General features: G+C 37.9%; 2 protein-coding genes and 1 pseudogene across 4 annotated transcripts; 1 reads left to right on the top strand and 2 right to left on the bottom strand.

Moving 5' to 3' along the window:
- The first annotated feature begins 6,195 nt into the window (after nt 1-6,195).
- LOC121327138 lies at nt 6,196-33,117 on the top strand (annotated as a pseudogene).
- samd13 (sterile alpha motif domain containing 13) lies at nt 32,141-52,152 on the bottom strand. Of its 2 annotated transcripts, none has more exons than XM_041269653.1 (5): nt 52,096-52,152; nt 48,962-49,101; nt 41,579-41,621; nt 39,106-39,217; nt 32,141-36,205 (listed from the first exon to the last, which is right to left on the bottom strand). In XM_041269653.1, exons 2-5 carry the CDS (start codon nt 49,047-49,049, stop codon nt 36,062-36,064), a joined length of 387 nt encoding a protein of 128 aa, XP_041125587.1. In that variant the 5' UTR covers nt 49,050-49,101; nt 52,096-52,152; the 3' UTR covers nt 32,141-36,061. The 2 variants fall into 2 exon arrangements, with proteins under 2 accessions (XP_041125587.1, XP_041125588.1); XM_041269654.1 differs by lacking the exon at nt 52,096-52,152 and adding an exon at nt 44,769-44,929 and having other exon boundaries at nt 48,962-49,048.
- An 8,139-nt stretch (nt 52,153-60,291) lies between these two features.
- Nucleotides 60,292-143,842, bottom strand: LOC121326749 (cAMP-dependent protein kinase catalytic subunit beta). Of its 2 annotated transcripts, XM_041270197.1 has the most exons (10): nt 143,556-143,842; nt 97,624-97,685; nt 96,559-96,687; nt 85,998-86,096; nt 83,458-83,540; nt 83,001-83,127; nt 82,557-82,652; nt 82,050-82,172; nt 77,023-77,187; nt 75,566-76,285 (listed from the first exon to the last, which is right to left on the bottom strand). In XM_041270197.1, exons 1-10 carry the CDS (start codon nt 143,599-143,601, stop codon nt 76,160-76,162), a joined length of 1,056 nt encoding a protein of 351 aa, XP_041126131.1. In that variant the 5' UTR covers nt 143,602-143,842; the 3' UTR covers nt 75,566-76,159. The 2 variants fall into 2 exon arrangements, with proteins under 2 accessions (XP_041126132.1, XP_041126131.1); XM_041270198.1 differs by lacking the exons at nt 75,566-76,285; nt 77,023-77,187 and adding an exon at nt 60,292-60,414.
- Between the last annotated feature and the right edge of the window lie 337 nt (nt 143,843-144,179).

Below are 144,179 nucleotides of genomic sequence, written 5' to 3'. Positions count from 1 at the left end.
ATGCTTCTCAACAGGGGGAGGGGGGCGCACACCACCTATGGAGACACGAAGCAATCCAAGGGGGGTGGGCAGGTTTAAAGCAGGCATGTTTAACGCATGTTTTTGTCTCTAATGTTGTCAACAAAAGCAATAAACAGTGTTAATTTAGTAGCATGCAGGGATACATTCTACAATTTTTCTGAAGTTTAAAATAGTACAAGTTATAATTGGTGTTGATTATACAATGATCGATTATAGTTTTTACACAATTCATGCCTTTCAATATATCTAGATAGGAAATGTTAGTCTTGAAGGGCAACTGCAAGAAATACCATCCTGCTTTCTGGTGGATGGGGGCAGGGGGTGTTCTAAGGCTTCATTTAAATTGGGCACACATTATAACCCTTAAAATAAAAGTACTATAGTATAATGTTACAAATACGGCTGTAGTGGGGATGTCAGACCAGAAGAAACATACAGTACTGCGAGATGAAATGATGAATGAATGCGCTGATGCGTGGTTTATTATTATTATTATTAGAAAATAAAACAGTTGTACAAAAAAACAGGACTCGACACTTGACGCCAAAATAAATAGACAAACAAAACAGACTAACAGTTAAACAAACAGTGGACTAACAGACAAACACGTGAGTCAAAACAACGGTTATATATTTACTTTGTTTAGTTCTCGTTTTAAATACTCTCCCCTCCATACCCATTCTCCACTCATGAACACACAACCCCGAGTGAGTGAAAACATGCTGCTTTTATGCAGCTGTACAGAGACTCGATTGCTAATCACATTCAATGGAGTCTCAGTACAACTGCCCGTGAATTAATAAAGTGTAATTCCCCTGCTCACATATTATTACATTTTACCTGCATGTGAAGTGCTGTGCAAAATACAAATACAAATATAAATTTTAAACACTCGTGTTACACAGACCCATTTTTATATCACGTGCACCAATACCTACACACCAACATTAACACACTACACGCAATATAAATAGCCCATTGTGGGGCACTTTGCCACATATAGCTATACAAAATATACTATAGTACTAAAGTAAAATAAGAATACTATAGTACTAAAGTAAAATGGCAATACTATAGTACTAAAATGCTTTAATACCGTACTATTACTATTACTGGGCTACAATTACATTACTATTGTACTGTGCAATACACAGCCCAGTATTGCTTGCCCTAATGGTTTATTACAAATACAAGAAAACAAAAACTCTCATGAAAAATTGTGTTCAGAACTTTGTTTATTACTAACGTGACACTCCTTGCAAGCTGATTAATGAAGAGAAACTGGTGTCCTGATAGCTGCATTTACTTCCTTTGCCTTGCATGCAACCCCCCATCCCCATCCCGACCCCCAACAAAAGTACAACTTACAACAATTATTACTATGTGCTCAGCTGTCTGTTAAAGAAAGAAAAATCTTGCCAATACATTTGTTTTCAAGTGTATGCTTAAGGCCTCTGTGAATATTCTAAGAGCATTCAATAGGATACTTCTGGATTTTAAATTGGATCCAACTATCACAGGTCATAAAACCATGCCCCTGGGAAGTGCTTTTAACAATTGTCTGTTATTCATCGACTAGCTGTAGAACATGCTTCCAATACAATCTTAATAAATACAATGGGGGAATATTTTATCCCCCTTGTTGTTAATCACACTTGGTATCATTATGTAAACTACACTAGAGCTACCAAGAGAATCAGCCATGCAGGTCAGTTAGATTGGGAGATTTGTTGACAATGTCCTGGGTCAAGGTAAAACTTGACTGTAAATGCAATTCTAGCAGCAATTGTGCTTGTGTTTTTTCATACATGTAACAATTCTGATCAGTTAGTGTGCTGCAGTTGGTGATCGGGGACGTGCTGAAGGATGTTTCTATGAGATAGAAGATGGTGCAGAGGAGTTTGTGTGAAGGATGGTTCTGTGAGGTAGAAAAAGGTGCAGAGGTGTTTGCAGGTAACCCAGAAATACTTAAGAAGTGCATTAAAGTACAGGTAGTACTTAAAATGCTATGACATACAGTATTAATATAAAGTACTAAAATATACTATTGTACTACTATTATGTCCTATAGTATTACTATAAAGTACTATAGTACAAATATGACGGACTATAGTAGCAGTATTCGGAAGTTATATTGCCAGACTTGCCTGGGGCATGTACAAAATTGCTCATGTCCGAGTCGGGCACCTACAATTTTCAATGCCCTAAAACAAAACTGAAATAATTATATTTTGTGTCATTGATTACACCATTGTTAAACTACTCTGATGAAAATTGCTTTAGCTGACCTGAACAAGTGGAACTAGTTAGACCGATAATGAGAACTAACCCATAGTAAGCCATTACAAATGCGGATGGAAATGCACACTTTAAAGTGTGAAGACAAACTTGGACATTTCCGTGTACATTGCCGTTACTACCACTTCATTAAACACAATTAAAAAAAAAATACATTGAAGATATTGAACTGGCAAAAAGTCAGAAATATGAAAAGGTATGAAAAAAGCAAATAATAAATACATTAATGATAAAATGATAAAAGTGTTTTTTATTACATTAGGCATGATTCGGTCAAACACATTTAGTCCAAGTAAAAGTACACCTATAATCATAATATAATTGTAGCTGACCACATGTCTTTTTATTTACATTCCGCACAAAGATCATACTTGCATTTTAACTTGCCAGTAGCCTATTGCTGATACTGAATGTTAAGTTCTAAATTTGTTGTTTTATATTGAAGTGAAATAGCGCATTTACACTCTCCGCTGCCAGTCTCAAGTCCGCCCTGGACTTGCTCACCAGGCTACAGTCCGACGAGTGCATGCCGGGTGTAGTGACCAAGCAAGTAATAATTAAGAACAAGACAGGAGTAAGAAACACAAAGAACGTTTATTCTTCCGTGTGCCAATGTTGCCCCGCCCCTGTGTGTATTTCTATGTTATATGTTGCATGTTGTGTGTTAATGTTGGTGTATAGTCATTGGTACACGGGATATAAATGGTTCTGTGGAACACGAGTTGTTTCTAATGTATGTTTGTATTTAGCCACGAGGATTGCACAGCACTTCACATGTAGGTAAAATGTAATATGTGAGCACGGGGAATTGCACTTTATTAATTTACGTGCAGTTGTACCGAGACTCTAGTTGAATGATTGATTAGCAATCGAGTCTCGGTACAGCTGCATAAAAGCAGCATGTTTTCACTCACTCGGGGTTGTGTGTTGATGAGAGGAGAACAGGATTGGAGACGGAGGTAATAATCGTAATAGTTAAAATATCAGCTCACCATGTTTGTCTGTGTAGTCTGTTTTGTTTGTCTATATTTTGGCAAAAGCGCTGTGTCCTGTGTTTTTGTTTGTCTTTACAACCTTTACAACCCTGGTGGCTTTTGTGAGCCAAAGCAACAAGGGTCGATCTCAGCGGTGTTGGACAATAAGGTGATTTGAGCCTCTAAAAATGTACTGGTCTTTTACAGCCAGTTTGTGTCTGATTGGAAAGTACGGTGCCAATTCTGGTGTAACAGTCTTAAAGTGATTTTGGCCATCCGTGTGCAATCTAGTTACATAAAGCATTCAGTTCAGGGCAAACTGCAGAAGCTGAAGCAAAATCAGAGACTGAGAGTGAATTACGCAAAATGGAGAGTAAGGCAACGAACTCAGGCTCCATGTCCAGTTCTGAATCAGTAGCACTAGGCAAAAGTAGTCTGGAGAGACAGTCAGCAGTTGAATTCTGAGAACCTGGACGGCAGAGCAGACGTGCAGACCATCTGGCAATGCCCATACCTGCACGTCCTATACCTTTAGTGGAGAGCAGTGTAGTCAGTGCTTGATGGTCTGTGCGAAGAGTAAAGAGGCTGCCCCACAAGTTGGCTGCCCAAACATAAGCAAGCGCCGCCTTCTCAACTTGGAGTATTTGCGTTCAGCAGCGGACAGAGTGTGTGAAGCAAATGTTACTGTACGTTCAGTTCTATCCGGGTGCATCTGAGTTAAGACTGCACCCAAGCTACAGTGAGAAGCATTGGTAGAAACTAACGTTGACAAAGCAGGGTCGAAAATAGCAAGTGCGGAGCTGCGTAAAATCAGGTGTTTGATTTGCTGAAAGCTACGGTGTGCATCGTCAGTCCATACGAATTCCATCTCCTTTCTGAGATGAGCACGCATTGCTTAACCACAGTGGCAGAATTCAGCACGAATTGAGTACCACGAGGTAAGGCCCAGGAAAGAAGGCAATGTCGCTGCATCAGTTGGGGCAGCTGCAATGAGGATAGCAGCGACATGTGCAGGGTCAGGCAGTAGTCCATTTGCAGTGATCATATGACCGAGAAAGCGGAGACTGTCCTGGTGAAAAGTACATTTCTCAGCATGGAGTTGTAATCCTGACCCTCAGTCATTGTAAAACAGCCTGCAGGTTCCGGTTATGATCAAGTGAAGATGCCCTATATAATAATAATAATAATAATAATCAGCATAAAAAAAACAAAAACTCACCATTTTTGTCTGTATAGTCCGTTTTGTTTTGGCTACCAGTGCCGTGTCCTGTGTTTTGTTTGTTTTGTTCACCCTTTTTGTTTTACAATAAACTGGCGCAAGCAAGTGCCTTTTTGCACCGTACCTACAGTGTCTGTCTCTTCCTGCATCAGGCCTGTCACAACCCACGCCATCCTGTCACACCCCACTAGACGGCAGCATAAGACCACAAAGAACTAGGGGAATCCTATATTTATTTTATATAATTTTAAATGGTTACATAATTTCCCTCACTATGTTAAAAAATGTCCTTGTTTCTCTTATACGTTTTAATCAGAAGGAACACTAAGAAATAAACCTTAACTAAACAGGTCCAATGTAAACATGAATTCGGTTACATCTACGCAGCAATTTATCAAATCAGTTATCAATCAAAGCTGTCATCTAATCCAACAAAATCTGAAACGTAAATAAAACAGTAAACCATGACATTGGCAATACCAGGCTGTGGAAGGGTGGTGGGTAATTCACTGACACAGGAGACATTTGGCAACACCGCACAGGTGCCCAGTTTAATTTCAGGGTGCTGTTTTTTTTTTAATTTCGCAGATGGCGCTGTGGGTCTGTGGTCTGATTTACCAACAATGGTAAACAGAACCATGGGCATACCAAGCGATGGTACACAATACCGGCGCCCTTGCAGGTGCTTCGAAACAATAATTCAAAACAGAAGGCACAAAGAAACAGGGAAAATAAAACAGCAACAAAAACTACAAAGAAAAGGTGCTGCACTTTGCAGCGATATCCCGGTCGCTGATGCCCATGCGACCTGGATCACCGTCCTACGCTGCCGGCTCACTAGCCTGCTCTGATATACTAATCAGGGGTCTGCCCAAGGGTTCCCCGCCCTCAATGTCTCGCTCTGAACCTCCGATTCTTTCTCTCCCACTGGTTCTCGGTTGTTGACCAGCGCTTCCGCACTCTCAGCGCGTTTAACAGGGCAGACCTGAGGAAACAACAGAGCGTTAATTTATAGGGCTAACAATCTCCCAAGATGCGCCTTTCAGCCATTCAGAGAGGGGGAAAGTCCACACACCCACTCTCCCACTTCCCCGTGTCACTGCCATGACTCACAGGCGGTTGTTGGACGAGTGCCGCCCTCTTCCTGCAGCCCTGTGGACGCGCCAGCAGAGTCAGCACAGATCTCTCCCTGTTACACATGCATACATGTATTCAAAGATTAAGTAACAGTTTACACTAACAAAACAATTGCTCAGATATTAAAACAATTAAGTCATCAATGAAGCACGTAGTTTTTGAGCAGTGTTGGCAGTCTGACAGTCCATCCAAAACGTGTGATCCCAGTTATCTTGTTGTCAGGTTGAGGATCATTAGTGGGTTGAGCAGTCTCAGTGTGGTCAGTACTTAAATCATACAGTCCATTTTTCTGATCAATCTCCACCAGGTAACGGAGATCAGACTCACTGAGTTTTTAGCAGCTAAGTATGGATGTGCTCTTACAGGAGATGACTGAAGAGAGGGAACCTCCGAACCAGGCGTCTCCAATGTGGAAGAATGCCAGGTAGGTAGTGGCAAAGTGTAGGGGCGCAGCCTGTCATAATGCACAACTTGGGAATGTTCTTCTGGATCTAATGAATTGCCAAGCCAGTAAGTAACACCCACCTCACCATCTTTAGAGTCAAAATGGCGCAGAACTTGCAACTGACTCTTCCAGTGAGGACTCTGCCTGCTCTCGGTGGGATCACTGAGCCAGACATGATCCCTCACCTGATAAGGTTTGTGTCTTATTTGAATGTCATAGTAATGTTTCTGCTTTTCACGTGCAGAAGCACTCTTTTGTTGAGTTAGGGTAAAAGTTGATTTCAGACGGCTTAGCAAAGAAGTCACATACTTAGCTGATGTTCCTGGCGTTGGATTTCCTAGGGCAAAGGAACCGATGAGAACATCTTCTGGTACTCGTGCTTCTCTACCATGGGTCAGGAGGTAAGGTGTGTATCCTTGAATGTACACTGGTGTTATAAGCAAAAGCAACTTGACTGAGAAAACTATCCCACTCCCCTTCACACGTCAATAGGATCTTGGCTAGAGGGTCAATCAATGTCCCATTAAAACTCTCAACCATACCATCTGATTTAGGATTGTAAGGTGTTATATGCATTTTCTTCATTCCCAGCAGCGGACACAGCTTCTGTATTAATCAGAATCAAATTGACGTCCCTGATCTGTATGTAGGGTCTCAGGAATGCCATGTTTGCAAATGTAATGCTCAAACAAGCATTTAGCTACAGTGGTAGCTTTTTGATCAGAAATGGCATACAGGTTGACATATTTTGTAAAGTAGTCTTCAACTACAAGAACATATCGGTTACCTTTTGTAGTTTGTGGTAATTCCAAGATGTCAGCTGCTACTCTCAGGAATGGTCAAACAGTGGAAGAGCTTCCCCTGAGAGCACAGTATCTGGGAACTGGAGATCTCTGTCTCTGGCATGCAGTGTTTAATGCATCAGTGTTTAATGTCCTTGTACATGGAGGTCCAATAACATACTCAGCGTGCACAAGCAAGACAGAAAGATGAGCAGACAAGGTTCCACCGTGGAGGTGCTTTAAGAGTTCTGGCACTAACACTGTAGGAATAACAATCTGTGTGGTCCTGGTCCCTTTACTAGGGGAGGGCACTACACAACATAAAAGTCCATTTATTAAAGATAAGCAGTTAAACTCTGCCCATAAACATGTCAACAGCTGCAAAGCACCTTTGAATCTCCAACGAGGAGGACTCCGGGCTGTGCCAGCTATCCATGACACAACTGTTCCAATACCTGTGCCCTCGTACTGTAACTGTCTGAGGTCTTGACCATTGTGAGACAAGGGGTAGATCAAGCTTTGATCAGCAGTTGTATACTGTTTAAATTGACGAACGGTCCATAGTACAGCCCACAGTTCTTTCGTCCGTTGTAAGAGCATGGCTAGCATACGGCATTACTTTCTCAAGGCCATTTTGCACTTGTGCTAACACAGCACCTACAACAGTCTGATACTCATCGGTGTAAACAAGGAATGGTTCTGTAGACAGCGCATTGCGAAGGTAATTAAAAGCAGATTTACACTCACTTGTCCACTGGAATGGGATGTTCTTCCCTATAATGTGATGTAGAGGTGTAGCATGTTGCACGAAGTCCTTCATGAACCTTCTGTAATACGAACACAGCCAAGCACGGCACACACCTCAGTCGCTGTGTGTGGTGGAGGCCATTCCTTGACCCGCTGTGTGTTTCGTGGGTCAGGTTGGAGCCCCTGATGAGAAATGACATGTCCTAAAAACACAACATGGTCATGAGCTATGTGATACTTTTTTGAGTTTTTTGGCTAGTCCACAGCACCCAGTGTTTTGTAATGTGGCATTGAAAATGTTGCTGTATTTAAGCAGTAAGACCTCTAGCTGATCTATCTGCTGCTGCAATAGCAGCAAAGCTTCAAGCGAGATAAAAGGCATTATAATTGAGGCAGCTACCGTATTACACTCAAGAGTGGGCTCAGGGGGATTAATAACCAAGTCCTCATCATTGATAGGATAGAACTGTCCCAAATGGGTACCCTAATGAATTTTCAGCATCTGATCGGTTAGATTTAACAGGCTGGCAGCAACAACTCCCTTTTCAACAGCAGCTATGGTGCATGGAACAACAAGCTCTGTGGTATCATTAGGGTTTGGCTCCAAATAGCCTACATAATTATCTGGAGGTGTGTCAGCTACACTTGGTGACTCCACACAAGCATGTACAGTAATTTCACAGTCACTGTGGTTAAGATGGACACATTACAGCATTCTGAGACAAAGTCCTTGTTCTTTAAGAGAGGAATGGTCAAGTCCCACAGTTGAAGTGTACAACATCTGGTGTCAGAAACAGCGTGGTGCTTGGATAAGAAGTCCCAGCCTAAAAGCACTGACTGTGCAGCATCACGGACAACATGCACTTTACGCTGATAGGTCTCGCTCCCAAGGCACATTAGTGTGCCCAGTGCATCCAGTAATTGTCCATTAACAGCATGAGCCATTGTGTACTGCTTATGAATGGTGCGTTTACGCAAAGCACGAACGGTCATTCTGAATTCAGCACTAACTAATGCCACACTGGAGCCTGTATCAATTAGAATTTTTACTTCAGTTCCTTCAGTGATGCCTTTAATATAAGCAGTAGGCATGTTTTTACAGTCACTTACAGGTAAGGAGTTAAAATCCGTTTTACTTCCTTTAGCAGACGGGTTCACTCCATTCTGACCCACGGAGGTGGAAGCTGATGTCTGGGCCACAACACCAGCTAACTGTAGTTTCCCGGCTCCCCACGGGCATAAGCTGGCAAGACACTGCAGTCATTACTGGCTGGGGAAAGGAATCTCACACCACGCTTCTGCAAAGCACCATCGTAGGGTGATGTAGGTCCAGGGCTGGGGCTACGCTGAACGGTCGTTCTGCTGGGGTAGCTGTGTTATCATTATATGAGGAGTATCGCTCCTGTTGCTACTCTGGTGTGCACTCTCTGCTCCCATATGCTTGTGGTCGGCACTTAGGTGAATGGCTCATCAGTCTCCAGATAACGTGATGAATGGCATGTTAAATCAGCACAGTCATATTTGCAACGTTCCCGCTCTTCAGTTCCACCCGAAGCAGTGTAGTGTGCTGAAGGACTGTGGCGCCTTCTATCGTGGAATGAAGGGGTGTCATATCGTCTGGTGTCAGTCCATTGTTTATCTTCCTTTATTTGTCTAACTTCAAGCTGTAAACTATCAGCTTTGGCAGTAAGGTCTTCAACAGCTTTTCTGTGTTTTCTTTGTCCAAAACAGTGCAGACTGTGGTCATTTGGGTCCCTGATACCATAGCTGAGACTAAAGGTTGGGGTATGTTAGTCATTGGGCTAGACATCTTAAGAGTCTCCCTAGCACGTTCACAGCGACCAGCAATCGAAAGAGCTTCCTCCAGATCGGTTGCTCTGAGCTCGTGGTATTTTGCCTGCAGTCTAGAATTCAAACCAGTAACAAAGCGTCTGAATTTTTCTCCATTCTGAGCGTTTGTGTCATAATCAAGAAAAGCTTCAAGCACTAGCCTAGTGATTTCAGCCGCATAAACCACCACACTTTCCTTTGTTTGTCGTGGACGAGCGATTCTACATGTTTGAAAATAAGTTATAAACTGTTTGTGTCCAAATGCATCCTTCAGCTTTTCTTTAACCCTGTGTGACAAAGCCTGCTGTAATGGGGACATCAGACCAGAAGAAACACACAAGATGAAATGATAAATGGATGCGCTACTGTGTGGTTTATTATTATAAAATAAAACGGTACAAAAAACAAGACATGGCACTGGCAGCCAAAACAAAGAGACAAACAAAAATGAACTACACAGACACACACGGTGAGCTGAAATTATGATTTAATTTACGTTATTATTTTCTCCTCTCCACACCCGTTCTCCACTCACCGAACACACAACCCTGAAAACATGCTGCTTTTATGCAGCTGTACTGACACTCGATTTCTAATCAATCATTCAGTTGGAGTCTCGGTACAACGGCATGTGATTTAATAAAGTGCAATTCCCCGTTCTCACATATTATTACATTTTACCTGCACATGAAGTGCTGTGTACAATCCTCGTGCCTAAATACAAACATACATTTTAAACACTTGTGTTACACAGACCCATTTATATCCCGCATACCAATGACTATGCACCAACATTAACACACGACACTTAACATACAACACAAATAGTCCGGGGAACTACCATATATACCCCCCCCTTGTGCAAAGCACACCTGGCCTCAACGGCCACCTCCCCCCTTAAAAACCCAGCAGTCCAGGTCAAAGTCTTGGGCCGGGAAGGGAGGCTTCACTGGGCCCGTGTCTAAAAATGCTGTCAGCTCCCCTGCCAGTAATGGCACAGCTGACAGCATGGTGGTCCACTCCCACAGCAGAAGAGTTGTTCTGTCCAGTTGCACCCCTGGCAGCCGAAAAACTGCCAGGGGCAATGCTGTCAGCAGACCTGCTGACAGCTTCCCGGCTGACTCATTCAGGTGATCTCACTATCCCCTGCAGACAAGCAGAGCTGACGGCGACCCCTGGCAGTTCCGGCAGACCCAGGCGAAGGCAGCAGCGGACCCTCGGGAGAAGAACTCGGGAGGGGAGCTTTGCTTCTCCCTCATATCCTGCCACTGGTGGCTCCACAGGCAATGTGGAGAGAGGCAGCCCCTGGCGATGCGAAGCGGCTGGCAAACCCAGGTGATGCGGAGCGGTAGGCAAAATGAGGCAGGCATCCTTGGGCGAAGCGCGGCAGGCATCCTTGGCCGAAGCGAGGCAGACATCCTTGGGCGAAGCGATTCAGGCATCCTTGGGCTAAGACGTGAAGGAAGTTAGGACAAGCTGGGGTGTTGGTTTTCGCCCTCTTCTCGGACACTGCGGCCAGGTGGTGCTTCCCTAAGCAGCCTATGCAAGGGCTGCTGAGGGCCGCCAGCATCTAGTCCTGGTCCTTCCGGTGAAGGGAGAGGCAGCTCCTGCTCCTATCCCCCTGATGGTGATGGAGGCAGAGGCAGCTCCAGCTCCTCTCCTCGTGATGGTGGGGGAAGTGATACCAGCGGGCATTCATCCTCTGCTGGTGGAAAGGGACCCAGCAGGCATTCACCCTCTACTGGTGGACGGGGACCCGGCAGGCATTCACCCTCTGCCGGTGGAGGTTGCAGAGGCAGAGGCAGCTCCTGCTCTGCTCCTAGCGATGAAAGCGGTGGAGGTGGGAGCAGCGTATAGCCTCCTAGAGATGGAGGTGGGAGCGGCGTGTAGTCTCCTGGCGGCGGAGGTGGGAGCGGTGTGTAGTCTACCCTTGTTACAGGGGACTGGTGTGGCTCTCCCTCACTTACAGGGGACTGGTGTGGCTTTCCCTCACTTGCAGAGGACTGGTGCGGCTCTCCCTCTCGCTCTGGGGCATTCTTCCTCTGCTGGTGGAGGTGGGGACAGCAGGCATTCTCCCTCTGCTGGTGGAGGTGGGAAGGCACCCCTGGACCATCCATCATTAGTCAATGGGCAGTCTCCCTCAATTGGACTCCAGACCGGCCCATGACTTCTCTCTGGAAACTCTGCTACCTGAGTTGCAGTTCCCTTTATCACTGCCTCCAGGTACCAGAGGACCAACTCCACACCTTCCTCCAGGGTTTTGGGTGTGTGCTCTCGCTACTTTGCTAAGGTTTTAGCTGTGGTAAACTTGTATGAGGGAGGCGTTGACATTAGGGTGATATTTCAGTAATGTGTCTGTAAGTGGTCCACGTCCAACATGTGTAATCCCCTCCGCTCATCCCAGTACAGTGCAATTGAACAAGCAGGACCCTCTGCTTTTATACTGTGCTACAGCTACAGGGATACTAATTCCTGCGCAGGTTTCTTCTGAATGAGGACATGAGTACACACAGCTGTCATAATTACACCCACACAAGGAAGCAATGCTTAATTTCACTGCACCATTTATAACAGCCGTGTTAATTTGTCGCCTTGTCAAAATAGTTTCATCACAAAAAAAAGGATTTCAAATTTGTAACCCTTTCCCCTCAAAGACAGTCCTATATTAATATATAATGGCAGTGTGCAGGCCAGCAGAGCAGAGTGTGTTGCTAAAAGCAGTATTACTAAAGAGTTAGATTAGGAATACAAGAATATCACTGTGATGGCGTGAAAAAGCCTCACATGCACAGTTTATTTCTGTGTAAATGATTTATTTTGTACAAGTTCAAGTTTTATTCCATATTCTACAGTATAAATAAGCATAATTATTCTGCCAACTACATCAATGACTGTGTTATCCTTTTTTATATTTAAATGTGTTTGCTTTATTTCCTGTACAAATGTTGACTAGTATTAGTTTTTGTTATTAAATATGTATATTAACTGAACCCAGGAAAGATTTATAAAATGCCATTTCCACGTGAGAATATGGACGGAATGGAGAAAATTGTTGGTCTTGATTTGTGGTCCAGTCAATGAAATGTTTAAATGATGCAGGTGGGTATAAAAGGCTGCAACAGTGGCGTGCTGTCGAAAATAGCCACATTTTAAAACGTTTTTTTCGCTGATTGCTTTTGCCTAACCCTTTCAACCTTGTATAAAGGAATACATTATTTTTCCACAGTACTATGGGGCAGTGGTAGCTCTAGGGTAACTACATCTGAATGTTTTTTTTTTTTCTTTTCCCTATTCAGTTATAGCTGTAAAAAAGAAGTGAGCAATAGCATTTGATAACAAAGACTCAAACCGATCCGTTGGCTGTTTCTACCCTGTTCATGTACTTGTAGTGAGATTGAATTCTACTATAATGAGGTTGTAATGAGTTGCCATCTCAGCCCATTGAATTCAATAGAAAGGGCTGTACAAACAATTTACCATTCAACTGGAGAGCGAGTGAGCAATGATGGTGTCACACACCAAGAAGCACAAAAGATAAAAAAAAGGCTTCTTGTCAAGAAAAACTAAATCGTTATTCATAGTTAACCCTAAAACTGACATTAATAAATATGGTGGTGGTTTCACAGACCTTGATTAGCACTAGTCTTGGACTAATTTACCTAAGGTGATATTATGTAGTTCAAGATACTAATCGGAGTCTGTGATTTGTACATGTTCCAAAGATTTATTTGTACATATCTAAATAACCTCCTGTGGCAAACAGGCTGCTGACTGTGCACAGGTGCACAGGTGATGCAGTGCAGGAAAAATCACAGACAACTGTAATCCAGTTTGGAAAGCTTTATTTTCTTTTTTAATCCGGGTCTGGTGACCAAAAGAGTAAGCCCCGGCAATACACAACAATGTGTAATGAGCTGAGCTGAAAATAACAACGGGTTTACAGTCCAAATAATAACACTTTATCCGCCCCACAATACTACACACGGTCACCAGTCCGGAGTGTGTGTATTAGTGCTCGTGGTGGGTGATAACAGGTATATTTTGGAATTGGGTGGAGTGCTGTTCTGGCTTATGCTGGTCCAAAGCGACAGCTCCAGGTACTTGTTAGCTGTCTGGTGATCAACAAACAAGACAATTACTAACAACAAGAAAAACAAACAAATACTCACAAATATTTCAAGTACACTTTTCTCTGAGTCTCACACTGTTCTTCAAGTTTATAACACAAAACCAAGCGAAGGAAAAGATTTACAATTATCCGGCCCCTTTATGCTATCATGCATGACCCCTTGGTAAACGATTGCAGCTATTTCTATTGCCAGCAGTTGCTACCTCGTTTACCTTCCGGGTCAATACGTTTCTGCAACGGAGTCTCACCTTCTTCCAGGCTGACCGACTTCCCAACCCAGGAAATTAACTGTCAGTGCCAGCCCGTCCAAAGACTTCCCCTTTTGCTACTTACCTCCCTCACAGATCGGGAGGGAGATTTACAACCAGAACTCATTATATTTCTGTCACACCTCCTCAGAGATACAGTTTTGTTAAAATCAACTGAATTTCTCATTTTTCATTTGGTCAAGCCCCTTTTTCACAGCAAGAGACTGAAATGAGTCACCATTACAAAAAATGTGGCTGTGAAATACACAGATTGTACATTTCCTTTGCATATGCAATAGTGAGAGTTCAGCTGTTTGCTTTCTTTCCATTTTACAGATTCTACAATGGATTGACTGTGCTTAACAATCTTTCACTATATAACATTCCATGCCACATGTTTTGCAGAAGTAGTACCTTTTATCACCTTTGCTATATCTGAACGATGAGGCAGGTACTTTATTTGTTGGGGACTGATCATTGTACAGGAGACACCCAAAGCCTTCAGTCTTGGACGCTATATGGAAAAGATGAAAAATAAGTCATCAGTGTCTATGTCAATGGACTGCCCGAGTCATCAGTGACTGTGTCACCGCACTGCCCGAGTCATCAGTGTTTGTGTTGCCGCACTGCCCTAGTCATCAGTGACTGTGTCACCGCAATGCCTGAGTCATCAGTGACTGTGTCGCCGCACTGCCCGAGTCATCAGTGTTTGTGTCGCCGCACTGTCCGAGTCATCAGTGTTTGTGTCGCCGCACTGTCCGAGTCATCAGTGTTTGTGTCACCGCACTGCCCGAGTCATCAGTGTCTGTGCCACTGCACTGTCCAAGTCATAAGTGTCTGTGCCACCGCACTGCCCGAGTCATCAGTGTCTGTACCACTGCACTGTCCGAGTCATCAGTGTTTGTTCCACTGCACTGTCCGAGTCATCAGTGTCCATGTCAATGCAATGCCCGAGTCATCAGTGTCTGTGCCACCGCACTGCCCGAGTATCAGTGTCTATGTCAATGCCCTGCCTGAGTCATCAGTGTCTTATTCAATGCACTGCCCGAGTCATCAGTGTCTGTGCCACCACACTGCCCGAGTATCAGTGTCTATGTCAATGCACTGCCTGAGACATCAGTGTCTTATTCAATGCACTGCCCGAGTCATCAGTGTCTGTGCCACCTACACTTTCACAGCAGGAGAAACTGTAGAGGGGAGCTGCTGGCCATGAAGATGGGGGGGGGGTTGTGTGTCAGGAGACCACCCCATGGGCAGCCAGGTGGGGGGAACCAGCTTTTGGGGGCTAGTCCTCTGCCAGTATAATTTAAAAAAAAATAGGAACAGTGACAGCAATCTGCCCAGCCTGACCTGTTGTATTTTGTGTTCGCAGTGTCTTTGTGTTTTAAAACAAACACTTTTATTTATTTCTGTGTTTGAATAAACGGTGCCCTTTGCCCTGCAGTACTGGTGTCTTTGTTTTTGTTCCTATTTCTGGCCTGACATCACCACAACGCCAGCCTGCCACAAGGACTTTTAAATGTTTGGCAAAATGTAATTTTCTTTAATCTTATGTCAAGAAAAAGTACAGTTGCCATTGTCTTAAGAAAAATGCTACGCAGGACCATTTTATTACATTGTGCAACATGAGCAAGCTTAATTATTCCAGTAATTTGACCACGGTGGCATTGTTAATGTTTTACTGTAGTGTTTTATCCGCTATGCAGTCACTAGTAGTACATGCCTTTTCTGCCAGTGAACCCCACTTGTGACAATCGATGTCATCAACCTTCACCTTCCAGTTCAAGTACATATGCAAACATCGCAGATAGCATTGCAGCTCACTGAAATAGATTTTGATAGTTATGCTATATATTTCTAGTAATTCATCCGTTTAAAATACCTGGTTTTTTTCATTCTAACGTCAGCGACAGGTTTCTTGAAGGTTTTACACTGCTTTTCACAATAATAAGTTCCCATTGTATTGACAGTATTTTAGTTCCAATCTTCCAAGTCGCAATGCCCCAATACACTTCTCCAGACAACAAAGGGATACTGCATTCATATTCAGAGGTGTGGCATTAAAGTAATTGTAGGTAGCAAAATGGTTTCAGAAAATGCAATTAATTTTATAGGTCTCAAATGTGTAGCTTTGAAAGAAACACACGCTACAGCAAACATGTATTTTCATTTTAAAACCTGATATCTGGTACTGCATTAGGTTAAAAAAACTCTATTTGGAAGTCGTGTTTTTTGACTGTCTTATACTTACTGGGTCATTTCACCTGGAGAGTGAAATTACCCCGACCTCACTGGCTTCATTCCTGTCACTACCCAATCAGCACAGCACAATAACTATCCAAGATAAAAATCCTATTAATATGAATATGACGACGTCAAGTGATGGGATTTAGTCACGGCGGTTGCGGATGTCACGGATTCCATGACTTTTGCTAGTGTCCGCGATTTTTGCTGATGTGCGTGACTTGCGGGGATGTTAGTAAATTGTGTTCAATCTGTATGTGATTTTATTGGAAAGTGTTTCTCATTAATATTAAATTTCGCATTTAAAAAATGCATTTATCGTTTATTAATTCGAATAAATAATTACATATTTTGAACTAGCACCAATACAGTACTTCCTGTCCTTTTTTTCTTTTTTTGGGGGGAGAAGAAAAAAAAAAATTTTGAATCAAACTAAGCTATTCGATTAAATACTTCTTGAAAGTTATGTTAACAGTTTATAAATTCGGGGGGGGGGGGGGGGGGGGGGGGGGGGGTTTGCTATACTAACTGCCAGCATTCGCTGCGGGACATACATTGAATAGTTTCCTCTTTTAATTGAATTTATTGTTGCACTTGTGTTTTAATTATTATACGGTTGCACTTAATTTAATGTACATGTCTCTTGTCAGCCCCACAGCCTCTTTGTGTGATCCCTGTGTGTATTTCTCGCCTCTGTATTATGTGTATTATGCTTGTCTGCTTACCCTTTCCCGTTTAGGTCTTTCTCTGTTTAGTTCAGCGCTTAGAAATGCTACTGTTAGTTAGTAGTCACCGTTGCAGAGCAAATAAAAAAGCAACACATTGAAATTTTATTTGCTCTTCTCGTCCTTCTTTGCTGAACCTGTGCGCACCAACGCCTCAATATGCTTTTATTAAAGACAGTTATTTTTTTTTTTTTTTATCCACGCGACTTTATTCTCCCTCTGTCATTTTCTCTGTGATTTTGAACGCATTGACCGTGACTGCTCAGTCATTTACCTACACATTTTCCGTCACAAACTCCTAGCCCTAATTATAGCTACAGTGGCTCTGAAGTATTCACCCCCTTGGACTTTTCCACATTTTTTTGTGTTACAACATGGAATCAAAATGTTATTGTGTTACAACATGGAATCAAAATTTAATTTTTTTTGCCACTGTTTAAGTTTTTGCCACTGATCAACACAAAAAAAGACCATAATGTCAAAGTGAAAAATTAAATCTACAAATTGTTCTAAATTAATTACAAATACAAAACAGAAAATAATTGATTGCATAACTATTCAACCCCTTGAGTCAATATTTGGTAGAGGCTCCTTTGGCAGCAATTACAGCCATGAATCTATTTGGATACGTCTCTACCAGCTTTGCACATCTGGACACCACAATTTTTGCCCATTCTTCTTTGCAAGTTGGACGGGGACCTTTGGTGAACAGCAATTTTCAACTCTTTCCACATATTCTCAATTGGATTGAAGTCCGGGCTTTGACTGGGCCACTCCAGGTCATTGACCTTTTTGTTTTTAAGCCACTCAAGTGTGGCTTTGGCTGTATGTTTGGGGTCATTGTCCTGCTGGAAGATAAATCTTCTCCCAAGTCCCAGGTCTCTTGCAGACTTCAGCACGTTTTCCTCCAGGATTTCTCTGTACTTTGCTGCATCCATTTTGCCCTCTATCTTCACAAGCTTTCCAGGCCCTAAAGCAGAGAAGCATCCCCATAGCATGATGCTGCCACCACCATGCTTCATGGTAGGGATGGTGTTCTCAGAATGATGTGTGGTGTTAGGCTTGTGCCAAACATAGAGCTTAGCGTTGATGCCAAAAAGCTATAGCTACAGACCATAGACTCTTCTTCCACTTGGTCTCAGAGTCTCCCACATGCCTTCTGGCAAACTCTAGTCGAGATTTGATGTGAGTTTTTTTTTTCAACAATGGCTTTCTTTTTTCCACTCTCCCATAAAGGCCAGTTTTGTGAAGCACCCGGGCTATTGTTGCCATGTGCACAGTGTCTCACATCTCAGCCGTGGAAGACTAACTCCTTTAGAGTTGCCATAGGTCTCTTGGTGGCCTCCCTGACTAGTGCCCTTCTCGTCTAGATACAGCCTGTTCTAGACAGATTCACAGTTGTGCCATATTCTCAAATTTTCTTAATAATGGACTTTACTGTGCTCTGGGGGATATTCAATGCCTTGGAAATGTTCTTATATCCTATCCCTGGTTAGTGATTTTGAAGAACCTTATTCTGGTTTTGCTTTGAATGTTCCTATGTCTACATGATGTAGTTTTTGTTAGGAAATGTACTAACCAACTGTGGGACCTCCCAGAGACAGGTGTATTTAACCTGAAATCATGTGAAACGCCTTAATTGCACACAGGTAAACTCCATTCAACTAATTATGTGCCTTCTAAAGACAACTGGTTGCACCAGAGCTTATTTAGGTGTGTCATAGCAAAGGGGGTGAATACTTATGCAATCAATTATTTTCTGTTTTATATTTGTAATTAATTTAGAACAATTTGTAGATTTTATTTTTCACTTCAACATTATGGACTTTTTTCGCGTTGATCAGTGGCAAAAACTCCTAATTAAATCCATTTTGATTCCATGTTGTAACAGAATAAAGTCCAAGGGAGGTGAATACTTTTGATATCCATAGTTCCAACTCCTGCCGCGTCATGGGTGGTGGTGCATCTATTAGACCTGATTTCCTCCAGGTCCGGTACGGCTCACACCAGGAAGAGGATGAACTTCCATTCACTATATAGGTCTCAAGTGTGCAATTTTGAAAGAAACACATAGTTACATGTATTGTTATTTTAGAACATGACATGTGGTACTACACTGGGTTAAATAAATCTTTGTCTACAAGGCATGCTTTAAGATACTGTTACACTTCCTTGATTTTTTTCTGTGAAACTAACTAAATGGGCTTTTTAAATCAGCCAAGAACATACAAACAAGATCACAATATATTAATAAGTGATTTATCTTTATTAACTCTATAATGAAAAATAAAGTATGTTATGCTGGACACACTTTATTACAATCATTATGCGTAAATGTGTTGACATTAATACAGATGAGTCGGTTCAGATTTTAAATGAAAAAGTAAGAATTTTAATTTTAAAGCCCATTTAGTTGTTTTACAGAAAAAAAAAAAAAAACGTAAATTAAAACAATTTTACTATTGACGCGTTTCTCAGCAAATGGCATAACAGGTATCAATTGAATTTTTAAAGGAGAGTGAAAAAGTCAGGGGAAAACACCAAAAATCAGCCCTAGCACTAGCAGGTGTTTCTACTAAAGCTGCACATTTGAGACATATGTGGTAATTGAAGTATAAAATGGCTAAGAATTATGGAATTATTTGCTAGCTACAATTCCTTTAAGAATGTATACACAGTTGCTCATCACACTCATTTCTAATCTTGACCAATTAGTGTCCGTGGTGGCCACACCCCATAGTGACACTGTAGGAGCGTGGACAATAGGAACCCCCTTTCACAGCATCGACTGTCAGATATGGGAATATAAAATTGTACTGTTTTTGCATTAACATGACTCTAGAGGGGTTTGGGGTATTATTATACAGGGTTTGGGGATTAGTAACACTTCCTAAAATATTAATTGAATTTGGCCTTTGGTTTAGCTTTACTGATTGGTTTTAACATTCAGGTTTTGGAACATGTATACCCTGGGTTTACACTGGCATGGAGCTGAAAGAGCGCCCATTTAGTACAATAAGAGGAGCAGAATTAGCATTCCATTCTAGAGTGTTTATGTTCTTTTATTACTGTAAATGCAAAATAATGTGTCCTTGTGTACTGGTTTTTACAATTGGTGTGTCAGATTATACACATCCTACTGCTGTAGTACCATTCCTCCAGTGGCTCATCCATTGTAGCTGCCCCTTTAGTGTAGAAACACTGTGTTGAAATTATAGTGCCACTGCTTAGTCAGGGAGAACTCGATTTGGAGCAAACCAGCTTATCAACTTCAGTTTACTTCCAAACTACCTGGAATTCATTAACTTTTAGCCAGACACGAAATGCAAATACCCACCCTTCTCAAAATGTAGTTTCTTAATTTGATTAGTGCAGAAAATAACCTTACTGGAAAGGCAACAAATCACTGTTTGTGTGAATCCCATTTAAATAGCTTTTTGCATTCACTTCAAGGCTTCATTCTCTCTGGGCACACTGTCTAGTTTTGCCATGTTAAACACAGCTCTCTAAGCTCACAGCTCACTGCTACCTGGAAAAGAAGGGGTTGTTCTCACATTGATATACAGTAGCACCTTTTTTTAGCATGAAGCATTTCTACAAAGCAAGCAATTGCTAGAACAAGCAGGGCAGCCATTATCACTTAGAAATATGCCAATTTAAGGGATAGTGACTTATTTCATGTGTACTCGAGTTCAACAATAATCAGTTCTCATGCTGTTATTGATAAATTGTTTGGTCTTAATTATTTAAATTATTATTGACAATCCTATTATCTGCCACAGTCATTTAAATCTAAGAAAGATTGGCCCCACAGCTACTAGGATCTTTTCTTGTTCTTCTTCCTACACACAAACAATATGTGCAATAAAACGGGGGACTCAAATAAGTTACTTAATCCATTCTATGCTGAGAAGAAAAAGAAAGAGTTAAAAAGACACTTATAAAAGTTTACCCAAGCACAGCACAGCAAAGCGCAATAAAGCATATTGACAGCATGGTGAAGCTTAGATAAGCTCTGTAAACTCCAGGGAGGTATAGGAACGTATATTAAAAACATGTCAAACTGTGGTAAACTATGGTAAATGTATGGTATAAGCACAGGAAAAGTACTGTGCAAATTTACCATGGGAAACTTTTATAAGGAGAACTACAAGTACTAACTAAGGAGAAAGTCACAACGAGTTTAAACATGATGTAAGATTGTGAGATACCAATTTCCCTATGTACTTGTTGATTTGATAAGGAGCAGTTTTGATCAGAGAACTCATTCAGATTTTGAGGACTTTTTAAATCTACTACAAAACACGTCTGCTAGTTTGTGATCAATATCGCCCACCACACATACACACATTACTGACCCAACCCAAATTCTTAAAAGGTACACCTTGTCGTATGCTTCTCATTTGCGATACCCTTCCAGTACTGCAGCCCAGCCACATTCCAAACACATGACAACTGTGCAAAACCTGAATTTTGGAGGAATTCAGAATACATTACACATGTCATCAGGCATAACCATGGAAAAACTCGAATTAATAAATTGAATAAGCTAAATGTGACATAAAATGAAAAATAATTTTCATGTTTCATTTATGTGTTAAATACATTATTTATGGCTTGTATGCAGTATGAGCTATTAAGTATCTGCTAACCTAGTAAAGAGTTCTACTAATCTGAGATACAGAAATCTAATTTTAGGAGACATTGTCTACAGAGTAATGAGCACTAAAGAGCTTTAGCTCATGCTAGCCCAGCTTTGTGCTAAAAAAAAAAAAAACATATCCTGCCCTCTGGGATTTCTGCTTAGTTTATTTTTTGAACATTGTAATCTATTCCTAGCTTCTTCAAATACATAATGTTGAGTTTCTGTGTTGTCACAGCAACAGCAGATGAAACATGCAATATAATCCAGTAATCATGTCTGATATCCCTCTGAGAGAAACATGGGTGTAGAAATATCTGTGTCATTCTATATTAAAAGACTTACACTGATGTTCTGCAAATATTTGTAACTTATGCTGAGTAATATATATGTTGCTCAATATCTTAATACAGTTCTGGAACTCATTTGACTTTTCTCCTACACTGCAGTGCTATAATATAGGCCTGTAATGTTTTCAGCTACAATACAAATGACAGTGTGTTTGAAGAAGGGGAAAAGCAGGTTAGTCTATTAGCCTTTCACTTCTGGTGGCTGGGGATTTCAGCCCCCAGCGCACATTATACCACATCACAATAAACCACCACCCAATTTGGCACAATTGTCTCTGCTTGACTGTCTACGTCAAATCTATACTGCCTACAATATCGTTGACAGTAAGGCTCTGCACGGTTCAGCGAGTGCCTCTGTGCAATTAGAATTCATGTAGGCCAAAAACAATCTGAAATAGCAATCTTTCAATTACGTTTAAATATATAGTACTTGCACAGTAAGAGTCACAAAGCTTTTAAGAATTTTTTATACATGTAACTTGTCTACACTGTTTTTAAACATACCAGTAATGTAAAAAAATAGGAAGCAATTGGTGGACTTTAGTAAATTTATTTTTTCAATTTCCATTTTTATCTATAATGACCTCTTTCCAGAATCTACTACTACTAAGTAGTTTGATAAGAAGTCTGCTAAGTGTCACCAATCAGAAAATATTTTGATACCTAACTTCTGTTTGACTTCGTCTTTCCTCAGTTTAGTTTCTGTCTTGCTAAATTAATACCACGGCTGTTCTTTTATTTTCCTGTGCAGATTGTGAAGTCCCCCCAATTTCCATTATGGGATCTGTCATTGAAACTGACTGCCCACCCATCTGTTTAAATCAATAAAACTACCTGGTACTACCGCCTGTAAAAGTATATTTCATATAGCATTCGCAGCAATGGAAACACAATGCAATTGGAAGATTAGTCCTGATACAGTAGTATCTAAGTATTTAGAAGTATTAATTATTAGCATTGACATACCATTGGTATATGAAACTATCAAAGTGTTATTCTACCAGTAGCTCACACTATTGCCCATTAGAACAGAACTAATGCAATAGTTACCAATTGGTAAGGGTAAACCATAACCTGGAATATCAAAAAACACTATTTGTGTGTTTGTTTGTACCCTGGTACCCCATCCTTTGTAAAGGTACCCAATCCATCCCAGATCAAATTTTACCACCTGTTTAACAATCCTACCAGTCCATTTTTTATCGTATTCCTTTAACCTTTATTTTACGAGGAAAATCCCGCTGACATTAAGGGGCAGATGTAAGGATAGGTGGAGTGCAAACAATTGTGGCAGCAAAATCCAAATTGCCTAAAGGGCAGGCAATTATTTTACACTGCGGCCTATGTAAGCGTAAGAGCAATGCTCATTACTCAACACACAAATAATGAGCCTCAATCACGACAGTTGGCACCGCCTCCACCTGTTCATTGGGTTACTTAGTGGTCGTACTTTGAGCCCAGAGGTGAATATTTCAAAGGAAGGACAGCAAAGATTTCTGAGGAGGAGCTGAAAGTCCTTACAGCTGAGGTCACTCAGCATGAAATGTAGTTATTTGGAAAAGCCTCAGCCAACATCAGTTCTTCCTGACGTTTATTCCAAGACCATGGAGCTAGAAAACAGAACGCCTTTTTCCCAAATTCAGTACAAAGTTTTAGAACTGAAAAACTTAGAACAGCCTGAGATCTAAGATTATAGGTACTACTAGAGGTAATTTGCAATTTCTTAAGATAATTTGTGGTTTTGCTAAGGGTAGCCTTATAAACAATTATGTACCATTGCTTCAATCTTTGCAAAGAGAAAGAAGTCAGACCAGCCAATCTGTATAAATCTCAATGCTGAACAGAATAACCCAAGGTGGTTATAAACTTCAATGCAGAATGGTACAAGGGATTCAGTTCTTACTACTGTGGTAGTAGATGCTAGTTACCTGTAATATATGTTTTTTAAATACATTTCAATGCTAAAGAAGCTGTGAAAGTGTGTGAAATGTCTTTTTGTCTTTTTTAATTTAACCAGAGCTTGAAAATCACTCAAAATACCGGAGTATTTGCCAGGGCAGATTCCATCAATTGTCTTATTCTCGTATTACAGTAATGGGACAATGCTATTGGCTTTTTCTATCTGTGTAAATAATTGCAGACTCAACAGTACAAACGCTACCCTTTTAAAAGATGCCTCAAGCCAGAGTGTTTTGAGTGAGCAATGCAACATGGCCCACGACTCCTCAACTACGGGATATAACAAGGTATGGAAATAGTCTTGCTGTTAGGCTGGGGGTGCATTGTCAAAGGAAGGTTATTGTTTCATATTCTATGTTAATACAACAGAAAATAGACCTGTGATATAGAGTATATTGAAGCTTAGAGACTCTGTAAATTCAATGACAAACATTACAATTAAATGTCTTTCTCAATGTCTTCAAAAATATTTGTTACTTTTAGTATTTTTTCTTAAATGGTTAAAAGATCTATTCCATTTTTTTCTATTTAGTTTACCAGTGTTTGTTTTTGCATTCCTAAAACCTTGTTTCTAAAGTTTAGCACTTTGACAGTTTTAGACTTAATTCTGGTATTTACATACCTTTTGGAAATATTTTTTATATTACTCTTTCTACTCTTTTGTGATTTGTAAGGATTTTTTAAGGATTTCTGGCCTTGAACATTCAGTTTGTATTGGCCCAGAATGTTTACTTTGGTATTGTCATGAGTTTCGGTGGTAATTCCAATCTTCTTGTGTCGTTGCACACCAAGTCTCTCTAACGTTGCATCACACATTTTCAATAGCTTGCTTTTCTTGTTCTTCTTGTTAAAGTTTTTATTTTTACTATAAAATTTATATTTAAATAAGTTTTATAACTTTATATAGCTATATACAGCTAAAAGCAAATGTGACATGATAAGTAAGACCTTGCGTTTTCCATTTCTCTCTCTGCAAAAGCTAGATATATGCAGTTTTCCGCACTTTGATGTCTGGGCAGGCAGCCAAAGTCAACAAGTGTTTAACAGAGAGAAGGAAAACAAGCCTATGCATGGAGCATAGTGTGAAAGGAGATCACTGCAAAGAACAAAACGCCTTTTCAGCTATACAATTAGTGCATTAGGTTATCTTAGTTCATAAATGTGTAAGTGTGACATGTTATAAAACATTCTAGAAGTTTTGGGCAGACCCCTCCCCCCGTCCCCAAACAGAAGGTGTGTTGAAGATGTGTGATAACAGGGTGGAAATTGTTCTAAATTAATTACAAATACAAAACAAAAAAATAATTACTTTTGAGAGCCACTGTGTGTATATATTACACTTTTTTTTTCCACTTACCTACACACCATACTCCACACTGTTAAGGTAAAAAAAGCTTTTATTGAGAAAAAAAAATTATATATTAAAAATACAAAACTGAAAGATCATAATTGGATAAGTCTTCACCCCCAAGTTAATACTTGGTGGAAGCACCTTTTGGCAGCAATTACAGCAGTGAGTCTGCTGGGATAGGTCTCGACCAACTTTGCACACCTAGATTTGGCAATATTTGACCATTCTTCTTTACAAAACTGTTTAAGCTCTGTCAAGTTCCTTGGGAAGCACTGAAGGGTAGCAATCTTCAAGTCATGCCACAAATTTTCGATTGGATTTAGGGCCGGGCTCTGACTGGGCCACTCAAGGACATTTGCCTTTTTGTTCCTTAGCCAATCCAGTGTAGCTTTGGCTGTGTGCTTTGGGTCATTGTCATGCTGAAAGGTGAACTTCCGTCCCAATTTCAGATTTCTTGCAGAGGGCAGCAGGTTTCAAGGACTTCTTTGTACTTTGCTCCATTCATTTTCCCTTCTATCCTGACAAGTGCGCCAGTCCCTGCCGATGAGAAACATCCCCATAACATGATGCTGCCACCACCATGCTTCACAGCAGGGATGGTGTTCTTTGGGTGATGCACTGTTGGGTTTGCACCAGACATAAGGCTTTGCATTTAGGCCAAAAAGTTCAATTTTAGTTTCGTTAGACCACAAAACTTTTTGCCACATGGCTGCAGTATCTCCTGAGTGTTTTTTGTATACTTCAAACAGGATTCAAAGTGGGCTTTCTTGAGTAATGTCTTCCTTCTTGCCACCCTAACATACAGTCCAGATTTGTGGAGTGCTTGGGATATTGTTCTCACATGCACACTTTGACTAGTCTTTGCCATAAAAGTCTGTAGCTCTTGCAAAGTTGCCATTGGCCTCTTGGTAGCCTCTCTAATCGGTCTCCTTCTTCCTCGGTCATCCAGTTTGGAGGGACAGCCTGATTTAGGCAGGGTCTTGGTGGTGCCATACACCTTCCATGTCTTAATAATCGTCTAGACCGTGCTCCAAGGGAGATTGAAGGCCTTTGATATTTTTTTGTACCCATCCCCTGATCTGTGCCTTGGTGCTCATGGTTGAGTTGTTGCTTTGAAACGGACTTCCCAACAGAGGGAACCTACAGGAACTGCTGGATTTATCCTAAAATCATGTGAATCACTACAATTTAACACAGATGGAGGCCACTTAACTTGTGTGATTTTGAAGGCGATTGGTTACACCTGAGCTAATTTAGGATTGCTATTGCAAGGGGGTGGACACTTATCCAACCACGCTATTTCAGTTTTTATTTTTAATGAAAATGACATTTCTAGAATATTTTTTTCACTTGGAAGTTGTGGGGTCGGATGTATACATCAGGGAAAAAAAAAACAACTATTTTAATGCATTTTAATTTCAGGCTATAAGGCAAAAATTTCAAAGGTGAAAATTTTGAAAGGGGGTGTAGACTTTCTATAGGCACTGTATGTACACACACACACACACACACACACACACACAACCACAGCAAGCAGTTAATGTACACATCCATGAATAATGGTACAGTGTGTTTTTCATCCTTTTTCTAATATTATTTATTTTTTTATTTTCTGCAGCATGTGGAGTTTGTCCATACCAGCCATGGAAAGAACACAGTGAAGCTTCTGCATATCTCAGACACGAGGGGAAACACCATTACATTAAAAAAATCCAGGTGGACGCTGAACTGTCTTTGAAAACACGAAAAGACTACCTTGATGGGGATAACTCTGACATCATTCCTACTGACACCATCAAAAACTCTGTCTACGCATTAGCAAAACTGAGAGGGGTATGTGTTATTGTATAAATTGTATTGGGCTTGTGATCATAACTGGGATGTAAGCTAGGGTCAGCTGAAAAAGCTTAGCTTCCATTAATTAGTTTCTTCAGAATCATAAATATGTTCTGGGTTTATGGGCAGCACTGTAATTAAATAGGTAGCCCCTTGTTCCCATTACACTTGCACTTCTTAACTCATGTATTCTGTAATTCTGCTGTTATAGTATCTTTAAGTTGTATCATCTCTCTGTGGATAAACAAAAATAATACATTATTACTTCACTCTACCTAACTATACCAAGAGATTTAGAACCTGCTGCTTCTATTGCATTCTAAGCCTTTCCAATAACTACTATTTCCACTGAGCTACTTAGCAAATACTGTGCGTATCTTTTTTTTGGCAGATCCAGACTTTGGAAGAATTCTCTGTGGATGTGTGTGACCACTTCTTGTCCTCTTTCAAACATGTTACACGTGCCAAAGTTAACATCGACGAGGCACAATGGAGACGTTTGGAGAAGGTAAGTGCAGTATGTAGTATTCTCATGGGTTCAGTCTACGGGTCTGTTTTTCCCATACAAGGGGATATCAGAAGAAACTGTAGCAGAATTATTGCTTCATAACTTAGTTTTTTATTACCCTGCTGTTTCTTTGCTTCACAGAACGCCATCGAACACATCCATGCTTTTATTTTCTGTCCTGAAATGGTTCGCTTTTGTGAGGCTCAGCAGAAGCAAAACGGTGAGCTTAAATGGTTAAACTTCACAAGGTGGATAAACAGCAACAAAACTAGTGCTGCTACTTCGGCTCTTGTTGGAAATGCAATAAACAGAAAAGCCTATCTAGATTCTGCAAGGAATTTTAACACCCGTAACTTACATGAGAACTATAGTTAGATTGTGGAAGAAACCACTGCACTGAATGCTGGTTATATTTCCTTTATGACAGAGAACAAAAACAAACTAAATGAATAAGAATACATGAAAAACAGACTTTTGTTGTTAACCAATGGGACCATTGTGTTGACATACAGGGGTAGGGCACCCAGAGCCATACTCTTTTGAAAAGGTGTTTGTTTCAAAGGGGTGCATGATCCTTGCTACAGGGAGATGCAGCTTTTATATATTACAGGACACCTGTCAGTCAGGGATGCAATGCCATGCAATGCAATTGACATCCCATTTATACAGAAGCGCTACATATTAAATTTATTTTAGATTTTGTGGTCAATATATTGTAGTTAAATATTCTGTGAAACAGCAGTGAAATCTGGATTAACCAGCCTGCAATGGGACTAAGAGTGTGTGCTTTTGAGTTTATGTAGTTTAACTTACAATTCTACTAGAAGACTGAAAGTTGCTGTTATTCTTGGGCCCACAGAGCCCCCTGTGGTCCACGGTGGAATAAAAGACATGACGGTCCTGAAAACCACCCAGAGCGGGTTTGAAGGCTTTGTAAAAGACCAGTTTACCACTCTACCTGAAGCACAGGACCGCTGCTTCTGCACAGTGGTGTATGCAAAATGGCGCTACAACAAACTGAGGAACGTCTCCTTCGATGCAATATGGTAATCTACACTTGCACAGATGAGTTACTTAAGATTAGAAGGTTGTATCACAACTCGGTGACTGCTGCCATCAAATTAGTCCAGGCAGGTCACTGGAATCTTTAGAAAGTACAGCTTTAATTTAATAACAATTTTTTATTGTGTACCAGGATCGTTTTGTGAGCTTAAAAACAATAGGTGGCCTTGTAATGTAATGCATCATAAGGAGCAAAAGTATGTATTACTACTTCTTTTTAGACAATAGTGTCAATATCAATGAAGTTCTTAGGGATTTTTGTGTTTGCCAAATATTAAGGGCATAAACATTTACAGTCAAGTCATATTTTTATAACCCTTGTTAGTTCTTTAACATTACTTGTTTGTTTTTATATACAAAAAAATGCTTAAACTGAATTAAAAACACTGAATTAAGTGCTTTGTTTGTTGTGTCCATATAACATTTATTTATATGACAAAAACAAAACCTTTTTATTTTTTTCAGCAAAACTGTAAAGGACACTGTTCTTGAAAAGTTTGCAGGCCCGTAAGACCGTGGTGAATACTCCCCTTCAGTCCAGAAGACCCTCTATGACACTCAGGTCCTCGTTCTGAATAGAGTCCCGGAGGTGGGTCATGTACAAATTCACCAGTTAATGTGGATGTCTGCTATGTCTCACCATGTGTCACATTTTTTAAATCTGACACCAATAAAAGTTACAATATTTGCTGCCTTGAATAAGTCTCACTATTAGCAAAGCCTTATTTAAAGACCACTTTGATAAGGTATGTTACTGAGCACTGTAGGACTGGACTATTCTCAACTCAATGGCAAAACCAATCCAATCCACTTTGCTGTCAAATTAAACATGTTTCAATAGCAGGACGAAATGAAGAGACAGTCTACTTCTCACTATTACTTTCAGGACTCTAATGAAAACATATGGATCGCTTCAATTTTCTTTATAATAGTCATAATTTTTACAAGAGATAAAATACAAAAAAGCAAATAACCTGAAATATCGCCTAGTGCCATTTCAAACATTAATAAACACTGGCAACATTCTATTGACAGCTTGCTATTCCTGTTTTTAGAATACAGTTTTTGGACAAGTGTTCTTAAATATGGTGTTAACACTACTAGATGTTACTTTATTCAAGCCACAGGAAATGACAGGATAGTGGAATGAGTGTGTGGGCGCTGCCCCAGCTGAATAATGACCCATGAGAATATAAGTATTATATATAAAAAAAAAAAAAAAAATGCTGTAGCATCAATCTGCAAACAGCAACAGTAAGGTGTGAATATTTTATAATTTATATCATGTAAGTGTATGCTTTAAAACATAAGGGCCTTTGATTGCTTCATTTTTTATTTGAACATTTCTAGGTAATTTATTTGTTTTCTGTAAGAAAATGGGTATAAATATTCAAATAAAATAAACAATACGCCTAGATGTTTGTAAAGCAGTACAAGCATGTATATTTTAATTTGTTTTTGGAATTGTAATTAATAATGCTTACACAATGTACTGTTGCTCTAGGAAATATATCTTTTCAACACATTTATATTTAGGTATTAACAACTACATCTTGGTTTATATGTATTAGCTTGAGTGGGCCAAACCATAAGTTTAAATTTATACATAATATATAAACCAATTAAAGGGATAGGTAGGGTCAGCTGTTTGAATACTTTGGTTAACAATCAGGCCCAATATAAATCTAAATATAAATTGTCAGCACACAGGTTCTAGAGGCACATCATGCCACAATCAAAAGAAATTCCTGAAAGTTTGGGACAGTAGTGAATCTTCCCAGGAGAGCATGTCCTGCCAAAATCTCTCCAAGAGCAAGGCGTAAAATGTCCAAGAAGTCACAAAGAACCCTAGAACACATCCAGGGATCTGCAGGCTTTGCCTTGGCTAAGGTCAGTGTTCAGAAAGACACTGGGCAAAAATGGGATTCATGGCAGAGTAGCAAGGCAGAAACCATTGTTCACTAATACGACCATGAATGCTTGTCTCAAGTTTGCCAAAAAGCACCTTGATGATCCTCAAGAATTCTGGAACAATGTTCTATGGACAGATGAGTCAAAAGTGGAACTTTCTGGCCAAAATGGGCCCTGTTATGTCTGTCAAAAACCAAACACTGCATTCCTCAGCAAGAAACTCATACCAACGGTCAAGCATGGTGGTGGTAGTGTCATGATTTGGGGATGGTTTACTGCATCAGGACCTGGACGACCTGCTATCATTTAACAAGTAATTAGGTGTCAAAATTATTGGCACCCCTAAAGATTCTTATAAATAAAATCAAACAAAATTAAATCTGCATTAACATTCAACTTTTTTAAGTACATCTCAGTCTTAAGGAACTGTATTGTGGCCTTCCATGGCTTCCTGTTTCACTGGGGTATAAAAATGAGGTAACATGCATGTAAAATCCATTTGTCATCCATCATCATGGGGAAAGGCAAATAACTCACAAATGAAAAGAGACAAATGGTTGTTGAACTTCATAAATCAGGCAATGGGTACAAAAAGTCTCCAAATCTACAATTAGACACCGCCTCCATGCCAACAGCCTATTTGGAAGGGTTGCCAGAAAAAAAAGCCTTGATTTAGAGCAACCAACAAATGTAAGCGCCTGGAGTTTGCTACGGCATTGGCACTTGGATTGGAACCGGGTGCTATGGTCAGATGATACGAAAACAGTGCTCTTTGGCCACGCACACCAGCGGTGGGTTTGGTGTCGATAGAAGGATGCATATGCAGAAAAGAACCTCATTCATACCTACTGTAAAATATGGTGGTGGATCTTTGATGTTATGGGGCTCTTTTGCTTCCACTTGTCAACAGCATCATGAACCAAGTACCAGGACATTTTAGCCAAAAAACTGATTGCCTCTGCCAGGAGGCTGAAACTTGGCCGCAAGTGGATCTTCCAGCAAGACAATGACCCCAAGCTCACATCAAAATCCACAAAGAAATGGTTAATTGACCACAAAATCAACATTTTGCAATGGCCATCTCAGTCTCTGGACTGTGGTTTTAATTGAAGAGGGCAGTCCATAAGTGCAGTCCGAAGGATATCAGGGATCTGGAAAGATTCTGTATGGAGAAATGGTCTCAGATCCCTTCTAATGTGTTCTCCAATCTCATAAAAAATTATAGACAAAGGCTGTGCCGTTATCCTTGCAAGGGGAGGGTGCACAAAGTACTGAAAACAAGGTTGCCAATAATTGTGACACTTAATTTTATTGGAAATAAACTTATAATTTAAGAAATGTGTAATTTTGGTTGATTCCCTTGAATCATTAATAAAGTACAATTTATTCCACATGTTGGAAAATTACAATATAGCTCATTACCTGTGTTTATTTTATACAGCCTTTTTTACTAATCTTTATCAAGGGTGACAATAATTTTGGAGGTGCCTGTGTATGTACATACACACACACACTTATAAACAAAAATGATTTTGATTATCCATTTCAAATTGACGCAGTGTGATAACAATCCTGGTATTTAATGTCTATTAATCTGGTAAACAAATTCAGTCTCTTTTATATTTTGTTTTTATTTCAGATTGAAGAGATTGAGGTAGTCATGCCGAACAAGCATTATTTTACTATTGACATGTCAAAAATGGGGTGTGACAATAAGGATGAGGTGAGACAAAGTTCAAATATAAATCAGTAACCATATAGAGGGGTACTACACAACACGTGTCATCTGTTAAGTGATATAATGTACTTCATATAGTAGAATTATACCCCAGGGGTGCCCAGATCTTATAATGATAATTATTATCTAGTCTAATTTAATCTAAAATAATTAAAAATGTGATTCAAATCTGTAATTTGACATGTATATATCAGACTGCACTTAAAAATGAAGCATATTTTATTAAAGATGGGAATACTCCCTACTTAAAGTAAAAGTTTTTTTTACCCCAGTAGTGAAAAGTAACCTTATTACAGCAGAGTATTGCTCATGTCATAATACTGCAACTAAATATGTGTGACTGAGTTATCTGTTTTAAAACGCTGTGTATTTGCTGGTTTAGAAACCATTCTTGTGCATGCGATTTGAAGTGAATGTACTGAACTTACTGTACTCAAATGCCCCCAATCCAACAATGAGTCAACTGAATGGGAAAGCAGGATGCTTTCATCTTAATGCAGCAGTATTAACCATTGACATTCCCACCGATCAGAACGAGCGACAGCAGCACTGATACCTGGAGAGCAAACTTAGAGCCCCTTTATTCTTCTTATTTGGATTTCTGTTTTAGTCTTCACATACTGGTGGCTTTGAAATTCAGAAGTCTAAAACACTCATGTGACCCTAAATAGAGCTCAGAATCATGTCTAACACTGGTGCACATCTAGGACACTTGAGTGTAACCATTTACCTGTCCCCTTGAAACACTGACCAATGCAAGGAAGAAATACATCAGTTCAAAATACCATGTAGAACTGGTATTTCTTACATTCACTGAGGGAAGACTTTGCAGGGAGAATTAACACTACAAGTGTCTCTGGATTTTGTTCATTTCAGGTTCTCTTACCTCTGGACAACCCATCAGGTAATATTGCAGGCACAGTCAGGAGGAAGCCACTGTCCAGGCTCTGAAGGATTCAAAGACATTTTCTGAAAAGTAAAGTTAGGGCAAAGTGCACTTTACAACTGAAAAAGCCATCTTATTGGAGAGAACTATACACTTTTATTGTTGTATCAAACTACCAGGTTGCAGATTGCAGTTTACTGTGCTAGTATATTATATGCTCAATAAAGCAGCCACATTAAATCCGGAAAAAAGGGTTATCATTGGCTTGTCTTTGGTTCCCCAACAGGTTTTTTTTTTTTCTTTTTCTTAAGAACAGTCTCTTATACAATTTGATCAGTGCTGGACTAATCTATTACCATGCACCCAGGCCTGCTTTTGCTTTAGAACTACCTTGTGCAGACTTGATTTTAAAATGATCAGGTGCCTGCTATCTGAACTATCAGCTTCATGTTATATCTGCTATCTGTTGGCAATACCTACTAAAGGAGTTATCCTGCTAGTGATACTGAAAGTCTCACCAGTCTGTGGTTTAAACCGCATTTTACTTCAACCAGTTTACCAGTTTTGTAAGCACTGGGTGTAGGGCAAGTAGATTGTGCAGTTCTGAAGGTTGTACTCTGTACTTTATATCATACAAAAAAAAAAAAAATGCAGTAAAGCATATCACTTCACCGTATGTAATATTAACACAATTGAGGCTATGTAACAAAACTTGTACTTATTTGCATACTACACATGGGGTCAAAACTCATCAACATCACAAAATACACACTTAGTAAACACATTAACATTCTGATTTATTTACATACACCAGTTTAAAAAAAAAACAAGGGGGTTCTTAATTAGCCCTGCTATTTTCCCTTGTTAGTTAGAGTGACTGAGCACTTTATTATTATTTTTTTGTTGTTGTTATTTCTGGTTGATGATTATCAGAACAATTCAGATAAATTAAATGTTAAATACTTTAAAAAAAAAAACATCAAAATGAAATCTTGAAGGTACTGCATCTCAGTACTACTACAAAAGGAACTACAAAGGTTTGGGCTCTCGCTTTAGAAGGTGTTAGCTCGAGCAATTAACATATCAACCCAAAGGAACGCTCCTGTGTTTTCCATGAACTGCAAAATCCCTTCTTGTCTTGAATAATAATGAATACCTGACTATAGTGAATGCTGGGCAGGCAGACTGCAGGCACCACATCCTAAAGGTAATCTGCAGAGGCAATACAGTGCACATGTACAGTATATAGCTTTACATCAATCTTACTGCCATCTGTGCAGTTATATATATATATACAGAAGAAAAGGTTCTGTAAAATAATTGCAAATCCCAGGACCATTACAGCCAATCTTATATTGTGAGGCTTGTAATGCTTTACAACTGTCAGCAAAGCAGGCCCAATACATGATGTGCTGATAATTCCAATAAATCCCATTCAGCTTCCAATATAACACAAGTGTATTACAATGATGAAACCCTGGCCTGCAGACCACTACAAGCAATGGCAGCACTGTGGAATAAATGGTTCAGTGATCCCAATACCGCAGGATACTGGTACATACATGGTACTGCAGTGGATTATGTATTGGTTCATAACATTGGTATGTCAAATATGACAGTGTTACCACAGTGGCACTGTTTTATCAATGGCTCAAGCACTGTGCTACCATTGCCCCTTCGTACAGAGCCATTGCATTGCCACTGACTAGCACCTGGTAAGGGCGCCAAAGTTGAAGAGCGCAGGTGACGCTGAATTGGTACAGCACAGTATTTCAACAGCTATTCCACAGTACACTGGGTTTACAAGGTAGAAAAGAGGAACAACAGTTAAATTCACAGTACACCTTCCCTGCTTCTTGAATATGACAGACATCTCATTCAGAAAAGACCCTCTGGTGTGGTAACAACTGACTATTAATATAATTTGCTATGAAATAAGCCTTTCAGGGTTACAGTACATCACCTATGACGACAAAAGTGCACACTGACAGGCAAAGGGTTTCAAGCCTTGATAAGGCTTGCACGTAGTAAGAAATCTGATGGTAGTCAGAATCAGCACCATTTAGTTACCTGTAGTATTAAAACATCTCAAACCGCAGAACTCTATTAAAGCAAGGCCCCTCAGGTCTAAGGGAAAACGGGTTATGAAAACTTACACCACTTTGAATGAATGATGTATTCTGGTAGGCAAAGAAATGACCACTTTCATTAAACACAATATTACAGAATATTAAACCACATAGGTGGAAAGAAGATCCACTCCCTGTATTTTTTATCCCTTAAATTAGGTTATGTACAATGTTTTTACAATGAATTTCTATTACACACAAAAATATCAAATTACACACATGAAAATTCCCAACGATCAGTTATTAAAGCAGGTTGGCAGCACTTTTTTTCATTTCATATAAACTTTTTTTTAAAACAATTTGAAAAAATACCTATTATATAAGTCTGATTTGAATTAACAAATCCCAAAAAGCTTCAAACCCCTGGAAGGTACAGCCTGATGCAATATACATATACAGATTGTGAACATTGCTTGTATACTATATAAACAATCCAATTACTTAAAAAATATGCAGGCTCTTCCATTACATAACATTTTGTGGCCAGCTGAAAAACCCTCTTGACCTACTTTGGTAAAAAAAAAAAAAAACCCTCCCATAATGCACACATATTTTCCCCCTCCATCTGACATCAAAACCACTTTTTTTTTGTAAATTAAAAACATTAATGCACAATTCTTTAATATACATCAACATAGAACCTACAGCGGCTATTTACTTTCATTCCCTTCCAGTATCCTGAATAAAAATGTAGGATGAAAATACCATGAACATAAATCATCTGTTTTTCTTGTAATTCAAGTAAAATGAAATAAGATGCAGTTCAAGACTCATGCTTATGTTCAAATTCAAAAAGTCTACCTGGTTGTCTTCACCACCGATTGTCTTTCCCATGGTGACGGTATCCTGGGATACAAAGCTGCCTGTAATCAGCACTGCATACCAGAGCGCTACCAGGCGTTTTTCTTCAGGTGCTGTGTTTGTAGTGGCTTCACGTGGTATTCGTACATCTTCAGTGCTGGCCCAAGCTTGATTGAGAGTCCAGTCAAGACATCGTTTCTTGTCATGAGCAGCAGAGATTTGCCATCTATCTCCTGGAAGAAAAAGAGTAAAAAAAATAAAAAAATAAAATAAATAAATATATATATATATATATATATATATATATATATATATATATATATATATATATATATATATATATATATATATATATATAAGAGAGAACCTAAACAGGCCTGACAAATAAGAAATGAATTTCCCCCAGGCCGGAGATTCAGTTAATGAACGCTGCTGTTAGGTGCCAGGATTAGACCTATTTCAAATGTGACACTAAATACTTTGACATCAGTGGTTAATTTCTAATGCCCATGCTAACAGAGGGGGTGATGGTAAGGTGAACAGAATGTCATGTTTCTATGGACTCGTGGGGTGGGGATCCACAATAATGAATGCCAAGGGTGGCCTTGCGCCAAGAAATCTATACTATTAAATATATGCTAAGAAAACAGTTGAAAAATTAAAATACAGGAGCCTTGAAGAGAGCAGAAAAAAATCAGTCCTGAGTTTCATGCTATAAAAAGCCAGATGTGAAGAAACAGATGGTGCATTTTTTTCTGACAACTTGCAAACCTGCTGACAAAACAGAAAAAGAAATGGAACGTGAAGGTTAAATTCCTGAAACTAAAAAGAAAAAAACACTCATTTCAAACTTAGAATCTTAGAGCTCCGTGTGTCATGTTTCTTTTTGTTAATGCCTCACAACATCTCACTATAAATGGTCATATGCCGTTTTTATCAAATTAAAAACGAGGGCTTCCCAAGTATCCATAGCTCAGCCAATCAGGTGTCAGTACCATTCCCAGACACCAGCACTTTTGCAACAGTAGGCTGCCACAGTCTAGATTCTGACACACTGCCTATGCCTATAGAAATGAATTGCCGTGGTGTCCTCAGGAAGCCGAGTGAATACTGTTCCACCACAGAGCACTGAAGATTTTGAGAATTGGTTGCCAAGTCAAAAAATGGAATTACTAAAGGGAAAAACACTCTCAAGTTAACTAGGTCTGTCAAAGGCATCTGAACAGCAAAGCTGGTGAATCGGATACAGACACATTTTTGTTGGGTTAAGAGGAGGAATTCGATTCTGAACAAGATGCAAAGAAACTTCACTTCTGTGTGCTATGTTCTAAAAATGTAAATTATTTGAACTTAAGCATCTTGCCAACCAGGATTTTCAAATGTTTTAAAGCTGCGGCTCTTACATCTGACCCTGTTAGTACGTACAGACAAGAAACTTTAAAACATTAGAAACCATTGATTATGACAATTACAAAAAAAAAAAAAAAAAAAAAACATATTTCTCAAAGAGTTCTGATAGTGTGAACATGCCAAAGCAGTATTACTGTGGGAAAAAAAAATCAAATGATATGAAACAGTTCAGTTGTAAAACAGGTCATACCAAGAACAAACTTAGATATGACAGATTTTAGAAAGCCCACATAATGTACTTTTTAATTTGGAATAACTTGGAGGTGAGCAATGTTAGATTCAGCAGCAACATGAATGTACCAAAAAGACCAGAACTCCAAACTGCTCGCCTAGTACTTATGTCAGGCAAGCAGGCATGATGGTGTACAGAAAAATCCGGTCCATGCTTTGAATTTTGAGAGATTAGCTTCAGGAGCCAAAGATTACTCAAGGGAAACCCTGAAAAGCATGCAAGGTCAAGCTCAGTTAGACATGATATTTTTAGGTAAAGGGACTATAGTATCTATGCTAAGACATGCCAGAAAATGGTAACCTGATATCACTTTGAAAATGAATATGGACATCTAATTAAAGTGATATGGTTTCTATATGACAAACAGTACATTCTAAAACCTCGATTTTACCTACACAAATATATACTTATATAAATTATTTTGTAATATACAAAATCGGCCAAGTGTTATAAATGACTTACTCAAATGCAAATTACTAGGTAAAATAAGCAACCAATTGAACACTGTGATATAATATATTCTGTATTATTAAAAAGCAAGAAGACATTAAAAAAAAAAAAAAAAAAAAGATTTTGGCATTCCTAGTCACAAACAATACAAATGGAAGAGGTTTTAGTCTAGCAAAAACATGGTGATCACTGGTTGATTAATTGTTGCATCTCTAACAAATACATAGCTTTTTATTGTTTTTGGGATAAAACATGGTGGCTGCTATGTCTATTCTCACCAATTTCCTGGTCTTTTGTAATTTCTATACTGTGAATATATATTTTAATTTTAATCAGTGATATAAATGCTAATTTCACTTCCCTCTCTCCAGTTCGTTTATGTTTTTCAGGGGAGACTGTTAAAAAAAAAATAAAAAAAATAATATGCAAAACCAAGGCAAATGTCACACTTTATTCTGACTTTCAAAGAAACGTACAAACCAGAACATTTACTGTAAGTGGGGGTTGGTTGCATTTTGTTCTTTATTTTACCTAGAACTTCCAATCAAAATACAAGGTAAAACCAAATTAAGTCGACAAATGTTTAGCTAGTATTACCCTAAAAGCATTTGCCGTAAGGGGTACTGTAACAACTGCCTCACCCTACAGTCGTTCTGCATTTATTCACATGCTTAATTCTTATATTTTCCTATACCTGCCTGCATGCTTGCATTTACAGTGCTGCTATTAGCTTGCCAGTGTGCTCCGGACTGCCTCCCTGTCGACTAAGAAACCCTCAGCAACAGTTTTAGTTTTCAAGCCCCAAACTATTCCAATATAACCCTGTTATCTGTTACACTACTGTACTGTACTTATTATTATCACTACCATTGCAGAGTACAATACATAAAATCCCATTTTAGGTTTGTAAAATATGCAGTTATGCTCATCCTTTTCTTTTTGAGTCCAGGTCATACTGAAGCTGTTACACTTTTATTACTCAGCCTCTCGTTGTCAGAGACTGGCGAGCAATTAGAAGTAAAGCTGTCAAAAATAAATTACCTGATCCTGAAATGCACAGGCTTGCTCATCGAATCCTGCTGATTTAAAATAATTAACAACATCTGACACTGCCCAGTGCACTGGGTCAGGGAGCTGTCCGTTCTCAACAGGGCTGAAACACAATACAGACAGCAGCGGGTTAAAACTGGCAGTGCTGGAGGAAGCTATGTGGTGCAGTGGATATATTCTCCAGCCTCAGGGGGTCCATGAGTGACTCACCTGGTAAAAGCACAGCCACGAGGTTTGCATTGTGAAACCTACAGCACAGGTTCGCGTCCTGGCTGTGCAAAGTCTTCGCTGGGGATTCTGAAGGGAGATTTGCAATGGCTCTGGCGCTCCCATGGGTTAGGGAGGCAAAACCATCAGAGACCGTTTCTCATCGCGCTACAGCAAAACATGCTGGCCAGGTGCCCAGTCAGCTCAGAGAAAACACTTGCAGGGCTGGCCTTTGTTCTCCAGTGGTTGGTAGCTTGCTATATATCCGCTCTCGAGTTCCTGGGTGAAAAACACAGGAAGCTGGCTTGGTAATGGGATTGGAGGATGCCCACTGAACCTTCCGGAGGGAAAAAAAATAATTGGACAATGTAAACTGGGGATAAAATAATTGGGCATACAAACAAACCAAAACAAAATTCTCTAGCTTCTCATGCATTTCACTTTTGGAGGCCTTGGTTAGATTCAGTAGGAACTGTATTCCCAAACACAAAATGACTGAAAGGCTTATTTTAAATCACAAAGCAAGCTATAATGAAAGCCTTCGAATGCTAGAAGTGTCCTGATGCATTTGTTTGAAGCACAACAGTAAGTCGCAGCGGAATTCTCCTTTGCTAACTGACCAATAAGACCTGACATCACAGAATACTCCACAAGTGGCTGCAGCAGGTACATTATGGTATTGGTAATTCAAGACATCTCTGAGTAGTGGTTCTAAATTCCATCTAATATGTTGTAAAATATACTGGCTACGCTTTAAACTGATGCACAGTATACTTTTCTGCAAAAAGAAACTTTTAATTTTGTGTAGCATTAACTAAGTGTTGGCAAAGTGTATCATAGTGTTTCAAGACAGGAGCTGCCCATCATACTGTTGATACATTAAGTATGTCATTTTTTTATTTTATTATTTTTTTTATTTGTGTGCCCAATTATTTGACACTATATTTTCTCCCCAATTTGGAATGTCCAATCATTCGTTCGCCTCACCACAACATTTCCCCACACAGCTGAAGAGAACTGAAGGTTCAGTAGACATCCTCTGATCCCTCGACCAAGCCAGCTTCCTCTTTTACCTCCAGGAACTTGAGAGCAGACGTCAGTGAGCTACTGACCTGTGGGGACAAAGGTCAGCCCTGCAGGTATCCACTTTTGAACTCACTGGCGCTTGGCCAGCAGGGTTCACTGTAGCGCGATGAGAAGCACTCCCTGACATTTTTGATTCCCTAAGCCACGGGAGCGCCACAGCCAATGCTCCCTTCAAAATACCTAGCAAAGACCAGTGACTTTGGACAGCCAGGATGCAAACCTGTGCTGAATGACTCACCCTGCAGACAACACTGCTGTGCTTTTACCAGATGAGTCACTCTGAGACTTAAGTATGTATTCTATAATATAGAAGCTGCAGCTCCCTATTACAAGTCTTTTTCAGAAGTTCCTGGAAGAACAGGCAATTGACTACTCTTCCTATAGGTGACTCGACAGACAGTGTTATGGCAGGTTTTTCTACGTCCAACCCCTGTAGGTGCCAAAGAGGTTAAAGAAGGTTGTTTTGTGATTGGGTTACACTCTGTCCCCTTCCAAACCTTTCCTAAACAGTCATTCCAAGAGACATATAACTACAGTTCACTCTGGTCTAGTGGCACCCTTGTGTATTAGAGCCGTGGTGTCAGGTTGGCCTGAGCTCAAGAGTAAACTGATTGCATGCTGTACTGCACTGTGGTTGCTTGGTTTCAGCTGTATCTATGTGCATGTATGTGTGTGTGTGTCCTGTGTGGGTTTTTATGGTTTGCTGCTTCATATACCCATCCTTTACAGATTTCTTCTCTGAATGTTTTTTGTAATGATTTAGAATTGGGAAATTGGAAAACTGTTTGACCTTGTGGTCAATGTTATTCAAGCAACTGAAGGTGAACTGTTATAATAATCTGAGACAACCAATTCGATTTTCACACATACTGTTACTCTGTTTTGGCAGAAATGTGAAAACCAACATGCTTCCTTATGGTGACAGAAAATAACACATTTTTCTCCCCAGGCACAATTCACCTTATTATAATTTGAATCATTATAAATAAGAGTCACACATTAAATTAATTTATATTTTTGTATAAGCACAATAACTAAATAAGGTTATTGTTTTGAAGCATTGTAACTATAACACTAACAATCATATCACTATTAACACAACTGAAATATTACATTAAGACACATCCATGTTATGATAAAATTAACCAACACCTACATTTCATTTACTTACTTTTTGGTGTCCACTGAACCGTTCTCCTTATTATCCATTCCAGCTAACAAAAACAGAACATGAGACATTAAGGATGTACAGGGATTTCATTTTCGAACAGCTTGTAACTATTTCAAAAAGTAAAATGCCTCAAAACCTGAACTGCTAGGTTTTTTGGGGGTAAACAAAAGTTATTAAAAAGAATCCTGAACATTTTGATTGAGCCATTCCAATGCTAATAAGTAAAACAGCCTATAATACAGTTTTGTTGAATTTCCTACACCATAAACATGTAAACAAATGCTTACAAATACTACACGTTTTATAAAAGAAGACAGATGATTTCTAGGTACTGCAGAGCAGATGGGATTCATGCAGAGATTCCTCACAATAAGGAAGTTAAAACTGTGCTGTGTTTTTTATTTGTTACATTGTTAACTTCTCTGATGCCTCAGAAAATGATTTGGTATGTTGTCTGTCTGTTTGTTTTAAACTGCAACAAACAATATGGCACAGTTTCTTCTGTGCTATTTGTGACTGTCAATTGTAAAAGCCTACATTACTGAGAAAGCCTGAGTAATTGTGCTATAGGCCCTGCATTGCATTCACGTGTTGGTGCTTTTTCTTTTGCACGATGTGATAGTAAAAACCTACCTACATAGATTTAAACCAGGATATTCGGACGGTCTTTTTAGTGGGAACACAGAGAAGTTCCAATATTTAGCTCAAGACATACAGTCCGGTGCTATAAGAATTCAAAAAGGAGGCAGAATTTTGCAGTAAAAACTAAAAAAAAAATCGACTTGGATTGCTGCCAAATTGACATCACAAACCACACATTGCCTGCACCAACTGCCTTCTGTTTCCATGGCTGATTTTTTAAAGAGACAGCATGTCTATGAAAAACTTTGTTATGTCTTCAAGGGGAAAAAATATATAACATATGTCTGTTCTCTAAGCATAGGTCGCTTTTTGTCCATTTCCTTCATAATCTGAAGTAGATGTTGTTCCAGGTTGCACTTTAACTGAGAGCCGGGTTGTGTTCACACTGCCTCATTACAAAGAACACAATACACTGCACAGTATGCTGGCATTTGTACTGTGTGTATCTTGAGATACATATAAAGCTTTTCATCTTTATACATTTATCACTATGTTTTACGATTGACAGTTTATTTTTTTTAAGCCTTATAAGGAGAAAATACCAGTTAAACAAAAAAAAGGTTATTGTTTTGGAGCCTTTAGTAAATTATGTAAATCTAGAGGAGTCGAAAACAACCACTGATAACAAAAAGCTTATACAGATAATGACATTACCTACAACAAAAACTTTCTATGTTAATTATCAGACAGCTTTCTATATACAACCTGCTATACTTTCTATGTTAACTATCAGACAGCTTTTCTATTCACAATCTGCTATGCTTTCTATGACTAATATGTCCTGTTATTGTGAAAATGCACAGGTTTTTAAATAATATATAGCATGCCTAAGAATAGCCTTATAGAAATAACTCCTACGCAGTAAGCTTCTTTTAGAAGCACAAATTCTCTCTCTAGCACTATTACCAGCAATAGCATGGTAAGATGCATCAATTGTACTGCCTGTGGGATTTGTAGATATGCTTGAGGAAATTTGGTTAAAAAAAAGATATAGTCATAACTCCCACCAGTGTCCTCCTTCAATCCTTTTGCCCCCACTGTTCATTGTCTTTGTCGCATGGTCTTCACAGCTATATGCAAATACATAAGCTCTAGGCTCCGGGGGAAAATCCTTGTCATGTTAAATAAAACACAGCTGAATGAGAAGGGCAATTTTAAAACACACCTGAATGAGAAGGGCAATTTTAAAAGTGAGAAACCACAGGAATGGAAATATACAGGTACTATTGTTTAGGTCTGGAGATATATTTAAGAATACAAACTAGTGAGCCTTCCCACAAATTAAATCAGAGGGGTAAGACATGAAAGGGATAAGCAGGTAAAGGACTCTGTGTTAATCCCTTTTAAAAACATGGCAATTACTAGAGGCTACACCTGACTATGCATCTGAATCAAGATCTATCATTGAAACATAAAGACAGCACTACTTAAGTGTTAATGACCCACACAAAGTCCTTTACTGGCAGTTAATGCTCTGCTAGGGTAGTTGCAGGATTAGAATCAAGGAAAGGACCAACACGGAAGTCACCATCATAAACTGCATTTATTCATAATAAGTCAATGCAAACATTATATATATATATATATATATATATATATATATATATATATATATATATATATTTTTTTTTTTTTTTTTTTTTACACTATGTAATTAATAACTGAAACACCTGACATCACCTGCTACGGTATGTAACTGACCATTATTATAGTTACAGTGAGAGCCACAAGCCCAAGGCAAGGTGAATTCTGAACACTACTGGTCGATGGTATTACTGCTGTTTTTAGGCCACTGTTACATACATTAAAGCTTAGAGGGCATCTTCGTACTGCTGTATAAGTATAAGTGTAGGACAGTTGACCCAGGCTGTTAGGTACAATATTTAATAAGTGACACCGGTGCAAAAAAGCAAAAGAGAAAACTGAAACATATTTATTTTCAAAAACACCTCTTGTTCTCTCTATTATCACCTAACTGGGACCAGATGGTCTTTGTAAAATTTATATGACATGATATTGCCTCAGGTAGAAAACTGATACAAATAATTTCAATACAACTGCTGTACATTTAAATGTATGCTGTAAAATACAGTAAACACCTAAACTAGGGCTGTTAGTGGCACACAGCATTTTACCAGGGGACAGTTTGGGTAACAGAGGTTTTCAGATAATCAAGGATTTCCTACACTGTGATTATGCAAGTACCACAACTAAAGAGCATGTTTTTATACATTTAAAAAACTTAGCTTCTATTATGACAAGAATGGGATTTTAGGAACAAAAGAAACTGACAAACAGGCTACTTATGTATGTATACCTGAACCGTTACGATAGACCAGTGGTACTCAGACTCCAGTGATTTAGGAGCCACATCAGTGAGCAGCAGGTAACCAAAAGAGCCACAGTAGTACATATTCATATTTAAAACAGAATGGCAGGGATTATATATATATATATATATACACACACACACACACACACACACACACACACACACAGACATACTGTATATAATTGTAGCGGCAAAAGTTCATATGATGATCCTTACCTACGTGGCTGTTACCTATGTGGCTGTCAGTTACTTGTAGATACGTGGCACTCCTTCTCTGAAACAAGCGCTGTGAAGTTGGGCTCTATACTGGAGACAGCAATTCAAAGGCACTCTTTCGTGTGTTGGAGAGCGAGACGATTTAGCCTGTTGCTTTTAATCTGTGAAAGTGCAGAGAAGGATGCTTCACATCTGTAGGTTGATGGCAAAATGGAAATGAACCGTCTGGCTAATTTTGCAAGTTTTGGAAGATGGTTTACTAATTTCCAAAAGTTAATTTCATTGTTTTGATGAAATTCTCTTGACAGTTCATCAGAGCTCTTCAGTAACACAAACTCCATCAGCAATTCAGAGGAATCACACAGTGCAGAGCAAAATTCACTTCTAGGAGGAACGGATTATTCACAAGAAGCAAAAGTTTGTCACAATTCTTATTAATCTTGGAATCTAGCAGCGCAGTTGTTTGTCCAGTTCATTCAGTACATCGCAGAATTCGAAACAGCAACACCAGGATTTTGCTCTAGGACTCTTTGCACCTTCGAAAAAAGCTGGTATTTCCCTTGCTCACACTGCTGTGTAGTAACTGCAGCTTGCACGAAAATGTTTTGGCGGCTGAGTGCAGCTCATACACTGTTTTGTTTTTGCCTTGCATCTTCATGTTTATGTCATTTAGGTACTGAGTTACATCACAAAGAAATGCAACACAAAGCAACCAGTCAGTGTTATCCACGAACGGGAAACATGCTGTTTCTCCACATCCAACAATGAAAAGCTTGAGTGGTTCAAACACATCCAAAAAATGGGCTAGCACAAACCCCCGTGAAAGCCATCTAATTTCGGTGTGCAGAACCAAATCCCCATAGTGTGTATCAAACTCTTTGCACAAAATCTTAAATTGCTGGTGGTTCCTAGCCCGTGCCCTGACAAATACGTCACTAAGAGAACTAAACTTTGCAAACAATGCTTGCTGGTGTAAAATGCAATGGTAAGATAAAATGTAATGCTCTGCCTTATCAGATTTGAGCTCTTCCTTAAGCAAAGCAACAGCAACATTTCTCTTACCTAACACAGCAGGGGCCCCATCAGTTGTAATCACTGTAATTTTCTCCAGAGGTACATTGAACTTTTTTAAGACATCCATTACAGCTGTTTTTATTTCCTTTCCTGTCCTACTGTTTTGCAGTGGGACCATATCCAAAAGTTCTTCTGTCACATCAAGTTCAGCAGTTGTAGCTCTGACAAATATCAGTAACAGTGGGATGTTGTCGATATCCAGGATTTCATTCATTGCAAGGCTAACAAACTCAGAGCGAGACAACCTTTCCTTCAGGATACTTTCAATGTTTTCAGAAATGTCCGAAGCCCTCCTTGACACAGTAGAATCTGAAAGTTGAAGTTTTTTCAACTCTTTTTCTAGCTCCTTTTTGTCAGGGAACAGTGTTGCACACGCAATTAAGATGCAGTCTTTAATCATCGCACTGTCTACAAAGGGTTTCATTTGTTTAATAATTTTGTGTGTGATTTTGTAGGAAGCCGTTGTAACTTGTTGGTTTATGTTACAAACCCTTTGAAACATTGTGGCAAAGTGCCCTGCCCCTGGGCTATTTATTTGTGTTGTATGTTTCGTGTAGTGTTTTAATTTTGGTGTATAGTCATTGGTACATGGGATATAAACAGGTCGGTGTAACACAAGTGATTTAAAACGTGTATTTTATTTAGGCAAGAGGATTGCACAGCACTTCACACGCAGGTAAAATGTAATAATATGCGAGCATGGGGAATTGCACTTTATTAATTCACGTAGAGTTGTACCGCGACTCCAATTGAATGATTGATTAGCAATTAGAGTCTCGGTACAGCTGCATAAAAGCAGCATGCTTTCACTCACTCAGGGTTTGTGTGTTCGGTGAGTGGAGAACGAGATTGGAGAGGAGAAAGTAATAACGTAAAGTAAATTATAATTTCAGCTCACCGTATTTATCTGTGTAGTCCGTTTTGTTTGTCTCTTTGTTTTGGCCAAAGTGCTGTTTCCTGTGTTTTGCTTGTCTTGCAACCTTTTATTTTCTGTCTGTTCATTTATTAAATGCTGAGCGCAAACAAGTGCTCAGCTTCACCAAAACTCCAGCTCCACCTGTTTATTTTGTGTTGGTTCCTGGTTTCTGGTCTGACGTCACCCACTGCAGCCATCTTTGTGACAAACATACATTGTTGATTCACTCTTTGCTGCTTTAGTTTTTTAAGTTTCTGTTCCCTGCGTTCACTGCCTGGCGGGAATTCGGTGTCAACCCTAGAGTGATTTGTTCGAAAATGTCTCTCCAAATTCGATTTTTTGAATTGAGTAAGTGCACTGTCGCACAATAAGCAGACGGTTTTACCTCCATTGCCATGCACAAAGAAAAATTCATTTTCCCATTCTTCCCGGAGCGATTCAATTTTCCCATTCTTCTGTATTCATCTTCATACTTTCGCTTTTTTTTTAACCTGTGCCATTATTTCGCGTTCCTTCACACTAGTTACAGCCTGAGTCCCACAACAGCTATTCGAGCAAGGAAACATGTGCCATAGTAAAAGCATCCTGATTGGCTAATAACTTGGCATTTAATTGTGTTTGCACAGTAAAGGGGAAATGTAGTTTTACATTGCTTCTAACTGAACTACATAATCACATAGTGTTTTAATATCATGTGCTGCAAAGAGCCGCAGGAGACATGTTAAAGCGCCACATGCGGCTCGCGAGCCGCGGTTTGAGCATTACTGCAATAGACCATAAAAATGCCTGCGTAGCTGTAAAACACAGCTCACTGCTAGTGTGTACAAATACATAACACTCAAAACTAATGACATTAAAATGGCAAACTATTTTTTTTAAAGGAATATAATCTGATTAAATCTGTCCTGAAGATAGTATGCTTTGCAGATCAAACATGGTAGATTTTGACAGGGTGTGATTAACCACCTGTATCACCCTGTATTAGAGGTAGATATTCGTTTTTTTAATTACCATCAATTGTTATGTATAATTATAAAGAATAAGTAGCTTCAATGTCATGTCACTTTTCTCTAAGTCTGCCTTTACCTGGCTTCGAACTTATCTGAAGAATCCTAAATGCCAGGACTGAACACAGCCTTCCTTATTTCATTCACATAATTTGACAATTAAAAAATTCAGTACAACAGGGTGTGTGCCACTATGTGATATTGCCAGGCATTGAGTGCACTGTGAGTCACGAGGCAAACATAACTTTTGAACAGAAGGCAGGAAAACTTTTTTACAGAGTTTTAAATGCATGGAATAGCCTACCAAGTGATGTAGTAGGATCTAAACATTTAAGAAAAGATTCTGTGCTTTTAAATTAGATCCCACCCAGTAGGGGAGAATGGTCTTACAAGACATGAACCTTGATGGGCCAAACTGCATTTTCTTATTCTTATTTCTTCAACCAATCCAAGTGTCAATATTCCACAATGACACACCATGGTGTGACTATACTAAGGCTATGAGGTCATTTGAAATGAAAAACAACTAATAAAAAATAGGTTTAAAGGAAAACTATCACAAGACATTGTCAAAGCTATGACATCACATACTCCACTGAAATTAATGAGGGGACAATCCTCGCCATTCTAAAATGGGACTTTTCAATTCTGCTAACCCCACACACTGTGTCTATGCATAGATGAAGAGAGTAGATGGGATCAACAGAGTAGAAAGGTTCAATTGTTACATGATTTGAATGGAATGAAGTGTTAGTCCCAGCACTTATCTTCAGGCAAGCTCATAAACAAGCAAATGCAAAATTTGAGAAAAACGGTAATAACTCAATTTTGGAGAAACAGAATTAAAAGTCATAATTCGTGACTCCATGCCTTGTGAAACATTATTGATTAGTGCATGCTGGGATACTGAAACAACTTCCAAACAGACCCCTACAATCATCTCTATCGAGGGGTGCCATGTGCATTACAGAAGTGCTCCTTTACAAGATTGTGCTGCATTTCCAATCACAAAACAGCTTTTTAAATTAACTATTTAAATTGGGAGCGTATAAATAAACAAATAAAATAAATATATAACACACATACACACAAAAGACAAACAGTGGCTTTATACCCATTAATCTAGCTACCATTACATTATAATTATAACAACAATGTGTTGTTTATTTTTTTCAGCTGAAGGTTTGTTTCCTTACCAGTTTCTTTGATGTCTGTAGACAATTTCTCATTTGATGCCTTCAGTCTCAGGGTTTCATTGCTGCCTGTGCTTTGCACTAGAAGCATAGTTCTGAGAGCTCTTCAAGTATCCCTCCACATTCCAGATGCCATCAATCACCTTGAAACAAAGCACAGATAGCATCCTGTTTTTTGAAGAAATAAATGCTGGCATTAAATCCTGACATACAGTAAGTATATTGCCTGGTTGTCTTCATCAGTTTGAATTCGACATTGCCCAATAGTTTTTACTCTCAGCAGAGCTCTACAAACAACATGAGTGCTAGAAAGCTGCTTTTTCTTAAAGCTCAATACAACTCTCTCAGCAGCCCAACTCAGCATTAAACTGCAATTGACCAAGAAAGGAACTATTCTTTGTCCCTGATCTGTTCTATGCACCACAGTCACGTTTGTATTTGCAAAAGTATTCCCTGTTATTAGTTTAGTCTTCCAGAGTATTCGGTGTGTTGTGCCATATTGCTAAGCAGTCCTGGGAGCTGGTGTAATACAATGGCAGATCTTAATCCCCACGCCCTGCTTTGTTTAGTGGACCTCATTTCACTGTATTGCTACTGTATGTAAAACAAGGTTCCAATTAAGAGTTGCAGTTCAAATAGACCCTTACTGTCCAGTTTGTTTGCATTCCAATGTAGTTTTATCTGTAAAGAAACAAACTCCATCCCCCCGGCAAGCTGCTAGCTGCCAAATACTGTAGCATGCACAACTGTAAAAAAAAAAAAAAAAAAAAAAAAACTAATTTTTGTTTTCTTTTGGAGGAATAAGCCTTCAAATAGCTACAGGGACAAGCAAATTGGACAGTGTAGTGACACTGTGAAAAGCAGTTTTCATGAGGGAAGAAGCTTGAGTCCATCTTTTGAGTAAAGAACTGTGAACAAACTTGTCAACAAGGACTGCCTTTTAACAGGGTGCAGAGGAACAAACAAACGGCAGACTTAATTTAATAAGACACCAAAAGAAAGTGTGTAAAACTGAACATCACTGCTTAACAAACACAATAGTAACCCTGATTATGATAATAAAATAAAAAAAAATAAAATATATATATATATATATATATATTTATATATATATATATATATATATATAGATATATATATATATATATATATTTCATTCCCCGGGTGACACAATGTTCTCTTCTGGTTTAAAGTAGATTTTTTGCTTTAACAATATGGTTTTACAATGTTTGGTCAATACTATGGTTTTACAATGTTTGGTCAATACTATGGTATTGGTTAATTACTGTTATTCATCAGTATTCAAGCACTATAGGAAACAGGATTGAATTAGATGGCTAGTCTTCTTTTTCCATGGCAACCAGCATTCAAGACACTCACAATAACCAAATGTGCAGAAATCACTACTCAATTCAGAAAGAGGCATGTACAGTACATAGAGAACATATTTTAAAAACGTCCTTTAAAAATATATAATTTCTAGACTCATCAGGATCAACACTAATGGGATGGGAAAATTAGGTCTTTTAATTACATCCTAAAAACCAACGTTCTTAATCATGTAGCTACTTATAGTATTCGAACACAGAATCATTCTGAAGAACATAAGTTATCACATGCTATTTAGCATCTGTTTTGCGTTTTCACTGGAATTCAACCGAACCCCCTTCTATTATCTATCTATCCATGCAGCTTTCTATGTGACAAGCTGACATCTTGCATCATACCAAACGACGTTAGCACAGTAAATAACAGTATGTATTGGGTAGCTGGGAATACAACATACGTTATGATTACATGTTTTAGTCGTTTTCACTGGTAAGTTAAATATAAATATGTAATTAGTTACGCTTTAAACATTCATACTGTACATTTATGTAATTCGCTTAAAGCTGAAGATAACTGGGTTATCACAGTGCTATGCTAAATTCATGCCTGGGCAATGAGAAAATTCCTTCACTGCATAAGCTCAGATAAAAGAAACGTCAATGTTGTTCTGCCACTTAATTTAGTACTACACTGTACTGCTCGCTTTTTACTGTGTGCTTTGACTGTTCGGGGCACATTATAACAAACCACTGCAAAACAGCATTTCTTTTGTGTCAATGTTATTACGCATCTAATTTACCGGCACAAATCAGTCCAAAATAGAACGTCGTAAAAATCATTAATTTACCCGCCAATTGTAAACTATTAGTTACTGACAAATGAAGGAATAGTTTGTCCATAGTGACATCGTTTTCTTTGACAAACTTTGAAAAATCGCAGTACATTCAAGTCGTGTTGAATGTTGAATATGGTTGTTAACTTAAATTGACTGATCAACTGATTCGGACCCTGTGGTTTCTTTCATTTTTACAGCCGTTTTATTGGATACCAGGGTACTACAAACAGTACTGACATTAAAAACACAAACAGTTTTACTAAACTATGCTTCATTGTCAATATGAACCCTGTGTGGTATATGTTTCAGAAGATCACGTGTTTCTGCAATTAAATGTTCTGTTTTTGATCATTAAAAATAAAAACAATATCTTCAAGAGAAAAAAAAAGAGTGCATTTATTTGGAATATCAATATAAATAGGCCACATCAATAGGCTATAATCGAAGCCAGCATAGGTTTACTATACTGTATCACCCACTAACAATACACAAGAACAAAAAAAAAAAAAACCAAAAAAAACAACAACAAAAAAAAAACCTCCAGCACAGAAATGTATATTTTTGGAATCTGCAACACGCTAAACAAGAGAAAGAAACAATTGTACACTATTTAAAATGTTTTTACCAATACAAATGTTTACATGTTCATTTTTCTTTCTTGTATTATTAAACAAATACACGTTTTTTTTAAAAAAAAAAAAAATCATTTTTGGTAGCAAGTAACTGTAAAAGTACTTACACCACAATATGAAAAGATCGGAATGTATTCATTTAAAATACTGTCATCGTCTTATTTTATTGCAAATATATAAGCATGGACAAGTCCATAATGTGACACTTTACATTGCTTTACATATTAATTTACAAAACGACTGTCGTAACACGTCTATTTTGTACAATCAAGTAACTTATTAAAAACCCAAATTAAACAGTTTTTCTTTTGTTTTTTTTTAAAACAAAAATGTACACTTACCTTTTTTCTGATTAGTGTAGATTCTATGAATAGCTTCCTCCCAGAACTAGACTCACGTGCAGAGTTCCCTAATACCAGACCGCTCGCAGTAGCCAATCGACAATAAGCTGCTTGACAAAAGGGATTCTGGATGTTGTAGTTTTGCTACAAGCAGGCGTTTTACGAAACTAAAACAAAAAACAAAAAACCATAACTGTGTCCCGAATGTATGTAAGTTACATCGTTGTTTTTCTATGCTTTCAGAGGCAGAAAGATCTTATTGAATAGAACTGCATATTTATCTTCTTGGCAGTAGCTTTTCTTTTCTGAAACACGTTATACCGGACAAAACAATGCCCTATCAGTATTTTACTCTTCTTGGAATAAGAAATACTTAAATAGACACACACACACACACACACACACACACGTTTGTCTTCCTGTACTTGTCGGGACTTCTCACTGACTGTATTCACTCACAATGTTTTTATGTACTATTTCTAACTCCAGTCAGACAAGGTGAAAGTCGACAACAAACTAAATATTTTGGCTTTTTTTTATTTTATTTTATTTTATTTTCAGGCATATTTAGTTCTTAAAAAGTTTACAAAGTGGGGATGTCCCCACATTGATAGTAGTAATACCTGTATGTATATGTATATATATATATATATATATATATATATATATATATATATATATATATATATATATATATATATATATAAAGTTTCTCCACTTCTATTCGCAAATTGCAGAATTTACGAGTAGCAGCTTAACTGCATTACTAGTAACTGAACGACTGTGACCAATCAATACACGGTGGACAAGAACTAAGGACAGTGAAAAGAGCTAAAATAAATAATTAAATTAATAAATACCCGAGACTGAGAAAGAACTTGCCCTTCCCTAGGACTCAATGAAGAATAACAACAATGATTTGGTTATATGTGCACAATTCTAAACTGGCTAAACATTCCAAAAGATAAGTAAACGCTCTTTTTCATTGGACCCTGTCAGAACAATAAATACAATACAAGCTGTAGTTTTTTTTTTTTTTTCCCCCACCATTCACGTGAAATTCTTTGTAAAGAAGTAAACAGCTCAAGTATGTTTTGTGATAATTTTCCCTCACCTCTGGTTAACTTTAGTATACAGGACCCAGTGATATGCAGTTTGGATATTAAAAAAATAATTTGATTAGTATTGAGATCATGTTTATATAAAATTATACAGCGCTCACAATTTGCTTACTTCGGTCTGGGAAACATGTAAATTGGTGCTAAATGTAAATCACAGGTCTCATACAGTATAATGTATCACACTTCTTTTTTTTTTGGGGGGGGGGGGGGGGGGGGGGGGGGGGGTGGTATGATTTTATTATCATACCATAGATGGTATGTAAGACTGAAAGATAGGAATATGGTACAGCTTTGGTTTATGGATGTGGAGTCATATCTTTTCTCCTGATCAAAAGTTTTCATAACCCTGCAATACACAAATATCAATATATCATTGCATAGTTATTTACTCTAGTATTTCCTTGGCAGGGAAAATGCAAGCTGCTTGAATGCATAACTATGTACCACTCACCATTCCTTATCCAGTCAGGGCAAGGTGCCATTGAACCTCCCTGTCAGGTTTTGCAAACAGACAGTGCATTATTAAAGTGTAGATGACATGAAAAATGCTAACAACAAACTATAACAGTTTCATGAAACTGAAAACACTACTCACTTTCTTATAGTTGATGAAGTGTAATGATAATACACGATTTATTTTTAGTACAACTAAATCAGTCATTTTTCTAATCATCTAATCAGTAGCTGTCTTCAGGCACATACAGCAGTTTACGATTTCGTGGTGGCAGTTATAGTCCTGGATGCAGGTAATTAGCTGAGCACCTACTAAATGTTTTATTTACAGTCAACTAACAGCTAACTGCACCATGTCCTCTATATCACAGTTGAGGTAAACATAATATTTCTGGGGGTGGGGCTCTATAGTGGTTTTAACAGCCATCCTGAACTGTCTCCTGCATACCTATAGGAGACATAGGAGAGGATGAGGAGAGGATGAGGTGCGTAAAGGCTGTTTCCCAGACCAAGCAGGGAAAATGGATGAGATGGGAGAGTGTGGAACAACGCAAGATCGTCTGGCAAGACCTATGGATAATGGAAAAGAGCAGGATTAGTTTCCTCATCAGGTCAAAATATGATGTTCTCCCATCACCACATAACCTACATCTCTGTGTAGGAGAAGATCCCTCGTGTCCTTTGTGTTCATCACCTGAAACATTAGGGGCACATTTTGAGAGGATGTAAGGTGGGTCTTAGCCAAGGACGGTTTACTTGGCTCCATGACCAGATTGGGGAGGCAAAATAAGCTGATCCCTGGAGCCAGCATTACGCTTCAGCCATCAACACCAGGCAGAAGGATATCTACATCATCACATGGAAGGAAACGCAATTGGATGGAGACTCAGATGGATGTTGTTATTTTACTGTAAAACCTCATCTTAGTTGGTGCTTATCTTAGTGAGAGCCGAGTTCAAATCAACATGAAATTTTAACAGCTACTCTCGTGTAATGGAAATTATATATATATATATATATATATATATATATATATATATATATATATATATATATATATATATATATACAGTGCCTTGCAAAAGTATTCAGACCCCTGACCAATTCTCTCATATTACTGAATTACAAATGGTACATTGAAATTTCTTTCTGTTATTTTATTTTAAAACACTTAAACTCAATATCAATTATTGTAAGGTGACATTGGTTTTATATTGGGAAATATTTTTAAGAAAAATAAAAAACTGAAATATCTTGCTTACATAAGTATTCAACCCCTGTGCCTATAGAAAGTCTACACCCCCTTGAACTTTTTTCACATTTTGTTGTGTCAGTGCCTCAGAGTTTCATGCATATAAATGAGAATTTTTTCCACTATCTACACAGCATACTCCACACTGTTAAGGGAAAAAAAATATACATATTAAAAATACAAAACTAAAAGATCATAATTGGATAAATCTCCACCCCCCTGATACTTGGTAGAAGCACCTTTGGCAGCAATTACAGTTGTGAGTCTGTTGGGATAGGTCTCGACCAACTTTGCACCCCTAGATTTGGCAATATTTGACCATTCTTCTTTACAAAACTGTTCAAGCTCTGTCAAGTTCCTTGGGGAGCGTTGACGGGCAGCAATCTTCAAGTCATGCCACAAATTTCTGATTGGATTTAGGTCGGGGCTCTGACTGGGCCACTCAAGGACATTTACCTTTTTGTTCCTTAGCCAATCCACTGTAGCTTTGGCTGTCATTGTCATGCGGAAAGGTGAACTTTGTTCCGGATTCAGCTTTCTTGCAGAGGGCAACAGGTTTTCCTCAAGGACTTCTCTGTACTTTTCTCCATTCATTTTTCCTTCTATCCTGACCAGTGTCCCTGCCGATGAGAAACATCCCCATAACATACACCCATCTCCTGATCTGTGCCTTTCAACAACTTTGACCCTGAGTTATTTTGAAAGCACCCTGATGCTCATGGTTGATTCTCTGCTTTGAAATGCACTACCCAGCAGAAGGAACCTACAGGAACTGCTCAGTTTATCCAGAAATCATGTGAATCACTAGAATTTAACATAGGTGGAGGCCACTTAACTTGATGTGTGATTTTGAAGGCGATTGGTTACACCTGAGCTAATTTAGGATTACTATTACAAGGGGGGGTGGACACTTATCCAACCAAGCTATTTCAGTTTTTATTTTTAATTAATTTTCTGCACATTTCTAGAATATTTTTTTCACTTGGAAGTTGTGGGGTAGGATGTGTATATAAATGAAAAAAAAAAAAAAAAAAAAAAAAACTATTTTAATGCATTTTAATTCCAGGCTGTAAGGCAACAAAAGGTGAAAAATTTGAAAGGGGGGGTAGACTTTCTATAGGCACTTTCTATAGGCATGTATATAGTGTGTGCTGTGTGTGTGTGTGTGTGTGTGTGTGTGTGTGTGTGTGAAATATATTTGGTTATTCTTATAAATGGATATGTTACCTGGAAAAAACAGCAAAAATAATTCCATGCATTGATTTTTCTTTTTTTTTTTTTTATATAATATTTACTACACATTTTCTCTAACAAAATAACAATATTCTTTTAACAAAATTATCAATAGTAACACAGTTAATAATATTCTGTAAACTTTGCAACAGGCTACTGCATATGAAAGTCCATAAAACAGTTATTCTCTGGAGTGAAATAGAGGTACACTTTGGCTCAGCTTGCACTCTACTTCTGACGCTGCACCTTGAACAGTCCTTTGCAGCGTGAATTTTTGTATCTTCCTCTAGCTCCAACAAAACCAGAGCAGTGTCCAGTGCGATCCTGATGAATTGATGTACTGAGTAACTAGGCTGCAGGTCCTCTTCACTTCTTTTCGGCATACAGGTCCTCTACATTTGTGCTTGGCCTTTCCTTGCTCCTCTGCATGCTCTTCTCTGCACAAAGACAGGCTGCTACCTCGCATTTGAACTTGAGGAGACTAAGCTGTTCCTTCTTAGGGACTCTGCATTTCTCATTGTCTCTGCATTGCAGAAGCTATGTCTACCACATTCAGGTCCAGCGTGTGGAAGATTAGCTGATGATACCATTTCCTGGATCCGATTTTCGTCCTATACAATCTATCTATCAACAGTAGAAGTTGGGTTGGCAGAAGCAAACATACTGAGCAAAGCGACTGCACAATTGTCATACCATTTTAACGCCCTGAGATTTACGCCATCGGCAGTCGCTGCTTTCTCTTGAAATGTTCCCCTCCCTTTTTTCTTCATTTCACTGTCTGACATGAATGGGCACTCTTGTAAGCGATTTTATGGGACAGTCCCCACACTGTGAATTCTTCTCTTCTCGAGTGCCACTTGCAAATTTACACTACAAAATCAGTTGTAGTATATCTTGTGGGAAAGGTTGTGTGGTACAATTGGTATAAGTTTGAGGACTATGTTTCCACTTGCGCCAATATTAGTCATTGCATCAACTGGTAGAATTGGATCACTGTAAATCTCAAAGTTGTAAACCACACATCATTGCTGTCTGTAAGAACAAATATTTTGTATCCCCAATGTATCGGTTTTTAGGGTTGTACTGTTTGATGGAGCTCTTGCCTTTGAACTACAATATTCAGTAGAAGAAGAAGAAGAAGAAGAAGAAGAAGAAGAAGAAGAAGAAGAAGAAGAAGAAGAAGAAGAATATAGTATTGCTTCAGAGTACCACCCCTCTAAAATATTACAATATGCCAACAATAGTAAATATAGTATCTCCCTGTGTCCCTGAGCACAATGTTACCATACAGTTAAACTAATGTAATACAAAGTTCTAGTTATTAACATAATTCTTTACTCAGCTATAATTATAAATCTTTTTTTTTTTTTTAATCAAATAAGCAAAAAAGCAATAGTACAGTATAAATACTCCACTCACAAAGCAGGCCTTCACACATGCAAGCTGACTCACATTGTGCTAGTAGAATGAAAACAAAAAAAGTCATGTGACCAAATGGGACTCTACCATCGGTTTATTTAGATTACTTCCTGAAAGTAAGAGCATGCAATTACAGAATTCATGGAGTTGCCATGCGTGACAATTTACACATGAAATGGTGACGCACGTGCACGTTTGAGTGAATTTCTCATGTAAATCAGGTTTGTGGCCGAAAAAAACGGCCAAAGAGAGGGACTGGGTAAATGTCATTTACTGGTGTAAATGACATAACACACAGGAAAATCCACTTCCAGTTTCGCATGGAAACCCGCATTTCATGTGTAAATGTTAATGAGCGTGTTTATCCTAAACTATAAATACTGCAAGGGAGCAGGTCCGTTGTTACTGTGGATTCCATTTCCATTTCCAAGATGGCAGAAAGTAGTGGCTGAAGGTTGATTTTATGGTTAACACCTTAGATAATGTGGGTGGCTTTTTTATTATTGTTTTTGCTGTGTCTGGACTGTCATGTTGTATATATCTTGTGGGTTTACAGTTCTGCATAAAACAGCTTACCATGAACCACATTATGGCCTTGCTATAGTATTAATGAAGGTGTTTGAGAATGCCCTTGCTGCTTAAATGTAACTGAATTAATTCCTGTCCTTTTTTTGATCCCAGCTATGTCCAAAGATAATGAGTGTCTCCCCTCTCCGTTAATAAATATAGTTGGTGAACTGGATGTCGTGAGCCAGCTCAATTGCCTAAAACAGTACAAAAAACATCCAAGAAGTTGTTGATGCCCTCTCAGAACTGACCAAATAAAATTGCAAATGAACGTATTGATTGTGTTTTATTTGTTGGCATCGTTAATATATAACAAAACAATAAATCCAACACAACTTAAAGGAAATGAGAGAATCTCTGACAGCATAAGCCTCCTCAGATTGCTGCTGTCCAGTTGAAACAGGCGGCTGAGGTAACCTTCACAGTTGCCAAGTCCACTTACGCAGAATTGGCTTGTTTTTTTGAGAGTCGCGGGTTGTAATTTGCATAAACACCTACTCTAACATGGTTGCTCTTGTTTTGGGCTTGTTGTGAAAGGCAGTGCCGCTTTTTTTTTTCTTGTGAGACTATAACCTTCCCAATCTGTCTCACAAGCAGCAACTTATTGCTGAACATCTCATTTTGCTGTTAACAAGAGTGTGTGCAGGATACAGCAGGCAGCAGCAATTTTGGGAACAAATTAGTCAGTATTATCAGTATCTGCCACCTCCCTTTCAAATGCCCACTACCCGTATTTGCCCAAGCGTGGTGTTGAATGCTTCCTCGGCAACTGTCAGCCATCTGGATGGGTAGGGTTTCTAAGCCAGGGTAGTATATGCAGCATCACCTGATCCCCTATATGCTGTATAGCCTGAATGAAATGGAAAGATATATATAACGTCTCTGCCAGTTTTTAGCCATGGCGATCTGCAATACCTGTTGTTCAGTTTAATTTTATACCTCCAAGTTTATTTTTAATTAATGAGTCATTTAATTAATTTGAGTCAAATTAGTTGAAACATTATTCACTACTAATGACATTTGAAAAACAATTTGGGCAACAGCAGTAAAATACATTATTATCCAACCAGGCACAAAGTATTTTGCTTTATTACAGCAGATTAGATTCCCTCGTGTACCAGTTCTCTGCGCATGGAAACTGCATTTTCACAAAATTTCACTAGTAATCTTAAAAAATAGCACAAGTACTTTACGCATAGCTAATTTACATATCAACCCTCACCTTTCCCATCCACATGCATGACGTCGGGTGAAAAGTCCGGTTTACTTGAGTAAAATAAACTGAACGAACGGAAATCCAAAACAGCATTTCACACATGACATTATTCTTGTGTAAATGTCTCCGGTTAAAAAAAAAAAAAACTTGAATGGAAACCCCATGATTGAATCATTTGTACCTGTATTAAGCAACAAAGATTTGTTACCTGTAAGTTACAATGTGCAATAGCGGGCTAATAAAGGTCTTATTTGTGTAACAAAAAAAATGTACAGATTTTTAAGTTTGTTATTCATGGAACAGCTTGAAACTGCTGTTAATTTGTTTAACAGTCCATATTTAGTGAATCTAAGATTGATAGTATGAAAACAATTTAATAAACCCAATAATTACGTGAATAACACAGTGACAGGGTGCTCATGTCACGTGTCTGGGTAACCGTTGCTTAGGCAATACAGAGACATGGGAGGTGGAGTTGAAACACCAGCACAGGTGCACAGGATTTATTAATACACAGAAGAAAGTAAATAAACAAAGGGGTCATGTGATGTTACCAGCGATGGTAACACACAGAGGACACGTACAGCAAGCTGTACAAAAGGCAAATTAAAACAAGGTACAAAAACAACAAATAAAAGGTGCCATACAGGGAGAGCACTAGCCTTATAAATGAAACATCCTGCTCCAGGAACCGGCTACATTACTTGGGATCACTATCCCCTAAACTAACCTACTTATAAGCCAGTATTCATATGACGACTCCTACTGCTTCATATGGCCTTGGCTAGGCATTGCCTTCACAAGTACCGCTTGCAGGGTTTCAGGGTTGCGTAGCTGTTGTTCCTGCAGCACGGACTCTTTCCACCTGAGTATATGCAGCTCCTCTCTGTAGCATGGCGTTGCAGTCGCCCAGATCGATCCCCACCGGATGTTTTTATGCTGACAGACACTCAGTCGAGACCCGCCCACCTCCTGATTGAGAGCCAGCACAGCCAATCATCCACTGCCCGTCCTCTCAACCAAACCAGCAAGTAGAAAAGTCTTAATCGAGTGATCGTCTGTAAACAATCAATTAATCAAACAAATCAACTCCAAAACACACAATACCCATTTCCATATATGAATTACACCAACACCAATTCCCACCTGTGCAGGGCAATCGCCCTGCCACACGCCCCCTTTATTTATTTATTTTGACCAGATTGATCTTGGTTACTGAACATTCTATCCAAGTTGCAGTAATTGATTCATAAGAAACTAAAAAGAAAAGCTGATTCTCCTCATACATACTGTTTATAAAATTGAGACAGCCACAGCCACAGCTTGGAAGTGTATGTGTAAATGGATAGAGAAAAAAAAAGTAGCCACCTCCTTGTTTTATTTCTGTATATTTTATTACAGAACATGGGACATATAGGTAATGGTAGCACAAGGGTTGCCGAGATGGTATTTGAAGGATTGCACCACTTTTTGGTTCACATTTTGACCAAGAAGTCCAGTCATATGAGCCAATACAGACTTGTAATCCAGGAATACACCATTGTACCACATCTGTGCCAATGTTTTAATATAGTAGGACCTTGTATAATGTGTTTCTTAATCCATTGTTATCCATGTTTGTAATGTTGTGTCTTGATAGTGGTCCTGCTGAGGTAGCTTCAGGTCAATACACTGGTTTTATAATGACATTCTACTTGGAGATACCTCATTATCTCCCAGTGACATTCATTTAGCTTCTGAGATAAAAATGCTGATTATTAATGGAAGTCCTGAACAATATTACCAATGTGGTGCACCCTGAAACTGGAGAAAAAATATTCAGATTAATTCAAATCCAGCTACAAATGTGAAGACCAAGTATATAACAGACTTACAACAGTTAAAAAAATTACGTTTGATTTACTGGTAGCATATACAGTGGTGGGTGCAATAAAGGTTATATTTAATATTTTTTTCCCCACTATAAATTTCTGGAGATACAAAATTGAACTGTCTAGGTCAAAGATTCCAGTCTTTATTCATGAATATCCTTTATTACGTACTAGAATGTCAATTTTATTCCAGATATCCCTGTAATAATGAAGCCTAATAACCATTAGGGACTATCCTACCAAAGACTGTAGGGGTTGTTTAAGGTGAAAGGCAGAAAAAAGAGATTTATTTTTAAAACTTCAATTTGCATGATTACATTATATATATTTTTCTAGTTACCAGCATGGTTTGTAAGACTATATACTACCAAATATACTACATTTATGAAACAATTGTCAAATTAACAATACTACAGCTATGAAATATAACCCTTTGTTGTGCTGTATTCAAATGTGTACATAGTGTAATAAGGCACCTAAATCACAACTCAACTCACAACTCAATTTAGGGCCATCTCAGTAAATCTTACGTTGTTTCTTTTTTATTCTAGAATTATATTTTGTATGTAGGTAGGCAAATGTGTTAATAATAAGGAAATGGTCTCGACCAGGATGCCACTGAGAAATCTTGTTCCTTACCAAATGAAAAGGCTCTACAGCATGTGACATGATTCTAATACACCACATGCACCAGCAGAGGGCACCTGACCTGTGTGAGCATGACAAGAAACCCTGCAATGGATTCTTCTTAACAAGGTTAGCCTCAATGTGATGTACAGTACAACAGGGTTACAGTTTGAACTGCAAGTACTGTATCTATGGCACTTTACTTTTAACCCATTTTGTGTGAAGAAGTTGAATGTGCTTCTTCAGCAATGGCATTTGCTGGCACACTGAAGTTGTAATTTGTTCTATATAGCATAGCATTAGAAATGAAATGTGTTTACAACACACACTGATATGTAGTATGGAGTTCACAGCCATAAAACACAGCCATAAAACAAAACAAACAAAAAAAGATCCCCCAATTTGATTAGTTGTAAAATCACAATTTGCTTGCTTCAGTTTGGTGTAGATGCAAATTTAATAACATGACTAGTGCTAAATGTAAATCACAGATCTAAGACAAACATACAGGATATTTTTTGGGGGGGTAGATTTATGATTTTATTGTCACACCATAAATAAAACAAAGGCGTGGCTTTTATTATATTGACTTGATCTTTTAACAAGACAAAGATAGGATCATCGTACTGAGCTTTTGTTAATGGTGTCGTATTTTTTTCTCCTGATTAAAAAGCAGACTACAGCCTTTGCCCAATCTTAAATAACTGAGGACAAACACTTTCAGTCAAAGTGCCACCAGATCAAATTGTCAGTGCAGGGGACTAGTGATGTAAACAATGTGACAATTTCACATCTAGGAGAATAATGTATTGATTGATGTTTCTTTCTTTTCTAACAGTCCTTTATCAAAAATCTCTCAGCATCTCCTTTGGTTTTATCTGCTGTATAACAGATCCTTCAATCCCTAATGCCTCTTAAGAAGGATACAATATGTTCAGTTTGTCAATGAACATTACATTAAGTTAAACACAAATACAATTGGACATGATGAACTTTCTAGATTTCAAGTACTCTATGCAGGGTTCAGTTTAACTTTTTAAATAAACTGAATACAAAATATTTAAAAGAACCATTAATGTACAGTGCCTATAGAAAGTCTACACCCCTTTCAAATTTGTCACCTTTTGTTGCCTTATAGTGTGGAATTAAAAATACATATTTTTTTTTTTTTTTTTTTTTTTGTATTTATCTACACAGCCTATCCCACAACTTCTAAGTGAAAAAAAATTCTAGAAATTTGTAGGAAATTAATTAAAAATAAAAACTGAAATAGCTGGTTGGATAAGTGTCCATCCCCCTTGTAATAGCAATCCTAAATTCAGCTCAGGTGTAACCAATTGCCTTCAAAATCACACACCAAGTTAAGTGGCCTCCACCTGTGTTAAATTGTAGTGATTCACATGATTTCAGGATAAATTCAGCAGTTCCTGTAGGTTCCCTCTGCTTGGTAGTGCATTTCAAGCAAAGAATCAACCACTCGACAGCACCAAGGCACAAATCAGGATGGGTATAAAAAAAATATCAAAGGCCTTGAATATCCCTTGGAGCATGGTCAAGACGATTATTAAGAAGTCGAAGGTGTATGGCACCACCAAGACCCTGCCTAGATCAGGCCGTCCCTACAAACTGGATGACCAAGCAAGGAGACTGATTAGAGAGGTTACCAAGAGGCCAATGGCAACTTTACAAGAGCTACAGACTTTTAAGGCCAAGACTGGTCAAAGTGTGCATGTGACAACAATATCCCAAGCACTCCACAAATCTGGACTGTATGGTAGGGTGGCAAGAAGGAAGCCATTACTCAAGAAAGCCCACCTTCAATCCTGTTTGAAGTATGCAAAAAAACACTCAGGAGATACTGTAGCCATGTGGCAAAAAGTTTTGTGGTCTAACGAAACTAAAATTGAACTTTTGGCCTAAATGCAAAGCCTTATGTTTGGTGCAAACCCAACAGCGCATCACCCAAAGAACACCATCATGTTATGGTGATGTTTCTCATCAGCAGGGACTGGGGCACTTGTCAGGATAGAAGGGAAAATGAATGGAGCAAAGTACAGAGAAGTCCTTGAAACCCGCTGCCCTTTGCAAGAAATCTGAAATTGGGACGGAAGTTCACCTTTCAGCATGACAATGACCCAAAGCGCACAGCCAATGCTACGCTGGAGTGGCTAAGGAACAAAAAGGTAAATGTCCTTGAGAGACCCAGTGAAATCCAATGAAAAATTTGTGGCATGACTTGAAGATTGCTGTCCATCAACACTCCCCAAGGAACCTGACAGAGCTTGAACAGTTTTGTAAAGAAGAATGTTGAAATATTGCCAAATCTAGGTGTGCAAAGTTGGTCGAGACCTATCCCAACAGACTCACAGCTGTAAGTGCTGCCAACGGTGCAAGTATTGGGGGGTGGAGACTTATCCAATTATGATATTTCAGTTTTCTATTTTAATTTTTTTTTTTTTTTTCTCATTCAAATCATTTAAATGTATGAAACTCTGAGGCATTGACAAGAAAATGTGAAAAAAGTTCAAGGGGGTGTAGACTTTCTATAGGCACTGTAATTTAGTATCTGTAATTCACACTTTTGTATCAACCAAAACCTTCTTTCTTCGTTAGTTTCTCAAAATCATGCCAAATAACCAAAACATTTCAGTTTTAGGCATGAAAAAGCTAAATACAATAGCACCCACTGTACAGAATTGTGCAAGTTAAATTATTTAAACAAATGCAGGGGATTATATACTTGTTCAGTGACTTTCCGCCTAGTAATGACAATAAATAACAAGGGTTACAGTAAATCAGCTGTACACATTGTAAATTTATGTGTGCATCCTGTGTTATGTTCAACATGCTAAGGCATTTCAGTTGCTTACAAAAGCATCTGACCTGCAACAGGAAACAAGCGCACACACTTAAACAGCAATCAACTCCAGTTTGACACATCCAAGATGTGTACTTCTCATCTCCTGATGTGAAGAAATAACTCCTGGAATGCACCTCTTCTTCTGTGACTGTTTTTAAGAAAAGATAATCAATTAATTTTGTTTGTTTCTCTCTTCAGAACTTTAATGGTCCTGTACAACCCAACTTTGACTTCCTGTTTGTCTGTCTTGCTTTTGCATTTATAGCTCAAATGTTATCTGAACTGTTGCAATGTATTTTTATTGCATAATAACCTACTGATAGTAATATAGCTGTTAAAAAGAGATGGCGTGCAGTGCAGGAGCTTAGCAAGGGAGATGGGGGTTAGATACACAATTGGCAGTTTGGTATACCTGATGAACTTGATTACAAAAATTTTAAAAAATGATTTAGAAAACAAGCCTTGTACATATGTGTGACGGGGAACTGTCCCGTCTATATTAATGTGTTTGGAACTGGCAGGGAGGGGGTTAAATTCCTCCCTGCCAGGAAAACATGTGAGAATGTGGCTGGAGCTCTAATTAAATAATCAGTAATTATTGATTAATTGGGCTCCAGCCACAGGGGATAAAAGCCAGGGGAGAGGACCTGGCTAGGAGATGTTCTTTTGTTTGGGAGTTTGCTTTGTGTTGGAGAGTTTTGTATTTTAAAAGACTTGAAACCTGACAGTTTATTTTGTAAGTTAATTTTGATTATTTGTGTTTGAACCTCTTTCTGTTGGCCCTTGTGCCTGTTTATTTGATTATTTTATTTAATAAAAAAAACTTTAGTTTTTTACTTTACATTGTCTCTGAGCCTCAGCCCTCTGTCATCCTGTCACAATATGCAACTGATATTCAGTACTGTTCCAATGTATCCATTTGTTTACAAAATGAGTACTGCAGCCTTTTATTTAAGGTATTCTATGCATACTTGGTGATTATTAAAATGAAATTTCCCAGGATTGTGCAGTCTTATGCAGATTATTCAGTGATGTTGGAGGAAAAATACATCTTCAGCCTCAATAAGAAGGCCTAATCCAAATGCCCGATGACATTAAAAAAAAAAAAAAAAAAAAAAAAAAAATCTTTAGCCTTGTCAGGCAACATACTAATAAATGATCTGGAGAAACAGTATGGATAACATGTGCAAGACTTGAGTACTACTGAGAAGTAAATCTGCTCCCAAGAGGCAAGAATGGCATCCCTATACTGCTGTGTAATATATCACGCTCTGGTGTTCAAAGAATAACTGCACTATATAAAACAAACTCCCATATACAAAGCTGGTGGCTTTTACTAAGCCTTCGGTGTACACTATTGAATCTTCTTGAGCTACTAACAGACCACATACTCCAACCATAGCTGAACAGGATGCAGTTTCTCATGGTTTACCACTGATCAATTCAAAACTGCACACACACCAATTACGTGGGTAGATGTTAGTATTTCCCTTTGTATCTACCAGAGCCTCAGGAAGTTTTTTTTCTTTTCATTCCCTATAATTTACAAAATGAGGGTATGGTCCTAATGGTCACCAATACTGTCTAAAGCTTCATCAACAGCCTGTCATTAATGAAACTGACACAAACATGGTGTGGAAATGGTGGTTTTTGCACTGTACAGAAGTCTGTAGGAGGTTCCACAAAAGTCAGTCACAATAGTAACGCAAATTATTATGTGAACAATATCATGAAGGAGGACACATTTTTACCACAACTACTTGGCACTAGCAGAGGTTGAGCTTTTTTGGCCTCATACAGAGGTGCACTAGAAAAATAGACTCAATCCTGGTGCAATCCCAAGTGTGCCTTTTGCAGAAATGACTAAACTGCTCTATTTTAAGATTTGTACTGATACGCAATTGATATTTCAGTCAGTCAATAAATAAGCTAACATACACAGACACATCCATCCATACATATATACACAGCATTCCAGATGAGGTCTTGGGTCATTGAATAATTTACACACCAATTTAGACACTGAGTAAAATGTATTTGGCAAGTAAAACGCAACATTACCTTGAAGTCGTGAGTCCTTTCAATAAATACAGTACATGCTTTAAATGATACCTTATGACTACAGACTACACAATGACTACAGCTTTACATTTTAACTAATGTTACTTTGAACAGCTTCATTTACTACCATTCTATATGTAGACACTGGGCTTTCCTTATTTTCCACCTGAAAAAAATTCAACAATGTCTTTCGCAGTCATTTAGTCCTGCCTTAATATTATAGTCCGGGTAAGTTGCTACTCTCGATATAGTTAGCTACTGCGACCAGAGTCTCCTCCCACTACTTTTCATAACTGTTTTCTGTAAATATTCCTCTCTTGGTTTTTTGTGCTCTAAGGTCTGACAGGCATGCTCCCAAAAAATGTAAAAACAAGAGTAATAAAATATATATTTTAAACTATACAGATACTGCACTAATGCAAATAAAGAAACGATAACATTGTATTCCCTATTAATAGCCTTGCTATAGCAATAGAAAGCATTCTGACTCTCTCCAAACACAGAATATTGCATTTATTATATAGCTTTACCTCCTTGAAATGTGGTTAGTAAATTGGTAGGTTAGGCTGAGGCAGAGGCGGACAAAGACGGTGCAGCGAAATCTTAAGGATCAAGAATCCAGTTGCTTATTCACCAGTCACAAACGCATTGCAAGCAAGCAGATTCAACAGTACGTTTTCAATTTTTTTTTTTTTTAATTGATTGAAAACTGACTTATCGGTCACTTATTTCTACCAATTTCCAGACAGACAACAATTTGCTCTCCTGGCTTTTCTATGATCCATTCTCTAGCTACTGTGTGCAGTACATTCACAAAATGACTAGTAAGATGCAGAGAACCAACGAAGTACAAGAAGCTTGATAGCACAACAAAAACAATTCATATTTTTTCAGTGCAAAAAACACCCAGTAAGCAGCTTATCTGTGCTGCTGTACAACATACATACATACATACATACATACATACATACATAAAGTGCATACAGAAGGTCTACACACCCTTTCAAAATGTTCACCTTTTGTTGCCTTATAGCCTGGAATTAAAATTAATTAAAGTTTTTTTTTTTTTGTTTTTTTTTCATTTATCTACATCCTACCCCACAACTTCCAAGTGAAAAAAAATATTCTAGAATTTTCTAGAAAATGAATTAAAAATAAAAACTAAAATAGCTTGGTTGGATAAGCGTCCACCCTTTGTAATAGCAATCCTAAATTAGCTCAGGTTTAACCAATTGCATTCAAAATCACACACCAAGTGGCATCCACTTGTGTTAAATTGTAGTGATTCACACGATTTCAGGATAAATTCAGCAGTTCCTGTAGGTTCACTCTGCTGGGTAGTGCACTTCAAAGAAAAGAATCAACCATGAGCACCAAGGTGCTTTCAAAAGAACTCCGGGACAAAGTTGTTGAAAGGCACAGATCAGGGGGTGGGTATAAAAAAAATATCAAAGGCCTTGAATATCCTTTGTAGCACGGTCAAGACGATTATTAAGAAGTGGAAGGTGTATGGCACCACCAAGACCCTGCCTAAATCAGGCCGTACCTCTAAACTGACCGAGCAAGAAGGAGACTGATCAGAGATGCTACCAAGAGGCCAATGGCAACTTTGCAGGAACTACAGGCTTTTATGGCCAAGACTGGTCAAAGTGTGCATGTGACAACAATATCCCAAGCACTCCACAAATCTGGCCTGTATAGTAGGGTGGCAAGAAGGAAGCCATTACTCAAGAAAGCCCACCTTCAATCCTGTTTGAAGTATGCAAAAAACACTCAGGAGATTCTGTAGCCATGTGGCAAAACATTTTGTGGTCTGACTAAACTAAAATGGAACTTTTTGGCCTAAATGCAAAGCGTTATGTTTGGTGCAAACCCAACACAGTGCATCACCCAATGAACACCATCCCTACTGTGAAGCATGGTGGTGGCAGCATCACGTTATGGAATGTTTCTCATCGGCAGGGACTGGGGCACTTGTCAGGATAGAATGTATGGAGCAAAGTACAAAGAATCTGCTGCCCTCTGCAAGAAAGCTGAAACTGGGTCGGAAGTTTACCTTTCAGCATGACAATGGCCCAAAGCACACAGCCAAAGCTACACTGGAGTGGCTAAGGAACACAAACGTAAATGTCCTTGAGTGGCCCAGTCAGAGCCCCGACCTAAATCCAATCAAAAATTTGTGGTATGACTTGAAGATTGCTGTCCATCAACGCTCTCCAAGAAACTTGACAGAGCTTGAACAGTTTTGTAAAGAAGAATGGTCAAATATTGCCAAATCTAGGTGTGCAAAGTTGGTCGAGACCTATCCCAACAGACTCACAGCTGTAAGTGCTGCCAAAGGTGCTTCCACCAAGTATCAGGGGGGTGGAGACTTATCCAACTATGATCTTTCAGTTTTGTATTTTTAATATATAATTATTTTTCTACATAAAAGGCTTTCTTGGGCAATTCAGTAAACTTATAACTGAAATGTGCCAAATATTTTTCTGTGTATTCATTACCAAGGATTCATCTTGTGCATTTTATAACAATTAAAATACAAAATAAAGTTTATCAATATGTGTTACAAATACAATTTGAAAAGCAAATTTTAGCCTCGTATGTACCTGGGTGGACCTACAATGATTACCAGAGGTGCGTTCAACTAGGAGAACTTTTGAACTGTGTTGAAAACGAACATTTCAAATATGCAACACATCCTAAAACCAGAATGCAAAACAGCTGGATTTGCTATTTTAAAACTGGAATTCATATTTTTTTATTTTTGCTTTCTATGTAGACAGACCCTTACCATCATCATCATCATAAATGAATACAGATTTCATCAATTGAAAAATACGGATATTTTATAAATAAGTCACATTATAATATTAAACATACCTGAAGTAACTCTTTCAGCTTCTTTTTTGTCATATAAATCGACAATTTGTCCATCCCCCAGAGTCAAAGAAATGTTCTTCCAGCCTGTCGCCATTATTGTTTTACGCAAACTACCTCTTCAGAGCGTTCGCCTCAGTTAGCAAACGTTTGAGGCGAACACAGCACCAACAGAAAAAAGTTTAAATCTGTTTTTAAACATTCTCCTAGTTGAACACACCTCTGGTGTTGCATATAGTGGTTTTGGAGGACCAACATGAGGCACATGTTCTTTAGGCCAGAACTCAACCAAAGCTTGAGCAGGATTAGGTGACACTGTGGTTAAATTCATTCTCTCTTGGCTAACAAAAACAAAAAATATTTCCATATGCGTACAAAATGGCAACAAACCTTGATAACATTTACATAATACAATGTAAAGCACAAAGTAAGTTAATTAACAATAAAGTGCATCTTCAATTTGTAGTTGTGGTAAAAACACTGAAGATCTCTCAATTGCCTTGGACAATTTAAAGAGAACCCTTAGCAACACAAAGATTCATATTTGTATCAAATATATTATTATTTGTTTTTATGCATCTTATAAATCTATTCATGTACAACAGCAGATTCTGGTTCTGGCTGTGATATTATACTTCTGTACTTAGTACCGACATCAATACTGGTGACTGTTACACCGCTTTGAAACTTGCAGTGTGCACAGAATACCAAGTAAAGAATAATGTGGGATGTCAAATCTTATAACTGCAGCAAATGGCACAGGAACTTTTCTTTATAGATAGAAATCAATCACCATTTCAGAATTCAGAAGAGACTCTAGAACAGAAGAAAAAGGAATATTGGGTTTAACCCAGATAAGCCTGCAAGTTTGAAGGGTTCCCGTTTCATAAAAGTCTGCGATTGCGATGAGGCTGTGAGGAAGCACAGGTTGGCGCTGCATGCGTTTCATAAATCTCTTCGCAGGTGCCGTCGCTTGCGCTCACTCTTTTGTGCTCTGTGATGAGTGAAATCACTAACTCGGTACTCCATTTTAAGGCACAGTGACCGATTAGGTAAATAATCAACAGTAGGGTTGCAAAGGAGAGCATTTTATTTTAAGAACAAAAAAATGATACACTTATTGAAATGGGGCTGGTCGACACAAATCTGTTCTAATTGGCGAGTTTTCTGGAAGTTTTAGTGACGAAGAAAAAAAAGTTGCAAATGATCACTGCTGCAGTAAACACTGAATATGAAAGTGATGGATCTAGCAAAACAGAACAAAATTAAAAGGGAGATAAAAAAAAAAATCATTAAAGATGATTGAGGAAAACCAAAATACCTCACGGTCGACAAGACAAAAGTGAAAAGTGACAGGCTGTACTTTGAAGTTCTATACATACATAAGGAAAGCCCTTCTTCAGCTGTGTAGAAAAAAAAAAATAATCAACGCTGTGTTGCAAAAGTATTTAAAGAAAAAGTGTACTGATCTGTGTTTACTTTTCTGAAAATGGTCTTTTGGACAAAACGTATATAACCAGCTAAGCACACTCGCTACTTTTACACTTTTATTAGTCTTTAGGGACATGCCTGATAATCAAGCTGCATTTAGCCTCACTGCTTAAACATGTGGGGCAGGTAATAACATGCAGGTGGCTGCTGCAACAAAGCTTCATTATTTGGGGATATGGTAGGTTTCTTTTAGATTTAATCTAGTGAGAAGGAGGCACTTCTCACTATTTTTGTCACGTGTTTGATCCATTTTATTTACTTGTATCACGTTTGTGTTATTTAATTTATTTGTACATATTTTATTTTCTTTGTATTATCATTATTATTATTATTATTATTATTATTATTATTATTATTATTAAAGTAATAATTGCTGCATGACATTGCCGCCAGTTTAAAGCAAGGCGATCTCCCCAATAATGCTATTATCATACTGAATGAATCAGAACTTTTGGTAAATGATTGTATTTAATTTTATTTTGTTTTTACAACTTGACCTTGCCTCAGTTACTGATGCTTTTCAACCACATAACTTTGGGACACACGTAAATAAATACATTATTTTGTTCTGTAATTTAAACCTTTTGTAAAAAAAAAAAAAAAAAAGTATACTGTGTGGTGTGGTGGTGGTGGTGGTGGGGGGGGGGGGGGGGGGTTCACATTGTCATCATCAGTTACAAACTGAGACTCTTTTGTATTCTCAATACGAGAGGAGGCCATTCGGCCCATCTTGCTCGTTTGGTTGTTAGTAGCTTATTGATCCCAGAATCTTATCAAGCAGTTTCTTCAGTGTCAGCTTCAACAACATTACTGGGGAGTTGATTCCAGACCCTCACAATTCTCTGTGTAAAAAAGTGCCTCCTATTTTCTGTTCTGAACGCCCCTTTGACTAATCTCCATTTGTGACCCCTGGTCCTCATTTCTTTTTTCAGGTCGAAAAAAGTCCCTTGGGTCAACATTGTCAATACCTTTTAGAATTTTGAATGCTTGAATTAGGTCGCCACGTAGTCTTCTTTGTTCAAGACTGAACAGATTCAATTCTTTTAGCCTGTCGGCATATGACATGTCTTTTAAACCTGGAATAATTCTGGTCGCTTTTCTTTGCACTCTTTCTAGAGCAGCAATATCTTTTTTATAGAAAGGTGACCAGAACTGAACACAATATTCAAGATGAGGTCTTACTAATGCATTGTACAGTTTTAACACACTCGCTTTTTGTGTTACATCGGTTCTTGTTTTTTTGTGTTTTCAACCGGAAAAAATAATGTATTCGAATTTGAAGGGGTGTTAACATTGTTAATCTACTTCTAGTAAAGCTTTGTTGTGTTTTTTTAAGTTTTGTATCCTCCCAGAACAAGTATTGGATTCTTTATGAAATGATACAGTTTTAACCATTCCCCGATTTAAATTCAACACTTTTCACAATGTAGCCAAGCATCTTGTTGGCCTTTTTTATAGCTTCCCCACATTGTCTAGATGAAGACATTTCTGAGTCAACAAAAACTCCTAGGTCTTTTTCATAAATACTCCCATATGATATTTATAATGCACATTTTTATTTCCTGCGTGCAGTACCTTACACTTTTCTCTATTAAATGTCATTTGCCATGTGTCTGCCCAGTTCTGAATCGTGTCTAGATCATTTTGAATAACCTTTGCTTCTGCAACAGTGTTTGCCACTCCTCCTATTTTTGTGTCGTCTGCAAATTTAACAAGTTTGCTTACTATACCAGAATCTAAATCATTAATGTAGATTAGGAATAGCAGAGGACCTAATACTGGTCCCTGTGGTATACCACTGGTTACCACACTCCATTCTGAGGTTTCTCCTCTAGTCACTACTTTCTGTTTTCTACATGTTAACCACTCCCTAATCCATGTACGTGTTTCCTTGAATCCCTACTGCATTCAGTTTGAGAATTAATCTTTTGTGTGGGACTTTGTCAAAAGCTTTCTGGAAATCTAAATAAACCATGTCATATGCTTTGCAATTATCCATTACCGAAGTTGCATCCTCAAAAAAATCAAGCAAGTTAGTTAGACACGATCTCCCTTTCCTAAAACCATGTTGACTGTCTCCTGGCACCGTTACCATATAGGTACTTTTCCATTTTGGATCTTATTATAGTTTCCATAAGTTTGCATATAATAGAAGTCAGGCTTACTGGTCTGTAGTTACCTGGTTCAGTTTTGTTTCCCATTCAATAAAGCATACAGCTCCACAGTGAGCTAGTAGTACGAGCTCCATGGTATGTCCCAAAACAGGATCTGCGATGGAAATTGCTACTTGCGACTGCTGTCTGGCAATCGCAGGTTTCTAGTGAAAGTCTGCGACGTTGCAGCCCTGCGAAAGTTTTATGAAACACAAATTGCAATCTGCGAGGGGTCTGCGACAGCAATTCCTTGCAAATTGCTTTTATGAAACGGGCCCCAGGACAATCATCTTTTGAAGCATTGTAACGTGGTGTGAACAGAGAGGAAAAATACTTTGTTAGTTGATTTGTAAGTGGTCAAAACACATTATAAACAATTGTTACAAAGCACTATCAAGTAAAAAATAATATTATGTTTTGTTTCCCTAACTTAAATATACTGGTTTTACCGAGGAACAATAAAAAAAAAAAAAATCTTAGTTATTGCCCAAATGTTAAAGCCTTTACAGGTAACCAAATTATGTTTAGAAGAATTTAAGCTATTAGCGAATTTCTCTTTTAGAAGCCAAGAAATATATATCAAGTTTTACAGGCTGTGATAGAGTAGCAATAGCCAACTTGTTATTGCCAGACTTCTGAGAATTTAAGATATGATAGTAACAATAACCTTTTTTTAAAGAACATCTAAAATTCTAAGAGAAAGGAAATGTGATCTCCAGCGTTTATTAAAATCTTTTATGTCCATAAATTGACAACAAAGTTACTGTAGAATTTATCGCATACAGCTAGCATACAACAGCATATCCTCAAGTCTAAATGAAATACAAAAGAGTTTAACATTTTCATACAAAGATTTTTTTTATTATTTTTAATTTATTAACGTGACGTATATATCTTTTGTTACATAAAATCTGCTACAGCAAAGTATTTTATACTTCCCTTGCACATACAAGTAAATATGGGTGGACAAAAACTACGATCAGTGTCAGCCTTCTAATGACATTGTTGTGCAAAATATCCAACAAACCAAATACATAGAACTGATAGTAGAGCCCATACTGGTAATGTAAAATGATGACAAAGAATTGTTTTTGAGGCGTGTCATATAGCTGATGTCAGTGTATTATTCACCGACACTCCAACAAGTACGATGGCTATACACTGACAATCTGTTTTAATGTTTAAAAGGTATTATTTCATGTCTATGGGCTTGATATGCACTTTCTTGAAGACAGTTTTAACTATGTCCTTTTTAACTGTTCAAAAAAAAAAACCAAAGATTTATTATTTGATAGCATCTTTCCCTAATATGTGTATACATAAAAACACATATGTATAAGAAAACAAAAGCAAAAAGGTGTAACTTATGAAATGAGTCTCAAAAACACAATTAAACAGGATAGAAAGTGCTGAAGCTTGCACACATCAGCATTTGTCTTAGTTGGTGTGTGAACAGAAATTAAAATCAAGCAAAAAAAAAAAAAAAAACCCTACCTATCTAAAAGTTGTGACAAAGAAATGCAAGATAATGGCTAATACATACAGATATGGCAAGTTTTACACATCTCATTTGAGAACTTTGCAAAACACAACTTAAGCACTAAAAACTCAAAACGGAGTGACTTTTGTTAATGCACGTGCCCAGTCAGGTTTTACCAACACTGTGCCACAGAAAATAAATGTCAGTAACCCTTTTTGCACACGTTGCAGCTAGCAATGGACCACTTCAGTATAGCACTTCACTCAAAGTACAGCTTTTTTTTGTTTTAACACAGCTTGCAGCGGAGCTATACAGTGACAGAGAAGTCTACCAAATTTTAAAAGGGGACCAAATTGTCTCTTAGTACCTGAAACTTTTCTTTTACCTTGTGCCTCATTTAAAAATGTACCAACATTACTTCAATAAAAGGATTACAGGAGTTGAAACAAAATGATCTATGACCTGACATACTGGTAAAACACTGCTACAAATGGTAAAAAGATCTCTCTACTTTGACAATGTTCTGCTGTATCTGCAGGTTTGCCGCACTGTGCAGTATCTAGCTGTATTAAGGCATGGATACTGCCCTGATGAAGAATGAACAATTGATAGGGATTGATTATACAAGAATACTCAAGGCACGGGGCTCTGTCTACCCTGCATCAGCCATCAAATTCATTCTAGTTTTGGTCATGCTTGGATAACCAAAACGCTTTATTCTTGTTTGATCGATATATATATATATATATATATATATATATATATATATATATATATATATATATATATATATATATATATACACACACAAAGAACAAGTACTACTTCCTAAAGATGCCAAGAATGTTGACTAGATTCTAGTCTGAGCTACGAGAATATTTTTCTTTAATAACTTTTAAAGTCTCAGACACGTAAAAGACAAAAACCGTTGGTTGGCAAACACTAGAAGCAACACCTTTCTTTCATTTCAACCTATATCACACCAAGTGCAACACCTTCTGATACAATCACTCAATCATTAAATAGACATAAAATGTTTTTTTTCTTTTGTAAAATACCACTTTGTTTAAAAAAAAGAGGGGGGAGGAGAACAACATTAAAAGACAAAGACAACTGCTTCAGAACTCAAAATAAACAAAAAGTTAAGAAAGTGGTCTAGTATTTTGTATCGCAGCACAGGGAGTGTCTGCTTAAATGTGCCTGTGTATGAGGGTTAGTGCTAACTGCGCTCAAGGACCATGGCATTAAGGACTTCATTCAGCCTTGTGGAATGAAGGAACTAGGTAATTGTTTTAACAAATATGATGGTCTCAGCTCCACCACATCTCTTAGCAGAGTGCAAAGATCCCAATATACGAGCCCTGATGCAACCTCGCTCACATTCTAAAAATCTGAAAACTCTTTTGCACATTTTTCTGTAACAGACACGCGGATGTCCTCTTCTTCATAGTCGTCAAAGTTGCTTGTATCCCCAGGGCCTCTGCACTTTGGTATGAAAGGGGCTTCCACCTGCATGCAAAACAAGACAGACTGAGAAAAGGCAGTTTCAATTTGCTATCAGAAACAAAGACTTTTGGTTTCAGTCCAGTACTTCCAGGCTATCACTCTGGATACAGTTTATCTACAATTTGGTGTAGTTGAAAAAGTCAAGTCAATCAAATCTGACAAGGTTCTGAAAACAGAACAAAGAATACACTTGAATAGCTTGAATCCAGCCATAGAGGATTATGTATTGTCTCCAGTTATATAACCATGTACTATTAAGAACCTATAATGAGCGAGGGGCTTTAGTGTTATCGCTAGCAACTTTACCTATTATGGATTTGTTTCACACATGCCTGGCTTACTAAAATGCTGATCAACTCAAAATAAATTCAAATATATGTAATTTAAATTGACAAGGAGAGAAATGTTTATTTGACTCCCGTAAAGCTGGTCAACAGAAACATTTATGGGCAGAATTAATTCAAATAATGCTCAGGACCGTTTTTGCAATGTTCAATGTTTAAGAGTCCAAATTAAAACTATGCATGGCTTTGCTATTCTTTTACTACAATTTACCTTACCACAAAAGGCAAAAATGCTGTGTGTTTTGATAATAATAATTAAAAAATGAGAAACCGGTCACTGAGTAATGCTTTAGCAACTACATTCCACAATACAAAACAATAAAAAGTCTAATCTAATATCGGTTTCATTTTAATTTTTAAATGATTGTACGTCTTTACAATATAAACTGGACTTACCTTTCTCTCGTAGATGGCAATCCAATCTGTAGTTGCAAACCATTTGTGGTTCTTAATGTCATTTACACCATTCTTCAGATTGCCATACCGTTTGGTCAGATCTACCTGAAGTAAATTCCTCAGAAGGTCTTTCAAGTCTGAACTGAAGTGTGAGGGGAATCGTACCTAAAATCCAAACAGTGACCATTTTAAACTTTTGTTCATTTTCTCTCTCTCTCCTGTGTGTGTGTGTGTGGGATCCTGTGTGGGATTTCAAGATTAACATTTAAGGACCAGGACTGTGTTAACACGATCATAATGAAGTGAGCTTTTAGGACTAAACTTACAGGGTCACTGTACTTTGCAGTACAGGCCTGAAACACATCATTAGATAGGGGAAGGACAGATGTTCACGTCCTGATGGTTTTTTTTGTGTTACATCACAGAGGGGAATTTAGTGTAATGGGCGGATAAAGTTTTGGCAGCGACATCACAGCCTGCTTCAGATGAAATGTAGTGAACGCCTACTTTGGAGATTTACAATTTAGTTTTTCAACTTAGAATTCAGCACTACATGGTAATGCCTACAAGTTGGAATAATGGCAGGATGTACCATTTCTCCACTGGCTTTTACCATGGCAATGGAAGTAATTATTAGGACATCAAAATGGGTAGTGGGAGGAGAGGGCTTGGCTTCTGGAATGTGACTACCATCAATTTGAGCATACATGGATGACATGACTACAATGACTACAACAGTAGCCTGCACTAATCGGTTATTGGGCAAATTGACCAATAACACTGAATGGGCACGAATGCAATTCAAGCCCACTAAATCAAACAGCATCTCTATAATTAAAGGTAAAGTAGCAGACAAAGGTTCTACATTAATGGTGAGGCAATACCAAGTGTCCGAGAAGCCAGTTCGTGTGGGAGAAGTTAGACAACAAGCAGTGGAAGGGTTGAACAGCAAAGACAGCAGCGCTTTACCAGGCAAACTGAAACTCTGGTGCTTTCAGTTTGGTCTACTGCCAAGACTACTGTGTCCGCTGACTGTGTACGAGGTTTCCTTGACAACAGTTGAGAAGCTGGAAGCTTTAATCAGTTCATATAAGAACATAAGAAAGTTTACAAAATGAGAGGAGGCCATTCGGCCCATCTTGCTCGTTTGGTTGTTAGTAGCTTATTGATCCCAGAATCTCATCAAGCAGCTTCTTGAAGGATCCCAGGGTGTCAGCTTCAACAACATTACTGGGGAGTTGATTCCAGACCCTCACGATTCTCTGTGTAAAAAAGTGCCTCCTATTTTCTGTTCTGAATGCCCCTTTGTCTAATCTCCATTTGTGACCCCTGGTCCTTGTTTCTTTTTTCAGGTCGAAAAAAGTCCCTTGGGTCGACATTGTCAATACCTTTTAGAATTTTGAATGCTTGAATTAGGTCGCCGCGTAGTCTTCTTTGTTCAAGACTGAACAGATTCAATCCTTTTAGCCTGTCTGCATATGACATGCCTTTTAAGACCGGAATAATTCTGGTCGCTCTTCTTTGCATTCTTTCTAGAGCAGCAATATCTTTTTTATAGCGAGGTTACCAGAACTGAACACAATATTCAAGATGAGGTCTTACTAGTGCATTGTACAGTTTTAACATTACTTCCCTTGATTTAAATTCAACACTTTTCACAATGTATCCGAGCATCTTGTTAGCCTTTTTTATAGCTTCCCCACATTGTCTAGATGAAGACATTTCTGAGTCAACAAAAACTCCTAGGTCTTTTTCATAGATTCCTTCTCCAATTTCAGTATCTCCCATATGATATTTATAATGTACATTTTTATTTCCTGCGTGCAGTACCTTACACTTTTCTCTATTAAATGTCATTTGCCATGTGTCTGCCCAGTTCTGAATCCTGTCTAGATCATTTTGAATGACCTTTGCTGCGCAACAGTGTTTGCCACTCCTCGTATTTTTGTGTCTGCAAATTTAACAAGTTTGCTTACTATACCAGAATCTAAATCATTAATGTAGATTAGGAATAGCAGAGGACCTAATACTGATCCCTGTGGTACACCACTGGTTACCACACTCCATTCTGAGGTTTTTCCTCTAATCAGTACTTTCTGTTTTCTACATGTTAACCACTCCCTAATCCATGTACATGTGTTTCCTTGAATCCCAACTGCGTTCAGTTTGAGAAGGCCAAACATCGCATCACCTGGTCATGGCGCCAAGGTGTTGGGAGTTCCACGCTGCCTAGGCAGAATGGGACTTTATGGTAAAGGAATACTGCAACTACCAATCTCTGCTCTAAACGAGGAGTTTAAGTGCGCCAAAGTCTGACTGGAAATGACATTAGTAGATTCACGTGACAAATGCGTAAGGGAGGCAGCACCTGTGTTGAAAACTGGAAGAAAATGAGTGGCAAAGAAAGCTGTGGAAGATGCTAAGGCTGCCCTTTGGATCAGAGATATGGGGCAAGTTCAGCATGGAAAAGGAGGTTTTGGTCTCAGTTCAGCTCCTCCTACATGGCACAAGGCAACCCCGGCTCATCGGGGGAAGCTGGTAGTCAATGAGGTGCAAAAACAGGAGGAGGAAGAAAGGATCAGGTGTGTAAAGGCCGTTTCCCAGGCCAAGCAGGGAGAATGGATGAGATCGGAGAGTGTGGAACAACGCAAGATCGTCTGGCAGACCTATGGACAATGGAACAGAGCAGGATCAGTTTCCTCATCAGATCAGCATATGATGTTCTCTCATCACCACAGAACCTAAACCTCTGGGTGATTGAGGATCCCTCATGTCCTTTGTGTTCATCACCTGCAACAGTAAGGAACATTTTGACAGAATGTAAGGTGGGTCTTAGCCAAGGACTGTTTACTTGGTGCAGTGACCAGGTGCTGCAATGTTTGGCCTTAGCATTGTCGTAACCTGACCAATAAGTTGCCACCAGTTCCATCAAAGCATTACACACAAAAGACAATATTCCTCTGTCCAGGATAGCAACCACCAAGAAAAGGTGTTCAAATCAAGCCTTGCTCAGGTCAACTGGAAGATGCTAGAGACTGGAAGATGCTGGCAGATGTTGGTCAACGGCTTATTTTTACACCTGAGATTGCCACCACTAACCTTCAACCAGACATTGGCTTGTGGTCTGGATCAGCACACCTTGTTCATCTGGTAGAGTTAACAGTGCCATGGGAAGATGCTGTGGATGAGGCGTATGAGAGGAAGAAACTTCGGTATGCTCAACTAGCTGCTGAAGCGGAACAGCGAGGATGGAGAGTCTGGGTTTACCCAGTGGAGGTGGGTTGTCGAGGATTTGTGGCACACACTACAACCCAGTTTCTCAGAGACGTCGGGTTTAGTGGCCTAGAGTTGCGTCGCACAGTGAAAAACTTACCTGAAGCAGCAGAAAGGCGCAGCAACTGGCTGTGGTTGAGACAGAAAGATTCTGGATGGGGATCTCAAGCACAATAGAAAGAAAGCAATGCTGATGAACAGGTAAGTAAGCTGGGCTGAGCGGGAGATGGAGGGGGGTGATGCTGGGATGCCAGAATCACTGTTGAGCCCTCTTGAGGTGTCATGGGCTAGTCAACAAAACACAGAGGATAAAGGTGCCCACTTGAAGACCCCAGAGATGTGCCCTACTTAGCTCAATCCAGACGGTTGTCATGCTGATGCTCTGGGGAGGCAAAATGAGCTGATCCCTGGAGCCAGCATTACACTTCAGCAATCAACACCAGACAGAAGGATATCTACATCATCAGATGGAAAACAGCGCAAATGGATGGAGATGCAGATGGATCACATTAGTTTACTGCAAAGTTACATCTTAGTTGGTGCTTATCTTGGTGAGAGCTGAGTTCAAATCAGCATGAAATTCAACATCTATTCTCATGTAATGGAAATCATTTATATTTATATGCCTTCTGCAAGTTCTGTTGTCAATTCAATGCTTGTCTTCTTTCTATTCCTTAAGGATATTATCTTCATGTATTGTGCAATATGTGTTGATAACAGTATAATATTAATTCTTCGTTTTTAATAGTTTTTTATATTGTTGTTTGTGATGAGCAGTATGAAATTAAACCAGGACCTCAATATATCTGAATCCTCAGTACAGCGAGGGAGAGGTGTATTTTCAAAGCTCGAAGTTAACTTGCTACTAGTTTTTCAAGCAGTGGCATTTTTCTGAAACCTTACGGTGCAGTATATGATTGACCCTGAGTGAACACACATACAGTGACTGGCATTTTTTTTTTTTTTTTTAAACACGTACACTATTAGTATCTTTCATAAAGCAGGAAACCATTGCTAATAGAGCTTCCCGATAGATGACTGCGGTTTGTACTGACCCATGTAGAGATGAGCGAGGCCCACAATGCAAATTCTATTGAGCCATCTTGTAAATATACATCATATGTTCAGATAAAAAGGAAAACAAAAACAACATATATCTGGTGTCCCTTTTAGGACATCCTCAGTCGTCACCCCTCCTCGAATCAATCGTCACCTCTCCTCGAGTAGACATTTGTATCTAAAGAAAAAGCAAGATTCGCCCGAGTACCCCATAGTAGATGTGTAATTGAGTGTTTTCTGTTACATTTTGATGTGTAAAATCTGTTTTTTTAATGCATAATACAAAAAGACAATATGAAGACATGATTTTGTCCCTACACAAACTTTATTAAATCAAAAAATTATTAATGACGGGTTTATCAATCAATCAATTTATTTTTACATAGCGCTGTTCACCTAAGACATCACAAAGTGCTTCACATAACAAAATTAAATGTAATAAAAAAAATACATCTTTTGATTTGCCTTACAATTAAAAAACAAAAACTCCAAAAAACCTTCGAGGAGGACTGATTGCTGACGATTGACTCGAGGAGGGGTGTGGACTAAAGATGTCCTAAAATGGACACCATATATACAGGTTGCATCATTTATCCACAGATTCTGACACTCACTATAACTTCTGTTTTTTTATTTTTTTTATTTATTAATTGTTTTTGATGAAGGATATAAAAACATATATAGATTTGACCTACCTTTCCAGAGACAATTTTTTCATATATTTGAATAGGCTGGTCAGCAAAGAATGGAGGATAGCCCGCTGCCATTTCATAGATTAGAACACCCAGTGCCCACCAGTCCACAGCTTTGTTGTAGCCCTAAATGCAAACAAAAAGTAAACACATTTTAACCATCTCAATATTTCAGAGAGATAGACCTTAAATAACAATGTTGGAAAACTATAAATCGTCTTGTTTGACAGATCTGAGGTATTACAAGATAGGGTCTAAATCAGGGTCTGTGAAACCAGTCAGCAGACCTTTTTTTACTACACTGATTTTACACAAAAAACTTATCATACACTAACTTCCTATCGATGCCTTTAACTGCATTTGGGTATAATAACATAAACTACAATTACAAGCACCCTCTGAATGTGCCTGTACTGGTAGAGAAGTACATTAAAACACACACAAACACACACACACAAGCAAGCATGATATATGCTTTGTAACACCAGTGTAAATCTGTCAGTGCTTTACCTTGCTGAGGATAATCTCTGGAGCCAGATATTCTGGAGTTCCACACAACGTCCAAGTTCTGCCTTTTACTCTTTTGGCAAAGCCAAAGTCTGTGACCTAAACCCAAAAATACGAGATAAAATGAAATCATAACGTTTAAACAGTACCTCATATTACACAATTTGGATAACTGGTTACTAAAATAATAATACATGTTTTATATAATAATAATACATATATTTTGTAACGATGGAACCAGTAAAATTGTTGTGCAGCACACAGAACAATGCAAATAACCACGTTTAAGTTATCAATTAGATGGATATTGGAAAAACAGCTCAAATTAATGATATGCTTATAGGGGGAGTTTATTATAATTATATGGTTTGAGACTCTCAGTTCATCTAACTGGTTTGCCTCATTTTCTAAGGATCACTCAGGTATAAAAAATTGTTAGTTCCATACCTGGATGTACCCATGTTGATCGATTAAAAGATTTTCAGGTTTCAGATCTCTGTAGATGAGGTCTAGTGAATGGAGGTACTCAAATGTCAGTACTATCTGAGCTGCATAAAATCGTGCGTGGGGTTCACTTTTGAAGGAAGAACAAAACAATAACAAGTTAGTTTGAGGTTTAGTCTCCCATTACTTATACTGTACATATAGTAATACTTTTCAAAATCAGCAACAACAAAAAAAGAAACATAAATAGCAAGAGACAGTCTAATCAGAATGTGAAGATTAACTTTGTTTATTTGCAAAGTACAAAAGAATTTCCACATAAAAACTACTAGGCTTCAGAATACTTTGGTATCACCAAAGATGATTTGAAAACAATTCTCAATCTGTTTGTAAAATGAAGTGAAAAAAAAGTCATACTAAATCCAACTACAATATCCATGATTAAGAAGCTGCAACTTACCTAAACCTTCCGATTCTTCTAAGATGTGAAAACATTTCTCCTCCTGGAACATACTCCATCACCATATATAAATTAGAGTTGTCCTAAAGTAAAATAAAAAAGAAATCTGATAATAATACTTTTGTCTGAAACAGTTGGGACTGTGTATACATCTTTATTCAGCTCAGCCTTGTTTAATTGTTGCATCTGATTCATAAGACTAATTAAAAAAAAAAAAAAGAAAAAGAAAGAAAAGAAAGGTTTAATGCCCCAGCTGTGTATCCTACTCATACCACTACTCTCCACCAGATGGACTTAAGTAGCTACAGCCATCTAACAGGCATGATCACAGATAACTTTTATTGCAGTGTCTCAGAGTCCATATGGTGGATAATTAAAACAGTAGGAGTGATCTGAAGGCGTGCACAGGCCTATTTAAATTCCCAGACATACAGACAAGGAGCTACAACAGCCAATGGCATGGCTATTGTCAGACTTGCCTCAAGGTGACATTTTACACATATTATAACCACACACACACACACACACACACACACACACACTTGCAAAAGTATTCAGACCCCTGACCAATTCTCTCATATTACTGAATTACAAATGGTACATTGAAATTTTGTTCTGTTTGATTTTTTATTTATTTTTTTTAAACACTGAAACTCAGAATCAATTATTGTAAGTTGACAGTTTTTTTTTTGTTGGGAAATATTTTTAAGAAAAATAAAAAAATGAAATAACTTCCTTGCATAAGTATTCAACCCCTGTGCTGTGGAAGCTCCCAGTTTGCACCGATGAAAGAAATTGCCCAAACGAGGACACAATTACCTTACCATTGGCCTCCACCTGTGAACCATTAAAGTTGCTGTCACATTTTCTGGATAAAAACCCCCACTGTTGAAGGATCATTGGCAAGGCTGTGGATCTGAAGGAAAATGAAGACCAAAGAGCATGCTACAGAAGTTAGAGATAAAGTAATACAAATGCATAGATTAGGGAAAGGGTACAAATTAATATCCAAGTGTTTGGATATCCAGCTGGATACAATAATTAGGAAGTGGAAGCTGCATCACACCACCCAGGCACTGCCAAGAAAAGGCCGTCCCTGAAAACTCAGCGCTCAAACAAGAAGACTTGTGAGAGAAGCCACAGAGAGGCCAACAATCACTTTGAAGGAGCTACAGAGTTCAGTGGCTGGGAGTGGAGTAATGGTGCACCAGTCAACCATATCAAGAGCTCTGCATAACACTGGCCTGTATGGGAGGGTGGCAAGAAAGAAGCCGTTACTCAAAAAGTACCATCTGAAAGCACGTCTGAAGTTTGCCAGAAAGCATGAGAGTGACCCAGTTGCGACGTGGGAAAAGATTTTGTGGTCAGTTGAGACCAAGATAGAGCTTTTTGGCCAAAACTCAAAGCACTATGTGTGGCGCAAACCTAACACTGCCCATGCCTCAAGACACACCATCCCTACAGTGAAGTATGGTGGTGGCAGCATCATGCCGTGGGGATGCTTCTCATCAGCAGGGACTGGGCATCTTGTTACAATTGAAGGAAGAATGGATGGAGCAAAATACAGGAAAATACTGCAAGAGAATCTGCTTCAGTCCACTAAAAAACTGAAGCTTGGGAGGAAATTCACCTTTCAGCAGGACAATGATCCTAAGCACAAGGCCAAAGCAACATTGGAATAGCTCAAGAACAAAAAGGTGAATGTCCTACAGTGGCCCAGTCAAAGTCCTGATCTCAATCCCATTGAGAATCTGTGGCACTGTTTGAAAATTGCGGCCCACAAGTGTCATTCAACCAAACTGAACAACCTGGAGCAAATCTGCCAAGAAGAATGGGCCAAAATCACTCCGACAATGTATGCAAAGCTGGTACATACTTACCCCAAAAGACTTAAAGCTGTTCTTGCAGCGAAAGGTGGCTCTACCAAATATTAATGTGTGGGGGTTGAATACTTTGCAAGCAAGATATTTCAGTTTTTTATTTTTCTTATAAATATTTCCCAACATAAAACCAATGTCACCTTACAATAACTGATTTTGAGTTTAAGTGATTTAAAATAAAATATCGAACAGAACGAAATTTCAAAGTACCATTTGTAATTCAGTAATATGAGAGAATTGGTCAGGGGTCTGAATACTTTTGCAAGCCACTGTGTGTGTGTGTGTGTGTGTGTGTGTGTGTGTATATATATATAAATATATATATATAAATTGTGATGCAGCTTCTGTTGCACAACAAAGCTGTAGTAATACTACTGTCACCAAGCACTCAGCAACTTTCTCAGCAGGCTCCAGAGGGGAGGCGATACAAAGAGGGTGCTTTTTGTCATGTCATTGGTAGGCAAGGATGAAAACTCCCTCACCAATACCATAATGTGATTCAGTAAACAGAATAAAAAAAAAATAATTAAAAATTAAAAATAATTATCAAAAAATTGTCACCTAAAAAAAAGAATACTGAACAAGCATGAAAATATGAATGCAGATTATACGTACTGTAAAAGCATTAAACCATTTTTAATAATCAAAGAGACATGTTACCTTAAAGGCATACTCCAACCTTACAAGGAACGGGAAGCACACAGCCTGTAATATTCTCTTCTCATTTAACGTGTGCTCTATCTGCTTTAGTTTGACAACCTACAAAGCAAACAACAAAAAATGACAGTTCACCTCACTTTGGAATATTGTATGAGCATATCATTATAAACATGTTACTTCAAATAATGCTGACTATGCAACATGGTTACTGAGGTTGGGTTATACCAGGTATCTCAAAATAGATTTGCCTGGTTGAATTTGTTTGTTAAACAAGCTCTGTAAATGATATACAAATTCATTAACAAACACTCAAAGGAAACAAAGGGTAGTGAATTGTATTGTAAATATCCATTTCAACAGTGCATTTTTTAAAAATTCCTTTGTGAAGCATATTGGTATGTATTGGAACATGTCAAATTATTTATTAATAGTCACAGTTTTAACAATTTGGGAATTAAAAACAGAACAAAAAAGACAAGTGAGTTTATCAAAGTGACTGATAAATCAGGTACCTTCACTGTCTTAATAAACAGAAAACGTGGAATATTTGGGCAACTTCTCTTAGTAAGTACAATAAAGTGGATTTTCTGGTTCTTGTTCTACTACCTTCAACCATCTTACAGTAACATCATCCAAACAGCAAGTATGAAACTTCTCACTTCCACCTAATCCACTAGTTAGAGCTTCACTTTCAAAATAGAACATTTGCACCTTTCTAAAACTTAACATTTAACAGTAACAAATACATTTACATAGAAACACATTATGGTTTCTAAGAAGGCATGAGCTGTATTTCACAGATTCACTGAAGTACTGTACTTAGTGCTCTTATTGGCCACTGCATCATGCTTAATGTCACAGCAGTTCAAAAAACACTTGAAAAAGAAACCTTTTGAAGTTTTCTCCATCTGACCTTTTCAAACGTTGTTGGGAAAAGTAAAGGGTAAAATGCCAAACCCTAACCCATTAATGTAAAATAATACTGTCCAGGCAGCAAAATACTCATCATGTTAGCCATGCTTTGTTTTTCAAACTAAAATCATGAAACAAAAACATGTGGGTTTCAGAAAAGTGAACAGCATAATGTTCAAGCTGGTGTTATCTTAGTATACGGGGTTAGAAGGTAACACTGAGTAGGTGGCCACTTGGAATGTGGTGGTCCTACATTTTTCTAAGTGAACCTAAAAATAATCCCGACCACCTTCCAGCTCCTCCTCAAGACACACCTGTTCAGACAGCATCTGTAAACTGCAACTCCGACTATATGGCACCCAATTGTACCAGTACTTGCATCAGCTTGTACTTGCACTGAACTGCTCCACACCTTGTCGTATTCTACTACTGCTCTTAATTATAACTACTTCCTGTACCTTGTATTTGACTTTACTCTTATAAGTATCTGTTTTCACTTTTTTTGTAACTGCTCTTATTTGAAATCATTCTCATCCATCCATTACTTACTACTCATATAAGTACATTTTTATATACGTTAACTGCTCTTTGACATACCCGCTCTTACATGTAATTATTTACTGTATTGTGTATTTTTTGGAATTTGGCCTTTTTGCTACTGATTTTATTGTACTTTACAACTGCTCTTATCTGTATTATGATAATTTACAATCAATGTGATACTTTGTACTGTGATATTTTGTAACAGTTGAAAGTCACCCTGGATAAGGGCATCTGCTAATAAATAAACAACAACAATAATAATAATGTGTAAACAAACTAACTGATTTAGTTTTATTTTGACAAAAGAACATCACACCTTTAAACTGAATTACACTGTCTGCATCAGCAGTAGAGAAAGACACAAGAAAGACTTTTACTAAGTAGTACTTGAAAGAAATGCCACTTTACATTGCATTTTAATCCTTCCCTGGGCAATATTCACATTTTTATGTAATAGCATTACTGAGGTTTACTTAAATGTTTTTTTTTGTTTTTTTTGTTTTTTTTTTGCTGAACAAGCAAGTGAAAACTGTCAAATTTAACCCAAATAAACATTGGAAAAGGGAGCAATGTACAATTATTACATTTCACATATAGAATACATAATCACAAAATAAAACAAAAACATAAAATTTTTCTTGCAAGTTGGGCCAGTATTGGAAAGCATGTGGAGTGACGTACCAGCATCTGTCTCCCCCCGATCTGACTCGCTTCCAAAATCTAAAACACTGACTCTTATTTGGTACAGTAGTTTGGGATGCTTGTGCATCCCAATTCTGTACTGATCATCTGTTTTTATACTGTATAATTTTAAAATAAAGTACCGTGATAAAGTATTTGCCCCCTGTCTGATTTTCTGCATTTTTGCACATTTTTCACATTGAATTTGGTCAGATCTTTTTGTTGGTTGTAGTAGTATATAGAGGAAGTCTGAGAGAAAAAATGACACCAAAGTTTGGTGCGTCTTTCATTTGTTTGGTGTGCAAGGTAATCAAAAATGCAATCTTCAGGTGTGAAAAAGTTATTGCACCCCTAGTTAACAACCCAATTAAAGGGATAATTAGGGTCAGCTGTTTGAATACTTTGGTTAACAAATCAGGCCTGATTTGTGCCAGCCATGCCAAATATAAATCTGACTAACTGTGGCCCTTACCATCAGAGTGAAGTTGTCAGCACACAGGTTCCAGAGGCACATCATGCCATGATCAAAAGAAATTCCTGAATTCCTGAAAATGTTGTTGAAGCCTATCAGTCTGGAAAGGGTTACAAAGCCATTTCTAAGGCTCTGGGGCTCTACCAAACCACAGTCAGAGCCATCTTGTCCAAAAGGAGAAAGTTTGGGACAGTAGTGAACCTTCCCAGGAATGGCCATCCTGCCAAAATCATCCAGGAAGTCACAAAGAACCCTATAACAACATCCAGGGATCTGGAGGCCTCTCTCGCTTCGGCTAAGGTCAGTGTTCATGACTCCACCATCAGAAAGACACTGGGCAAAAATGGGATTTATGACAGAGTAGCAAGGCAGAAACCACTGCTCACTAAGAAGAACATGAATGCTTGTCTCAAGTTTGCCAAAAAGCAGGATGATCCTTAAGAGTTCTGGAACAATGTTCTATGGATAGATGAGTCAAAAGTGGAACTTTTTGGCCAACATAGGCCCTGATATGCCTGGCGAAAATCAAACACTGCATTCCACAGTAAGAACCTCATACCAACGGTCAAGCATGGGGGTGGTAGTGTCGTGATTTGGAGATGCTTTGCTGCATCAAGACCTGGACAACTTGCCATCATTGAAGGAACCGTGAATTCTGCTCTGTATCACAGAATTCTACAGTAGAATGTCAGGCCATCTGTCCGTGAGCTGAAGCTGAAGCGCAGCTGGGTCATGTAGCAAGACAGTGATCCAAAACACACAAACAAGTCTAAATCAGAATGGTTGAAGAACAAGAAATTTCAAGTTTTGGAATGGCCTAGTCAAAGTCCAGATCTAAACTCCATTGAGATGTTGTGGCAGAACCTGAAAACAAGCAGTTTATGCTTGAAAACCCTACAAATGTCACAGAGTTGAAGCTGTTCTGCATGAAAGAGTGGGCCAAAATTCCTCCACGGCGCTGTGAGAGACTGATCAATAACTACAGGTTGCGTTTGGTGGTGTAACCAGTTATTGAGTCTAAGGGGGCAATTACTTTTTCACACGGGGGCATTGGGTGTTGATAACTTTCTTTAACAAATAAATTAAATAAGTATCAACATTTTGTGTTATTTTATCTAAAATTAGATTTTGGTTGAAGATCTGACAACATTCAGTGTCAAAAATATGCAAAAAAGCAGAAAATCAGATGGGGCAAATACTTATAGATAGACAGACAGATAGATAGATATAATAATATATATAAATATATATATATATAGATATAATAATTATACATTAAAAAGTTAAAACAAACTAATTCAATATATGTATTGCAATATATATCTATATATATAATATATATATAATATATATATATATATTAATATATATATATATATATATATATTACATAATATATATATATTAAGCACAAAACACTATAACATGTTTGACTGTTATATTTTTATTTATTAAACACACCTTAATACACCATAATTAAAACTTCCTTCTTCCACTACACACACCACTTCACCAACAGCCCAGACTGTTTCGAACAACTCCAATTGATGTACTAATTTATAATACAGAAAAATCAATTCGCACTCCGCAAGCCACAAACATTTTAAACACAGATAGTCAGTACATTGCTCAGTTTGTTTTTTCTGCTTTTTAGAATGGCTAATTTAGCTTGACCAATAAGAAAGTTAGCCAATTTAACTATAGACTTATTCCCCTTAGAAAAATTAACCCCATATATGAAAACAACAGAGAAATTTATTCCTAAACAATTGAACAACTCGTCTAGTAAATTCATCAGAGACTGCAGCCTTGGACAGAACAAGAAACAATGAAATACAGTTTCTCTCTGCTGACAAAAAACTCACTTATCTGCCTCTGACTGGATAATACTGAGAAACAAGTTCACAGCAACAATGGTGTGCAGAACTCTCCAATGGAGATCACCTACTGTTTTCTGGATTGGTGGTTTATACAGGTTATTCCAGGCAGGCTGTAGAATGCTCCAAACTGTAAAAGGTGTCCTGGAGAGTCAGCATCCTGATCGACAGCAGATCTAACCTGAAGCTTAAAAACCTTGGGCTCTAAACCCTGAGAACTGTCCCATTTGAAAAAATGACTCACAGCCTTCATACCCTCAGTAGACAAGGCTGCCCACAGTTGTATTAAAAAACCCTTTATCATCCTAACCGATCTCATTCCCAGCTCAGATGCTAGGACCTCAGGGCTTTTCCAAGCTCGCTTCTTAAGATCTAACTAAAATTGGGCATTTCAAATTAGGATTATATACCAATGGCTCTTCTAAGAGCCAATACAACCCCACACACCTAAAATGTCGTTTTAATCTAAATAGCATCCAGGCATTCAGCAGCTCCCTGTAAAAATCAGGTAAAAGTCCAACTGTGCAGTATTCAATAAAAACACCTGTCTGTCTAAACCCAACTTCCCCACCCGTTGGAGGAAATAAAAAGCCAGCGCTCCCCAGGGGAGAGATTCAGAAGCATAGAGCAACCTCTGTATAGAAAGCAGTCTAAATGCTGCCACCCTACTCACAACATCAACCAAGCCCTGCCCTCCCTCTTCAACAGGCAAAAACAGCACACACTGCTTTATCCAGTGCAATCCGTCCCAGAAAAAATCTACAATCACTCTCTTTATCTCTTTTAATAACAACACTGGGGGATTTACACATCTTACTATGTGCCATAACATGGAGGTTACTAGGTTATTAATCACTAAAACCCTACCTCTATAGGACAGTTTAGTGAGGAGCCATCGCCAGCTCGGTAATCTACTTTTGGCCTTATCTAACACCCCATCCCAGTTTTCTTTAGCCACCCCTTCCCCTCCCAAGAACACTCCCATGTATCTAAAAACTGCCTGACTCCATTATAACCCTGAGGGGAGATCTGGAGGCCTACTGCCTTCCCAATCACCTAATAAAAATGCACTGCTTTTTGACCAGTTTGTCTTTGCAGAGGACACTTCTCCAAACAATGTCAAGCAATCATTTAATGTTTGTACATCTTTTTTTCCTCAAAACAACATTTACAACATCAGCATAGGCCAACACTTTTACAGGCCCCATTGGTACATTTGGAATGGACAAGCCAGATAACAAAAGCCTTAATTTGTGGAGTAATGGTTCAACTGAGAGAGAATATAACATCCCAGACATGGAACAACCCTGGCAAATTCCCCTCTTCACCTGAATAGGAGAGCTAAGCACACCATTGATTTTAAGTGTACTAAAAATATTACCGTAGAGTAACTGAATTTTGCCCAAAAAACTGGGCCCAAAACCAAAAACCTTAACTACATTAAATAAATATTTATGATCTACACGATCAAAGGCTTTCTCCTGATCTAAAGAAATTAGACCAGTTTTAAAACCCAAGAGCTTGGAGGCTGCTATTAGATCACGAATCAGAATAATATTATCAAATATTGATCTTCCAGGGACACAGTACGTTTGATCAGAATGCACCACACAATTCATCACTTTGCCCAACCTATTCGCCAAAGTTTTTGATAAAATTTTGTAATCTGTACAAAGGAGACTTATTGGACGCCAGTTCTTTATATTACATAAGTCTTTATATTGCAAAGTCAATACTGCACACAGACAGTTCCTCTTCTGCAATACTCTCAAGTACCACTTCAAACAAGTCTTTTCCGACTGTAGACCAGAAAGTCTTATAGAATGCTACCGGTATTCCATCAATCCCTGGTGCTTTACCATTGTTCAATCCCATAAGAGCATCAGAGAACTCCTGGAAAGTTAACTCTCTCTCCAACTGGTCCTTCTCTTCTTCAGGAACCTGGACCAGACCTTCTAGGAACTGCTGAGTTTTTCCTGACTCATCCCCAGCCTCTGCCGTGAACAAGTCAGAGTAAAAACCCACACTGTACTCCCGGATGGCCTCAGGTTCGCTCAGTAGTTGTCCTTGATCTGTCCGTAAACAATAAAGAAGTTTACTCTGAGCAGTTTTCTTTTCCAAAGCAAAAAAGTATTGGGTGGGAGTATCCATTTCCATCATTCCACCCAAAAATTAAAACATTTTGTAAAATGGGTATCATTTAAAAGCTTTGTGTTTAAATGCCAATATGAAGTGTACACACATGGAAAAGGGTTATTAACCAAGCTGTGGTAAGAGAAACCAGTAGGACATATATCACAGGTAGTAAATAAATTTAAATGATGCTTAAACATAAAACCTATCAAGTCTAACTAGTGAAATATGTCCAGCACTCCCTTTCACCCAAGTACACTGGCGAGCATCAGGTTTCATCAATCTCCACACATCCTCTAGATCATGGTCAGTTAAGACAGAGACCAGCTCACTGACTGACCTTGGATGGGGTTCAGAGCCATTCCTATCAACCTTGTTATCTACTGTACAATTAAAATCCCTACCCAATAAAACCACATCCTCAGGCTGACACTGTGCCAGTACTTTATTCAGAGTTTAGAAAAATAACACTCTCTCTCTCCCATCATTTGGAGCATAAACATTTAGAAAGACAAGAGTCTTACTACAAATACTGACTTGGACTTTTAATAGCCGCCCCTGTACCTCTTCACTCACAACAAGAGTCCGGTTTAAAATCCTTAGAAAATAAAAGCGCGACTCCTGCACTGAAATTAGTGCCATGGCTCAGTATAACCTCCCCGTCCCACTGTTTAAACCATATTGGCCTTATTGTTTTCATCTGTATGTGTTTCTTGAAGCATGGAAACACTCATTTTCTTCTGCATTAAATATTCAAAAATGCTGTTCTCTCCCTCCATTAATATTTAAAGTACCCAAATTAAAAGTATGCACAATAGGAGTAAAAGAGAAAATAAACATAAAAAAACAATAGACAGAAAGAGATAATTGTGCATATCTAAACATTTTTACTAGATTTAAAAGCACGCACTTGCTCATTAAATTCTTCAATCGGTCTCATTCTTTTTTCTCAATTCCTATAACTGACGCGATGTACATCAATTGCTGCACAGAACTTACAAATAATTTCAGGAAAGTCAGGAAAGTGATCAACTACACTAACATTTCTTTTACCTTTAATTAGCTCCAGAAAATTCTGAATATTTTCATTACTGTACCCGCCTCTTTCTGACTGACTAGCGGACATTTCACAAGTTACTGAGGAGCCAGAATCGCTCTCACTTACATCATTATCAGCGTCTCCGCTGTCTTCCACTTCCACTTCCAATGTACTCTGAGTCGCTGAGAGATTGGCAGCACTGCTAACACTAACAGAGACCACGTTCACAGCTAAACTATTCCCGAAGTCATCACAATGAGAGACTATAGTTTCCGGGCACACATTGTGTTTCTGAATTAATCTCCTTAGTTTTTATTTTCCTCTTTTTTCCCCAGGCATTTTAAAATCAACATGTGCATTAATCACCTGCTCACTCTTCTCCACTTCTTCCTCTGATCGTATCTCTGCACTGTTACTATCCCTTTTCAGATTTCTTTCTATGTTCTCAGTATCTGTATTTTTAACCGTTCTGGTACGTGTTGTGGAAACATTTGAATCATCAGCAGCCTCGTTAAGAGACCCCAATTCTTCCACAACAATATCAGTTTCTTGAACCCTTTGAACTGTTGGCTCCCTTTCTTTTTCGGCGACAGACTCTGCAGCTGCAAATACGGCTCCCCCAGTCTCTTCCACACCGGGCACAACTGCAGTATTCTGAGCTGCAGCGTCGGCTGCCTTACTCACAGGCACCTCTCTACTCTCACTCCGTTCACTAGTTTCTCCCCTTTCATTATCGTGGTCTTCATTGTTTTTAAAGTTTTTTGCAATGTGCCCCTCACATCCGCAAGTGAAACATTTAATTAATTCTGTGGAGGCATAAATTACATAATCGCGCCATCAACACGAAACCTAAAAGCTACGTTTAATTCGTTACTATTATTTAGAAGTATATAGATCTGTCTCCTGAAAGAAACAACATGTTTTAATTCAGGTTCTTTACAGCCCAAAGAAATCACGGATATACCTGATATTATCTGTCTGTGTCGGCTTAGTTCTTTTAATATCAGATCATTTTTTAAATAAGGGGGAACATTGGAAATAGTAACTTTTTTAGCAGGGACTGCAAGAGGCAAAACAGAAACTAACACTCCACTTATTACTAATCCCTGCTGCACTACCTTTTGAACAAATTCCTCATTACTGAGGAAAACCACTACAGCTTTATTCATCCTTGAAGCCGACAATGTTTCCACACCCAACTACTTTTCCTGAGTTCAACAAAACATTTTTGTACCGGTACTGTAGCATCAACAACGATTTTAATGCCATGCCTTCTTGTTAAATTTTAAAAATTGGCGCTTGACAATGACCTGAAGCCCAAAGCCAAAACCACACTGGAGTGGTTGAACAAGAAGAAAATTAATGTTCTTCAGTGGCCCAGTCAAAGTCCTGACTTGAATCCAATCAAAAATTTATCGCAAGACTTGAAGATTGTAGTCCATCGACGATCCCAACCAAACTTATCAAAACTGGAGCAATTTTCTGGTGAAGAATGGGCAAAAATGCCACCATCCTAATGTGCAAAGCTAGTAGAGACCTATCCAAAAAGACTCATAGCAGTAATTGCTGCAAAAGTTGCTTCTACCAAGTTCTGACTTAAGGGGCTGAATACTTATGCAGCCAGTAAATTTAATTTTGTACATTGTTCTTTGCAAGTTTTTCTGACATTTAACCTCGTCATATAACAGTGTTCAGTTTAACCACTACAGCTTTGAATAAAAAAAAGTTAGTTTGAAAAACTATGCATACATTATTTGTAATTCAACAAAATGTGACATTATTGGTAGGGAGCTGAATACTTCTGCAAACATATATATATATATATATATATATATATATATATATATATATATATATATATGTAATATATAGACATTGCCCCCCTGTTGGGGGACATGTGACTGAGAAAACCACGCAAGTATCGCGACGTCCTTCTTCCGTAGGGATATTTTATTGAAGACGACAAAGGAGTCCAGACGGGGAGATTCTTCACGGCTTGAACGCCTTCGAGACCAGGTCTGGCTCTTGCTGACCTTCTCTATTTTTTTTGTTTTGTTTTTTTGGGACTTTCTTTAGGTGCTCTGAGTTGTTTTTTTTTTTCTTCTTTCATCACATTCACCACCCTTGAAACCCGTTGGTGGGGTATTCATATAACTAATCGCTTCGACTCCCTCATCGTTCACAGTCCTAGCACCTGGGTGGGCCCACCAGCATAGTTACCGGGCACCATGTTAGTCTGCTTAATGGCCGGGGTAACGCTGCCGAGTGCAGCACCTTTATTTTGTAGTTTTATTACTGTGTTTTATTTAGTTAGTCAGGATACTGCATTGCTAGTGATGTAGCTAATAGGGATTGAGATCTGCACCATTTTAAAATTTCTTGAAATAGCAACATTTAAAGGTGGTCTACCAGGCTACTGGTTGTGCAATTTTGGTGGCCCAAAGAAATTGGTGTCTACAGGCTTCTGAGCCACCATTAATTTTGAGCCCTGTATAAGAATGTACCAAGTTCACAAAACTACTCTCTTATATAATTGTACCACTACAGACCTACCACATGCTATCAAAAGTTTTTTTTTTACCAATAGTACAGCATTACTTTTCTTTAGCCATATTTCTGCTTTCTTGTTTTAAACAATACCCCTTAACTGTACTGAATAAAACATGCATTTTCTTCCACATTTACAAGGAAGAATACAGGTCGCCAAAATGCAACAGAGACAGGACTACCTGAAGCCTCCCAGTTAAGCGCTCAATGTCTCTGAGCGGCACCAGCTATGGAAAAAGACCCAGAACTAATTGTCAGGGGGTGTTCAGATCTGGATTAAGGTCCGTGGGAAAACTCCTGAATTGGTTTAACAAGAAAAGCAAATTACAGATGTGAGGGGGTGGAAAATATACCCACCTTCTGCTTATCCAGTATCTTCATGGCATAGTACTGCTCTGTTCCTTTATGCTTTACCAACATAACTCTTCCAAATGAGCCTGTGCCAAGGGTTTTTTGCCTCTCAAAGTCATCTAGACCAGTGGTACTCTGAAAATAGAAATTTTATTAGCCAATCTGCCATCCAGGCTACACCACATTGTTACCCTGACAAACGCTGAATAAATGGACTGCAAAGGGTTAAACGTATCAGCATTTATGATTTAAACTAAAAATTTAAATAAAACAGTATTTTCTTTAGATTTTTGCACACATTACATTAGCTTTATACACACTTCAGTTATTCAACTGGTTATAATTCTGCTCGCTGGTTGGACTAAGGGGGCCCACACTGAACAGTTTACATGTGTTGAAATCAGCAGTGACTCGGGATGAATGTTGAGGAGTGACCTTTCATTGTACAGTTTAAGGAGGGGGTAATAAGATCTTTTAAGCTCAGCAGGTAGATGCAAAGAGCTGCTGGTGAATATCAATGCTGATAAAGTATACTGATGTTTTTCACATGAACCAATGCAATGTAGAAAGACATCTTAGTTTGCATTTGTTTTGATTCTGGGCTGACATCAGAACTACAGCAACAACATGGGCAAATTATTTTAACTACAACACAGAGGACCTCATTTCAAATTAAACAAAACTGACTAAGATGAGGAAAACAACCAGATGGTCTCTACAGTTTTCGTTGTTGACAAGTATACAAAATTCAGTGTTTCAGCTACTAATGAAATAAGCCTGCTATGGCTTGTCTTAGATACTGGATCTTTAAAAGTTTCATTTAAATTGTGATATGTTTTTTTTTCTGAAAAGGGTCTAGTATCTTTTGCAGGTTTTAACTCAGTTGTCATTCTAAGCATTAAGTTACTTCAGTGTAAAGAGCACGGTATTAGTAAATCACCCAAAGCACAGATGCAATATTTTTCAATTTTATAAACAAGGTGATTTGTTTTTGATTCCACTAATTCAATTTTTTGTGACTTGTATCTTCTGTGCTATGTTCATTGTCAAAAAACATTTACCAAAATGTACCTGTGATGGACATTCCCATTTTCTTAAGAAATCTTCTTTGGCTTTGGCTAAGAACTCTTTCACTGAAAAAGGAAAAACAAAAAACACCAATCAGCATACGTTGACCCATTTTAATAATTATTAATATTGTTTCAGTTTATACAAATCTTGCTAGTATATACATTCTGCATCTGGGTTGATAGGCAACATAAAAAAATATTTTAATGCAAGAGGGAGTTTATCAATGTGTCAAACAAATGCTGTTTAGAAGAAAACAAATATCTAAACCCAATTTAGTCACGAAAATGAAACACGTGGACCAAGCGTCTAAGCTCCCACCTACATTAACTACTGCAAAATGTAAATCCACCATCATAAAAAACACACTATAATAGTTCGAGGAATTTAAATCAAAGAAAACCCCACAGCAACACCCAAGCAAGCAGTCTTAAAGGTGATGTCAAGAAATCTGTATGTTTTAGTAGCTGATGAAGCTACTTCTAAAGCAGCAGCATTTAGGGCTAGAACAGAACTGTTGTGCATCACATTTAGAATAATACTGTTAGAGAAAGCTATGGTTTGTATATATATTTTATATATATACACAGTATTACTACAAGCAAAAACACACTAGAGCTACATGAAAAAAAACATTACACACCGGAGCTGCCCATAGTCACAGAGTCACAATGACACCATTCATGTCAAAGTATACATTTAAAAAAAAGTTTAAAAGAAATGTAACTTTAAAAACAAAGCCAGGGTTACAATTTCTAAAAAAAAAACAGCGTAGGCTATGGATATCCTACTGTACAGTATTATGGTACTTTTACTAAATAGTAAGCAGTAGGGTGTAACAATATCGAAGAAAAACAAAACAGCTTACATTTAAACAAGTATTAAAAACATTGCTCAAAGATGTTATAATTGTTTTTATTTTTTTTTTGTATAACCAATTCAGTTTACTTTTCTTTTCTGTGACTTTGGAGTTTTTATGAAAAGGATGAGCATACCAAAAGTCTCTATAGATCACCAAGGGTTTGCAGGAACATTCACCCACATGGATGGGATGACGAGAGAGAGAGAGAGAGAGAGAGAGAGAGAGAGAGAGAGAGAGAGAGAGAGAGAGAGAGAGCGAGAGAGAGCGGTTTATGTATTTAACAACAAGCACATAAAAACACACAAAAAAGTGGTTTAGTTACACGTTACCAGTTCAATTGACAGAGAAGAATATACCGAAGAGACGCCTTGTTGCCCACCCTTGATAACTTGAATTAAAAACAGATTTATGACGGCTGGTTGTGTCTTCCAAACAGGAACATAAGGAAGTAACGCCAGGGCCGTAGTGACTCATTGTACAGTACAAAGCAGCAGATTTTTCTCTGCAACATTCTAATTCAATATAAAAGAAAATAGGAAATGTAGCAATGCCTGAGTATGTGTTGTAGACACTATAGTTGGTTTTAAATCCTAATCTATTAAACAGTGATGTGTTTCTTGTTTTCAGGTTTTATTTCTGAGCGCTTTGCCTGCCTTTAATGTTGTAATTAGCATCATTAAAACCACCTCAGTTAAGTTAATCATGGAAAAAATAAGTTCAACTATTTTTCTACATAGGTTATATATTCCTAAAACTACAGTTATGATCGCTTTACCGTCGCTACTTGGAGGTTGTAGCTACAACACTAACTGTTTCATAAAACAAATGAATAATGATTGTGATGATTAATTATGTGTTTGCATTATAAAAAAGCACTACTTAAAATGCAAAGAATGCGTCATCATTCTTCTCTGGAGTAGAAAGACATCTTAGTTTATCGGCTTGTTTCCTTTTTAATATAAATAGAGTTGGCATAAAACATATTTAAAGACAGGTACATTTGTCATAGAAAAAAACAGAATCTAGATATATTTTAAATAGAGATATTTAAATTGAAATACAGTAGTCTACTAAACACATGAATCACTCGACATAAGTAAAGAGACAGTAAAGATTTTGAAGAGCACAGAGGCTATATATTAGATATCTAATGGCAATTAATGAATGCTTACAACAAGGGATGAAATCCTTTTCTACACCAAAAGGAAGTTTAATTACATTTATTTTTTTCTATTATAAGTATAGTTCATCATAAATCCAAATAAACATCAGTTTCTTGTACTCTCATTTTACATACAATACCGACACAATATAATATTTCTTGCAATTTGAATATTACGTATCAAGGAACAAATACTACTTTTGGAAATGGTATATAGTACTTCTGTGCTTGATTTGTGACAAATGTGTTATCCCATTAGCTAATTACCACCAAGTATTGCCTGTTGATATTCAAGAGAAAAGTAAATACCATGGGCCTATCTTCAATCTTCACGTAATCCCATCACTAAATTTGAGCCTCGCAAAAAGATACAGCTTGACACAAAAAAGAGAGACATTCCAATACAGCACAAAGCAATTGCACGACATTGGAATATTGCAGTTTTTTGCGCCTCGCAAAACTGTCTGCTTATTCACTACCAATATAGCAACTGCACACAACAGTCAAGCAAGAGTGCAGAACGATGGACCGTTACCATTACCCAGACAAGGTGCTATCATTGTACAGTATGTAATATCCCCCTGTTCTACACAGAAATGTAACCTGCACAGGGAATGCAGAATCAAAACCTCAACACATATCGGTAGCATTGGCACCCCCGCCTGCAGCATTAGAATACTGTATTTATTCAAAATATAACAAATATATTGTAGCGATATGCTAATAAAATGTCAACAAGGAGTCAGCTTTTTTAGTAGCTCAGAATTACGCTGCATACAAACACGCCCCGTCTCTTTTCACTAACCTGCCGTCGTGGCCATCAACACTGTACAGTACATATGTTTACAGAAGTATAGACTGTAAAACAAATCCGCAATGCCGAAAACACTCATCCATTTGGAAGCCCCAATCTGCACGTGTAACCCTTAATCATTCTCCTGTTGAAAGTCTCCCCCTTTCAACTTCCCTGCCTTACCATGCCCCCTGCCCATATCATGGCACAGTACAGGTAATGGCATGGAATACAGATCAAACATGTACACCAGCAGGCCTACTGATACTAATGAGAAATAAATAACCCTATTGAAAAATAAAATCAACAGTCAGCTGTGACCTTATATCTTGTAGAATTTCCAGGTGAGGGGCTTGTAAAGTAAAGGGAGCCTTTGTTTGAGCCCTGTGAGCACTGCGATGTAAACCAGCCCCACACAGCAGTTTTCCAAAACCAATGTTGCTGAGCATTTAGCAATATGCACATTTTATGGAATCTTTCTGCACACTGCAAAACCCTAACGATCCTCACAAACTTTGTCATATTCGTTCAAATTTAGCCTTTAGCACAATTAAAATAATTCAGCGCAATTGCATATGACATTTGTCCACATATGTTTATCATTATCATAGTCATCAGCATGGTGAATAAGCCCAGTATTTAAAGGGCCATCACAGATTTTTACAGATTTACCTGAGGCTGTTTCCTAAGAAGAGAGGTGAATTAACGATGCCTCTGATTTTGTCGTCTTAATTTTGACAAGTGTCTCAAATATGAGTAGGCTACATTTTACCTATTCAGTTAATCAGTGCAGTGTTATTTTACTTCTTAGTTTTCTGTTATGTTCTGTTATTATCTGTTTTTTTTTTCTCCTGTAAAATGTACATGCAGGTGGCCACTGGTTTTGTCCATCCATAATTAAATACTCTACTGCAGTTACTACTTGCTCGTACCCAACTTTGCTCTTAAATATAACTATACTTACTGTATTGCAACTGCTCTTATTTAAACTGGCCTTAAACTGATTTACAGATTCCATTTTATACATATTAGTCCGATTTGATGTCAATTCTGCTTCCAAGCCGATAGCTAGGAAGCCTATTGTTTTGGTTAGGATTAATATTATAGCCTAAATGAAATTGCTGTTAATTGATTTTTATGATGCGTGTCTCTGTGTGTTTAACTGTAAATCGCCCATAAGAGTGTCTGCTAAAAAAAACAAAACACATATATCGAACAATAAGAATGGTAAATCCTGGAATCACATATATATATATGACACACACACACATATATACAGTGGCTTGCAAAAGTATTCAGACCCCTGACCAATTCTCTCATATTACTGAATTACAAATGGTACTTTGAAATTTCGTTCTGTTCTATATTTGATTTTAAAACACTGAAACTCAAAATCAATTACTGTACGGTGACTTTGGTTTTATGTTGGGAAATATTTTTAAGAAAAATTAAAACTGAAATATCTTGCTTGCATAAGTATTCAACCCCCACACATTAATATTTGGTAGAGCCACCTTTCACTGCAATAACATCTTTAAGTCTTTTGGGCTAAGTATGTGCCAGCTTTGCACACAGTGTCAGAGTGATTTTGGCCCATTCTTCTTGGCAGATTTGCTCCAGGTTGTTCAGGTTGGTTGAATGACGCCTGTGGACCGCAATTGTCAAATAGTGCCACAGATTCTCAATGGGATTGAGATCAGGACTTTGACTGGACCACTGTAGGACATTCACCTTTTTGTTCTTGAGTCATTCCAATGTTGCTTTGGCCTTGTGCTTAGGATATTTGTCCTGCTGAAAGGTGAATTTCCTCCCAAGCTTCAGTTTTTTAGCGGACTGAAGCAGATTCTCATGCAGTATTTTCCTGTATTTTGCTCCATCCATTCTTCCTTCAATTGTAACAAGATGTCCAGTCCCTGCTGATGAGAAGCATCCCCACAGCATGATGCTGCCACCACCATACTTCACTGTAGGGATGGTGTGTCTTGAGGCATGGGTAGTGTTAGGTTTGCGCCACACATAGCGCTTAGTTTTGGCCAAAAAGCTCTATCTTGGTCTCATCTGACCACAAAACCTTTTCCCACATCACAGCTGGGTCACTCTCATGCTTTCTGGCAAACTTCAGACATGCTTTCAGATGGTACTTTTTGAGTAACTGCTTCTTTCTTGCCACCCTCCCATACAGGCCAGTGTTATGCAGAGCTCTTGATATGGTTGACTGGTGCACCATTACTCCACTCCTAGCCACTGAACTCTGTAGCTCCTTCAAAGTGATTGTTGGCCTCTCTGTGGCTTCTCTCACAAGTCTCCTTCTTGTTTGAGCGCTGAGTTTTGAGGGACGGCCTTTTCTTAGCAGTGCCTGAGTGATGTGATGCAGCTTCCACTTCCTGATTATTGATCCAACTGTGCTTACTGGGATATCCAAACACTTGGATATTAATTTGTACCCTTTCCCTAATCTGTGCATTTGTATTACTGTATCTCTAACTTCTGTAGAACGCTCTTTGGTCTTCATTTTCCTTCAGATTCACAGCCTTACCAATGATCCTTCAACAGCGGGGTTTTTATACAGAAAATGTGACAGCAACTTTAATGGTTCACAGGTGGAGGCCAATGGTAAAGTAACTGTGTCTTCGTTAGGGCGATTTCTTTCATCGGTGCAAACTGGGAGCTTCCACAGCACAGGGGTTGAACACTTATGCAAGCAAGATATTTCAGATTTTTCTTAAAAATATTTCCCAACATAAAACCAATGTCACCTTACAATAATTGATTCTGAGTTTCAGTGTTTAAAAATAAAATATCAAACAGAACGAAATTTCAATGTACCATTTGTAATTCGGTAATATGAGAGAATTGGTCAGGGGTCTGAATACTTTTGCAAGCCAGGTGATTCCAGGATTACCATTATTATTGTTGTTAAAATAAAAACGGGTCGAAAGTGCAGTGGAATGAATGCAGCCCCTCTCAAACAATAACTTTGCATTCAAAACGCTGACAAATCCCCGATCAGTAATCAATATAGCTTGCTGTATGCCCGATATTAAAATCAATGTAAATATCAAGGTAAGGAAATTAAAAATGTAGATTGATCGATGTGTAGGGTGGGGTTTTATACTACTGTGTAAGGATCTATTATTACTGTTGTTGATTTAATTATACAGATAGTTGTTTTGTATCTGCCAGCTTGGTCTATATTACATACCGTACTACTGTTGGCCTACTCCTCATTCTGTAACAAGAATGTACCTGCTGAGGAGAGGGTATATCTCGACTATTTAAGCCTGATTTACCACAGGCTCAAACTGACACAAGCACTGGACAGTAACGTTAAAGCAATCTGCCCAGTACACTTTCTGCAAGTAATTAAACAGTTGAACTTCTTACAATGTTCACCGCAAAGTGTGCATGTGATACTGGGGTGAACAGTGTGTGTTGTCGGACCACCCTTTGACAGAGCGGGACGTGCTGAAATCGGTGCTGTCTGAGAGTGTGAGGAGAGGGAGAGGAGAAGACAAGGAAGAGAGAGGATGGGAATGAGATTAAGCTACATTAAATAGTATTAAGAAAGCCTTTGATTTAGCAGTTCACAAAGTTATTATATAGGTTCCTGTGGAATTTTGTGTGACCGCTGGGTGTTTTCCATAGTGGTACCTTGGAAAGCTCCTGCAATTCAGTGCTTGTGCGAGTGCTGGAGGGATGTGCGCTAAGTTAAGGCTTGCTTTTTAAAAGCGTTATTCTGTGCCATGCAAAACTAGTTTTGTGCTTGGCACATACCTTCGAATATACCAGGATCACGCATACTGTCGGCCACTCCTCCCATTTGATTTTTGCACAGTGCAGAAGGGTTTGTGACGCGCAAAATGACGTTTCAAATATGGCAACTTGGCACAATTTCAGCACAACGTCCATTTGCAAACGCGTACACCCCTCTGCGCGGTGCGCAAACCTTTAGAAGATTGGGCCCCATGGTACTAGTGCAGCTGCAAACTTCTGAATATACTGTAGATTTTTCTGCCTTTGGATTTGATAATAGAATGCATATTTAAAAACACATTTGCTTGGTTTTAAAAACTAAATTGTGGTGCTGTGGCTGGGCCACTAAGTTACTGCACACACAACACACACCTTTATTAAGTCAAGATATAATGAAGTGCAACAGGGCATTTCCTGAAACACATTTGCTGTTTTCTTGCACTTGGGTAACATATTTAACCTGATTATTCTAGAAAATAAAAATCAGCAAGCCACCAGAATTTGAGACAAACATTATTATACAGTAACAGTAAACTTAAATGCTGTAAGATATACACAACGATTCTATGTTTTGTTATATTTTTGCTTTTAAATGAAATTAAAAAAAGGAGGCATTCAGGAGGATGTCAGAAGAACCACATTGATAGAAACCCACAATAGAAAACGCACCCTACACGAACACTGGTTTCGCAGCGAGTGTCATTTTACTCTAAAAGGCATGTTCCTGAAATCACAAGGTAATTAAAATATTTGTTTATATTACCTTCCCTTATTCCATGAAGCTAGCTGCTCAACCTAACTTAAGTTAATTATCTTAAGCTCGATCATCATAGAAATGCATGCTACAGGCGTACTACAGCCAATAATGTAGCAATAACTTTCTCTCAATAGTGTGACCGACCCCAAAGAAAATAAACACATTGTCACTTTGGTATTGCTTGCTGTTCCAACCTGCATTATCAGCTCAGCTTATCTAACACTTACTCCATCTGTCCCAATTGATGGTGTATTCAGAGATGTGGGGACCTTCTCTCTGCGGTGCCTTCTGTTCCTGTGTCCCCTGGCGGTATTTATTAAAGAACCGACTGGCTAAACCATCCAGTTTCTGCAATGCGGAGCTGCTCCCAGTGCACTGACTACACTGCTGCTCCTTCACCTGCGCCATGCCAGAGCATTCACAGCTTGAAACAATGGACAGGAGAACTGCTAAGGGGCCTAAAACCAATTCCAAAATGTTTTTCCAATATTACAACAGCAAGAGAACATTCAAAGAGGAGGTTAAATGTCTAAGAGACAATATATTAGCAAATATATTAAATGATTACTTTTCACAAGTTTTTACAAAGGAAGATACGGACAACATGCCCCACATGTCATCCAGTTCCTATCCAGTTTTAAATAACTTTAGCATAACTGAGGCAGAAGTGTTAAAGGGACTAGGAGCTCTTAAAATAAACAAATCCCCTGGGCCGGATGAGATCCTCCCAGTAGTACTCAAAGAAATGAAAGAAGTAATTTACAAACCGCTAACCAAGATCATGCAGCAGTCTCTTGACACAGGGGTGGTACCGACAGACTGGAAAATTGCAAACGTAATACCGATCCACAAAAAGGGAAACAAAACTGAACCAGGTAACTACAGACCAGTAAGCCTGACTTCTATTATATGATCCAAAATGGAAAATTACCTATATGGTAACAGGGTCCTGGGAGACAGTCAACATGGTTTTAGGAAAGAGAGATCGTGTCTAACTAACTTGCTTGATTTTTTTGAGGATGCAACATCGATAAAGCATATGACATGGTTTATTTCGATTTCAGAAAGCTTCTGACAAAGTCCCGCACAAAAGATTAATTCTCAAACTGAACGCAGTAGGGATTCAAGGAAAAACATGTACATGGATTAGGGAGTGGTTAACATGTAGAAAACAGAAAGTACTGATTAGAGGAAAAACCTCTGAATGGAGTGTGGTAACCAGTGGTGTACCACAGGGATCAGTATTAGGTCCTCTGCTATTCCTAATCTACATTAATGATTTAGATTCTGGTATAGTAAGCAAACTTGTTAAATTTGCAGACGACACAAAAATAGGAGGAGTGGCAAACACTGTTGCAGCAGCAAAGGTCATTCAAAGTGATCTAGACAAGATTCAGAACTGGACAGACACATGGCAAATGACATTTAATAGAGAAAAGTGTAAGGTACTGCACGCAAGAAATAAAAATCTACATTATAAATATCATATGGGAGACACTGAAATTGGAGAAGGAATCTATGAAAAAGACCTAGGAGTTTTTGTTGACTCAGAAATGTCTTCATCTAGACAATGTGGGGAAGCTATAAAAAAGGCCAACAAGATGCTCGGATACATTGTGAAAAGTGTTGAATTTAAATCAAGGGAAGTAATGTTAAAACTGTACAATGCACTAGTAAGACCTCATCTTGAAAATTGCGTTCAGTTCTGGTCACCTCGCTATAAAAAAGATATTGCTTCTCTAGAAAGAGTGCAAAGAAGATGTCATATGCAGACAGGCTAAAAGAATTGAATCTGTTCAGTCTTGAACAAAGACGACTACACAGCAACCTAATTCAAGCATTCAAAATTCTAACAGGTATTGACAATGTCGACCCAAAAAAAGAAACAAGGACCAGGGGTCATAAATGGAGATTAGACAGGGAGGCATTCAGAACAGAAAATAGGAGGCACTTTTTTACACAGAGAATTGTGAGGGTCTGCAATCAACTCCCCAGTAATGTTGTTGAAGCTGACACCCTGGGATCCTTCAAGAAGCTGCTTGATGAGATTCTGGGATCAATAAGCTACTAACAACTAAACGAGCAAGATGGGCCGAATGGCTTCCTCTCATTTGTAAACTTTCTATGTTCTTATGTACTGAAAACTAAAAGGAAACCAAGCTCGCAAGAGTGTAACACAAACTTCCTGTTTCCAGTCGCTTAGCTTACCACATAGAGCTGGGTTTGCTTCCTGTAAGATAAACATAATCAATTTTCTGGTTTAAAAGAAATTCTAAACATTCTATGTTAACTGATCGGTATTTTGTTTTAATGCATTTTCAGCCACTAACTACTGCAAAGTTCTTAAGTCAGATCTGCTACTGCAGACACATCAGAAATAACTAACTTGTATAGTCTTTCTGACCTTGCATGCATACCTTCATAATTATTCTAGAAATGACAGCTGCAGCAAGGCACTAGTAGAAAGCTGGGTAAACTGGCAATAGGATATGAAGAAGCTCCCCCCTGTAGGCCAGCAGTCTAAATCCAGCTAAAGCTGGTAGTGACCACCAGTGTTCCTCCTTAGGCTAAAATGACCAAATTTTTCGCAGTAACTGGCAACAACCTTCGCACTCAGGTTTACTAATTTTCATCATTATTATCATAAATATCAACCTCAAAATCGAGCTCCAGCCTAAGGTAAACTTATTATTTTGAGACCATTCTTACAAAGCATTAACATAAGCATATTTGTGTCTGTCTTGCAGCTGATCCTCCGATTTCCCTCTGTAAAAATGCAATTCAGATTAGTGCATAGCTCGCTTGGGCATCAGCGAATCTACTGGTACAGAGTGGGCGAAGCAAGCATCTGGTGATACTGCCTCTACAGAGTGCTGCACGGTGCTGCTCATGAACTTTACAGTTTTTAACTTGTCGTATAACTGAATACTAAAATCAGTGAAGCACAATCTTCATGCATTATTTAAAAGTATAAACACTCTGGTAAATATAAATAAAAATCACAATACTCACACTTTGACCGTTCTTAATTTATTTCCCTTTTAAAAAAAAAAAACACCATTTCAGAAATCATCAAGCGTTTTGAAACTGGTAAAAATGTAATCAGCACATTGGTCAAAAATACACATTTAAGTGTACAGTAATTGAAGACGACCATGTGCATTATTTTATGTTTTTGCGAGTTTATTCACCACGTGATTTCACTCCATGTCTCTGCTGAAACTCAACATGGCGGCTGCACCAACGAAGGAAAAAAAGTAATGTTTCAGTAAGACAGAGCTAAAAAAAAAAAAAAAAAAAAAAAAAGATTATCTTTGAGGATGGTGCGATAGCATTCTTGAAGTTTTGCTGTAATTCGCATGATCATGTACGAGTCAATACCATTAAATATCATAATGCCAGTTGTAAACACGTAATAAGAAAGCAAATAAGACAGCAACAATGGCAAAGCACTGCATTCTTCTATGCTGAAAAACTAAGACCTAAGGTACCGCGCTCATCAAGAAGGAAGTTCGCTAGTACACGGCTGCATACTTATTTTATTACAGGATCAGAGGATTGTTCAAAATCAGGAGACAGTCACAATAAATGTCTTGTTTAAATTTAAAGTAAATTGTCAAATTATTGAGATACTTGTGTTGGAATATTATTTCAAAATTATATAATGCAACAAAAATATAATACAAGGTTTCATGCGTGGCCAAAGGTTTCTCACTGATAATTTACCCTTTCTCTGTCAAAACAGCACGTTTCTCAGTATCTAAAAAGCTTAGAGGGAACGCTGGTGACCATAAGTCGCCTCAGCTCATTTTTTTTTTTTAGTGAACATGTGACGAAATCACAGAGGTTTGGAACACAGGATTTGAAGTGATATGCTCACTCTACAAATATACACCATTTGATATGCCTTTGTACTTTTGTGCATATTTGCAGGATCATCTACTAATCTGCTGTTAACTTAGACCATTGATATTACTTGAAAAAATTCAAATTAAATTCTTGCATTTACTTGTTTATGCTAATACAGTAAGTTTAATGCCTCCTGGTTTGTTATGGTTTTTATGAAATAATATAATGTGTCAGAATTTCTATGCTCTCCTCACTACTGTGTTATAGTTCGCTTTTGCTTTTACTAGTCTACGCTCCCATCTCAGAGTGAATATAACTTGGGGGACAGTGGGAGAGATAGCTAAAACACTACAAAAATAAAAGCTCAGTTAACAAGGAATATTTATTTTCCTTAGAGGGCAGCATATTTTTGACCTTGGCAAGAAACCCACGTTAAGAAATTAGGTCTCGGGTATATTTTCATATTATTGATGCTCACACTTACTTAACAGCCTTACATGTATTTTGAATCAGTTGTAAAGATACACAAATAACCAGTGAACGCTCTCATGCTAATGATGTTGAGCAATACGGAGTGTCACTTTGCAAAGCTGCAGTGCAAATAGATCCACTCACACTTCCGCCTTGTGTGGTTTGGTCAGAAAATGTGAAATACATGTTAGAAATGTCAGGTTTCTACTGCAAGTAAAGCTGCAATTGTTTTGGTAGTGGAGCCTTTCAATGTTCTGTTCCTTTCAAATCAATCCATTACAGCACAATATGTCATTACATTTTAGCTTTAACTCTCAATCTCTCTCATTTTGCTAAAAATGTAAAACCTGAAGTTGATTTGTCTGGATCAAGGTTAAGGAGTTTTATGTAAAAAGGGGAGGGAGGGTTGTGTTATTTGATTTATTGTGTGTTTTGTTTAATATGAAAATAAAGTAACATTAAAAGTACCAAAAAAGTTCTCTCTCTCTCTGAAAAGGTACTGAATGATAGCTATTGTTCCTTCTAAATGACTCACAGTAAAAAAACAGAGAGTAAAATGACAAAATGTCACAAAAAAAATCTTGTTACTACTTCTGCGACCCCACACAAATGTCAAACTAAGGGGGACCGTTTACAGTAGCCACTTAAGTCGGTTCTGAGGTGGCTTAGCTCTTAGGGAGATGTTTTTTTGTTATGCTACGATACGTATTAGTTGTAGGGATATGACAGTATAAAATTTTGACGGTATGGCACGTTTTTTGTAATCCATTTTTAAATGGCTATTTAAGAAATACACTGTGGTCAAGTCATTTTTTAACAAACACTTTAAAGTTTTAAAACAATGTTAATGTTTAATGTTAAATTGCTGTAGTTAAATTTCTGCTAAAATAAAAAAAGTTTCCATCAAATTTGAAAAACAAAGTATTCCAGTAGAATGTCTGTATTTAATCATACCACACTAATGAACTGGTCTGTAAATAAATTAAAATATATGAATGCATTTATAGCAAGTTATTTTATCAAGAAGGAAGTTCGCTAGTAATTCAAGTTTCCTTTTGTGGAGGTATTTAATCACAATGCCTACTATATGTTCTACTTCGTAAAAATTATGGTGATTGCACTAAAAACAAGTTTAAAAAGAAGTGTGGTGAAAATGTGCTTTCTATGTGCTAACAGTCTGATTTTCAAGAGGCAAAATAAAAACCAGGTAGCAAAGGGGGTAGGGTATCTACAGTAATACAGTACAGTTTACACATGTTATGTAAAAACAGAAAATTGATTTATATTTTTCCAGGACATTTGGCAGCTTACTTAAATAATATACATAATAAAGTTGTGTACTTACTGTTCATAAACCACTTGTCTCGCACAATTTTTTTAAAATTATATTCTGTGGTAGAAAAGGTATAATCATTATGCAGGCTTGAAAAATAAAAACATGCATTATTTTTAAGGTTTGCCATCAGACATCAGTTAGTGAAAGCATAATACAGTAAATGTCATCTCTCGTAGCAGGTGCCGATACAACCAGTAATAGGTTGAAACCACGAATGCCCGCCCTTGCATAGTATTGCTTAGTGCCAATTGGTTGAAATGCTAAATGCCAGCACCCGTACGACAATTGGCTGAAACAGCTGCTGCATCACAGTCTTGCTCATTCATAAACTAAAATTATTGGGAAGCAAACAAACAAACAAACCCCCAAAACACCAGTGCGGCTCACCGATGGGCAAACGGAGAATACAAAAACGCCCCGATACCGTGAGCTCGGTAATCATGGTATAGAAAGTGGTTGCGATTTCAAAACCGTGGCAGTTTATACCAAGGTTTACCATAAAACCGGTATACTGTATTTACCCCCAAAGTTTACGTGAAATGTGGAAAGATTACAAATTACAAAACTTCTACCATTTCCTGAATAATTGTTTCACCTCCAATACTGTTAGCGAGTATTATCCAAACACACCTTTCATTGTAGAACTACTCACAGCAATCCCCACATACTATTGTGTCTGACCAATAAACAAAGTTATTGTTTAGGTTTAGTTATTTTCTGACTACACATTTAAATTAAAAAGAAAATGTAATTAAAACAATTGGGGCTATAAAAGCAAAACAATTATCTTCCTTTAATTTTCTTTAGCATAATACTGTTTATTTCTTAAGTTAAAACATTCTGCTTTTGATATGTATCAATGTTGCTGTTATCTGAGAAGGATAAACCAATAAAAACCTACTTTATGCATAACCATGCAGGGGCCATGCGTGTTCAATATTATGCAAAATACAAGCTTCATTTTATACAAAACTTTTTTTTTTCTTGCAGTGTTTGACCAGAGTATTGTAAAAAGGTAAGATAACTTTAGTAGTTTGTATTTCTATGACTTGACAATTACATTGTGTTTTGCAATTTGTTATCTGCAGCTGCATTAAAAACTGTTTTTTAAGTTCATTTTAAAAGTAGTGCATTTAAATCACAGGAAATATACAGTATGAGCATGCAGGCATTTCGGTTAATTAATAATAATATTTTTATTTTATACAGAGGTACCTTTCGTCTCTATAGAACACAGACTTCTGTTACACATTTGCACAGACAGTGGTCAGCTTTCAGCAGGCTTGAAAACACGTGCACCATTCAGGGATGGCGTAAAACCCCGTTATCATAGCAATTCCCAGATGCCCGGATACACAAATTGAACATTAACAGAATCTCTCATCAACCAAAATAGTCTACTGTACTGTACCTACAAAATAAACAGGCTCTAAAATAAAATGTCATAAATTCACTGCTATGATTGCATCTTGAAAACAAGAAACTGATAATTAAATGCCATTTAAATTTTAAAGCGCAGCTTCCCCCAGTACACTGTGAAATAATACTATGGTATGCTTGGAAGGCTCTGTTTACACAGGGGCCACCCAGGTGAGATAGAAGAGGTCAGCCTGGGATACAGAGTGAGTGGGAGAGTCTAGGTTATAAACTCAGTGAGATTGAGAAAGCTCCTGACTCTACTTTAACTAGAAGCTACCCTAGATACTGTACTTACAATTCCCAAAGCATCAAAACAATTCCAGCTTAATCATTAATGGGGGGCTTGACTTGAGGCTTTGGTGTAATCTCCTTTAATAACAGAAACCAACAGTTATTTGTGTGTTTCACGGTATAGCTGCAAATAAAAAAAAACAGACAAAAAAAACGAGATAATTACAGCACATTAAAACTACTTTACTGAGCCAATTTACTTTATTTACAGCAATACTTCTGTATATAGATACACTCAGTTGAATTACTTTTATACTGCCAAAGTAATAATATTACTACTACTACTAATAATGTTTTAGTCATAGAAATGCAATTAATTTTGCTACCAAAACATAACATAGATTGTTCTGTTTTACATTAGAATGAGGACGAAAACAGATTAAGGTCAGTAACTGAATATGCAATGTAATATTTGTACTGAAACCGATCCCTTTTAATTCAATTGTTTATTTGCACAGACCAGACAAGAGAAACAATTCCGTCTCGGTAATAATAGAACAAAGATAGACAGGGATTATTTTATCAATAGTTAAACTGAAGGAATTTTAAAGTTGATCTACTGTACCACAAAGTGCAGGGTGCTTCAAGTCCCTTTCTTTCTTTCTGCTATCTGTATTTTTTTTTTTTTTTTTTTTAACTTGCATCCAAGGAGGGCAGAATTGTGCTCATTTAGGAAACTTGGCACAGCACCAGATAAGATGCAGTCAAATCCAAGTATCTTTTTTTCCATTGCAACATTTTATAAACATACAGCAAGCAGCACTGGGAACAGCATGCACAGGAGTGTGCAGTGATATAAAAAACCATGAACACCATTTTAGGTAATAGTTTGTCTATCATTAGAAAACCTATTAACTTGGACCCATAAAGAGACACCTGCAGTCTATTAATTATATTTTACAGTCAACCTTTCTCTCTCTATCTATTTCTGTATGTTGAATAAGGCTATGTGTAAACGTCTCAGGTTTGTTTACTACTAATAATCATTTTAAAAAATCCATCAACTATAAACTAACACTGAGCAGGTGACGAGTCTGTATCACTTGCCTCTAGTTTGTTTTTTAATTGAGATGCAACGCAACGCATACTGACTCAGTCACATTCTGGTCCACTGAACAACCTAGCCTTGTTTCACACAAAGACCATCTGTACCTGTACAGCTAAAGCAAAAAAATTTGCATCACCTAGAATTTTAGCATTGAGACATATTACAGTTTTTAAAAAACTATATGAATGTAATTTTGATCTTTAACATCAGCCTAGTTTTAGTTCTTAACAAATTTCATATTTCTCAATTGTATTCACAATTCCATATACTTAAAACATATCAAAAGAACAATGAACAAAATAGAAAAGAAATACAAGGATGTTACAAAAGAATTGCTTTCCAGTTTCAATATCACACACTCATAGGTGAAGGATCTCAAATCAATCATAAATGCTTTTGTACTCATAACAGGCAAAAAGAAACTTAATAAATACAAATGATTAAGTTTATTAAAGCTCACAAAAGTAAGAATAGAAAAGTTAGAAATCATGGTACTAGAATTATATAAGTATAGAAACAAGCAGCAGTAAAACATTTAACCAAATATTTAATAGCACGCAGGCTTCATGCATGCACATTACGTACAGTGATGGTTTTAAGCGGAGTCTGTTGTACTAGAATGAAAACTACATTTTTGCTTCAATAAGTTCAGTCTGGAAGCAGTTTCAATTGAATTCAGTATTAAGTAATTATTTAGAGTTACTTCAAACTTGTAGATAAACTCAATTAATGTTTAAATGGTTCCCACGTTCATAGTTGTTACTGTTGTATACAATATCATCAGTTTAGTTCAAGTCTTCTCTTGTCTCAATTAGTAAGTAAAGTAAAATTGTTGGCATTTTTAATCTTAGTGAAGTGTTATGCTGTATTAAACATTTTTACTTGTTGTTTGCATGTCGATATTTCCCACGCAAACATAGTACTTTATTGAATCTGAAAGTCTTTGAAACATAATACTTCTTCTGGAGATTTGGTCGTTGTTGAAAAACAAAGTTGCGATGCAGTTGGTCTCGTAACACGCAGTTTAAATGTTCCACGGTAACAATTCATTTCATGGGAGAAAGTCATGGCACCTTGTATCCACCAGGTGCCACACTTCTTAACCCTGTATAGGAAGAAAACTGTATACTGTCTTTCAGACAGATATGCTAATTAACAGATAAGAATCAGCTTTGTTTGTCTTAGACAAGGCTGTAAAGATAAGCACAGCACACAATCTCAGCTATTCTCCAATTTAAATCTTTATGACCCTCTGTTACTACTGTCTAGTCCTTTGAAGTAGATCAATAGGAATGCTCTGGGGGAAGGAAGGGGGAAGACAAACTTAATTAACATCACAGTATTGCAGTCCGATAGTTTAAGATTTGAAATGTGATTTTACAAAAGTACACTCAATTACAACTACAAATTTCTCCCACACAGTGTAGACAGACAGGTTGAGCTTAGTTTACCATAGGAAGAACACAATGTCTAAGGGTTATTGAGTTCTAGGAATTTTTAAGCACATTTATAACAAAATGTGTAGAGAGCTAATGTGGTGATGCTTGCAACAAAACATAGGTATTTGCTCTTCTGAACCAAATGTCATTATATTCAGTGCATTAAAAGAGAGCTGGTATTGGTTTCATGCCATTAATAATGGTTACTGGGCAGCATATTGCCCAGCTAAACTTCAAGCAAAGCATTTAACTTAGCTGAACAGTTCAGTTAAACTCCCAAATCACAAATCAGTGAATAATGTAGGTGTTTTTTTTTATCTCTTCTAGAACAAGAAAACAAAACACTTTCATTACAGTAAGTTTTCAGGAAGGTAAAACATGTTGTCATACAATAGAAGAAACAATTATTTTGTATTAGATCAACTCAAACTGTTAATAAAACAAAAGCCGAGAGTATTTTGAAACAGTGTTACTTTCCTGGAGTGATCAACTGAAACCCTAGATCATACGAGAATGAAAAGAAGGCAAAGTTGTTCAAATTATTAACTGGTCGCCTAATTTATACATGCTTATTAAAACTGGATTCATTTTACATAAGACTTTTTACACAGTCGGATACGCGACGGACTGCTTTACTGCGTAAAGATATTAATTATGACTGTAAAAAATTGCCCTGACACATGGTGGCAGACTTTGTATTGCTGAATCAGAATTAGAACAGAAAGCCATTGGATAACATCAGGGAGCTGCATCACTTCAAACCAAAACTGAAATACTGATCCTTCTCTTTAGATAGCAAGAGCCCCCACAGAAGTCATGCTAGAAAGCATTTTTTTGGGGCAAACTGCATTACCTTCAACACTGACACAGCAACATAAATTACATTTTTGCTTTTACAAAAGCACCAGAAATTAAGGATTTTCATGTTCGGACATTCGAGTTTCGTGAATTGTTCATTTAACTAACATTTAATTTTAGCAATTTTGAATGGGAGATGAAGTATCCGCAGATGTACAGATTTTCAAGAATCTTTGATTAACACTAGAACCGCTGAGATTTCAAACTACATACAACCGTCGCACCAGCAAAATATGTGGCTTCATTTTAAAACTGCTTCAAAATGAAAATGAAAAAACAATCAGATACAACTTAATATTTTTATTTATGATCATCATGCAAAACATTTTAAGAGCAGAAACTATTTACATTGAAAATTAAAAAAATGCTTATTTTTTCAAAAAGAGCACATAGGAGCCTATACATTAAACATGAAACACTACTAAAAATAGACTATAAAACATAAATAACTTGTTATAAAAATAGCATAAAACAAAAATAACATAACTTACGCAACATGAAAGCGCTTTGAGTTCAAAAGGCTGTCTGTCTGTTCAGAATTCTACTACAGCTTTCTCAGTACAATCTACGCAGAAAACACGCTTTTCAACTGTACCAGTGCATTTGCCACAGACTGCCTTTTCACAGCGGGCGCAGACAACAAAATTTCTGTTTTTATTGCATTTAGCAACCTGGCATTGTCTTTTATTCTGTGTCCCAGTGGGCGCAGCGCCGGCTTTTGTGTCTTCAATCAAAACGTTTCTGCCGTAGCTCCAGGACTAGCTGCAAAATGAAGACCCTCCGAGTGATTGTGTTGCTGTTCAACTTGTACAAAACCACTGATGGCTGCCAGGTCCAAAACATTATAAAAAACAGCCACAGGCCACCTGCGAGTACCACCTTTGACAGAATACATCCGTGCCATTTGATCCAGTATATCCACACCGTACTTCATTGCGTTTTAAAATGCAACAGTCTCTAGCTTTTGTTTAGCATCAGTCCCGATGGTCACTGTTTTGTGCAGAGCTTAGAATAACAACATTTTATATTTGTTTACACCTGTACACACTCAAGGTGCCTAAACAGTATAGTGGAGTGCAGGAGGGCTCGCACGGCTTGAGTTGTTGGTGGTAACTATTCAGAGGACAGGGCAGATGAGAAAAGTGGCTTAGCTATATCACACTGTATTGTGATTCAATGTGTATATTTTGTGACAACTGCTAATAAAATAAACAACAACAAGAAAAAGAATACGATGTGTAGAATGACTTTCATTAGTGTTTCAGCACTCAACAGGAGTATATATAATACGCTCTTTCACAAAGACTTTGATTTATTACAAGGACCAAAGTAAATTGTCGGCTATAGTGTACTGATTTCAACGTGCCGCATAAACTGCGGGCTGGCGGTTGCACAAGCAAGTGCTTCTAACTTATTCATTTTTACGATTCTGCAGCTGAAACGCTTATGGGTATTTAATTCAAATATTTAGTAACACTGAAGAACGGACATGCATAAGATATTCACATAAGTAGAGATATTTAAAATTGAATTGCAAAAGCCATTCAAAAAGCAGCTATGACGGTGCTAGTGTTAAGGCACAAACACAGCAATGCTGCTGCTGTTATTGGAATGCATAAAAATATGAACATACACAGATGAAGGCAACAAACAGTGCCTAGAATCCCATCTCATCATGTGAACTGTATACTGTTAGCATATAACAAAGAAAAATGTGTGTGTTCATATCTATTACACAGACAGAGATTGTTTAAAATACTATAAAAATATACCAAGTCACATTTTTGTGACTCACTCGATTATGAAATTAGTATGCAAATATTTATCAGATGCAACACATCATTGGGTCTTGTGCATTTCTTTTACTTGCGCAGCTTTGTGGAGGACATCTCGTGAATTGTTTTTTCTTTCTAGAGAAAAGTGATTGTCCGTTTTCCCAGCAAAAGGGTCTATAAAAGATAATATAGATATATATATATATATATATATATATATATTGCATATATATATATATATATATATATATATAATATATATATCTATATAATTATATATCTCTCGAGACCTTTTTTAAATTCTGGTGACGTTTGCAATATTACAGTTTCTCCAAAATTAAATTTAAATGTCATAATAGCTCTAAATTTGATGAGTGAGATTTTCGAAAAACATCGTATCATTTTTGTATTACTTTAGTATAAATACATTTTAATTTGGATTCATATGTTGTTTTTTTCTGACTATGTGAACGAAAAGACACAAATTCGCCCGTTTTCTCATTGGAAATAGTGACATTTTTAAATTTACCTGTCCTGGTCACAAAAGCAAAGTTTGTGGGGAATAATAGCCATTTTCTATACTTTTGAGGCATAAGCAATTAGGAAATAACACTTACTACCCAGGAACAAAAAAAAAAAAAAAAAAATTGTTACACGGTGCTATAATAAACAATATTTGGGAGTTATTCAGATATAAAAATAGCTTCTGCCTGTTTTTTCCACTCTTTCTCTATAAGCTGAATCCAATGCATGATGTACAGGTGTTTTACTTTGTTGCATCACAGATAGAAAATGATTGCGAACTGTTACTGCTGCTTTGTGGAACTCTAACTCTTTTCTTGACGTTCTTTGTTTTGTAACTGCTGAACAGAGATTTTAAAATACTTGTTATACTTGTGTATAACCTGCCAGGTTTCTCTGCATTTTTTGCTACCAAAATGCACGCTATTTACAGTAGACGGCATCAAATTCTGCAGACAAAATATGTTTTTCTTTTATTTCATTTTTTTTTTTTTTTAAAACAGCATACAGCATTTTACAGCTATTTTTTCTCATCTAACATCTTGTCTAACTGAAACTGTGCTTCATTGGAAGGACAATATTCTTTCTCTGCACTACGCACTGAAAAATAAATACATACATCAATTCATACATCAACACACTGCCATGAGATTTGCATTCTGTATTTTATTTTTAAAATAAAATATTGTAAAGATAACCTCATAAGCATTTTTTTTTTAATACCGCATGTAAATCTAAAAAAAATACAGCCAATCAGCTTCCAGATCTAGCAGGCTTCTATTTTGCATAGATGCCCGCTGGAACGTTGAAGTGCTTAACTACGTATTATATTTTAAAATCAATCTGTGCACAAATACCGGCTTATTCCCTTAATATTCTAATCTACAACTAATCTGATAACATACAAAATTACTTAAACATACTTTCTGAGGCTGGTCTAGAGACAAGGGAAATCATGTCTGTGACAGGACACACTGTAATCAAGGCTCAATTCACAGCTACTAGACAGCAAACCCCCCAGCAAACTACTGTGCACAGCTTCTAGTTTAACCAATTTCAAACACTTATAAGGAACACACATAAGAGAAACACACCAACAATTTATTTAAAACACCAACTATATTTTGGATACTGCATCTATTTATTTTTTGTTGTGTTTGTGCATTCAGTGGTCATGAATAGTAGGTTGGTAAAATATGTACATTAATGGGATCATGGTTTCCAAATAATTGTGGGAGTTAAATAACTCCTGCCGAGTTCAGAAATCGGGCTCACCTCTTTACGGTATAAATATATATTATATATATATATATATATATAATTATATATATATATATATATATTATCTATATATATATATATATTATGATACATCTGTAAACACACACACACACACACACACACACACAGTGGCTTGCGAAAGTATTGACCCTCCTTGGCATTTTTCCTATTTTGTGGTCTTAATTTATTTTTTGGGGGTTTGTATCATTTCATTTACACAACATGCCTACCACTTTGAAGATGCTAAATATTTTTTATTGTGAAACAAACAAGAAATAAGACAAAAAACAGAAAACTTGAGCATGCATAAGTATTCACCCCCCCCCCCCCAAAAAGTCAATACTTTGTAGAGCCACCTTTTGCAGCAATGACAGCTGCAAGTCTCTTGGGGTATGTATCTATAAGCTTGGCACATCTAGCCACTGGGACTTTTGCCCATTCTTCAAGGCAAAACTGCTCCAGCTCCTTTAAGCTGGATGGGTTCCGCTGGTGTACAGCAATCTTTAAGTCATACCACAGATTCTCAATTGGATTGAGGTCTGGGCTTTGACTAGGCCATTCCAAGACATTTAAATGTTTCCCCTTAAACCACTCGAGTGTTGCTTTAGCAGTATGCTTAGGGTCATTGTCCTGCTGGAAGGTGAACCTCCGTCCCAGTCTCAAATCTCTGGAAGACAAACAGGTTTCCCTTAAGAATTTCCCTGTATTTAGCGCCATCCATCATTCCTTCAATTCTGACCAGTTTCCCAGTCCCTGCCGATGAAAAACATCCCCACAGCATGATGCTGCCACCACCATGCTTCACTGTGGGGATGGTGTTCTCGGGGTGATAAGAGGTGTTGGGCTTGCGCCAGACATAGCGTTTTCCTTGATGGCCAAAAAGCTCAATTTTAGTCTCATCTGACCAGAGTACCTTCTTCCATATGTTTGGGGAGTCTCCCACATTACTTTTGGCAAACACCAAACATGTTTGCTTATTTTTTTCTTTAAGCAATGGCTTTTTTCTGGCCACTCTTCCGTAAAGCCCAGCTCTGTGGAGTGTACGGCTTAAAGTGCTCCTATGGACAGTGAAGTAACTTACAAAAATAACAGATGGTGAGTAAGTAGATTCAAGAAAATGCAGAGTCCTTTTCTTCAGTCAGTTGCCAGGTTTATTGAAATATGCAGGGAGTCTGGTCCCAGGTACAGGACATTCAATACTCAACATTACAATGTTTGCGTGACATTAAATACCCTTCTGTATAGATGGTCCACCTCCCCTTTCTCTGACATTAACCAATGGTCAAGGTAATTTAATTTATTGTGTGAGTGTTAATGTATGTGTGTGTCTGTGTGTGTAGTCTAGTGTGACAACCTCTGAACTCATGTGCATTCTTCACACTCCTGGAGACAAAAGGTCCATACATCTGCCTTTTGTTATCTCCTTGCGACCCCCTTTGATGCCAGTGGGATTATCTCTTTTGATCTCTCTGAAGTCTAGAGCCTGTTCCCTTCTAGTCCATAGCATTGTTATCTCATTAGCTTGCAGTCATTGTTGGGCAGTTTGTAGACTCATCTCTATCAGTGGTTAGCAGTACATGCAATTTGAACCAAACAGTCTGCTATCTGCAATATTAGCCTCTTTTCAGAAAAGAACACCAGTATAGCTCTGCTAGTCCACATGCGTAGCAAACCCCTAATCAATTCTCAATCCATGTTTTCCAACAGACAGATACTCCAACCTCCGCTGTGCAGCTTTGCAGCTCCTTCAGGGTTATCTTTGGTCTCTTTGTTGCCTCTCTGATTAATGCCCTCCTTGCCTGGTCCGTGAGTTTTGGTGGGCGGCCCTTGCCAAGTTTGTTGTGGTGCCATATTCTTTCCATTTTTTAATAATGGCTTTAATGATGCTCCGTGGGATGTTCAAAGTTTCGGATATTTTTTTATAACCCAACCCTGATCTGTACTTCTCCACAACTTTGTCCCTGACCTGTTTGGAGAGCTCCTTGGTCTTCATGGTGCCGCTTGCTTGGTGGTGCCCCTTGCTTAGTGGTGTTGCAGACTCTGGAGCCTTTCAGAACAGGTGTATATATACTGAGATCATGTGACAGATCATGTAACACTTAGATTGCACACGGGTGGACTTTATTTAACTAATTATGTGACTTCTGAAGGTAACTGGTTGCACCAGATCTTATTTAAAGGCTTAATAGCAAAGGGGGTGAATACATATGCACGCACCACTTTTCCGTTATTTATTTTTTAGAATTTTTTTAAACAAGTTATTTTTTTCATTTCACTTCACCAATTTGGACTATTTTGTGTATGTCCATTACATGAAATCCAAATAAAAATCAATTTTAATTCCAGGTTGTAAGGCAACAAAATAGGAAAAATGCCAAGGGGGGTCAATACTTTCGCAAGCCACTGTGTGTGTGTGTATGTATGTATATGTATATATATGGCATTTCCCCGTTGAGTTGTGACCTGGCAAATGTCAACCTAAAAGTGACTGGTGTTAGATCTAGAGTAAAAAGTGACAGGGTGTGCTTCAGGTGGCACTAGCTTGGAGCTGAGGGTTTATGACTTGCGTGTGGAACTTAGATTTCTTTGTTACAGCGACATATTTTAAACTACCAAAACTTCAATTAGTTGCATTTTAAAAACAACAAACTGATAGAAAACACAAAAATAGATTACCGTGGTAAACTTAAGGAACTTGAGGGGTTAACAACTTCTGGTGTTACTAGAATTTCACATCTAATGCTACTGGAATCTAAAATAAAAAAATCAGTTCTTATGAGTAAGTATATATGTATATGACTACACAAAAAGGAATCATTTTAAAAAGTTGCATGCAGAATGTGGTTGGTTAACAACTGCTATAGAAACCACACATCACAAAGTTCAGTAATCACCAAATTTTAAATCATTGTAGGCGTGAACTGGAATGGGGAGCAAGATGAAGGTGTTTGGTCTGGCAGGATACATAACCTTCACTTGTGCTCCATCATCAGAGATGTTCTCAACTTCTCCAGGGCACATTTCACTGAATCCTCCTGGACAACTGCACCTTTCAACACTGTCACCACATGGATTTCTGTACTTTAAACTGGTAAATGAGACCTTTATCTTGCCTGGGGTATCGGCTACAAAGTGCTGTGCTTCCATGGAGCCGGTGATAGCTAGGGGGGAGTCATACCTGGCATTAAGGAGAGGGTGGTTATCTTCACCTGTTCTTGAGAGACGAACATGACTTGCACACCAGTTACGTGTCCTTTCGCCCATTCAACAGGCAAGGGGTAAGAACGATGTTGCCTTGTAGACTAGCTAGTGCTGCTCTTGCCTTAATAGCACATCCCACACCATCACACAGACTTTTTCCATGTGACGTGGCAAAGTAATGCCATTTTTCAATGGTACCAAAGTCTTGATGATGAAAACTAAGGTTGACAACGTTTTATACTATCCTAGCATCTCTACAGAAGATTTTGAATGTGTTTTTTTTTTTTTTTTCCAAAAATGGGTCAGGCAGCCATCTTGTTTAAAAGAGTTTCTTAAAAGTCAGTTTTATTGCTACAGTGTCAAGGATGATGCTTGTGAAGTTTCGAGTTAGTCAAGTAAACCGTTTGTCAACTGAGGCAGTTTGAAATTTCACACGTAAACATACACCCGGCGGCCATCTTGTTTTATAAAACATCACAATTTTCACTTATTTGTATCCCATTGTTACTGGGACGATAATTACCAAGTTTGGAGTTTGTTGGTCAAACAGTGTTCAAATAGCAGCAGTTTGCTGTCAAGGGCGCGTTTCAATAAGATTTGTGACAGCCATTTTAAAGAATTTATCACAGCAACTTCTGCTTTGCAAACTTGATGCGGGTTTGGATGATGATGATATATGCCAAGTTCCAGATTAATCGCTTCACAAGTTCCCAAGAAGAGATTTCAAAAGTTTATCGAAAGATGTGTCACGGCACCAATTGCAAGGACACAGCAGCAAATTTTTTTCAGCATCTGACAGCCATGTATCCAGCTTGTTACCTGCCAAGTCAGAACCTGATCAGTCACACAGATTCGAAGCAGCAGCAGTTTAAAGTTTTGGGAAGAAAAAAAATTATATATATATCTTAAACCTTTGGCTGGGAAGCCTAATAATAATAATTAAAGATTTAAAAAAAAAAAAAAATTATTTGTATATAGCGCTTTTCATAGTGGACCACCATCACAAATCCCTTTACAAGATACGAGACTAGGGTGTGTGAACTATGCAACAGCTGCAGAGTCACTTACAACAATATCTCACTCCAGAGACAGAGCACAAGGAGGATAAGTGACTTGCTCAGGGTCACATAATGAGTCAGTGGCTGAGCTGGGATTTCAATGGGGTACCTGCTGGTTACAAGTCAGTTTCTTTAACCACTGGACCACACAGTACAATACAAATCATATTGGACAGTGGAGTACACATACCTACAGTACTACAAAACAACGTGGATACAATTTAAAGGAATGAAGTATATTTTATAGACCAAAAGTAAAATAAACACTACAATTTTAAGAAAGACAATGACTTAACAGGATATTAAGTTTATTCAGTGTCTAAAAAATTGCTAATTTAATCTGTCATGAAGATTATTTTGTTATAATGTTAACCCTGATTTTACACATGCCAAAAATGAACACATAATAGGTAGATGATTGTTAATTGTAATTTTGGTTACAAAAAAACAAAACAGGAGCAAATAGCTATTTCTCCTGTATCTATAAAACACACTAACTAATGCCACTGTTTCATATAGTCAGGACTCACATATCCAACCATATAGAATTTTTAGTTCTGTGACGGTTAAATGAGTGCGACGCATATCTGATTAAATCCTCTGATTTGACGTGTACGCAGGCGAGCACGTTGTAACCTGCCCCCTAGAACCTAAACAACCCTGATATATATAATTACTCGGAATCTAGATCGCCCTCCTTTCTCTCTCACTAACTCGTACCTCTTCCTCCTCCTGAGCGGAGCTAGTGACGTTTTTATGCGGCCAAGTTTGAATTGATTCTCATTATTCAATTGAATATCGACCGCATATGCCCAAGAAATAATTAACAAATCTAAACAAATATAATAACACACATACTAGGGACGGGAAGTTTAAACATATAAACTCAAAAGAAGTGGTAAAACATTTAATATGCTAGCCATATAACCGGTCACGTGGCAAATGTCAAACGCACATTTTTTTACGCATTCACTTTAGTAATTTATCATCAGTAGTCCGTTGCATATCAGACTGCTCTAGTGCCACAGTAAGGGCGAATATTAGGATACGATGTACATATGGTACATAGTAACAGAATAATGTGTTGTCCTTTTCCTATTGGTTAAGTGTCAGAGAGAGAGAGAGAGAGAGAGAGAGAGACGAAAGGAGGAGAACCATCTATACAGAACGGTATTTAATATCATGCAAAAATTATAAGAACGAGTAATCTGTTTGTCCTGTACCTGTGAACAGTCTCCCTGCATATTTCAATAAACCTAACAACTCTACTCACCTTCCTTTAAGTGACATCAAACATGTATTAATGTAGAAGAATTCATGTGTATTTTTGACTAACGTGATAATTTTTTTATTCTTTAAGTAATTACAGCTATTTTAAAAATAATAGTCTGTTACGGTAATGATACTTATGTGACTTAGAATGATAAAGTAAATTACTGTAATGAGTTGAATACTGTAAAACAAGAGATTTTTGTAAGCCAAAATGTTTTCCAATTTAGTTTGAAGTTAAAATATATATATTATATATATATATATATATATATATATATATATATATATATATATATATATATATATATATATATATATAGATACATACATACACACACACACACACACACACAGCGCGCTGGAAAAAATTAAGGGACCACTGCAAAATTATCAGTTTCTCTGGTTTTACTATTTATAGGTATGTGTTTGGGTAAAATGAACATTTTTGTTTTATTCTATTATAAATAGATAAATTTACAGTATAATCATAAATCTCAAAAAACTACTCACTTCTAAATCTTTTGTAGTCATTTTTGTATTACTTTAGTATAAATACATGTTAATTTGGATTCATATGTTGTTTTTTTTTCTGACTATGTGAACGAAAAGACACAAATTCACCCGTTTTCTCATTGGAAATAGTGATATTTTGAAATTTATCTGTCCTGGTCACAAAAGCAAAGTTTGTGGGGAATAATAGCCATTTTCTATACTTTTGAGGCATAAGCAATTAGGAAATAACACTTACTACCCAGGAACAAAAATTGTGTTACATTGTGTTGTTATTATTATTATTATTATTATTATTATTATTATTATTATTATTATTATTATTACGTTTTATTTCCCAACAATATTAGTGTGACACTGGAACTAATTTTGTAGAGAGGGAAGCAGAATGTCATTTCACTTTGTTTTGACTATGTATTTGTTTTGGTACTGTATGCCAAATAATAAAAAAAAAGTGCTTTGAATATGAATTGCTTCTGAAGTGTCCGTTATCGAAACTCTGCATGGAAAACACAGGTAGTGGACAAAAAAATGGAAACACCAATGTAAAGTCATTTAATAGGGTGTTGGGCCACCACGTGCGGCCAGTATGTGCCGTGGCATAGTCTACCAGCCTCTGGAATTCTGCAGGAGGGATGCGGCACCATTCTTCCACGAGAAAGTCAATCAACTCACGCCTGATTGATGGAGGTGGAAAACACTGTCTCAGGCGCCATTCCAGAATATTCCATAAATGCTCAGCTGGGTTCAGATCTGGTGACTGAGAAGGCAATGACACACTGATAACATCCATGTCATGCTCATCAAATCATTGGGCGACCACACGTGCTCTGTGGATGGGGGCATTGTTATCTTGGAAGACACACCCCTCCCCCCACGGCAGGAAAGAAATGCTGAACATGGGGTGAAGATGATCACTCAGTACCATTAAGTAGTGATTAGCATTGACCTTGCCTTCTAAGGGCATGAGTGCACCAAAACCATGCCAGGAAAATGCACCTCGCAACATTACAGAACCACCAGAGCCCTTCACTGTTGAAACCAAGCATTCAGGGCCGTAGAGTTCTATAGGTTGGCGCCACACATGCTCTCGTCAAGCCGGTTCTGGGTTTTCTACACAAAATATGTACATTTAGAACCATTTACAGATTGAGAATGTGATGTTAAACCTGTGCTACTATTGTAGTTATTCGAGACACAGTATGTTAAAAACTCACCATTACATTTGTATCTACACCACTAATTCTCAAATACAGTACAAACACGCTTATTGGGCTCAAACGTGTTCATATACTTCAAACAAAGGATTTGCAGTGATGGCAGATTCTCCAGACTTACCAATTGTAAAAAAAAAAAACCCTATGACTATCTCAGACTATACAGCACTGTTTTGTGTTCTAGGCATCTTTAAATCGGCTACAAATCAAACATTTCATAGAGATTCAGTCATTTTTTTCAAGCAAGTTTTAACCCTGGGCTTGCACTTTTTAGCTAAAACCTATTGAACAAGCTCACCATCAGTGTCAATTTTCTTATTGAATCACATCATAACCACCTTGCCCAAGAATAGATCACTCTGTCAGAGGTTGCTTATACTTCCTAAAAAGGAACAACATGAGAAGAGGGCAGAGTATCCCTTTACATACACAATGGATATAATTCTTCATTTTCTTAAAACATAAAATGCACTTGTTTCTGTATTGGCATCTCAAGATACGAACAAACACAATAAAAAAAAAAAAAATGTAGCCAGTCTGACATCCTTTCAGGTTTGTGATCCAACTAAGTAATATGTCAACGGGCAGAAAATCTTATATAAACTGTAAAGGAATTGTGTTTGAAAGCATAGAGGGAAAAAAAAAAAAAAACACATTGCATGTCATTTAGCAGATTTGTTTTCCATCTTAAATTCCAGGGCAAAAAGTGCACTACAATGACATCAGCAACTTACATTGCTACCACCACACCACATACCCCTAAGTCATGCTTAAACAGAGCATGCTGATAGTGCTCCTAGTTGTGGGAATAGTGTCCAGTTAATGGGAAATTAGATAAAAAGCACATCTGGCAACACTGTGAAACCAAAACAGCAGTTGGTGGAAAGCTTCTATTGCTGCTTGCCAGTGAGAACAATGTGTTCAGTGAAGGGACAGATAACAGAGGTTGCGTTAACGTAACATTTTGCGTCCTAGATGCAAAAAATCCATTGGACTGAAATATTTTGCCTTGCATTCACGAGAGGTACAGAATGGGAAAGGGACGCAGACATGCATATTCATGGTAATCTATTACACTGCAGCAAAATGACAGCAAAAAACGTAATACATTTAAAAAAAAAAAACCTGTTCTGGAATTTAACAGCCTTGATTAAGGTGCACTCCCGTCCTGTATGTGGCAGTAATAAGACTTATATTTGGCTTACACAGCAATATTAAGAACGATATTTACTTTAACATTTTTCGAGCCAGGCCAGTGTCTGTGACAACATGTCGAAGCAGTTGTCAATCTGATTTTTTTTTTTTTTTTTTTTTTTTTTTGCTAAGCGGTTAGCAGATTGACTGTACATGTACAGTAGTCTCCGCGGAACACCTCCTAAGAGAACACTTCGCCTAACGAAACACACTTTGGGAGAAATTGATTTTTGTAAATTCTTCGGCTAAAGGAACAGGAACTTCGCTTAAAAGAACACCTTCTTGACACCTATAGTGATTTGTTCACAAATGATACAGTACTGTTCTGTAACCTGATAACTCATTATCATCAAACTGAAATGAAAATAAATGGTTTATTTTCTTTTAAAAAGCAACTTGTCATCGTGACAGTGTCTTGAGGCACAACGATTGGTATAATACATCTTTCCAGAACCGCCATCATCATTGACTTGTTTTGTATTCTGCTTTGAATCCTGCCTCGTCATGGGAACGGTCTACTGTTATACTAACAAAGAAAAGTGTGTCTGTATTCATATGTACATACATAAACAGTTTGTTTAAACTATGATATAGCAGAGTTTAAACGTTCATAAAAATGTACCAAAACGCACATCCTTGGAGTTTATTGGCCTTTGTGTTAACAGCTGATTGTTTAGAATCTGATGGATGGGATGCAAAATTTTGGGCATGTGCGTTTCAGGTATGTATGAACAGAACAACTAGAGCGACCTCTGCTGAGGACAAGATACTAGCGATGTACTCTCCCGCTGCTTAAATTTACCTTTCTGATTTTCCACATGTATATTTCTACTCAAGTATGAAAAGCACACTACTTTTAACTACAAACATAATATGAGAAAATAGACAAGTTACATGGCAAAATAGGTTTTCCACTACGTAAAGCAAACATATTCATCACATTATAATAAACTTCCACGTGCTGGTTATCTGCTGTAGTTCACTTTAAAGCCCACAATCATGTTCCACTTGACACTAAAATAGGATTCCAGAGTTATTGTTCACTACATTTTTCCAACTTCTGGGTACTCGACTTCAAGAAACAGACCTTTTCAGTTTACTTACACAAGAACTATCAGCTAGAACACAAGCTGAAGCCGTCTTGCCACCGACATTCTCTGACAAACATCCATCTGCTCTACCTGCAGCTGCATCTGCTAGCTCTGCTGCAGAGTAGGGATGAAACAATAGTACATTTCCAGGACAAACAGTTGTGAGCACACAATACACCGATTATCATGATAGTAGTAGTTATTTTGCAACTCATTTGTAAAGTTAATAAAAATAAATTTAATAAAATTGATGTCTTTTTTTCTCTGTGGGATACAGTCTGCGACACAAGGAAGCTACATTTCCCCTAACATTATTAATATTTAGAGAAAATTGATACCATGATTTAAGTCTGTCCAAATGGGATTGCAAGCTAATTTTTCCTTGATATGTTTTATTTACACACGTTATTTAAATGTACTTAGAAACAAATACAAAATAAAGCATCTGTCTCTCTCAATACATTTTAACTATTTGCTTTCTGTAAGGCACACACCATAGTAAAAAACTGCAACCAAATGTTCCCATTTCTTTTTCAGTAGTCTGTAAATAAAACCACCACCCCAAAAGTAAAATTAAAAAGTGTAACATTCCAATTTATTTAAAAAAAAAAAGGTGAAAAAGATCCACTAAAATTACTTTTTGGGTTTATTACTGTTTTTTAACTGTTCAAACTTCAAAATTATGATTCTCTACTAAAAATACAAGAGAAAAAACATTTTCTACAACCTGTGAACATGGAACTATAGAGTATGGGCATATGACGTTCCCTATAAAGTTTCCACGTATGTTTTATTTTTGTTTTGTCATTATTTCATTTATAATTTAAGAAAACATTTCAATACTGTTATCAACTTTACCCGAGGTAGCCTGTAGAACTGAATAAAAGTTGTGCTGGCACTTAATAACAGACGTGTTATTCAGCATTTGTTTTATAACTAAATAAATATTAGACCCATTACGTGGTTATATCTTTCCTAATGTATTTACTTTTGTGCTGAGAGAGGAGCTGAACCTGGGGCAAGCCCATTCCCTCTTCCCCTCTCCCGACCTGCTTTCCTTCTCACACTTGATTTGCTTGTCTGTCGCTTGAAAATTAAACCTTGCTTGCACAGGCAATAAAGTATTGGACAAGTGTCAGAGGAGGACCGAAGGCGGAGAAATAAATGGAAAACGTTGGGTTATTGTCTTATGCCTGGTTCCCTGAAATAGGAATATTAACCACCAAATAAAAGGGTGTTCCCCTTTAAGACACCCGAACCTGAAAATTCGTCACTTGTCAGAGGAGAGTGACGTAGTGCTGCTCCGCCCCCACGAGAACAATATTCCTATTTTAGGGAACCACGGTTAAAACAATAGCCCAACGTTCCCTTTCAAGTAGGGAATATTAAGCACCACAAAATGAGTCAGCTTCTCAGGCGGGGACAGATTGGCCAGTTCATAAGCAGTCTGTATTGCACCTATTTTCCACTTGGATAGACACCGTTTAGACAAAGCCCGTCTCTGTGACTTAGTTTCATAACAGACAAAAAATAGTTCCGACTGTCTTCAGCTTTTGGTGCTGTCCATAAAATACGCTAATGCCAACACTGGGCAAAGCGTATGGAGCTGACGCTCCCTGTCAGATTGAAAAGGAGGGGAGTGGAAAGCCTCCAATTCCACCGACTAATATGGAAAGCTGAGATTGTTTTCAGTAGAAAAGCCGGATTAGTACGAAATGTAATCTTCGTTCTGGCCTCTGCAAAAATGAGACAAGTTTCAATATTGAAAATGTTTGAATCTCACTCACCCACTTAGCAGAGGTGACTGCAAGCAAGAAAGCTGTCTTGAAAGACAAAAACTGGAGCTCAGCTGAATGAATGCATGAGCTCAAACGGAGGTCTTGTCAGTGCATTAGGCACTACATTTAACCTCCTGCGAGGGGTTATTAACCAGGGTTCATACACTTTTTCAACATCGAAATTCCACACTTTTTTTGATAGTTATCCACATAGACAGTCATCCGCAGACCATTATAGCTTTTTGATCCAGAGCAGAAGTTGCTCCTGGTTTTCTAAAAGTATTTGTCAGAATCTGGAGGTGCATATCTAGCAAGAGACAATGCAGGTATGCAAAAGAGAAGATACAATCTAAGAAATGTCCATTATTTGAGAACTACATTGCATTACTTACAAAAAGAATATAAAAAAGTTGTCAAAATAGGATAGTATAATGATACCAAGAATATACTAAAACCAGACAATTTTGGCACAAGTATACTTGCAGTATATTACGTTTTTTGTAAGGGATGATATTGGATTCTGATCCAAACTTCTATACCCTCTGTTAAAAGCTGAACACTATGGAAGGTGAAAAATAACAAAAATGAAAACAAATGTGCACGCGCTATATATTAAAATGTGCAAGTGGCGTACATTAAACATACGAATACTAAATACAGTACACCCTCGCAATAACAACCCTGTTTGGGTCCAAAGCCTTTTGTTTGCTATAGTAAAAGGACAATCCAAAACGAACAATATAAGCTGCTATAGTAATTTAATGAAGTCACCTTGCATAAAAGCATTAGCTAAATTAATAATAAAAGTACTGTTTTTATTCTTTGATTCTTTACTACAGTATTTTTCACTACCACCACTAATAATAATAATAAGTAGAATTACAAGTACAGTACCTATTTGTGGCATGCTGCACCCAGTATTCTGGCTATATCCTGTTTGTTGAATTTATTTTTTTTGTTTCAATTGCAAATGATAATTTCAATCTTGGTTCCTTATTTAGAGCCAACATCAGCAGCAGTTTTTTTTTTTTTTTTTTTTTTTAAATCAGTATTTAAATCACATAATGAAGGCCATATAGCGAAGATGTAAATAGTATATCTACACTCGGCTGACTTTGGATCAGAGACTGTTGCTGCACCATACATTTAAAATAAAATTACCGGTACATTTTATTAATAACATTAAAAGCGATATTAACATGCTACGTTTATACATACCACAGGGGCTACAGAAAGCAGTGATGATAGTGATCAATGTTTTTTTTTTTTTCTGGGTTGGAAAATAATGTTAAAGATTTAATAAAGGTAACAGCAAGACAACAAAATGTGACCCTTGGTGAGCAGAGTACAGTAGCTTGTAATTCCAGTCTGTAACTTTGTTTAAAAAATCATAGCCTTCAATATAAATGCATATACTTTGGCTGTCCATTTTACCCCTCATTTCACTGGAGCAGACAGCGTCATGTGACACACACAAGTGTGCTGACTGGATAGGATTGCTTGAGTTGTCAGGGGTGTTACACGGGGCAATCCTTGCATGACCTGGTCGCAAGCAATACAGTTGCTACTAGTAAATTGACTAGACAGTTGCCGCTAGAGCTGCTGACCAGCTTTCGAGGTCAATTATTAATAATAAAAAATAAATCGCTGAATTATTTTCATTCTCCTCTGATACTAGCAAAATTCCAGACTTTTTCAAGACTTATATAACGGAGACATGGTTTTTGAAGCATTTTCAAGACCTGGAAATCAGCTGGCATTTTTCCATACTTTTTCCAGACCAGAGTACAAACCCTGGGTTATATCCTTCACTGGTGGCCTAAGCGGCCAGGTGGCTTTCAAAAATTGCCCCACCAGGAAATGAGCCCCTGGGGAGACTGCAGCTGGCTGAGCAGGTCGTTACGCATGGGCAGCTCCCACAGCTGGTTGCTCAGGAGCTGTATCAGAGGGAAGAACCAAACTCTCCTGAGCCTGGAGACCCTGACCCGGTATTGTCAGTGCCAGTGGCAGGAACTCATAGAGTAGATGCGCTGGCCAAGGGTGTGCCAGCATGCCTTTCCCTAGAGGTCCTCCTTCTCCTTTTATTGAAAACCACAGGGAACAATGTGTTGAATCCTGAGAAGCAAAAAGGTCAACTTTCGCTCTCCCAAACAAGGCTCACAACCTCAGGTATTTCCTGTGCGCTGGTTTTACTGGCATGTGGAATAGGAGTCCTTCGGGTCCACCATGGTGAACTAGTCGCCTAGCCTGATGAACTACAACAGCCATTGCGAAGTAAACATCTTGAACAGCCTCTGACTCAGATACAGGTTCACCTGCCTGAGATCGAGGATTGGTCTGAGGCCGTCATCCCGTTTTGGCACAAGAAAATTCCTAGAGTAGAACCCCCCATTCTTGCTGGGTGGGTCTACTATACAAATGGCACACTTTTGCAGAAGAGCTGCTACCTCCTGAGGAGCGGCTTGCGGGTCTGTGACAGTTGTTATTGTCATGCCTCGGAAAAGAGGGGGGACCATGTTGGAATTGGAGAGAGTAACCAGTTTGCACAGTATTGAGCACCCATGGGTCTGTGGTGCACTGTTCCCAGTAGTCCAAATGGCTTCTGGAGAATAAGCCCTGGGCTTGTGGCACCAATGTCCTGGAGCTTTCTGTAGCATCTCATCTACAGCGGGACCAAATGTGTGGCCTGGAGTGACTGGAATGTCTAGCAGTGCTGTCTTGTCTACGTCAAGCACGCATGCTTGGGAGAGCCAGAGCTGTCTGTGCACAGCCACCAATGCTGCCAGGTTTCAGCTGATCGCTTGTCGGCTAAGCTTGGACAGCCGTAGCAGTTTCCTGGAAATTAGGCGCAGCTCGTCCAGTTGTTGAGACGAGGGCCTACTGCTCTCAGAGAGGGACCCCATAAGCTGAGCCTCGTAAGCTACAAGTATGCTATTGTAGTTAGCCAGGTGTGCGGAAAACCGACTAGCCATGTATGCTTTCTTTGGTCACACCACATCTTTGGCTAGCAAGGACAGGTTGTTAGGCTGAACAAGCGCAGCAATGGGGGGGCCTCTACTGGCAGAAAGTTGATAAGACCCAGCTTGTCCGCTTCAAACACCCTGTACAGCGAGAGACTAGAAATAGCCTGCTTGCGAAAAAGCCTTGTAATAGTGCTGCTGGATAGCTGTAGTAAAACAGAAATGAGTTGCTAAAGTAGGCATGCCCATAGTAGCTGCTTGGGCTTCATATACTTACATTCTGGTAAGAAAGGAAACACACACACACACACATATATATATATATATATATACATATATATACACACACACACACACACACCACCAAAAGCAACTGGACCGCGAAGCACACAGTAACAATACTGCAAAATTAATAAATAGACAATTATGTAACATATTTTCAATCATATTCTAAATATATACATTTCAGCTGAACAAGTTATCAACTTGATGCGCTAGGACAAATAAAAGTATAATGGGAGAAATATCTGTTCCAGGTACAATTGCGGCGATAAGCGAGGGTGGTGTTACAATGAAGGACAGTCTAGGGAGGGCATCACACCAAAAAAAATCTCAAAGAAAATTATTTAAACAAAAATACAAAATATTGGAGCCCTATATATGTTGTTATTAAAGTTACCTTGCTTGTTGATTGCTGTGACTGAGATTCACCGACGTCTTTGAACTCCACCAGGTGGTAAAGTGCCACATCATGTTTGACGTTGTTCCTGCTTTCATTGTGGTTTTTCCACATATTGTGCTATTGGATGGCCATCTGTGGTATTTACCTGTACATCTTTTTTGTAGCCAAAGTATAGCCACATCAATGATTTTAACCTTGTTTGGAAAGAAAAGTGCCTGTTCCGCTTTAGCCATGTTGAGCGAGTCACGTGACTATCATTTTCTACAATTATCGGACAATTAAAAAAACATCCATGGTAATATATCGTACTATCAAAAAATCTGCATAGTAGGTAAGCCAAACAAAAGTAAACAAAGGGATGTTGATGCTGATTTTGATGAGGTTTTGGAGAAGTTAAGAAGCACCTTTTCCAATATACCTGCATGCATGCAGGCAGAACACGTTAGCAAAACTAACAACACAGGTGTGTCAAGCACCAGTACGCTAGGCATTTCCCAAAGAACAAGGAAAATACTTAAGAAAATCTATTGCTATACAGGCTGTAACCACAGACCCATGTATTATAAATATTCAAACTCAGTAGAATAACTGACATTAATACTAAGAAGTTGTAGTGTTCAAGTTTTAAACAGCCTTTGTGCTAAACTATAGTAATGTAAGGTTAGTGAAACAAAGTAAGAGTTACAGTTCGAAGTACCTCACTGTAGCTGGGCCTGGAATTTCAAAAAACAGGGGAAAAAAATTAATTGTTTCCCGTTTGGCACAGAGATAAAGGAAAATGACAAGGCCTTACGGATATGCTTAAACGTTTCCAGAATATCAATGCAAGAACTCTTAACTAAAGCCTGTCTGCCATTCCAGACATGGTTCATAACATTGATGCAACAGATTTGTCTATTTGTTCAAAAGCAGCAGCTTTAAAAAGGGACCATGAATACTATACTACTTACCATTCAAAACAGTAGAATTTCCATCAACATTTTGTTTTTTAATGAAAAACTCTGAACAATAAGAAAAGGTCTGGAATGCAACTGGGTGTAAGAAACACATTTTTAAAGACACGACTTAAAAGTATATTACAAAATAGATATTATGTTCTATACTGTAGCTACAGTAAACTGTGACTGTTTCTTGCATCAGCCCCTCACTATACACTAGTTGAATATACAGTCATTCTGCAACTCTTGTGGTAAAGGTAAGTGAAGGAGGTTGCAGTATCTGCTAGAATTCGCTACATCAGACACCACTGCTTTACCGAGTGTTCTGAAGTTAGGACTACTTGTTTTCCAATTTTAGAAACAATCATTGATTCTGAAAAGAGTATAACGTTACAGATAATTTGGTGTAAAAAGATCTTTACAAACTGGTTTGCCAGAAAACATCTACACTGTTTTGACAAGTTCACAGCTTGTAGTGCCAACTAATATTCATGGAAGCAGATCTCTCAAAAAAGATATTTTGACCGGAAATAGTAACAGCAGACTCTGCACAAGATAAAGCAAAACGTTAAATAAAAACAGATTTCAAATGCTTCCAACACAGATGCGATTGTCAAGTTTTTTCAGGTCTGTTGAACACAGGGAAGGAAACTAAAAGTTGAATGGTTTTCTGTCTACAGGTGGTCTTACAGTAGCGGGACACTTTCAAGACATTTTTCTATGCAAATGCCACCCAATAGGCAAGATAGGAGTGGGGTTATAACTTTAAGGAAATGTCAAATTAAGTTTTGTGTAGAGGGCAGTACGATTGCACAGGGGTGCTAATTTAGAACTCTGCATATTTTGTCCACATTTCAAAGGTTTTTGTACATAACGATCTATGCATCTAATTTAAAGGATTAGTGATACTCGATTGGGTAGGTAGCCAATATGTTAACATAACATGACCAGACATTCGTTCTTACGTCGCCCCCACCCCGGAATTTTTCTACCATGAAGTGAGCCACTCAAATAGTCTATATATTAGCAGGATAAGTAACGACAGCAGAATGACAATTTCATTTTACCTCCCCTTACAGGGATGCTTCATTCGAGAGATTTGAATCATGAAAAAGATTACCATGTTTCTGTTATACGAACAGACAGGCTCCATCATCCCAATATTCTGATACGCTCAACAAATTGTGCCAAAGAATGTCCTAAACAAGTTTCATCACAATTTTATAATTGGTTCTCTAGATATGTAAAACTGTAAAATAATATAGCCGGGGATATGCAGCGTTAGCAAGTAAGTGCACATGAAATCTGTCTCTGACTTTGAATCATCCTCTGATCCTATGCAGCCCTGTCAGTTGTTATGATACAGACTGCATGCTCAACTGGTGGCCTGCATAGAATTGCTTTATACTACTGCATAAAACACTGGCATCTGCACTGCCTTCAATTGTAACCATCTTTAGGGCTACTAACTGTTTCATTCGTGGGAATACCAAATTCCGTTTTTCAAAAATGACCAATTCCATTTCTTCCCACTTTTTATCAACGTATTAATAAATATGGCATTTGAACACAAATATAGTATTGGTAGTTAAAATAAGTAACTTTAATAAATATTACCACAATTATTTTTTTATTTTCAATCAGACTGTTGTTGCTGTAATAGTAAGTAAAGCACCTGAAGACACTTCAAACATGTCAATGTTTATAGACATCACTTAAAATACACAGGAAAACCCAAGAATTATATTACAATTCAGGAAACCAAATGTCCAACACAGTTGTGAGAATCATATTTCCAGTCTTCCACTAACACAGTAGTTCAGTCTACAAATAAAGGTGTTTTCAAAAGACCTGTTTAGTTTATTGTTGGCATTTACAATAACAATAACAAATAAACAGTTTAGTAACAGTCCAGCAATGTCATGTGAGAGCAATCCTATGTACAGCACTCAGCAAATTAAGTTTAGCGGTTTACTGGCATTATAATAATAACCAGAATAAAATATGAAACACTGATAATTTCATGCATTTAAATGACACTTAAGGAGAAAAAATAGTTTTACTGAGAAAAAAAAAAAATATATAAAAATATATATATATATATATATATATATATATATATAATATAATAATATATATATATAATAAATACAAAACTGAAAGCTCATAATTGGATAAGTCTCCACCCCCTGAGTTAATACTTGGTGGAAGCACCTTTGGCAGCAATAACAGCTGTGAGTCTGTTGGGATAGGTCTCTACCAACTTTGCACACCTAGATTTGGCAATATTTCAACATTCTTCTTTACAAAACTGTTAAAGCTCTGTCTAGTTCCTTGGGAAGCGCTGATTGACAACAATCTTCAAGACTTGCCACAAATTTTTGATTGGATTTAGGTCAGGGCTCTGACTTGGTCACTCAAGTACATTTACCTTTTTGTTCCTTAGCCACTCCAGTGTAGCTTTGGCCGTGTGCTTTGGGTCGCTGTCATGCTGAAAGGTGAACTTCCATCCCAGTTTCAGATTTCTTGCAGAGGGCAGCAGGTTTTCCTCAAGGACTTCTCTGTACTTTGCTCCATTAATTTTCCCTTCTATCCTGACAAGTGCCCCAGTCCCTGCCGATGAGAAACATCCCCATAACATGATGCTGCCACCACCATGCTTCACAGTAGGGATGGTGTTCTTTGGGTGATGCACTGTGTTGGGTTTGCACCAAACATAACGCTTTGCATTTAGGCCAAAAAGTTCCATTTTAGTTTCGTCAGCCCACAAAACATTTTGCTACATGGCTACAGAAGCTCCTGAGTTTTTTTTTGTATACTTCAAAACGGGATTCAATGTGGGCTTTTTTGAGTAATGGCTTACTTCTTGCCACCCTACCATACAGGCCAGATTTGTAGTGCTTGGGATATTGTTGTCACATGCACACTTTGACCAGTCTTGACCATAAAAGACTGTAGCTCTTGCAATATTGCCATTGGCCTCTTGGTACCCTCTCTGATCAGTCTCCTTCTTGCTTTGAGGGACAGCATGATCTAGGCAGGGTCTTGGTGATGCCATACACCTTCCACTTCTTAATAATTGCCTTGACCGTGCTCCAAGGGATATTCAAGGCCTTTGATATTTTTTTATGCCAATCCCCTGATCTGTGCCTTTCAACAACTTTGTCCCGGAGTTCTTTTGAAAAAGCGCCTTGGTGCTCATGGTTGAGTCTTTGCTTTGAAATGCACTACCCAACAGAGGGAACCTACAGGACCTGCTGAATTTATCTTGAAATCATGTGAAATCGCTACAGTTTAACACAGGTGGAGGCCACTTAACTTGGTGTGTGATTTTGAAGGCGACTGGTTACACCTGAGCTAATTTAGGATTGCTATTACAAGGGGGGTGGACACTTATCCAACCAAACTATTTCAGTTTTCATTTTTAATTAATTTTCTACAAATTTCTACAATGTTTCTTTCACTTGGAAGTTGTGTGGTAGGATGTGTAGATAAAATGATTTAAAATGTTTTTTTTTCATTTAATTCCAGGCTATAAGGCAACAAAAGGTGAACATTTTAAAAGTAGGTGTAGACTTTCTATAAGCATTGTATACTTCAAAACAATGCAGGAAGATTGTGCCTCTCTGATTTAGTACTCAATTATACAAGTTAAAACTGTAAAGTTCATTCATTGATGCCCAAACGAGCTCTGCACTAACGTGACATGCATTTTTACAGAGGAAAATCAGAGAATCAGGTGCAAGACAGACGCAAATATGCTTATGTTAATGCTTTGTAAGAATGGTCTCAAAATAATAGGTTTACCTAGAGAGGCTGGAGTCTCGATTGAGGTTGATATTTATGATAACTTGCGAAAGCTAGTAAACTGAGTGAAAAGGTTGTTGCCAGTTACTGCGAAAAATGTGTGCATTTTAGCCTTAGCGGGAATACTGGTCACAGCTATACCGATTCACTGTTAACACAATAGCTGTCAGTCTCTATGAATTTCCTTATTCCCGAGCCATTGATTTGTGAACAGACTGAAACCGCCCCTGGGGTCCACAGCAAACAGCTATTGGTTAGAAAGCCGAGTAAACCTATCAAGTCTTCCATTTGTTTTAACAGCAATGCTGTAATAATGCAGGTGACTTTGAGACTGGATAAAGTAGGACAGTCAGACGAACAAAAATGCTACTCAACAGGTTTGAAATTGCTCATTGTTGAATTTGCCAAAATATATGGCAATCACAATGCTGAAAAAACAGTATGTGACTGGAGACGAAACCAAACGCAAACTTAAAATGGAGAACAAAAAACTAGCTGATAGCTGAGGAAAATGTTTATGGCCCGATGGAGAAAACATTTTATTTGAATGGAGTACAGAATAGTTTCTAGCAGTTTAACTAAAAACAAAAAAAACACTAAAATTATTAATCAAATAAAATGTTGCAAACAAGGGTTATTTCGAGAATAAATCTTTGTCTTTATTTATGTATTTATTTATTTATTGATTGGTGTTGAGCATGTAGAAAAAAATTAATTGTAAAAAAAAAAAGTATTTTAAAACACAAAAAGGTGTTTTCCTAAAATTGAAGTCTCAAAAAAGGGGGTGAGCGACTTTACGGCATTGCGACCTATACAACAATTTTTACAGATTTCAAAATGTCACATTTTTCATTGTCAGTATATGGAAAACTGCAAAGCAGTATGTAATACAATATGTAACATAACATTATTCAGCAGGTATTATTCAACTTTAAATGAAGCAAAATTTGTTATTTTTTATTTAGTTGTTGCCAATTATTTTGTACTATTTTCTCCCAATTTTATATGTTCAATTATTTTTAGGCTCAGCTCACTGCTACCACCCCTCCGCTGACTCGGGAGGGCGAAGACACTCTGTCTTCTGACGCGTGTATCATCAGCCGACCGCTTTTTTTCACACTGCGGACTTACCATGCAGCCACTCAAGAGCTGCTGAGTCTGAGGACAACGCAGCTCTCGGGCAGCTTACAGGCAAATCAGCAGACGCCCAGCCAGAATACAGGGGTTGCTGGTGTGCAGTGAGCCAAGGACACCCTGGCCAACCTAAACCCTCCCTCTACCGGGCGACGCTCGGCCAGTTGTGCGCCACACCCTGGGAGCTCCCGTCCACAGTCGGCTGTGGAATAGCCTGGACTCGAACCGGCGACAACCAGGCTACAGGGAGCCACGTGGAGTGCTTTTACTGAAGGCGCCACTCGGGAGCCCAAAATTTGTTAATTCTATAGGGTAATGCAAAACTTTGGGCCATAGCTGTATGGGTGCCAATTCTTGAGTGGCCAGAAAATCTTGTGAAAGCTAACTTACTAGTCAGTCCAAAGTGTCCTTTAGACTACCAGCTTGTTCCAGATACAGTACTCACCTGCCTATTACAAGGCTGCAGGTCAGTGTGCAGGTCTGCCCAAAGCAACACAGAAAGTAAATGCAACAACTGACTATTTCCACTTGTCAGACTCGTAAAGCCTATTAATCCCACCATAATATTATAATATCAATGAGAAGCATGTGGTCATGGTCATTACAGTTATATTATTCAAACTTATTATTGTTCTTTTTTTGGCCTAGTCTTGGAATAAACAAACTTTAATAAATATATATTTTTTTAACCCTAGATAATGTTGACATTAGAAGGAGGGTCTAAATTCTCTAGCTAAATAACAGCTTTCTCAGATAAATTTCTAATACAGGCACCATTCTGTTGTGTTTCCCAGATAGACACCAGATGGTCGTAAATTGTGCAAATTTAAACTAATATTTAAAAGTTTTATATTGAACATATGTCATAATCTATTGTAACAGTTTAATGCTCTTTAAAAACTTACATTATTTCACTATCACCTCAGCCTTGATTTACAAACAATAAAAAAATGATTTTTACGACTTTGTCCATTAGTCATTTCTCAGCAATATAAATTAACTTATTTGTTTTAGCAGAAGCATTTACAATACTTCTGAATGGTACAAGGGCTGCAGACCAAAACTTATTATAAAATAACATAATTCTGTATTTTGCTGTACTTGGTTATTTGAATGCTTTTACTTACAAGGTGAAATGCCTAAAATAGATGGCACAGCAATCAGAAGAGATAATGTACAATATACTACTTCAGAATTTTCCAAAAAAAATATCAATTGGGATGTCAAATGCACTTTCTGGTTTATTCAGATTTTTTAATGATAATTGACAAGCCTTCTTTCAAATTTAAATAATATTAATCAATATTTGGCTTAATTTAAAAGTTTTGCTTTATGTATGTGATATTTACTAACAGTGAAAAGTTATAAAACTTTATGTAGAGTCGCCTCCTGTCTGGGAATATGCCAACCATTGCAAGATATTAAACACTCTTTGGACCTGTACAATGCAATATGAAAGGGATTCAATACTTAAAACATACAGGCCTAATACTTAACTCCATTACTATCATTTGAAAATACTACCATATTCAGTGCTTGCGCAGACATTGACGAAGAGGATTAGAAAAATGTTTGGAAAGGTAAGCAACATATTATTAATCTTATTTGACATTTACTATGTTCCTGTAATGTATAACACAGTGGATATTTAATCAAGGTATGTACTGCTACCGCCTAGTTAATCATGGGAAGACAGCAAGGTGATGATGTAGCTGGCTTGCTTGCAGTGTATGCTGGGAATTCTCTAATCATTCTGGAATCGAAGCCTGATTTGAGAGGATAACAGGAGACTAGCAACATCTTCCAGAACACATCCTCTAGGCCACTCGTTCCGGAATATTTGTGAATAAGTGTAAACGCACCTATAGCTACTCAAGACAGAAGCAACTCCTTATCTCTCCAGATTCTGTATTCTCAATAATTTGTGAAAATGTCCTAACCCAGTCTTAACACAATAACTGGACAAATGGTTCTCTAGATATATGGAAAACTGAAGGCGATTCATACTTGCATACCGTTGCACTTTTCAATTTTTTGTGGAAACATCTCAATTTTTCAATCAGTGACATGCCACCATCCATATCTCACTTTGAAATGTAACATTTGGCACAGTATTACATTTAATTAGTGTCAAAAATGCAGTCCTAGGTATAAAATACTATACACAAATTTAGATTTTTAGAAGAGATCATATTATTCCTTTGAGTATTGGATTAAATATATTTGGATGGTAAAAATAACAATTGTAATTAAATTGTTTGCAATAAGTTCACTAACTTTTTTTTTTTTAACTGTAAAATATCAGTACATAAACAGTTCTCACCTCATGTGCAAGGACAAAGTTTTTAGTAACACATTCCACCAGCGATAAAATATGCAATGCCTTATTTGAAACCATGTTCACCAGGACTTAAAGCTTTGCCAGTTAAGGGCTGCAGCTTTTAAATTTGCACATGTGCTGAATGTAATTCACAAAAAACAATGCTCTGGCTTCAGGTTTACAGTGATACTAACACTATAATACTGCTTTGAAATTACATGCACACAATTTAGTTTACTCCTAAAAGCTAAGGTTGCAGGTTGATGGCAACCTTAACAAATCAAGTTCAGCCAAAACAGCTTTCAAAACAGATCAAACACTGTCAAATAATGAATCCACCTATTGTATACAAGAAACAACTGCTGTCTTGTCTTAAATAGGACTTTCCAATAAAGTATTAACACATACTTCTTGTGCTGGATCCTCCTAGAAAATAACTAACTGTTCATTAAAACTAAAAACAAGACAGCCAACCCATTTTACACTGACAAGTTCTCATCCTGCACAGATTTACCAGTACTAGTACACCACAGCATATAGTCACTGATGCACAGTACAGGACTGTGTGTAGTCACAACAACAGGCCTCTCATCATACTCGCTAAACTACCTGCGTTTTATTACAGAATAATAAGGTCAAACGGGTTTTAAATGTTAACATGAGTATGGCAAATATTACAAACGGTCGTTGTGTTGTGTAGTACGGCAGCATCTTGAAGACGATTGGACGTATTTTAGAAAACCAACAGAGGATGGGAGGGGGGACACAAACAGGCCTCCCTGGTCACCCTTTAATCCCCTTGCTTTTCCTAGTACTCTTGTAGCGCAGCGGAACTGTAGTGTGTATGTACAACATTAAAAATGCACCGCAGAGATGATCTTTAAAACAACACACAACATACCAAGGCAATATTTATAATTATTATTATTACAATAATATTGCATACCCCCTTCCCTGGCTGCAGCACTCGGCTTCAACCTGGGCTCCTACTATTTGCCCCCTTTTTTTGGATATACACACCCCCTCAACCAGCTCTTCATATGGCCCCTACACTGAGTCTGTGTGATACTCACTCCATCTGTAATGAATGCGCCGAGCTCTCCCCTCGCAGCCTTCCTCCCCCCGCTACCCTGCCCATGCTCTCCGCTCTCACTCACCGCTCTCCAGCTCATTGCCTTTCTTGGCGGTAGCAGCGTTTCCCATCGTAAGGAAGACACGGCAGTGGCTCAAGTGCAGAGATGGCGATACTGCTACTGGAGGTGGAGGGTTACCCGTCGCTTTCCTGTCCCTCGATTTTCTATATTAAAAAGAAAACCTTGTGTGTCCGCCCTTCTTCTTAATCTTCTTGTTTGTGTTGTTAATGTCAGGGATATCTCGTCTCTATCTTTCTAACACAAACACACACTCTTTCTCCCCTCAATATCTACCCAGTGTTGATTCTCAGCCACATGAGGAAAAAAAAAAAAAAAAAAAAAAAAAAAAAAAAAAAAATACTCGTACACACCGGAAGTGACGTGAGGTCAATGAGAGGAACTACAGCGACACCTGGCTGCCGTGGCGAGGTTCCAATGTTCCAATGTGCAGTCGTCGTGATGACATTTTGTAAGAAAGCTTAAAATCAATATTTGTTTCAACTGATAACTTATTACCAAAGTACAAAACAACACAACTAGGTTGTTTTAGTACTTGTGATGTTTCACACAGAGCAATAGTTTCATCTTCTTTTACCAACTTCTATTTCCTTATTTGTGTGTGTGTGTGTGTGTGTATATATATATATA

The sequence above is a fragment of the Polyodon spathula genome, chromosome 14 (assembly GCF_017654505.1).
Source record: "Polyodon spathula isolate WHYD16114869_AA chromosome 14, ASM1765450v1, whole genome shotgun sequence".
In the NCBI taxonomy this organism is placed as follows: Eukaryota; Metazoa; Chordata; class Actinopteri; order Acipenseriformes; family Polyodontidae; genus Polyodon; species Polyodon spathula.
Note: the sequence above shows the minus strand (reverse complement) of the source record. Positions and strands in the feature narration are given on the sequence as shown.

Coding starts and splice junctions, on each gene's coding strand:
- samd13 (XM_041269653.1), bottom strand. CDS start 49,049: ATGCTTCTAGTGCAAAGCACAGGCAGCAATGAAACCCTGAGACTGAAG. Junction 39,218..41,578: donor GGTTCAGTGGACACCAAAAA/GTAAGTAAATGA, acceptor ATTGTGTTTCAG/CCCTGTTGAGAACGGACAGC. Junction 36,206..39,105: donor CCTGTGCATTTCAGGATCAG/GTAATTTATTTT, acceptor TTTTTCTTCCAG/GAGATAGATGGCAAATCTCT.
- LOC121326749 (XM_041270197.1), bottom strand. CDS start 143,601: ATGGGAAACGCTGCTACCGCCAAGAAAGGCAATGAGCTGGAGAGCG. Junction 83,128..83,457: donor AGAAGAATCGGAAGGTTTAG/GTAAGTTGCAGC, acceptor TTCCTTCAAAAG/TGAACCCCACGCACGATTTT. Junction 82,653..83,000: donor ATCAACATGGGTACATCCAG/GTATGGAACTAA, acceptor TTTTGGGTTTAG/GTCACAGACTTTGGCTTTGC.